This window comes from Heptranchias perlo, chromosome 39, assembly GCF_035084215.1.
Source record: "Heptranchias perlo isolate sHepPer1 chromosome 39, sHepPer1.hap1, whole genome shotgun sequence".
Classification (NCBI taxonomy): domain Eukaryota; kingdom Metazoa; phylum Chordata; class Chondrichthyes; order Hexanchiformes; family Hexanchidae; genus Heptranchias; species Heptranchias perlo.
In genome coordinates this window covers 3,675,233-3,818,596 of record NC_090363.1, presented here as the reverse complement: position 1 = coordinate 3,818,596, position 143,364 = coordinate 3,675,233, and the positions used below count along the sequence as shown (strand labels likewise).

At 45.2% G+C, this 143,364-nt stretch overlaps 4 protein-coding genes and 2 long non-coding RNA genes across 13 annotated transcripts; 4 read left to right on the top strand and 2 right to left on the bottom strand.

The window, feature by feature from the left end:
- The first annotated feature begins 8,463 nt into the window (after positions 1 to 8,463).
- neu1 (neuraminidase 1) lies at positions 8,464 to 28,440 on the top strand. Its single transcript, XM_067973888.1, has 6 exons — positions 8,464 to 8,911; positions 18,403 to 18,592; positions 21,792 to 22,054; positions 23,769 to 23,951; positions 24,842 to 25,061; positions 26,327 to 28,440. The coding sequence occupies exons 1-6, from the start codon at positions 8,585 to 8,587 to the stop codon at positions 26,530 to 26,532; spliced, it is 1,389 nt and encodes a 462-aa protein (XP_067829989.1). The 5' UTR covers positions 8,464 to 8,584; the 3' UTR covers positions 26,533 to 28,440.
- A 6,844-nt stretch (positions 28,441 to 35,284) lies between these two features.
- LOC137305108 (V-type proton ATPase subunit G 2-like) lies at positions 35,285 to 43,422 on the top strand. 3 transcript variants are annotated; one of them, XM_067973897.1, is made up of 3 exons: positions 35,285 to 35,366; positions 39,193 to 39,227; positions 41,367 to 43,422. In XM_067973897.1, exons 1-3 carry the CDS (start codon positions 35,285 to 35,287, stop codon positions 41,484 to 41,486), a joined length of 237 nt encoding a protein of 78 aa, XP_067829998.1. In that variant the 3' UTR covers positions 41,487 to 43,422. The 3 variants fall into 3 exon arrangements, with proteins under 3 accessions (XP_067829998.1, XP_067829997.1, XP_067829996.1); XM_067973896.1 differs by having other exon boundaries at positions 39,193 to 39,293; positions 41,313 to 43,422; XM_067973895.1 differs by having other exon boundaries at positions 39,175 to 39,293; positions 41,313 to 43,422.
- On the bottom strand, positions 39,789 to 44,506 carry LOC137305112 (uncharacterized). Its single transcript, XR_010958666.1, has 3 exons — positions 44,014 to 44,506; positions 42,534 to 42,600; positions 39,789 to 39,917 (listed from the first exon to the last, which is right to left on the bottom strand). It is a non-coding gene; the product is annotated as an uncharacterized lncRNA (long non-coding RNA).
- A 377-nt stretch (positions 44,507 to 44,883) lies between these two features.
- On the top strand, positions 44,884 to 89,326 carry tmem268 (transmembrane protein 268). Of its 4 annotated transcripts, none has more exons than XM_067973890.1 (10): positions 44,884 to 44,972; positions 68,222 to 68,495; positions 69,990 to 70,070; positions 71,557 to 71,666; positions 74,669 to 74,776; positions 77,418 to 77,579; positions 81,573 to 81,683; positions 84,462 to 84,551; positions 86,046 to 86,246; positions 87,996 to 89,326. In XM_067973890.1, exons 2-10 carry the CDS (start codon positions 68,396 to 68,398, stop codon positions 88,167 to 88,169), a joined length of 1,137 nt encoding a protein of 378 aa, XP_067829991.1. In that variant the 5' UTR covers positions 44,884 to 44,972; positions 68,222 to 68,395; the 3' UTR covers positions 88,170 to 89,326. The 4 variants fall into 4 exon arrangements, with proteins under 4 accessions (XP_067829991.1, XP_067829993.1, XP_067829990.1 ...); XM_067973892.1 differs by lacking the exon at positions 44,884 to 44,972 and adding an exon at positions 49,814 to 49,835; XM_067973889.1 differs by lacking the exon at positions 44,884 to 44,972 and adding an exon at positions 61,088 to 61,295.
- On the top strand, positions 88,189 to 135,013 carry LOC137305096 (cytochrome P450 2K1-like). 3 transcript variants are annotated; one of them, XM_067973877.1, is made up of 9 exons: positions 88,189 to 88,271; positions 115,435 to 115,597; positions 117,182 to 117,331; positions 119,477 to 119,637; positions 123,333 to 123,506; positions 126,105 to 126,246; positions 130,820 to 131,007; positions 131,846 to 131,987; positions 134,589 to 135,013. In XM_067973877.1, the coding sequence occupies exons 2-9, from the start codon at positions 115,573 to 115,575 to the stop codon at positions 134,774 to 134,776; spliced, it is 1,170 nt and encodes a 389-aa protein (XP_067829978.1). In that variant the 5' UTR covers positions 88,189 to 88,271; positions 115,435 to 115,572; the 3' UTR covers positions 134,777 to 135,013. The 3 variants fall into 3 exon arrangements, with proteins under 3 accessions (XP_067829978.1, XP_067829977.1, XP_067829979.1); XM_067973876.1 differs by lacking the exon at positions 88,189 to 88,271 and adding an exon at positions 109,413 to 110,075; XM_067973878.1 differs by lacking the exon at positions 88,189 to 88,271 and adding an exon at positions 109,417 to 109,734.
- On the bottom strand, positions 90,604 to 98,257 carry LOC137305110 (uncharacterized). The gene is made up of 3 exons (XR_010958664.1): positions 98,132 to 98,257; positions 96,175 to 96,273; positions 90,604 to 90,909 (listed from the first exon to the last, which is right to left on the bottom strand). It is a non-coding gene; the product is annotated as an uncharacterized lncRNA (long non-coding RNA).
- Positions 135,014 to 143,364: the final 8,351 nt, after the last annotated feature.

Here is a 143,364-nt window from a genome sequence, read left to right as displayed (position 1 = left end):
TAAATCCCAAATATTCAAAAATATGTCTACATTTCTCCAAGAGGGCCATCAGTTTAGCTTTATGAAGCTGCCTGAACACCACCAATGAAGTAACCTCTGGTGCACTGCAAAGTCCTTTGTGTTGTAATTGTTTAACGTCCTGCATATTGTAATGTTCAGTGCACTGCAGGTGCGTTAGCAGGGAGGGGGCGTGTTCAGGCTGTTCAAACACATCTGAAATTTCTATTTTTTTTAAGTATATCGGACCGCTCCTTCTTTGGAAAGAACGTGCCTTCGATCACTTGATAGAACAAAGAAACAAGCATCCATTGCGAGTCAGTTCTGCAATTTGACCAGAGGAAACCCATTAGTTGGGCTTGTGCTTCTAAATGTTCACTGTGATATTGCAGTGAATAGTAGTGAAGTTATTGATAGACTCGTAACCAGCACTTGGACTTCCTGCTTTGGAGTTTTTGTCTGACGAGACTTTTTTCTTTTCATTTGCTTTATTTGAATTGTTAAATTAATGGAAGTAATAAAGGTGGTGAGACTGCTCTAAAACCACATGGACCCTCATTAGATGCAAATTCATTAAGAACAAAATAAAAATCAATGAAGGAATTCTGGGGGTGAAATTGGTCTTGGGCGGTAGTGTAAAATCGACTTCAATGGAAAAGGAAATCGGGCGGGTGTAAAACGGGCGGCTGATTCACGATCACCTGTTTTACGCTCCTGTCCAAGACCAATATCGCCCCCGTTCAGTCTGGTTTCCCGGGAGCGATATCAACTTGAGGTGAAATTTGCGGAGGTCCCTCACACGCTGCGCCCGGCTGATCACAACATTGCGGGCGGACTGCCCACGATTTCCCTCCCACTCATATCACTTGATGAAAAACCGCGGGCAATGAAAGAGCAATTTTCTGATAAGCTGCCCGGACCATGTGAGGCTCTGCCAGTTACACATGGCCTCATAAAATTCCACCCTGGCTCTTTACACCGCTGGTGACATCCTGAATTTCCAGTAAAGTATGTACCTGACCAAACATAAATATACTTGGGACATCTACACAGAGGGAAATAAAAATAAAACAGAGTAAGAAGTGATCTGGGATAAATTCTGAGGACAGTTCCACCTGTGAAAAGCAGCCTCTTGGTAATTTAATTTTCTCACTTTATTTGCTTCACTAAAAAGGTTTTCATGTTCTTTTTGGATAAAATTGTTTTTGTTGGTGAACTGGAGACCAGTAAACATGAAATTAATAACCATTTCCAAGACCGGAGTAATAAAATAATAAAAACAAACAGCTGGAAATACACAGGTCGGTCATCACATGTGGAGAGAGAAGACAGGTTGACATTTTGGGTATACACCCTGCATCGGAACTGGGAACTGAAAGATCAGTGAGGGCCTCTGTGGGGCTGGGGGAAAGGAGGAGGGGAGAGAAAAAACAAATAGATGGTCAATTGTAGGGAGGAAGTTACCGGGTAGAATGAGGTGTGCAGTGCAGGGACCTGGTGACCTTCCTGCCTGTAATGTTGCTCCACAGGTGATGGTGACCCTCCATCGCCGTGTTGGAGATGATTCCAGGTGATGGGTGAAGATATCACAGTGGAATCAGATGGTAACTGGTGGGACCTGGTGACAAGATATTTTCAGAAGACCTTTTCAGGCAGACCGATGACTGAATGTAACCAGCACAACACCTGGATCTGTCTGTTCTTGTGGCAAAATTCCAAAGTCGAATGTCTCTTATGTCTTTTTCGGTGAGAAATGTAGATGTGAAAGGGAGGAAATCGGGCTTGGACCAGAAGAAGTTTCCTTGAATGAACAATTCATGAGCTTGTTTTGTAACCCATCTACGTGAGATAAAAGCATGAAAATAAAAAATACACGGCGAGTGACAATGGTGTTGTCAATAGTGGTTTCAATCCTAACCCCTCAGTCTAACAAATATCCACTAACCCTAAATCGTGCAGTGTCAATAGCGTGATGCAGGGCCGTGTTGTGGTGTCAATATAAACAAAAAGGTACAATTCTAAAGGAGATGCAGGAACAGAGAGGCCTGGGGATATATGAGCGCAAATCTTTAAAGGTGGCAGGGCAGCTTGAGAAAGCAGTTAAAAAAGCTTACGAGATCCTGGACTTTATAAATAGAGGCACAGAATACAAAAGCAAGGAAGTCATGATGAACCTTTATAAAACACTGGTTAGGCCTCAGCTGGAGTATTGTGTTCAATTCTTGGCACTGCATTTTAGGAAGGATGTGACGGCCTTAGAGAGGGTGTATAAAGATGTGCTAGAATGGTTCCAGGGATGAGGGACTTCAGTTACGTGGATAGGCTGGAGAAGCTGGGGTTATTCTCTTAGAGCAGAGAAGGTTGAGAGGAGATTTGATAGAAGTGTTCAAAATCATGAAGGGTTTAGATAAAGTAAACAAAGAGAAACTGTTCCCATTGGCGGAAGAGTCAAGAACCAGGGGACACAGATTTAAGGTGATTGGCAAAAGAACCAAAGGCGACATGAGGAAAAGTTTTTTACGCAGCGAATAGTTATGATCTGGAATGCGCTGCCTGAAAGGGTGGTGGGAGCAGATTCAATCGTGGTTTTCAAAAAGGAATTGAATAAATGCTTGAAGGGAAAAAATTTGCAGGGCTACAGGGAAAGAGCGGGGAATGAGACTAACTGGTTTGCTCTTACAAAGAACCAGCACGGGTTCGATGAGCCGAATGGCCTCCTTCTGTGCTGTACCTATTATGATACTATGATATGACAGTAAAGCACGCAGATTGCCATGGGAAAGAAGGACTCCTCTTTTCCCCTCTTCTTGCAGTCTTCCGCCCTATTGTGGAGGACCCAGAGATAATGCTTACAAGGTATGTGTGGCAGAGAGTGTTATTTGCTTGTGGCTTAGAGCTAATAATCACTGAGGCAGCCAGTTGTGGTTTTATAACAGATTACGAGCACAGGAAGTCAAACAAGACAGGAGTTTCCCATTTTAATTCCCCGTCCCACTCCCACTCTGACCTCTTTGTCCTCGGCCTCTTACACTGTTCCAACGAATCTCAACGGAAGCTTGAGGAACAGCACCTCATCTTTCGATTAGGCACTTTACATCCTTCCAGACTCAACATTGATTTCAATAACTTCAAATCATAACCACTGCTCCCATTTTTTTTCTTTTATTTTGTCGGACAGCAGTTGCGGTAATGGTTCTGCTGTTGCCATTTACAGTTCCTCTAGACCCATCTTTAGTTTGTCCCATTCCCACCCTCCTTGCCTTGCACCATCATCCCTTTTATCATTTAATCACTCCTGCCCTCTACCCGATCACAGACCTTCCCTTTTGTTCTTTCCTCCCCTCCCCCCACCCTTTCCCTGGCTCTGCACTTGCTTAAAAACTTATAGAATCATAGAAATTTACAGCTCAGAAGGAGGCCATTCGGCCCATTTTAACTTTAACATCTTCCAGTTCTGATGAAAAGTCTTCGACCCGAAACATTAACTCTGTTTCTTTCTCCACAGATGCTGCCTGACTTGCTGAGCTTCTGCAGCATTTTCTGTTTTTATTTCAGATTTCCAGCATCTGCAGTATTTTGCTTTTGATTTAGGTGCATTCCTGACCGGAAAGGTAGTGGCTCAGTCTCAGGCCCATTCTGACTTTATGCCCTTTCTGTTAGGACTCGTCCTTCTCATATTCAACACATATTCCTGGGCGATATGATAGAAATGTTTAAAATTCTGAAAGATGGGAAGAGGTAGATCGAAGTAGGCTGTTTCCAGCGGTTCAGAGGTCTGGATGAGGAGCCATAGATACATGATTAAATTTAAGAGATTTAGAACAGTGATCAAGAGAAACTTCTTCACACAGGCTGTTATGAGGGTGTGGAATTCACTTCCAGGGTTAGTGGTTGAGGCACAGTGTTCTGTAGTGACAAGTGCTCCTCATGTTTTGATCCTAGGCAGGCCTCAGCCCAGTCATTTGCTCTAAGTGTTGATGCAATGGTTCAAGCTAAGAGGTGCCAAGTATCAGGGAGCAGCAGTAGCAGTGAATAAAATCTAAATATAAGTAAGTACCAATACAGTTTACTTTCATCTATTTCTATTTTAATAACTTTTGATGAATGTGGCCAAGTGCCAGGATATCGGATCAGGCCCACCATAGGAAATGAGTATGAGACCCTTGACATAAAGGATCCCGTGGCACTATTTAGAAAAAGAACAGAGGAGTTCTCCCCGGTGTCCTGGACAATATTTATCGCTCAACCTACATCACTAACACAGATTATCTGGTCATTTATCTCATTGCTGTTGTGCGACCTTGCTGTGTGCAAATTGGCTGCTGTGTTTCCTACATTACAACATTGACTACACTTCAAAAGTACTTCATTGGCGGTAAAGATCTTTGAGGTGTCCTGAAGTCATGAAAGGTGCTGTATAAATGCAAGTTCTTTCTTTCATACTATGAATACACATTCCATTAGCGCAACTGAATAACCTTTTTACTTCTGTTTGCAAGTACCTGTGCAGTGAAGTCTATTATTTCTGCAAAGTGCATAAACTGCCAGAAAGTCCTTTTTTATTATAAAGTTCATTGAAGGTCTGTCTCGCACTATAAGACTCGTTTGTAATATTGAAACTGAGGCCCATTTTGGAATCATAAAAAGTGAAAAATTCCTGCTCGGATCAATGACGATGGAAAGTTCATGTTTCGTACCAATGTCCATTCCACCCGGATCTTAGGGCCTCCAGCCCAATGTCCCCTCTGAAAATGCCAGCTCTCTTGTAGCTTCATGTAAACAGGCAAGATCTACTTTTTATTTCATAATTAATTTAACTCGTGAAAATGTACTTATTTTACTGAGCAGCTGGAATCACCGAACATTTTGCACCAACTTTCTGCATGTTTTCATTGTATGAGATTGGCCCAAAGATTTCTCATGTAGTAAAATGATCTGAACAGATGGTGGTGCTGCTGCTTTTAATGTGTCATTTCCTCCCAGAGGCAGTACGGGCCTCAAACCCAAGCAGATTTGATGATGTACTTTAATAAACAGATATATTTAGCTAGTGAGTCTTTTAGTTGTTTTATTGTGCACGGAAGAACATTTTAAATCAACCAGGTTGATTTGATTTTTTTTAAAATTCCCTACAAATGTATCTCCTTTTAAAGGCACTAATCATTACCTGGGCGCAGGTTAGAAAAAAAGACTTGCATTTATATAGCGCCTTTCATCACTTCAGGACATCCCAAAGTGCTTTACAACCAATGAAGTACTTTTGAAGTGTAGTCACTGTTGCAATGCAGGGAAGCGCAGCATCCAATTTGCATACAGTCCACAGCAAGCTCCCACAAACAGCAATGTGATAATGACCAGGTAATCTGTTTTAGTGATGGTGGTTGAGGGATAAATACTGGCCACGACACCAGACAGACTTCTCTGCTCTTCTTCAAATAGTGCCATGGGATTTTTTATGTCCACAAGAGGGCAGACGGGGCCTCGGTTTAAAGTCTCATCCGAAAGACGGCACCTCTGACAGTGCAGCACTCCCTCAGTACTGCACTGGGAGTGTCAGCTGAGATTATGTGCTCGAGTTTCTGGATTGGGACTTGAACCCACGGCCTTCTGACTCAGAGGCGGGAGTGCCACCGCTGAACCGCAGCTGACACCATTGTCTAGTCTCACTTCCCACTTGATCTTCCTTGGGCCTCTTCAGATTTGTTAGTAGTCCAATGATTTTTAAATGGTATCTAAATTCAAACAATCATTCAATAATGTTCATCATCAACTATTTTAAGCCATTCATGTGATTATGTATCAACTGTAGCCAAAACTAAGAGCATAATTACACATCCCAGGCAGAATGCTGGGCGAATGGTGTGCAATTACACTCCCACTATCCTGCATTTTTTGTTCGGATGTATACTAGGGGTCACGATGTTGCCAACACAGCCTTGTAGCAAAGTCAATGCAGGGAACCAGTGTATGGTCATCAGCTTCCTGCAACCCACACTACAGAAATGTTGAATGGAATCCTTGGGGGTGAAATGGGTCTTCAGCAAAAGTGGCAAAAGGGCGATAACGAATCGGGAGCCCGATTTACACCCCACCCAATTTTACTCCACATCGAAGTCAACGGATAAGAAAATTGGGCCCGGTACAAAACAGGCTGTCGATTTGCTATCGTCCATTTTTGCATTTTCACCAAAGACCCATTTCACCCCCATAGAATTTTACAGTGCAGAAGGAGGTTATTCGGGCCCAGCGCACCTGGTCAGTTTACTGTAAGAGCTCTCCACGTTAGCCCAAATCCCCTGACCTTTCCCCATACCCTTTTACATTTTATTCCCTTTACAAATATTTACCCACCTCCAAAGCTATTCTGGATTCTACTTCCACCACAGTTTCTGGATGGACCTTCTGTGTTATGAATAGTGTCAGCGTTGGCACAGAGGGTAGCATTCTTGTCTCTGAGTCAGCAGTTTGTGGGTTGAAGTCCCACTCCAGAGACTTGACCACATAATCCAGGCTGACACTCGAAGTGCAGTACTGAGGGAGCGCTGCACTGTCGGAGATGCCGTCTTTTGGATGAGACATTAAACTGAGGCCCTATCTGCCCTCTCAAGTGGATGTAAAAGATCCAACGGCACCAATTCAAAGAGCAGGGGAGTTCTCCCCAGTGTCCTGGCCAGTATTTATCCCTCAACCAACATCACTAACAACAGATTATCGGGTCATTATCTCATTGCTGTTTGTGGGACCTTGCTATGTGAAAATTGGCTGCTGCGTTCCCTATATCACAACAGTGACTACACTTCAAAAGTACTTAATTGGCTGTATAGTGCTTTGGGACATCCTGAGATCATGAAAGGCATTGTATAAATGCAAATCTTTTTTTCCTTCGAAAAAAAATCTCCTAACCTCTCCCTTTAAACTTTAGATCCTAAATTTAAAAGGTCCTTCTTAGTTCACCTGCAGACGTGTGCCTTTGCTGCATGTCCTGCTGTTTTTTTTTGTTCCGTCTCAGTGTTTTGCAATGGTCCTGACTCATAAACTATGCGGGTTCAACAACAGCTCTTAGACCCACCGATGTAACGTTGTACATTGTTGGAGTGATAGCATCTTTAATTATAGCTGTCTTTGCCTACATTTCTTACCTCGCTATTTGGTGCTCAATTTAAAAGATAATCATTGAATTGTACAGCACAAAAGGAGGCCATTTGGCCCATCATGTCTGTGCCAGCTCTTTGAAAGAGCTAACCAATTAGTCCCACTCCCCTGCTCTGTCCCCATATTCCTGTAATTTTGTCCCCTTCGAGTATACATCCAATTCTCTTTTGAAAGTTGCTACTGAATCTGCTTCCACCGCCCTTTCAGGCAGTGCATTCCAGACCATAACTCACTGGGTAAATAAAATTCTCCTCATCTCCCCTCTGGCTCTTTTGCCAATTATCTTAAATCTGTGTCCTCTGGTTATTCATCTTATCAAAAAGTAAGGGGCAACAACAACAGAAGCACCCCATCCACACTTAAGCACTGACATGCCGAGCAGGCAGTTGCAGGTTGGACGCAGTCCATGATGGGGGGAGGGTGGGGGGGGAGTGTGGTCCCTCTGGCTGCCTACCTCCCTTCCGCAGCCTTGTCTGCGCCCAGGTGGCCCTGGAGAAGGAGCACGGGATGTCTGCCGGGATGCTGGGGCCTTCCGTGACCGGCGGGCACTGGAGTGCATAGTTGGCAGTGGGAATAACATTATTATTTTAGTTGATAAGTTTCCTTTGGTTTTGGGATTAAGTTTCTTCATTAGTTGTGCCCGTTTAAAAAGGGGAGGGGGCACTTTAGTTTGGTTTTTCTGGGTGGCACTGGGGCAACCTTATGCGTTAGTTAGAAAAGGCTTCCCAAGCAGGACAATGAAGATTTGTGTGTGTGTGCGTTTAGGCCCCCTTTTATAAGAGGGGGTAAGGGTGTGCTTTATTTTTTAAAAACCAAAATCAAAACCAAATAATAAACAATGTCAAATAATAATTTTATTATATTGATCGAGGATGCACTCCAGTCTCTGCGGCACCCACCGGTCGCGGATAGCCTCAAGCATACCGGCAGACACCGCGTGCTCCCTCTCCAGGACCACCCGGGCGCGGAGAATGCCGCGGAAAAGAGGCGGACAGTCGAAGCGACGGCTCCCGTGGGCCACGCCTAGTTGGCCACTTTGAACAGGACCAGGAGCAGACCCTCAAGGACGTCCTCCGACTTGCCCGCCCCCCCCCCCTCCCCTCCTCTCTGGGTGGCCAAAGATTAGGAGCGTGGGACTGAAGTGCAACCAGAACTTGAGGAGCAGCGCCTTCAAATAGCGGAACAGGGGCTGCAGCCTCCCACACCCTGTGAATAAATGGAACACGGACTCATCCAGGCCATAGGAATAGCAGGCTACCTGGGAGTCTGTGAAATGGCTGTTTGTGGGGACTGCTCTGTGGAACACTCTCTACCCCAGTTCCTCAGTGGCACAGGGGAGGACTCCCCGTGCAGTGAGCTCTCCACTGGGGACCCCGCCTCCGCCGGACAGCAAGATTGCAGGACAGTGAAGAGATTTTTAATGAGCAGGAGCTGAATGCAAAGTGAACCATTCCCCGCCCTTCGAAGAGCGGTCATACAACGTAATAATACGGCCCCGCACCCAATGCAGGGTGGAGTGAGTGACGGGGCCTCAGGAGCAGAGAGACAAGCGGTCGGGAGGAGTCTCCTGCAAGCGGCCCATGGATTTGGCGGCGTCGTGAGGGAGTGGAGGAGGAAAAGGAGGAGGATGTCCTCGGTGCGGCCGCCGGGCTTCCGCGGGGACGTGTCAGCGCGGAGACTGGCCGGCGCCCTACAGCCGCTGGTCGCCGGCCTTTTCCTGCTCCTCCTGCTCCTGGTCTCCAGCACCGCGCTGTCGGCTCAGGTAAACCCAAACGGAAGGGGGGGGCTGGCGGCTGGGCACTGGCACTGGCACTGGGGCTCGGCCACTAGGGCACTGGAACTGGGGCTCGGCCACTAGGGCACTGGAACTGGGGCTCGGCCACTAGGGCACTGGAACTGGGGCTCGGCCACTAGGGCACTGGCACTGGAACTAGGGCTCTGGGACTAGGGCACTGAAACTGGGGCTCTGGGACTAGGGCACTGGGGCTGTGCCCTGGGTTCCCCTCGGTCTGCACCTCCCTCTAAGAGAAGGATGTGGAGATTTACCTGAGGAAGGAGGAAGCCTCCGAAAGCTTGTAAATTTCAAATAAAATCGTTGGACTATAACTTGGTGTTGTAAAATTGTTTACAACTCTAAGAGAAGGGTAGAGGAAGGGGGTCGGTGAGATGCAGGCTCCTCGGTCCAGGGTCCTGTTTACACCCGGGACCTCCCCACCTACCCATTTACGTGCCCGGGGGGGTTGCGAAACCTCAGATGGCTTGAACATGGAGTCTTCCCATTTTTAATTTGCTGAAAAGTTGCACTGTGGTAATAACGTATCCACGGCATACACCATTATTACGGCGTGGAAATTCGGCGTGAGTGACTTGCACTATTGTGTTCCCCTACGCCATAATTTTGATGGGCCTTTTGAGCTGCTCCACAGAGATCCTCATGGGAAAAGTGATCATGATCATAGCTCCACCAGCCCCATTAAAATCAACGGGGAGATGGAATTTGCTGAGTTGACACCACTGTGATGGGCGCAGCCACTTAGATAGTTGCAGAATGGGTGCCCTCGCCAATCAGCAAAGTATTCAATCACCAAATTAGGTTACTTGCGGGTTGGACTTGCTCTGGAAACTTCATTGAAATTTTAAACCTGAATTATGTATACAGTCTCCAGTGCATAGAATCATAGAATAGTTATAGCACAGAACGAGGCCATTCGGCCCGTCGAGCTCGTACCGGCTCTCTGCAAGATCAGTCCAGCTAGTCCCACTCTCCTGCCCTTTCCCTGAAGCCCTGCAAATTTTTTCTCCAAGTACTTATTCAATTCCCTTTTGAAAGCCACGATTGAACACATATAGCGTTCGTGCTAACGTGATGTGGCCGCTATACGGGTTAAACGGTAAGACCACTGGCCCAGAATTTGCTGGGAAACTAACAGCAAGTTAAAGGCTCACGCTGTGTGTGGTGAGGAAGAGATTCGCCATGCGTTGCAAATCAGCGCAAGTCGCTGGATGATTTGCGCTGCTCCGTTGTTAGCCTCGTGAAAGCCGGAGCTCACCGTCAACCTCCCCATGGATTTGCATTACGAATGAAACTTGCCGCAGAAAGTTGGGGCTGCTATTTAATGACATAAGGACCCTTTTAATGACTAGATTTCTGTTCCCAAAATACCACTCAACCTTGAAGGCCCAGAAGGGGAGCAATTGAAACAATGGAGTCTCACTCCTGCAGATAGAGGCGTTTACATTTTCAATTCTTTTCTTTCTGTCTTTTTCCCTCTCTCTTAATCCAGTCTTTCTTTCCCTCTCTTTATTTCTCATTCTATATCTAATTTGTCTGTAATTCATCCGATTTCTTTCTTTGTCGCTCGCTCTGTTTCCTTCTCTATCCTTAAATTTACTTGGTTAAGGAGATAGATTGTTGGTCCAGCCATTCACTAAGGTTTCAGATGCTCTGTTCTTGCCGCGCCATTATCAGCTCGCACTTCCAACAAGTTATGGCGCAAAAAGTTTTTGAGCTGAAGGCTGCAGGAAAATGTCTATCTAACAGTGTGCGCTGGAAGATGTCCCGCTCCGGCAAGATCTGGACCTAATATTTGTTGAGCTCGTGCTGTAAGCATGGATTGCAACCAGTAATGAAATATGGCTAGGGATCGCATGCAGTTCGGGAGACAACCGCATACATACGGGTCCCTTCTTAACTCCAGTTTTATATATTTATACTAATGGAAGATCTGGGAAATGTTGATATGTTACAAATGGGAGAAAATGGGTTTCCCAAAGAAGTATCATGGTTTTAGTACAAACTAATCAATCAAATTAAACTCAAGCTGGACATTCTGTCCGTACCTACTGCGACCCTACCCCATGTTATCAGATCAGAGCCATTGCTCCTAAGTATCTCCGTGTTAAGTAACCTGTTGTTCCATTCCATAAACCCAATGTTATTTTAACCAGATTAAAAAGTCTTTTATTAATAATGCCGATTGAAGTGCCTGTAGAAGTGGGGTGATGGGCAGGGCTGTGGGTTCAGTTGAGCAGGTGTAGGAAAGAACGACTATAGTGCCTTTCGTGACCTCTGGCTGTCCCAAACTGCTTTATAGTCAATGAAGCACTTTTGAAGTGTAGTTATGTCCCACAAATAGCAAGATAATGACCAGATAATTTTTTTGAATGACATTGTTGGTTGAGGGGTAAATATTGGCCAAGACACTAGTGAGAAATCCTCTGCTCTTCTTTGAAATGGTGGCCATGGGATCTTTTACGTCCACCTGAGAGGGCAGACAGGACCTCTGTTTAATGTCTCGTCTGAAAAACAGCACCTCTGATAGTGCAGCACTCCCTCAGTACTGCACTGGAAGTGTCAGCCTAGATCTTGTACTTAGAGGTATTTAAAATCATGAAGGGTCGAGATAGCGAGAAACTGTTCCCATTGGCGGAAGGGTCAAGAACCAGAGGACATAAATTTAAGGTGATTGGCTAAAGAACCCAAGATGACACGAGGAAAAACTGTTTTACGCAGTGTGTGGTTAGGATCCGGAATGCACTGCCGGAGGGGGAGATGGAGGCAAATTCAATCATGGCTTTCAAAAGGGAACTGGATAAGTACTTGAAAGGAATAAATTTGCAGGGCTACGGGGATAGGGCGGAGGAGTGGGGCTAACTGGATTGCTCTTGCATAGAGCTGCCACGGACTCAATGGGCCGAATGGCCTCGTTCTGTGCTGTAACGTTTCTATGATTCTAAGGGGTCAATTTTCAGATGGCTGAGCGGGTGCGTTTGTGACGGGGGGGCTCCTAAAATTGGGGATTGCCGGAGCGGGTCCGGAGCCCAGCTCCAACTTCCGGGTTCCCCAATGACGCGAATCGGTGCGCACGCAGCCCCCTCATGCGGGACTCCCACTGTCAATCAAAGCCGGCGGGATCCCACTTAAGATCATTATCTGGGTACTTGAGGTCGTTTACAGACCTCATTAGTTGGAGATTTTAGGAGGATTTGGATTTTGGACTATCCAGAGCATGTTTCCCATGCTGGGGGAAACACTCCCTGTTTAAACAGATGTGTTGCAGCCAGCAGCCAGTGGCAGCTGCAGAGATCCATTTAACAGGTGCGGGGTAAACCCTCATTCATTGCAGCAGGGTACTCTTGTCACCTCAGACAAAGTTTTACCTGCCACACTGTTGTCTCCACATTCCAAATTATTAAATCGTACCCTAAACTTTGCTGTCCAAACACGTTCACCTACTTTGTGGACCCCCTGACACTCGCACTCTGTCAGGATGGGGGGGGGGGGGGTGTAGGGGCTCCATTCATCACTCCATTGGAGGACGAGCAACATCACCAGCCTTGCCAGGTATGCCGTCCACCTCCGCCACGTGGAGCTACACAACACAGTGCTGCGCAACAGGCACGTGCACAAAGTAGTCGTGCAACTACACATACACCCAATGGGTGGCATCAAGGGTGTTCACGGAGAACCTCATGAAAGGGCATTATTGCACAAGCCAGTCAAGAATGGCCAAGACGTGGCAGTAGTGGTGACAATATAATATGTAATGTGAGTTGATCAGAAATCAAATATAAGTAAAAATCATGACAAACCCTCAAACATCCATGTGCATTCCCTTCATGCTCACGACACGTTTGCCTTACGCTTCCTACTACACATACGTGATGCATGCCCTGTGGCTGCAGCACAGGTAGTGGCAGGTTGGGTGAGGCTGGCCGTGAAAGAGATGCATCAGAGGGTGAGTATGAGACAGAGCCATGGGATTGTTTGAGGATTGGGTTGAGTGGTAGTGGTGGGATGAGTACTGGCGAGGTGAGTAAGTGCAGGTAAGATGAGGATGAGGTTTGAGTGGGTGTGAGGAGTGATGTGATAGAGTAGTGTTGGCAGTGCAGAAGGAGATGTAGGGTGGGGGCAGTGATGTGGCAGACGGAGTGTAGGGGAACGAGTAAGTGTACTCACTTCGGCTGACCTACTTAGGGCATTGAAGCGCCTCCTGCATTGTATGCAGGTGTGTGATATGTTGGTGGTGCAGGTGACCTCCTCTGCCACCTCGAGCCAGGCCTTTATGGTGGCAGAGGCAGGCCACTTCCTCCCATCTGCCAGGTGGAGGATGTCCCTCCTCCTCCTCCTCCTCACCCCATCCAGTAAGATCTGGAGTGAGGCATCATTAAACCTGGGAGCAACCCTGGGCTGCTCCATGCTGTCATTTTTCCTATTTCCTGCAGCATCAGTCAGTGGATGAATGCCGCTTTAAATAGGGCTCCTCCAGCTGACAGCCTATGATGTGGGTGCACAGTCCGCCCGCTGCGCAGCTTTCCAGGGCGAAACCCGGAAGCCAAGGTAAGTGGCTTCAATTTACTTACGATCGTGTGGGGAACCCACCGATTTCACTGGGTGCTTTACCCACGCACCCAGTCGACCCCCCGCTGCCAACCCGCCTCCCTCCTAATATCGGGCCCTAAGTCTCTGGATTGAGTCTTGAACCCACCTTCTAACTCAGAGGCGAGAGAGCTATCCATTGAACCAAGGCCAATGTCTAACTTGTAGCTTGTTATGCATAGGTTACTTGGGGGGGCAGAGACTGGGCTTTTAAATGTTGTCAAACCTCCTGGAATTACTCCCATGACCCATTTCAACGATGGGTCCAGATCCCTGAAACGTTAACTCCCCTGTTATATCCAAAGATGCTGCCTGACTTGCTGAGAGTTTCCAGTATTTTCTGTTTTTGTTACTTGTTTGTGTCTACCTTTCCCAACACTGGAGAGAATCCAGCGGCTGTAAAATAGTCTCAAACTCTGAAACCACTGTGCCTGTGCAAGGTTGATGATCCTTTGTTATAGATCTACCCTGCTGTATAAACATCATATTCTGCAGTACTGGGAGACTAGGGTAGTTCTGCAGTGCTGTACCTTAAAGCATTATAACTAGTTAGAAAATCTGCTTTTGTGCATTTTGAATTCCTAACTCCATATAATTAGGTTGATTCTGCTGGTGAAGTGACCTTGGGTAGGTGTGTAACATCCAGCTGGTTAAGCACATTGTACTCAATTTTCCTCCATTCACTAATGTTTTCCAATGCTCTCCTGGCCGACCTCCCAGCTTCCAACCTCCGTAAAGTTGAGTTCATCCAAACTCTGCTGCCCGTATCCTAACTCGCACCAAGTCCTGTTCACCCATCACCCCTATGCTCGCTGACCTACATTGGCTCCTGGTCAAGCCTCGAATTTAAAATTCTCTTCCTTGTGTTTAAGTACCTCCGTGGCCTCCCCGCTCCCTATCTCTGTAACCTCCTCCAGCCCTACAACCCTCCGAGATCTCTGCGTTCCTCCAATTCTGGCATCTTGTGCATTCCCCACTTCCTTCACCCCACCACTGGCGACCTTGTCTTCAGCTGTCCAGGCCCTAAGCTCTGGAATTCCCTCCCTAAACCTCTCCGCTTTTCTACCTCTCCTTCTTTAATACACTATTTAAAACCTATCTCTTTGACCAAGCGTTTGGTCACCTATCTTAATGTCTCCTTCTTTGGTTCAGTGTCAGTTTTTTGTCTGATTAAGCTCCTGTGAAGCGCCTGAGGACATTTTAATACGTTAAAGGCGCTATATAAATGTAAGTTGTTGTGTTGTTCAGTTGTGCATTTTCGCAGGGATCATTTCCATTAAGGAACATCTAACCACCTTTCAGAGTACTATGGCAGTAGGCACATCTATCTAGTTTTCCATTCACCACATTCTAGCAGGAAATTAGCTAAATTCTGAGCACTGAAGAATGTTAAAGGTGCACAGCTTCACTCTGTAGTACTAGTTCAAGGAAGATACCATAGGCAGGTTGTACACCACCATTATAAATATTCGTTTTCTTCTTCTACCTGTAACCGTAGTGAAATGTCAGAAGTCACAACAAACTACTGAGGTAATCTTAAAAAAAAAAATCAGGGATCCTGAAATAGCAAGAGATATAATATCTGGAAATTTACAAAGAGTGCCTAGTGAACCCCTAGATATTTTTGGTGCCACTTTTGTGTGATTATCGCCACTGAGAAGACTCTATAAGAATGATAATTTAACTATTGCCACTTCCTTGGGGAAACCGTTCAATTTGCTTAGAATAATAGTGTTGTGATTTTCAACTGACTAATAAGTCGGATGTAAAACAGATGCAACCAATTTCCACATCTGTATCATGTTCAAGTTAGTACTTGTCTACCTACTTCACACAGTTGAATCATTTTGTAATTATATAATCTTTTTGCAAGTGGCTTGCTGGTTTGGGATGGAGCGTGTAGAGTTTACCAATTATTAGCCAGGGTCCATCAATGCCCTTTGATAGCATGTGCTGGAATTTAGGTGAGACATTTAATTGACCTCCTACTGCAGTAGTTCAGATGGACATTAAAGATCCCGTGGTACTGTTTGAAGAAGTGAAGGGAGTTGGCCCAGTGTTTCAGCCAACATTGCTTGCTCATTTCACTGTCGGTAGGATTTTGCTGTGCAAATTGGCTACTGTATTTTTCCGTAACGGGTCACTGCATTTTAAAGTAATTGTGTATTTAAATGCTTTGTGACATTTGCGAGATGTGATAAGGTGCTATACAAAATCACGTTTTTGTTAACAACTCCGTTTTTTTGAGCATCAATCATTCCTTCTAATGTTGAGGAAGAGGAGACATTTTTAAAAATTGTTTTCGATAACAGAATCTCTAGAAAAATCAGTTAATGTTGGTCTTGTGACATCCTGTTGCTCAGTAGCTGTAAAAAGTGGCTTAATTACAGGCAATGGGTGACGCAAGGTGTCCTCTCCCAAATCCTTGATCAGGAGCAGCTTTGCCTCTGAACCAAACTGCGATCAGACTTGTCACATAATTCCTGCAGATTTCAGACTTGACATTTTAAGAATTTTAATGACTATTTGCTTACCGTGGTACAGGAAAAATTGCCATGGACAGTAAAGAAAGAAAGACTTGCATATATACAGCACCTTTCACAACCCCAGAACATCCCATAGTGATTTGCAACCAATGAAGTACTTTTTTTGAAGTCTAGTCACTGTTGTAATGTAGGAAATGCAGCAGCCAATTTGCGCACAGCACGGTCCCACAAACAGCAATTTGATAATGACCAGATAATCTGTTGTTAGTGATGTTGGTTGAGGGATAAATATTGTCTAGGACACCGAATAAATCTCCCCTGAGAGAGCAGATGCGGCCTCAGTTTAACGTCTCATCCGAAAGGTGGCACCTCCAACATATCCTTTCTCATGTTTAGAAAATTACCTCAAGTCATGTGTTTGAGCTAATTTCCATAGCTTGGAGATGCAGATCATTAATCTATAATTAAGTATCCGTTGCATATTTCTATTTGGAAATGTGGTTACACTACAACTGAATTTAACATGTGTTGATCATCTATATGACTGCAATTATTTCTCAATGCTTCAATATTTAACCACACTACACTGGAATCAAACTGTTCTGTGTGAGGTTGAGATTAACATCTGAGCAGAGGCAATGTTTGGATTTACTGAGAAGCAGGAGTCACGTGAATAGTTTATTTCTTTCCCTCGCTCACCAAATTTCTACCTTCTGTTCAAGGCATTAACTCCTTGCCAGGGTACAGAACTACACTCGCCAGTCATCCCTCCTGCGCCTCACCTCATTATTCATGTGTAAGCTTTGCCAGTTGACAGACCGATGGTATCTTCCTTGAACTAGTACTACAGAGTGAAGCTGTGCACCTTTAACATTCTTCAGTGCTCAGAATTTAGCTAATTTCCTGCTAGGATGTGGTGAATGGAAAACTAGATAGATGTGCCTACTGCCATAGTACTCTGAAAGGTGGTTAGATGTTCCTTAATGGAAATTGATCCCTGCGAAAGTACACAACTGAACAACACATCAACTTACATTTATATAGCGCCTTTAACATATTAAAATGTCCTCAGGCGCTTCACAGGAGCTTAATCAGACAAAAAACTGACACTGAACCAAAGAAGGAGACATTAGGACAGGTGACCAAACGCATGGTTGGGAGGGAATGTCACAGCCAAGCCCAATCCATCCTTACCTGATGTCCACACTTCCAGTGGGAATACTGTATAGCAAGCAGGAAATCTTACCCATTGTCCGTTCTCTAACCCAGGGGGGCGAAGGCCAATGAGCTCCATAATGTCACCTCCACTGAGTACAGACCAGGGATTAACCACGGGGCCTTCCTGCCTAGCTATTCGCTAAATAAACTTGCTGACCCATTGGGGAGCGAATTAGATTTTTTTTTTAAATATCGAGACAATTTCAAGTGAGTTTTTAAATGTCGTCATCTATTTCAATTGCTCATGACTTTAAGAAAAAGGCTTGATTTGAAATGATATTTAATTCCGAAGGCGAGAAAACAATTGATCAAGTAATTCGTTGACAATATCACATTTGCCATCTTCCGTGGATTTCTACTGCCCCACGGCATACACCTACTGAGGTTTCAACTCTTTGTAGATTACCACCGCAATTCAATTATTCCAGCCATTTTGTAAAATCTTAGGCTAATGTAGAGTACACCTAAATATTATACTCAAAGGATCAGATGGTGAAGAAAAATTTACTGCATCAGCCACCGTTGTAAGATTAAAACGGAGTTACAATCAAAATGAAGTTTAACAATCCTTGGCCAAATCTGTCCACTGTACCTTGTGAAATGATTTCACGGTGAAATATTGCTCCTTAGAAATTATCAAGATTAGGAACAGGAGTAGGCCATTCAACCCCTCGAGCCTGTTATGCCATTCAGTTAGATCACGGCTGATCTCTATCTCAACTTCATTTACCCGCCTTGGTTCCTTATCACTTGATTCCTTTGCCTAACAAAAATCTATCAATCTCAGTTTTGACATTTTCAATTGACCCCCAGCCTCAACAGCTTTTTGGGGGAAGAGAGTTCGAGAATCCCACTCCCCTTTGTGTGAAGAAGTGCTTCCTGACATCACCCCTGAACAGCCTAGCTCTAACTTTAAGGTTATGTCCCCATCTTCTGGACTCCCCCACCAAAGGAAATAGTTTCTCTCTATCCACCCTATCAACTCCTTTAATCATCCTAAACACCTCAATCAGATCACCCCTTAATCTTCTAAACTCGAGGGAATACCAGCCTAGTCTATGCAACCTGTCCTCATAATTTAACCCTTGTGCTTTGTCCAGTGAAGGAGGCCATGTGGGTGACTGCAAGTTGACGTGTTGTATAATACATTCCACCCTGTTTTTGTTCCAGATCAAGCCACTCATCGAAAGTGAACAGTTGCTGTGGATAAGTGGCGTTGTTGGCCATGTCGACACCTTCAGGGTCCCCCTCATCGCGATCACCCCCCACAATAACCTCATTGCCGTGGCGGAGGCAAGAAAGCATTCGTCGGCGGATATTGGTGCTAAGTTCATCGCTGTCCGCACGTCTAGTGATAAAGGTGATTGATTAACATTACGTTTCAGTAAGGAATGAAAGAGCTCCTTAAATCTTGGATTTCTGGAACCCTAGTGAAGTGTGCTCCATCTCTTTAATAACGCCCGACAGTCAGGCGGTCAATTTTGTTTTGTTCTGACAGTTGAACTATTCAAATGCTGGAAAGAATCGGCACATAATCGTATTTAAAATAGGAAATGTAATCGACGAAACAAACTGAGTGAAATTTCCAGTCCTGTATTTTTCAGAATGATATTCCACAGTAACACAAGGTGAAACAAATACTCTTGCCTTTGGTATACTTTTCGCAATCATTTTGAGCTTGACAAATATTAACTCTTGTGATGTATTTGTTATATTTAACGTAAGATGTTTGACCTTACAGTCAAACCATTGGTCACATGCACAGGGAAAACAGAAGAGGGGATAAAACTCTGGATCAGTCTCTCCATAGAATCTGATTTTTTTTAAATGCAAGTTGCTGATCACACGGAGAACTTGTGGCACTTTGCACCCTGAAGGGTGGAACACAAGAACCTCGAAACTGGTCACATATCCCTCCTGTTTGCAGCATTGCAAAGCAGTGGTGGTAGATGGTCGAATGAACTGTGCAAGGTGCAAATCGGACATTTACTGCACTGTGCAAGGGTCGACCTATTGTAAATACTGGATTTTGTAAGCTCTCCTGCCTTGTGGGGGATTTGCTTAGTAAGGACCTTAAACAGCAGGTAGAAGACCATGCAAACAATAGTGCAGGTTGAGCTTTGATACGCTTCAAAGATAAAAGGACATTTTCACTTAACCCTCTGCACTGTAGGGTTCCAGTTGTAAACTTAAAAATGACTAGATTAACCTCTTCTCCTCCCCCGACAAGATATTCATGAAGTTACAATTTCTACATTCACAGCGTACACGTAAGGATGTCTTGGATGTGGTTCACATGCACCTCTTGTCAACACACAATCGGTTGGTGCTTTCTGGGTTACGTACAGTAGATACACAATGCTCTGGTGGGAAATGTCAAATTGTTTTTTTTAAACTCGTGAGGCAAAACTAATAACTAGTGTCTTCTAGTTTCAGATTTGAAGATTCCTAACAATTTTCATTGATACATAATTTTGGCAATTTCTGGTGCCCTAAATGAAAGAAAGACCCTGCATTTATATAGTGCCTTTTGTGACCTCAGAACGTCCCAAAGCACTTTACAGTCATTGAAGTATTTTTGAAGCATAGTTACTGTTGTAATGTAGGAATCACGGCAGCCAATTTGCACACTGCAAGGTCCCATAAACAACAATGAGACAAATGACCAGATAATCTTTTTAGTGATGTTAGTTGAGGGATAAATATGGGCCAGGACACAGGGCAAAGCCCCCTGGCTCTTCTTCTGAATAGTGCCACAGGATCTTTTACATCCACCTGAGAGGGCAGACGGGGTAAACGTGTCTCAAAGGAGCTACATAAGCTGCAAAGAACAATTGCACACGTGCCTCACTGCTTGTATGCAATAGAGTGTACCTCCTGCCTTTGTTCAGTGTTGGTTTCTCTGCTGTGTAGAACATAATTCTACAGTTATCACCATCCATGTCTGTAGTCTGGTTTGTACCAAAGTTCAAATCTCTTGTCTGCTAACCAATTGTCTTTGAAAAAGTCAGATGCTTTTCTCAAATTAATTCAGTATGGTATAAAGAATCGGTAAGTAAAATGGCAGGTGCATCCAATGGTTCAGTTGGTAAATGGCCCAGTGTGGAACTGAGCCAAGCAGACCAGGACGATCCCAGGTTCAGTCCCCCTGGTTTGTGCTGGAACGGCAGTAAGGGTGCTACAATTGGCTTTAACGCTCTTGGGCTACGGAGAGGTAGCTGCTACCGATCGCTATCCAGTGATACCCGCCCCCTTTCCTGGCACTGGTTATTCATGAGACAATTGCAGGCAGCAATCCAATCTCAATGTTGAGATCATTGTGACGTAAGATTTTCTCTGCTGTGCTTTGTAGAGCAAAATCGAAGACTTGTTTACAATTTTGTTACAAATGACACTTAGAGGGAATCTCCTCCCTCCTCCCCCACCTTTACTAATTGTTAAAACTTTGTGATTTATTAACCATTGGAGTCCCTCCGTTGTTCTGCTGACTTGTAGCCTGCGCTCACCTAATGCTACATCTGTGTAATTTACTGTTAAACCATAATCACTTGTAGCACAGAGCATGCACCTTGGGTCTCTGTTGATTTTTCCTTCTCTAACTAAGGGGAGCTAGGAGCAATTGCAGCAGCCCTGGCTGAAATCAGATACCATGGAACTTAAGATCTTGCAGGGCAATCATAGAATGTTACAGCACAGAAGGAGGCCATTCGGCCCACTGTGCCTGTACCGGCTGTTTGAAAGATCTATCCAATTAGTCCCATTCCCCTGCCCTTTCCCCATAGCCCTGCAATGTTTCCCTAAGTATTTATCCAATTCCCCTTTGAAAGTTATTGTTTAATCTGCTTCCACCACCTGTTCAGGCGATACATTCCAGATGTGGTTCATAGATGGAGACTTTGCCTCTTTGCCATTGAGTGCCCAGTTGGACAGGCAACATCTCAATCATCTATTCAGATGCAGTCCCTCAAACTATTCTAATCTCCCATGTTTGTAAGTAAATATAAAGTGGCATATAAGAGAAATTGATGAGCTATCATTACCATAATTGGTTTTAAAGTCATCTTGGTACAGTGGTGTTTTGATGCATGATAGACTAGAGCGTTTTCATACCCATCCTACTGGGTTGGTTCAGCATGTTAGATACCATATGTAGTTATAGCCAGTGACTGGGCAATTGCAAAATAAAGTTAACTGTTGTTAAGAATTTGAGTGGCACAGTAAGTAAAGGTGCTCAAGGACCTGGATTTGAATTCAGCTGATACTGACCGATGAAAATTGTTAGTTATCGGGTCCTAAGTGACCTTCTCGAGACCTCGGTGGGTACAGGCTTACGCACAAATCACCCGCACCATGGCACAAATTACCAGATCACTCAAACAGTTAGTAACGTGAGAAGTGGAAATGTCACCTTGGTGTAGAAGGTGCTGCTACAAGTCTGAGGTTAAGATATATCTTATGTCATGGCCTGGGAGTAGAAGAACAGTATGCGTAGAGTGGAAGAGTATTTCATTCCCCAACACTGATATTTCCCAACTTGCTTCATAATTGCCTTTCTTCAGGTGAAACCTGGAGCCCCACCACCTTCCTTGACAACGATGGTTCAAAGGTCGATGGCCTAAACTTGGGGGTCATAGTGGTCGATGAAGAAAAGGATCTCATTTTTATCATGTACACAATGTGTGCCCACCACTATCATTGTAATGTTTCCAGCACACTCCTGATCGAGAGTCAGGACGATGGAAGAACCTGGAGTCAGCCAAGAAACCTGTCCGAAATGATTGGCACCAAGATGTTTGCACCAGGCCCTGGATCTGGAATCCAGGTGAGTTAAATGGGAGGAGGGGAAATGCAGAGCTTTTTGAATATCTTGAATTAGAAGGGAAACTGGCTGAAGCAGTGGATAAGCACACTAGGATAGAGTTTCTGCTTCGGGCACCATCGGGAAATTGCGCCCACAATGTGCTTGAAATTGCGCTGGTCAGGTTACAATTCAAGGTTCTGTGCAAATTAATTTGCACAATCACAAATGTAAAATCTTCCATGAACCAGTGCAATCAGGCTGTTTCTTTTCCTTTCCATTAAAAAGTATTCCTTGATGTATTTAAGAGTGATAACCTGGAGCAGTTTTATTAATACAGCTGAAAATGGGTTTATCACCAAAAATAAGCATTTGTAATAAGGGTGTCCAGTCCTCCACCTGTGAGTGACCTGATTTAAAATCACTGAAAATTACTTTAAAATAACTACTCTGAACCATTTAATAGTTTCATTGGTGTACACTAGTCAGTTTCTTAGTAAATTTTGATATGAAAAAACTTTTCAAACATGCCAACTAGTGCCTGTGCGCCTAAGAAAATGACGCAATTTGAAGAGCCTTCCCGAGCTAGCGCAATTGGCGAAATCTCGCAATTTTGATCTGGGAACGTGGCCGGTTTTGTGGGTGGGGCCAGATCCGGGTGAATTTAATCTTGAACCAGCTTAAAAGATCATGAAAAACATGAATGTAAATGGTTTTGGGCGTAACTCACCGGCGGTTAAAATTCCCCGATCTTTTGCGCTGGTTTGGTCGATTCTGCCCTAATTGCCCTGATATAACCAGCGGAAACTCAACCAGACTGTCCTTCAACGGTGATGACTGGATTAGAATCTGACACCGCATGTCTGCTAACCATAAGGACCCTAAAATAAATTTGGGGCAATGTCAACCCACATTTGTGCAAATTGGCAATAAATTAGCGACCGCACTCCCAAGATTATTATTGCTGAGAATGCAAATATTCAGTTAGCTACTCCTTAGTGTGAACAACTGTTAAGAAATATTTCCACATTCACCTGAGGAAGGCGGATGCCTCCGAAAGCTTGTGAATTTCAAATAAAATTGTTGGACTATAACTTGGTGTTGTAAAATTGTTTACAATTGTCAACCCCAGTCCATCACCGGCATCTCCACATCAAGAAATATTGGGGAAGAGCAAAGAGTTTTTTTTACAGTAATACTATGTGCCAAATTTTTAAAAACAATCCTTTTCACACTACTGACATCCCTCAACTAACGAGCACAAAAATTCAACAATTAAAAGTAATTCTTGGTACAGCCCCAATGCTTCCCTTGGGCAGTTTAAGGGCCTGTTCCACCGTTCAACTGGAAAACGAGTTAAGATGCGACAATAGCCAAGAAATAAATAATAAAACACCTCGGTTACAATAGTAGACAAAAATGTATCAATGTGTCTTGTTCATTCACTAATATTGCCAGCAGTAATTTCTCAGCTGTGTTCTTACAAATTATGAGATAGAAATTTGTCTTGGGGCGGCAGCGCAAAACGGGTATTCTAGCATCGACTGCCTGTTTTACGCCCGCTCGATATTTGGTTGCATTGCAGTCAGTGGAATTCGGGCAGGGCATATAACAGGCGGCCGATCCAATACCGCCTGTTTTGCGCTGCTGCCCCAAGGTGAATTTCTACCCCATAAGTCAAGTTTGCACATCTCTGGAGTTCGTAATTTTCTCACAATAGAAAAACTCCTTTCCATAGAAAAAGTACAATCCAAAGAAAGGCCGTTTGATTGTCTGTGGCCATGGAACGATTGAGGAAGATGGGATATTCTGCCTTTTGAGTGACGACCACGGCAAGACCTGGAAAAATGGAGGGAGTCTGAAGGGAATTCCCTTCAATCAGCCAAAAAAAGCCAGAGACTTCAACCCAGATGAGAACCAGGTAATGACCTCCTTTCAGTTGGCCTGAGTGGCATGCGAGGGATTCTGAAAAGGGAACAGGCACTGTGGCCCATACTTTGAGGCGAGGGAAGAGGTCAATGTATGTTCCTTCCCTGGCAAATTCAACTTTAAAATGCTGATATTTGAGCTCTCGAGCAGAGATTCCCAAACATTTGAGGGAGGGGAGAGGGTGGTGATGCAGCCTCATGTAGCCAGTGGAGGTACATTATGAGCCAATCTCAGCACAGCACGGAATGTTTGAATCCCCACCAATTCTACAAAAAAGAAAGACTTGCATTTATATAGCGCCTTTCATGACCTCAAGACATCCCAAAGCGCTTTAAAGCCAATGAAGTACTTTTGAGGTGTAGTCGCTGTTATAATGTAGGAAATGCGGCAGCCACTTTGCACACAGCAAACTCTCACAGACAGCAATATGATAATGACCAGATATTTCTATTTTTTTTTAGTGATGTTGGTTGAGGGATAATTATTGGCCAGAACACCGGGGATAGTGGCCGTGGGATCTTTTACGTCCAGCTGAGAGAGCTGACGGGGCCTCGGTTTAACGTCTCATCTGAAAGACGGCACTTCTGACAGTGCAGCACTCCCTCAGTGCTGGGAGTGTCAGCCTAGATTTTGTGCTGAAGTCTCTGGAGTGGGGCTTGAACCCACGACCTCCTGACTCAGACGAGAGTGCGACCCACTGAGCCACAGCTCACACTGGCCTGGAGAAACTAGTATTTATTTATGTGAATCTAACATACATGATCAACAATTGCTCTGTCCCTCAAAGCAGGGATTAATTGGGCACTGTTCCCCTTTCAAAGGTGATGATCAGTTGGTGCTTTTTACTTCCATCAAATATCATATGTGTGTTTTTTTTTTAAGCCCTATGAATTACTGGATGGTTCTGTAGTGATTAACGCACGGAACCAGAATTTCTACCACTGTCACTGCCGGATAATAACGAAGAGCTACGATGCGTGCGAGTCGCTGCCGATAGAAACCGTGACCTTCGACGAGACTCTGATAGACCCGGCCGTGGCAGCGGGAGCTTTGGTCAAAGACAACGTTGTTTTCTTCAGCAATCCTGCAAACCCGTACAAACGTGAGTTCCCTACTTGTGGCACCGGGGCTGTTGACGTTGAGAATACCATCCCATCAGTACATTCTCACGGGGTTGAGTACATCATAGTATACACACAAAGGGTACAGAATCCAGTCCAGACTGATGGGATGAATGGACCCCATGTCTGATGACTCTGAAATTAAATTGAGTTCGGGCAATTTCAATTCCGTTTCTAGTGAGTGCAGGTGTTACAAATCTAGGACTTTCTCTTAGATACTCTTGAGTGTGGGGGTACTGGTCACTCTTGTAAGTGGTCTGAGCATCTTTTATTAGAGTGCGTCTGTACTTCCCAATATCTAACTATTGTACAACACTGGGTGGGGGGGGGGGGGGGGGGAGACAATACTCGTCCCCTTGTGATCTGCACATGTCTTTCGCATGTGCCTCTCCAATCTTTCCGAAAGCGGATCTGGTAAAATGAGGCTACGTATATGAATCCTTGGGCTGCTTCATTTCACAGCAAGTGAATGTACTGAGCCATAATTGTAATCGGATTCAATCAGTACAACTTGTTGTCACGTAACAATACAAAATAACGACCATTCTAATCCTCTCTATATCAGTGCGAAAGGAAGAAAAAGACTTGCATTTATATAGCGCCTTTCATGACCTCAGGACATCCCAAAGTGCTTTACAGCCAACGAAGTGTAATCACTGTTGTAATATAGGAAACGCAGCAGCCAATTCGCACACCGCAAGGTCCCACAAACAACAATGAGATAACGACCAGCTAATCTATTTTTTAGTGATGCTGGTTGAGGGGGAACAATTTAAACTGGAGTCTCATTCCTACAGGTAGTAAATTGTTGTAAGAGATTATTAAAATTTAAAATATCTAAATTTTTTCTTACTCCTTTCTCTTTTTCTCTCTCTCTTAATCCAGTCGGTCTTTCCCTGTCTATTTCTCTTTCTGTACCTGATTTGACTCTCATTCATCCTTTTTCCTTCTCCATCATTCCGGTTTCTTTCTCTAGCCTTAATTCTCACTGGTTAAGGAGTTATACTGTTGGTCCTGCCGTTCACCAAGGTCCCAGTTGCCCTGTTGCTCTCTCACTTCTAGCTACTTAGAGGGAAAACATTTTACGAGTTGAAGGATGAGGGAAAAAGTCTAACTAACGAGGCACGCCGTGAGGTGCCCCTCCCCAGGAAAGTCTGGTCCATAAATAGTGTCTTAGACTGTGCATCCGTTATAATTACACACAACGTTTCAATTCATTTTATATTTTTCCTGTTTTAATCCCTAGGTGTAAACCTGACCCTTAGATGGAGTTATGATAATGGCAAATCATGGGTAAAAGACAACATGGTGATCTGGCGTGGCCCAAGTGGCTATTCTGCCATGGCTACCTTCAGCAACGCAAGCGTCGAGCAATACATCTACTTGGTTTATGAGAAAGGGCATGTAGACATAACGGAATCCATTTCGTTTGTGAAGATTCGTATTGATTGAGAGCCCTGACACCTCTTCTAGAACCTCCATGGACAATGGGTGTATGATCCAACCGAGTCTTAAAGAACCACAGGCTCCAGTTTATCGGGAAAAGAAAAATCTCTATTTTTTTACACCGCTACACATATTCATAGTTTTCCATTACTTTGATGGTAAAAATGGGTTTTTCTATATTTAGCTTTAAATCAGTGTAGTAAAGCTCTAAATTTCATTATACTCCTCTCACTTTGCAGCCAGTATTTATTCCTCCCAATAACTTAAATGTGAGTGAGAGACCTGGAATTGTCACCTGACTTCAATGGATGTGCAACATGAGAAGTTTGTGCCTGTGGCCAGCCCCATCTTTATCTGATTTGAGAACCTGCCCTATTATTTTTGTACTTCATCATGACAATATTGAAAATGCTGCTAAATCTGCATACATTTTAAAATAAAATTTAACAAAATTGAGTCAGAATTTATTTGAAAAGTCTTGTGTTAGCTGGTTGAACTATCACTGTGACTGTGTCAGTATGTTGAAATCTGAGAGGAGGTAGAACCATTGGGTCTCTGGCTTGGTGAGAATGAGTTTCCCTACTTGGTCCTAGGTCCTTACTATTGACAGAGGGCCCAGGTCAAACCATCACTGTCTTCTGAAGGATGCGGCCCAGCAGGAGAGATCTTTTGGGAAGACTACAAGGTAACCCTGTTTGGACCATGTAGCCTTAAAACAATCCTTTCAAGTTCTGAAGGAGAAAGATGAAAGTACTCGGAGCTGCTGCATTATTTTAAACAACCAGTTGAGCTGGGTGGGTTAGGTGGCCTTTTCTCATTTCTTTTTTGTTGTGGTCTTTAGATGTCAGACTGTGCTCGAGTGATGTCTGCTGAGCAGACTGACTCTTCAGAATAAAGTCTTGTATATTTTAAATCTGAGACTCTGGCTCGTGACTGTCCTCTTATCTCAATGTGGGGAGGGGCATTTGGAAGGTGGCAGGGTGCGTGATATTTTATGTATGTAATTGTAACCTTGTGACAGAGAAAATCCTTCCTAAAATAAAACTGGCACCTGGGCAACAGTTAGGGATTCTATAATTGGCTGCAGCACACTTGGAAATTTAAATGGAACGAGCACCTGGGCAACGGTTAGGGGGTACTATAAATGGCCGAAGCGCACTCGGGCTAGAGAGGGGACCAAACAATCAGCTGTGGTTTCTGCTCCTAACTGTCAGCCAGTGGCTCCTGCCCTAAAGTGCGTGCATGACTGGATGTAATAGCAGGATGAGCCTCTGCTCCAACATCCTCCATTTCGAATAGCCCGCTGACATTGCTGTCTTGGCTTACATGTGATGAGTGCCCATTTTGGTATCAGAATTTTGCCAGAGCCCACGGAACCATACCCCAGTATCAGTCAGTGCATTCAGGAAAAGTCAGATTTTTTTAGGTGGGAGCCAAGAGGAAAAAAATTGTAACCTAGAAGAAAAAGCGACAAGTTTTATTTGACTCGGTAGTTCTGATTTGTATATTCAATCAGAGGGCAATATTTTTTAACATGTCCAGAGTATAAGGTACCTCCATTATTCTCTCCAGCATAGGGACAGCATCGTTAAATTAATATCAATACTGGGAAAGGGAATGGGTCCCTCTGAAAATGTTGAAATCCGTGCCAAAATCTAGGCTCAGATCCCCCCTGTTCAATGATCCAAACATAAATATTTGAGTTTCAATGGAGATTTTATTTGTACGTTCTGTTGACTTTACTGTAGCCCGGAAATGCTGTAGATTATTCCTGATCAACTAAAAAGAGTATTGAAACCTGTAAATAAATAAAGCAGGAGACTGACCACAGCAAATGTGAATTGGTGCTTAATGGATTTTTGCTGTTTGCCAAATAATCCAATTATTTGTACAATAAAATTTTATAAGAACTTTCCTGAACTGCGTCCTGTTCTTGTTTGTAACATGCTCTCTGTACAGCTTCACGTTTACTGATGATAATGTTGCTAATCACGACAAAGGGTACAACTGTAACTCTTTGACTAATCTCTCTATGTGGCTCGGTGTCCAATTTTTTTTGTCTGATTACATGCCTGTTGAAGTGCCTTGGGAAGTTTTACTACTTAAAGGTGCTATATAAATGCAAGTTGTTGTTGTTAAAACCTAGCTCTTTGACCAAACTTTTGGTTACCTGTCCCTAATATCTCCTCCTTTGGCTTGGTGTCAATATTTGTCTGTTTACGCTCCTGTGAAGTCCCTGGGGATGTTTTACTATGTTAAAGGCACTATATAAATGCAAGTAGTTGTCACTTTGAGCACCTCCCACTGGCTCACCCGTTGGTTGTAGGCTGGAGAGTTGCCAATCCAGAAGTGACGAGGAGGTGGCAATTAGTCCAGTGGAGAACGCAGCAGCACCGGTTAATAATTTCTCCCGGTGGAGCACCTCTGGATTGGCACCATAGCCGGTTTTAAGGGATTTTGGGGTCATCAAAAGATTCACTGCGAGATGTCCCCTTTGTCATTATCATGGCTTCATAATCAAGAAAAGATCCAAAATGGCAGGTCTTCAGGAGGTTGAAAATGAATAAATATATTGAAGTTCCTTTAAAGGAGATGAGTAATCTTTTTTCTCTTTAATACATATCTTTACGTTGCCAATTTTAACATCCTAAGACGCCCCCCCCCTCCTCCATTCCACAGGTGCCCTACCATATTCATTATTGATACATGAGCCTTGATGGTGAGTATTAGGAGGTGATTCACCATGGGGACATCAAAGCCAAGCCCAATCCCGACTTCCACTGAGGTATATACACACACACAAATTTCAGCAGAGGTACCTGGGTGATCAGGAATAGGAACGTTGGATTTTTCCCACCCTCCCTAAACTAGCAATGCTGAGGCCAATTACCATACTCCTAATGCAGTCCAGCTACGATCAGCTGAATGAGAACATACCAAGGGCAAAGCTGGGACCGTCCTGGTTGAAATTTTCATTGAAATTCTAAAAAATTGGCACCTTTGCCATCATAATGCTCTGTATTTTTTCTCTGATTATACCACACTAACCTCTGTATCACTAATGTCAGAGCAACCCTGCTAATCAGGGTTGGGAATCATCTCTGGGACCTAAGATTCATCCAATTTCTTCTCCAACATTGAGGCCTAAGTGTGGCAGCTTGGCCCAGTGCCAGCATTCTTGCCTCCAAATCAGAAGGCTCTGGATTTAAGCCCCATTCCAGAGCTTTGAGCAATTAATCTAGCCACGACATTGCATTGCCTGAGGTGCGGTCTTTCAGATTAGACGTTAAACTGTGGCTCTGTTCGCCTGTTACATTCAACATAAATGAGCCCACGGCGCAACACTTAACCCTTGACCAACACCTTCAACAACAGATTAACTGGTCATTTACCTCATTACTATTAGGGGGGCCTTACTGTGCATGATTTGGAGCCCACGGCGCAACACTTAACCCTTGACCAACACCTTCAACAACAGATTAACTGGTCATTTACCTCATTACTATTAGGGGGGCCTTACTGTGCATGATTTGGAGCCCACGGCGCAACACTTAACCCTTGACCAACACCTTCAACAACAGATTAACTGGTCATTTACCTCATTACTATTAGGGGGGCCTTACTGTGCATGATTTGGAAGCTGCGTTTGCCGACAAAACTGGTGACTTCAAAAACCCTCTCCCACATCACGGGGATGTGAAAAGTGCTATATAAAAACAAGTTCTTTCTTCTTTAAGTGATATTTTAAATATTTTTGGTTCAAGATGATGTTGGGTAATATAAACTTTTCAAGAAAGGAAACAGATGCTTGCAGCATTATCAGAATTATAATATATTTTTATATAAAATCTATTCATTTAAAACTATGAAGCAAGAAATGATTTTACATTATAGAAGTAATCCAGCAATGCAAAGCTCTTGATGTGGAGTCTAGTAGGCAGGAGCAAGGGTTAAAGATAGGGTCGTAAGACTGTAAGGCCAATTATGTGACCTGCAATAAAAACAGAAAATGCTGGAAAAACTCAGCAAGTCAGGCAGCATCCGTGGAGAAAGAAACCGAGTTAACGATTCAGGTCGAAGACCTTTCGTCAGAACTGGAAGATGTGCACTCTGACTGCATTCCCGTCTAATGAGGCTCCACACCAGGAGCAAAGCTTTGCAATATTACCCCTTGAGTGTGATGACATCATATTTTAAATAGAGATGACAAAGACCATACAGAACAGAAGATAAATGATAGAAGATATCCCTCCAATCTCACCCTTTGTCGTGTTTTCACTATTCCCTCTGACCTTCCCCTCTCTGACCCCGAACGATCAGTCCTCAGCAAAGGCCTTGGCTTCATCCCCTTATGCCCCCACCTCAATGAATTTTGAGCTCGACACTATGCTGAGCTCTTCTTCCATCGTCTTCGCCTCCGTGCCCACTTCTTTGGCCAGGAGTCTTCCCCTGCACAGCAGACCCTTTCTCCCATCTTCAGAATTCTCATTCCAGCTGCACCCTCCCTCTGGCCTCTTACTGTCTCTTAATCTTTTCATTGCGAACTGCCGTTTCAATATCTCCATTCCCCTCACTCACTGTATCCTACCTCCCTCTGAACTCGTAACACTCCGTTCTCTCAGGTCTAACCCTGACATTGTCATTAAACCCGCTGACAAGGGTGGCGCTGTTGTTGTGTGGTGAACAGACCTCTACCTTCCGGAGACTGAACGCCAACTCTCCAACACCTCCTTCTACCTCCCTCTGGACCATGACCCCAACGCCGAACATCAAGTCATAGTTTCCCAGACCATCACTGACCTCATCTCCTCTGGAGATCTTCCCCCCACGGCCTCCAACCCCGCACAACCCGCTTCTACCTCCTTCCCAAAATCCATAAACAGGACTGCCCTGGGAGACCCATCGTTTCAGCCTGTTCTTGCCCCAGGAACTTATTTCCTCCTATTTTGACTCTTTTTTCTCTCCTTGTCCAGTCTCTTCCGACCTACATCTGCGACTCTTTGACACCCTCCACCACTTTAACAGTTTCCAGTTCCCCGGTCTCTTTTTCACCATGGACGTCCAGTCCCTCTACACCTCCATCACCCACAAGGACGGCCTGCTGGTCCTCCGCTTCTTCCTTCAACGGAGGCCCAACCAGTCCCCATCACCACCACCACCCTCTTCCGCCTGGCTGAACTTGTTCTTACATTGAACAACTTCTCCTTTAACTCCACTCACTTCCTCCAAATAAAAGGTGTCGCTATGGGAACCCGTTATGGGTCCCAGCTATGCCTGCCTTTTTGTGGGATACATGGAACATTCCTTGTTCCAATCCTACTCAGGTCCCCTCCCTCACCTCTTTTCTTGGTACATTGATGACTGTATCGTTGCTGTTTCCTGCTCTTGCCCTGAACTGGAAAATTTCATCAGCTTTGCTTCCAATTTCCACCCTTCTCTCGTCTTCACATGGTCCATTCTCCGACTCTTCCCTTCCCTTCCTCAACTTCTCTATCTCCATTTCTGGGGATAGGCTGTCAACCAATATCTATTATAAGTCCACCGACTCCCACAGCTACCTTGATTACACTTCTTCCCACCCCGCTTCCTGTAAGAACTATGTTCCCTTCTCCTAGTTTTTCCATCTCCGTCGCATCTGTTCGACGATGCCACCTTCCATACCAGTGCTTCAGATATGTCTTCCTTTTTCCTCAACCGAGGATTCCCCTCCACTGTAGAGGGCTCTCGACCGTGCCTGTCCTATTTCCCGCACATCTGCCCTCACCCCTTCCCTTCCAGAACCATGATAGGGTCCCCCTTGACCTCACCTTCCACCCCACCAGCCTCCACTTTCAACGTACCATTCTGCGCCATTTCCACCACCTCCAGCACGATTCCACCACCAAACACATCTTCCCCTCCTCTCCCCTTTCAGGAGGGACCGCTCCCTCCTCGACACCCTGGTCCACTCTTCCATCACCCCCCAACACTCGCTCTCCTCCCCAAGGCACCTTCCCGTTCGAGCGCAGGAGATACAACACCTGCCCTTTCACCTCCTCCGTTCCCACTGTCCAGGTCCCTAAACACTCCTTCCAGTTGAAACAGCGATTTACTTGTACTTCTTTCAATTTAGTATACTATATTCGCTGGGGTCTCCCCTACATTGGGGAGACCAAATGCAGACTGGGTGATCACTTTGCTGAACACCTCCGCTCCGGTCGCTTGCCATTTTAATTCCCCATCCCACTCCCACTCCCACTCCCACTCTGACTCGGCTTCTTACACTGTTCCAATGAAGCTCAGCGTAAGCTCGAGGAACAGCATCTCATCTTTCGATTAGGCATTTTATAACCTTCCATTCAACACTGATTTCAATATCTTCAGAGCATAACCACTGCCCCCATTTTAAAAAAAATATATACTTTTTAAATTTGTCGGACTGCAGCTGCTGTTATGGTTCTGCTGTTGCCATTTACAGCTACTTCTGACCAATCTTTTGTTTCTTAACTTGTCCTATCACTACCTTCCTTGCCTTGCACCATCATCCCTTTTGTCATTTAATCACTCTTGCCCTCTACCCTATCACAGACCTTCCCTTTTGTTCTTTCCTTCCCTCCCCTCCCTCCCCCCTTTCTCTGGCTCTGTACTTGCTTAAAAACTTGCTCCTTAACATCTTCCAGTTCTGATGAAAGGTCTTCGACCTGAAACGTTAACTGTTTCTTTCTTCACAAATGCTGCCTCACATGCTGAGTTTTCCCAGCATTTTCTGTTCTAATTTTTATTTCAGATTTCCAGCATTCAGAGTATTTTGCTATTGATGGAGAGGATAAATGAGGACTGGGTCAAAATCCTGGAACTTCCTACCTAACAGCACTGTGGGAGTACCTTCACCACACGGACTGCAGCGGTTCAAGAAGACGGCCCATCACCACCTTCTGAAGGGTAACCAGGGATGGGCAATAAGTGTTAGCAACGCAGAATGAATTTTAAAAAATAAGGTAAGACTGATAAGCCAACAACAAAAGTAAGAAATAACTACGCCCACAAAGTGGAAAACACAGCCATGCCAGAACTATTTCACAATATTGGATACAACACAAAGAAATAGGAGTTGCAAAAGGCTGAGGAAGTTATAGTGTTCAGCGCTCTATTGCAGCCACAACCAAGTCTGTACCTCAGTAAACTAAGAACTTGAGAAACAGGAGCAGGAGTAGGCCATACGGCCCCTCGAGGCTGCTCCACATTCAATAAGATCACGGCTGATCTTCTATCTCAACTCCACTTTCCTGCCTAATCCCCTTGATTCCCTTAAGTGTCCAAAAATCTATTGCTCTCAGTCTTGAATATATTCAACGACTGAGTATCCACAGCCCTCTGGGATAGAGAATTCCAAAGGTTCATAGCCCCGTGAGTGAAGAAATATTTCCTCATCTTGGTCCTAAATGGCCGACCCCTTATCTTGAGACAATGACCCCCAATTCTAGACTCTCCAGTCAAGGGAAATAGCCTCTCAGCATCTACCCTGTCAAGTCCTCTAAGAAATTTAATTTCAATGAGATCACCTCTCATTCTTCTAAACTCCAGAGAATATAGGCCCATTCTACTCAATCTCTCCTCATAGGACAACCCTCTCATCCCAGGAATCAATCTAGTGAACCTTTGTTGCACCACCTCTAAGGTAAGTGTATCCTTCCTTAGATAAGGAGAGCAAAAATTTTTTTTTTTATTCGTTCATGGGATGTGGGCGTCGCTGGCGAGGCCAGCATTTATTTCCCATCCCTAATTGCCCTTGAGAAGGTGGTGGTGAGCCGACTTCTTGAACCGCTGCAGTCGGTGTGGTGAAGGTTCTCCCACAGTGCTGTTAGGAGGGGAGTTCCAGGATTTTGACCCAGCGACGATGAAGGAACGGCGATATATTTCCAAGTCGGGATGGTGTGTGACTTGGAGGGGAACATTGTACACAGCATGCCGATAGTTAAACTTACAATTGCACGTATAGGTGTTAAAATTTTTTGCCCACAAACTTGCTGGAAGTGCGAGCTGATAACAGCGCAGTGAGGGCAACAGGGCATCTGGGACCTTGGTGAACGATGGAACAAATGATGTATCTCCTTAACCATTGAGATTTAAGGATTGAGAAGTAAACAGGAAGGACTGAGGAGGGTGAATTAGAGTGGGTGAATTCAATGTTGAATCAGGTTCAGAAAGAAATAAAAAGAATGATTGGATTAAGAGAGAAAAATGAGACAGAATGGAAAAGAACATGTTTTTACATTTTTAAAATCTCCTAAAACAATTCACAACCTGAAGGAATGAGACTCCACATTTATAATTGTTTACTTTCTGAGCAAGAGAGGTTGATTGGCAGTCATTAACAATGATCACATTGTTAAAAGGGTACTTACACTGTTAATCATCAGACTTAACTTTCTGTGGCAAGCTTAATGGGCAATTAATGTGCAAATGCAGTAACTTCATGAAAATCACGGGGAGGTTAAGCGTGAGATACCATTTTCACGACGCTAACGGCAGAGCAAATCAGCCAGCAACTTGTGGCAATTCATGGGTTATCTCTTCCTCACTACAAGTTGCTGGCCAATTTGCACTTTATTAACAGCCTGCATCGTTCAGACGCTGTTATTTTTCTCAGCAAAATCTGGTCTGCATTTGAAATTAGTGGCAGCCAGCATTAGGACCCTGAGGAATCCTTCTTTCCTTTCAACATCATCTGGTACCTGATCTGGGAGGAGAGGCAGAGACACAGAGAGAGAAAATAAAAATGGCCAGCCAGTCACAAGGAATACAGCAGCTTCTCCATGCTGAAAAACGAGCTGCAGAGAAGGTTGCCGAGGCCAGGAAACGTAAGATCCTTCTGATTATTCGGTCTACTTCTTTGAGATCGGTAGATATTTTAAAATGGTACCTGTGTTGTGTTTTCATAATGGATTCTTTTTGTCTTTTGGATTAAGGATGTTTGCTCCAATCTCCCATCATACCCTGAAAAACTGATTTTGGGGTTTATTTTGCATTTGGCATATGGCAGATTAATAATTCGAACAAGATTAAAAGTAAAACTGAAATAAAAATAACCATTTTCCATATGAAATAATATGAATGTATTACAGCTGACTGGTTTATATTGATCAGATAAAACCTCCTGTGATCCAGATATCAGGATATAAGCCAGGCTTTATTAAGTACCTTTTATGGATGAAAATGAACTCTAGAAAATAGCGCAATCTGTTCCCTTAATGACATCTTTTAGCATCAACCTTCCATCCAGGAAAATACAAGGATTAAAAGATTTGCTCTCTTCTGGAGATCTGCCAGAAATGTTAACTGCCCAGATAATGTTGGGGATAAGATAGTGAGCCTGCCTTGGGTTTTTAAAAAAATGTTATCTACTTATTTATATGTATTTTTAATTTAAGTTATTTCTTCCCCATTGCTTTTGGATTCCCTCAACCCTACACAGATACTGTTCGGAGACCAAAGTGGCAGGCAGGCAGGCAGGCAGGCAACCTGCTCTCAGGCCCCTCTCTGCCTGTATCACTCTGTAATCAACTGGCAGACAGCGTCCAGGGGCAACACTCTATCTCCCTTCTGAGAAAAACCTTCCCTGCCCTTGTCATCCTTCCTGCATTTGTGGAGGAACAAACCTTTGGCCTATCGCTCTGTGACACTGCCCAGATTTACACCAACACACAGCCCACTGAGAGGCCACGGCGATACATCTCAGCACATGCGTGATGGGCTCAATGGCCTCCTTCTGTGCTGTATCATTCCATGATCTCAGTTCTGGATGGAGTCACACATAGGCACTGGAGCTAAATGATTGGCTGCTACAAAGGAAAGCAAACAAAAAAAATAAACTTTGGTAATTTTTTTTTGTCAAATTGTTTTTTTTTAAAATGATCCCACAAACAAGTAGCAACAGCATGAATGCACTGAATGTTGATTCCTCCCTGCTGCTTCTCCTACAGCCTGCTACCACAGGTGCTGGAAAAGCTTAACAGAAGTTTATTAAAATAATTCAATTCCAGTATTCTCAATGTAAGTCACTGGGGTTGCAGGAGCTGAGTTGGTAGTTAGGAAAACATAAAACTTCCCAAGATACCTTTGGCCAGCAGTTTAAAAGTATAACTGGCGGCAGTGCCTTCAGCTGCCTAGGCCCTAAGCTCTGGAATTCCCTCCCTAAATCTCTCTGCCTCTCCACTGCTCTCACCTCCTTTAAGACACTTCTTAAAACCTACCTCTTTAATCAAAGTCTTGGTCACCTGTCATAATGTTCTTTGGTTCGGTGTCCAGTTTTGTCTGATTACACTCCTGTGAAGCGCCTTGGGATGTTTTACTACATTAAAGGCGCTATAGAAATGCAAGTTGTTGTATAAAACAGGGGCACAAAAGAGAACTGAGACTCACAAGTGAGTGACTTTTTTACTTCATAGGTGCAATGAGGGCTGTGCGTCAGGCTCCCTCATTTAGTAATGACTCCTCAGAGGTCTTGCTACATGAAATGCAGCAAAGAAAGTGCCAAAGGCCAGCCATTTTATAAAAGCCTATGTGCATGGATAGAAGTGGGTCAAGTGAATACAGTCTACCAGGGTCTATCTTACCTGGGAGCAAATGTACAAGGTGTTCACTATCACCTGGAGAAGTGCCAATGTAAGTATACTCACCTTTGTGTACAGGTGTGGCTCGAGTGTAAAATGTTATTCTCCTGCATCCTCAGGGAGATAGAATGCAAAGCTGGAAGAAAATAGTTACCTCTTTTCACAACACTTTTTCATGCAACTGAAGCTGTACGGCATACTTCAGTGATGCAATTATGGTAATTCCTTGCACATATGAGCTCAAGTACTGTCAACAGAAACACCATGCTATCTTCTTGTGGGCCTGCTTCCACTGGCCTCAAGCAGTGAAGTGGTAGTGGCAAAGACAGATCTCCTATCACATACCCAGGTACGAGTGGCATGATCTGTAAACAAGGGTTCTTAGGTATTGACAGGAGCGAACATACCACCTGAGGTGTCGCTGGACTGGAAAATGTTATCTTCTCGTGAAGTTGTCCTCCTTGTCCAATTCATGCAGCACTATGGGAGCAACCAACAGGATCGCCATCCTTCCAACCTTGTTAGCTGCAACTTGCAATGCTGCATCAGTTGCCAAGGCTTCAATAAATAAACTCAAGGCTTTAGCAAAAAGGCATAAATGCGCAAGGTAAATAAATTATGCAACATGTACAATGCAGAAGTAGATTAAAAACTGCATCTGAACATTAACTGAAACACCAGCAATCTTGCTTTGAGAATGACTTGAAAGCAGGCCAGGCTTGTTGAGCATTCTGCACCCATTTAATATTTGTTACTGTGCACTAGGGTAGAAACTCACTAGAAGTCGTAAAATTTAGCATGTGATCTCATTTCAATTCTCTAATTATGTGAATGTGCTGCACTTGCCTAAAGCACAGTGGTGTCCAATGGAAATCACTGACTAACCTCTGATGTGGATACTGTTTCAGCGCTAATTTTAGTAGAAAACACCTTACACACTCACTCAATACAGGTACATGTGCTTCACATGTGTACATTTGCTTAACATCTACCACCATTCATTAACCAAGGAAGTAAAGCACTCAAAACGATCACAAAACACTGGCACACTCTGCTTTCTGTCCTACGATTTTACCAACAGACGCACAAAAATGTTAAAGTACATGATGCCTATTACTCATTTTTTATATTTACAAACCAGAAATGCTATTCTCCACATCTGGATTCCCAATTCACCACACAGAATCCCCAATTCCATGCATCCAGATTTACGATTCCCCACATCTGGATTGCCAATTCCCCACATCCGGATTCCCACTTGCACCCCACATCTGGATTTCCGATTCACTACACCTGGATTCCTAATATACCACATTTGGATTCCCAAATTCACCACATGTGGCTAGTTCCTGACGTATTTGACAACACTGTTATAGCACTGCTTCTTTTGTCGCCACCCCCCCCCTCCAAAATGAGTGTGCTCGGTTGACACTTGATATTTCCAACCCATGCTTATCACCAGTGAGGCTCTGTACAGCTGGCAGAGCCTAGTAAAAATCAGTCCTGACAAACCTTTCGTGGAGAGAGTTGAAAAACTGGGACTGTATTCACTGGAGCACAGTTTAAGGGGAGAACAAAAATAAGTGTTCTAATTTTTGAGGGTAAAAAGATTGTTTCCACTGGTCAATGAATCAGTAAAAAGGGGGTACAACAACTTAGTATTTGTACTAGAAGCAAAAAAGGGGAGGTTTTGCAAGCAACAGGTTATTAGACTAATGACTACATTATACAATCACAAATGGCTAATATAGCCGAGTCAGTCCATGATATTTAAGAGGGAAAGTATTAAAGGGTACAGGGAAAGAGCGGAGAAATGGGATTAGAATCAGGTAAGTTAGAAGTTTTACTGCATTCCAGAAAAGGGTAAATGAGGGGTTACTGTAGTCTAGAATCAGATAAATAAGGTTACTACTCCCAAATATTAGGCAATTTCAGAGGTCACTGTATGGAGAATAAAGTAAATGAGAGATTACTGCCATTGAATCTTGGTTAAATGACAGCGCACACTTCAGATTCACGTAAATGAAAGGTTAGTGAGGTTCAAGCAAGTGAGCAGCTACTGTTCTTGTTTCAGGGAAGGCCCGGAGACTGAGGCAAGCGAAGGAAGAAGCACAGGGTGAGATTGAACAGTACCGTCTGGAGAGGGAGAAGGACTTCCGACATAAGCAAGAAGCAGTAAGAAACGTTTGTCAAAGTTTCTCATAGCGTCTTCACTTTGCCACCAGTTCAAAAGGTTTCGCCTCCACCTCAAATCTTTTTGTCAGATTTTGAAAGGAAGCTAGGATCAGGCTGTAATCTTTCTAACACCAACTGCACCTGCTGCCCTTTATGACTCCGAAGCTGAACTCTTCACAAAGATCGGGGCAGAATTCAGTCTTGGATGATGGCGCTAAACGGGCGGTATCGCATCAGCCGCACAATGAATGCACAGGCTCAGGCCAAATGGCCTCCTTCTGTGCTGTAACGATTCTATGATTTTATTACACAATGAATTGCTTTGGACTGTTGTGTTAACAAATGCAGCAGCCAACCTTTGCCGGTAATGTCCCACAAGGAGCAGCGAGATAAATGGTCAATTTTTTTTGTATTAGCTGAGGGAGGAATGTTGGCCAGGCCACTGGATTGCATTGGAAATGAGAAATGGCGCTTTATTCACTTTATACCCAGCTAGAACTGACCTTCTCCATTTTAGGGTCTTCCAGATTTCTGGATTTCCCTAAGGAACTGCTTCCTGAAGCAAGCACATGGACGTCATCAGGGCAATTCTCTGATGTCTCTAAGGGCCAACATGGTGGGTCTCTACAGGAGGAAAAATTATTATTGAGACTGACCATATCTTAGATAACTGCCCAGTTTTATGGTATTATATGAATTGCGAACTGTTTTTTACTGAAGACAGTTTCCTACATGTTATCCTTTCAGCAGAATTAGAAACGGTGCTTATTTTTCAACTCTGAGTTATTTCGAGAAGTACTTTATAATTAAAAAAGGAAAATTGCAGCTTCAACCAGGCTTCTAAAAATAGTACATAACTGACAAATATTTAGACGGGAAACTCAGGAAAACTACCAGTAAATCATGGAGGAAGATTTAGTCTGCGTAGACGATGTGTAACAAAATCATAAACCCATTTGGAGAGAACATAATGGTTGACTCTTAACTGCCCTCTGAAGTGGCCTAGCAAACCACTCAGCTGTACCAAACCACTACACACAGAGGTTCAAGAAGGCGGCCCACCACTATCTTCTCGAGGCAATTAGACAATTAGAGATGGGCAATAAATGTGACCTTGCCAACGTCATCCACACCCCAAGAATGAATAAAAAAAGAAACACACCTCCTACCATCGCATAGAATCTTGAAGCATGAGTGCACTACGTTTGGCCATTCCATTTTAATGACTGCTATAAGAGAAGTGTTTCAAGCAGCCCCACTAGCTCAATGAGTTCACTGAGTGAGTGAGCTACACACAGGTTTTGTCCCCAGTTTGCGCTGAGTTAGCTGATCTCAGCTAGGACTGCGGTAAAGATACTGCAGTTGACTTCAGCGTCCCGAGGTTAAGGAGGGAGACATTATCTTGTGTTCCTTCTCCCTGATCATAGTCCAATGACTACTGCTGGAAGTGCACTCGTGAATGTCAGGTGACAAAAGGTTTGATAAAATGCGAAAAAAAAACACAAATGCTGGAAACAATCACCAGGCCAGTTCGCGTCTGTGGAGAGAACAGACAAGTTAACAGTCCGGGTGTAACTCTTTGAAAACAACCAGCATTTTTCTCAGTTCTCACGAAGGGTTACACCCGAAACATTAACTTTTCTCTCTTTTCAACATATGCTGATTGACCCGAGGAGAGAATTGAGTTTGATTGTGATGCCTCTGCAGTCAAATAGCCTGCCATTCTCAGTGTTACGATACATACATGAATAATGGCCACTTGGACAAGGTATCGGAGGGTAACTAGTGCCCTTTGGAAGCCTACCAGGCAAGAAGTCAATGCCTTCAAGTGAGATGGGGAGGAAATCGGCAAGAATTTTTTTTTGCTACAAGACACGTTTCAAGTCTGAGGGTTTGAGAAGCACCAAGGAAAACAACAGCAAAATGAACTTTGGATAATTTGAGCTTCCACTTCCTTGTATGAATCCCACCCCTGGTCTACTACTAATCGTTTCTTTTCCCTTTCTCTTTTCCTTGAAGGTAATGGGGTCCCAGGGTAACCTGGCAGCGGAGGTCGAGCAACAGACACGACAGAAGATTCAGGCGATGCAGGCCAATCACCACCGCAACAAGGAGAAGGTCCTTCGCCAACTGCTGATGCTTGTGTGCGACATCAAGCCTGAAATTCACCACAATTATCGCTTTAACATCTAGGCAAACATCAAATGTGACAGTCCACTACTGCACCATCACCGGGGCCTCACCGGCGACTGGATATCCATTCAATAAAGTAATCAAACTTGCTTCTGGACTATATCGTGATCAACGAACTCATTACTTCCCCCATTTGTCCTGTACCCATTGTATGTTATAAATTGTGTCCGTTCCAGTTATTCCACCGTAGCAATTCAGAATAGGTGAATGTGTGTAAAATATACTGCATGTAGGGAGCCAGCAGTGATATAAAAAGAACATATGGCACCGCTGTTAGAGCCAACATTCTGAAACTAGGAGTTCATTCAGTTCCTTATGTCCAAGGACTCTAGAAAATTATGGAAGATTGTTGCTAAAATTGCAGGACTTTTTCCTAATTTCTTGCAGAGTAATTGTAGATATGGATTCTCCAGCGCTAAATCAGAATGTTACATTATTTTTAAATTGTTTATTAAATCACCCTCTTCTCAGTTCACAGAGCCACTCTTCATTCACTCACCCACATTTCATGCTGTCACTCTTCTCTCCCTTTCCCCCAGTTCCTGCTGGCACCATTCTTCCCTGTCCCAGTTCACAGTGGCACTTTTCCCGCCTCCCCATCTTCTGGTTTACGTTGCAACTTTTCTCCTTGATCGATGGCCCTAACTCTCCCTTCTGATTTTCCCTTTCTTCCCTGTGGCACAGCTGAGGTTAGTAACTTAGCACGTGAAGTATCGCAGGTGCAAAACCACCTCGTACCAATCTGTGGTGCAATATGCTGGAGTTCCAGCTAGCTACGACTTAATATCACCCGCCATGGAAACCTGTTCTAATAACTGGGCTAATTAACATGAAAGATATTTAACGATTTTACAACTTGGATACTATTTCATGTTAGTCTCCATAAATAGCAATCTAACTGCAGGTGGTCAGGGTAATTCATTTCTGCCTCATCCCAAAATCCAATCAGGCTACGGTATGCACCTACAAGCCCCAAACTAACAAGGAATCCCCATACTTGTCTATAATTCATTCCTGACTTTCATATTTTATATAATATATACTTACAAGATGCTTTTTTCCCACTCAGGATGTCAGTAATGAAGAACAGTCAACGTGTGATACTTAGGAGTTGCTGCACAGTAGAAACAATATTAAAGGAACAGAATCAGCATGTACCTTATTAGTAACAGGCATAAGATTTTCATAAAATACAAGAGAATAAAATACTCTGTATGTAACGTGTTTTAAAGGAAGGAGATGGGATTATAAATCAATAGTAAAACCTTGATTATTACATATTTAATCAGCAGTTCCATTACTAACAGAGACTAGCAAATGATTGGCAAAGCATTCAAAGTTATAACAAAGTTGATCATATCATAAACTACAAGAACAAACTAAATTCTATTTAAACTCTAAGGGAGCATTATACGCTTAAACATGCAAGGCCATGTTTCATTCCTATATGATTTAGTCTTTCATTGCTTTCCACCAATAAACTTTCATTTTGACACTGACATCATAGCTACCATTACTAACTTTCCTTACCACAATTAACTGCTGCAATTATAGCTGTTGAGTTTTGCAATGTGGCTTAACACCTTGTGGCAGGAAGAACATTTTTTTTAAAAACAAGATTAGTTTGCTGGGCCAGGGAAAATAATAAACTCTCTTTCACCGTGTTTCTTGTGACAGCTCGTTAATCGTTTTGCAATTAGTGTTACTTTGTGAAACTTACAATGTTATAGCAATGTTTTACACATGAAATGTTCTTTTAACAGTTCTTTCACCACATAATGATGCTAATGTGAAATTGATTTCCACGTAGTGTGGATGCTGCGGCAGTCATTTTGGCGTACAGTGCGTGCATATGGAGAATATTGTATTTGGTAATGCAAAAGGTGTTGATCTGTGAGTCTCTGGTATGCCAATTACTGTGAATAAACATAAGTGGATGCCAATTATTCAGGTGGTTCTTGAATGTACAGCTGCATTAAATCAGGCGATTTTACTTTGTGTTCATAATTGCATCCTGTTTCAGGAAGCAACCTCCTTGCACTGCTCTGAGTGGCGTTTGCAGAGACCCTCCCACCGCCATGCCATGGCTGGGGGCCAGGTACACAGTGAGCAGCTTATTGGAAAATCGAAGGTGATCTGCCTGTGATTTTCTGCCCGTTGACATTAATGGACACACAAGCGCAGATGATGCATCCATGATTTTCAATGAAACAAAAACAGCTGCCTGCTACACGCCAGGCCCCACCGATGGTGTGGGGCCTCAGTCAGAAATCGAGAGCCAGACTCTAGCAAATGCTCCCACTCAGGAGCAAGTGAGTGGTACCAGCTCCACCGTAACCTGGGCCAGAAATTTCTCATGCACCGAGCGTGAGTTCTCCCCGGTGTCCTGGAACCAATACTTAACCCTCAATGAACACCTAAAAATAAATTATCTGGTCATTATCATATTGCGGTTTGTGGGAGCTTGCTGTGCACAAATTGGCTGGTATGTTTCCTACATTACAAGTGACTACACTTCAAAACGTACTTCATTGAAGCGCTTTGGGATGTCCTGAAGTCGTGAAAGGCGCTATATAAATGCAAGTTCTGGCTTTTTTTCCTTCATTGCAGAGCTGTCCTGGTCTTCAGTTCCATTTCATCCTTCACCTCATCCAGTGCTTTAACAAAAAAAATTGTTTCTTCCCCCTCCTTTTAGTGTCAAGGACCGCGAGCTTCAACGACTCTTAGATACCAGCGCCCGGCACGATCCTTCTTCCCCATCACTTTCTTTTGACTCCTTCCAATCTCACCCTGTATCCTGTTTTCACTATGCTCTCTGACTTTCTCCCCAATGACCCCCAAAGGATCAGGCCCCATCTTCATCCCCTTACTCCCCAGCCTCAATCAATTATAATCTCCAGTTCTTCTTCTTCCATTCCTGATGAAAGGCCATCGACCTGAAACATTGACCCTGTTTTTCTCTCCACAGATGCTGCCTGACCTGCAGAGGGTTTCGCAGCATTTTCTGCTCTTTATTTCAAATTTCTCCCCCTCAGTCGCGTCTCGCGCAAAAACCGTTCCTAACGGCCGCCGCCCGCCCCCGCCCCCGCCTCCTCGCATTGACTGACACCTCCCTCAGCCTACCAGATGCGGAGAGGAGCCGTCAATCACGCGCGGGGTCCCGCCTCTCAGCAAATCCGCGCGCCAGAGGTCGACCGCGGCCACGCCCCCCCCCCCCCCCCTTGCCTCCCTCGGTGCTTTCTCTTCGATCCGATTCCAACAGACCCGGCGCGCTGTACGTCAGAGGATTGACGTCGCCATAGGCCAATCGAGTGCCGAGCCGGCCCGTCAATCCAGCCGGGTGCCGCCTTCACCTGGGGCCTGACGCACCAATGGCGTGCGCGCGTAGGGAAGGGGGCGGGGTTTGGACGTGTCGTTGCTTCAGGCTGAAGGAAGGAAATAAAATCAGATTGAGTGAAAATCGGAGGAAATGGTCTGGTGAAAGGGGTAAGTATTCATTTAAGGCGGGTTTTAATAATGGAGGACGGGCGAGCGTGGGTACGAACAGACTTTAGGTGTAAGATGCAACGTGATAACCGTTAGCTGATCTGCCTACATTTCCAGCACCTCAGGGTGATGCAAGTTCCAACAGCCATTTGCTGGGTTCCACCAATAATAGGATGGCTCAAGGAACTCTGGAGTGTGATACCGTCTCTGTAAGAAAGTCTTGCATTTATATAGCACCTTTCAGGATGTCCCAAAGCGCTTTTACAGCCAGTGAAGTTCTTTTTGAAGTGTTCTATGTAGGAAATGAGGCAGCCAAATTTGCGCACAGCAGGGTCCCACAAACAGCAATGAGATAATGACCAGATAATCTGTTTAAGTGTTGTTGGTTGAGGGATAAATATTGGCCAGGACACTGGAGAGAACTCCCCTGCTTTTCTTTGAAATAGTGGACATGGGATCTTTTACGTCCACCCGAGAGGGCAGACGGGGCCTCGGTTTAACGTCTCATCCGAAAGACGGCACCTCTGACAGTGCAGTATTAATTGTACATCTTTATATCATTGTAAACAATTTTACAACACCAAGTTATAGTCCAGCAATTTTATTTTAAATTCACAAGCTTTCGGAGGCTTCCTCCTTCGTCAGGAAGGAGGAAGGAGGAAGCCTCCGAAAGCTTGTGAATTTAAAATAAAATTGCTGGACTATAACTTGGTGTTGTAAAATTGTTTACAATTGTCAACCCCAGTCCATCACCGGCATCTCCACATCTTTATATCAATTAGTGTTACTTGTATTCAGGTGGTGTTGGGGCTCTCTTGCATCCATATATAAGAGAGCTTATCTAGGGTGAGGGGTGTGTGATGTAGAGCTCTGTGATTAAAGGCTTGGAAGCAACTGAAGACCAGGCTCTAGTATTCTATCCTTCACCACCGGGCTATCCCGTTTATAACATACAGCACTCCCTCAATACTGCACTAGGAGTGTCAGCCTAGATTATGTGCTTGAATCGCAGGAGTGGGACTTGAACCCATAACCTTCTGACTCTGAGGCAAGAGTGCTACCCACTGAGCCATAGCTGGATGTCACCTGGATGTAGGCAAAGTTGCCAGGATTAGGCAAAATCCTAAGTGTGAGTTTCTCCGTTGTGAGCCAGCCCGCTCTACCTCGCCTGATCATCAGATCGCCAACCCTCCAGGGTTGTTCTGGAGTCTCCGGGAATTAAAGATTAATCTCCTGGACACTGTTGCGAGCAGTTCAGGAGAAAAAAAATCATAGGGGCATTTATAAAAAAATTGAGTGTTTTCCTTTTTCATTTTCCTTGAATGCTTTTGTTTATTAGTCTTAAAAATGTTGGAGATGGAGGGGGAAAAAGGCTGTTTGACTGGGTGGGTGGCAGGAAGTCATGTGATGAAAGCTTTTTTTTTATTCGTTCACGGGATGTGGGCGTCGCTGGCGAGGCCAGCATTTATTGCCCATCCCTAATTGCCCTCGAGAAGGTGGTGGTGAGCCGCCTTCTTGAACCCACTGCAGTGCGTGTGGTGACGGTTCTCCCACAGTGCTGTTAGGAAGGGAGTTCCAGGATTTTGACCCAGCGATGATGAAGGAACGGCGATATATTTCCAAGTCGGAATGGTGTGTGACTTGGAGGGGAACGTGCAGGTGGTGTTGTTCCCATGTGCCTGCTGCTCTTGTCCTTCTAGGTGGTAGAGGTCGCGGGTTTGGGAGGTGCTGTCGAAGAAGCCTTGGCGAGTTGCTGCAGTGCATCCTGTGGATGGTACACACTGCAGCCACGGTGCGCCGGTGGTGAAGGGAGTGAATGTTTAGTGTGGTGGATGTTTAGTGTCCTGGAATATGTCCAACCAGTGTTGGCAACCCTACACTGCGTGATCATGGTCTAAAGCAGTGACCTGCATCCATCCGGCAGGCTTTGGAGTGGGTTGGAATGGTGGGGTGGGAAGCCTTTCCTCACTTCAATCCAGAGCTGCGATTGTGGCCGTTCTGAGTCACTGGTTTTGTCAAAGGCTGACTTTGGGGCATCTCCCACCAGCTGTGGGGAGCAACGCACTGGCAGGGGAAGGCCAGTGGGCCTCACGCTTGGAGGGTGTGTTTGAGCATGTGCCTCGGTCAACTCCATAATGAGTGTCAGTGAAAACAAGCTAACCCTGGCGTTGCTAAAACAGAGCTGATGCTGCCCCCTTCAATGCCCTGTGAAGCGCCATTAAAATATTCTCCCTTTCTCCTCTCTAATCTTTTGTCTTTCCTTTTCTCTCATAGAATCATGGGATCGTACAGCACAGAAGGAGGCCATTCAGCCCATCGTGCCTGTGCCGGTTCTTTGAAAGAGCTATCCAATTAGTCCCCATAGCCTTACACATTTTTGCTTTTCAAGTAGATATCCAATTCTCTTTATAAAATTATTATTGAATCTTCTTCCACCACCCTTTCAGGCTGTGCATTCCAGATCATTACAACCCGCTGCGTAAAACAAAAAACTCCTCATCTGCCCCTGGTTCGTTTGCCAATTATCTTAAATCTGAGTCCTCTGGTGACCGACCCTCCTGCCAGTGGAAACAGTTTCTCCCTATCTATGCTATCAAACCTCTTTCATAATTCCCTCTAGCTCTCATCTTTTGGTCCTTTCCATTTCTCTTATCTCTACCTCTCTAGAATCAAAGAATGGTTACAGCACAGAAGGAGGCCATTCGCCCCGTTGAGCCTGTGCCGGCTGTATGCAAGAGCAATCCAGCTAGTCCCATTCCCCCGCCCTTTCCCCGTAGCTGTGCAAATTTTTTTCCTTCAAGTACTTATCCAATTCCCTTTTGAAAGCCACAATTGAATCTGCCTCTACCTGGCAGTGCATTCCAGATCATAACCACTCGCTGCTTAAAAAAGTTTTTCCTCATGTCCCCTTTGGTTCTTCTGCCAATCACCTTAAACCTGTGTCCTCTAGTTCTCAACCCTTCCACCAATGTGAACAATTTCTCTCTATCTACTCTGTCTAGACCTGTCATGACTTTAAACACCTCTATCAAATCTCCTCTCAACCTTCTCTGCTCTAAGGAGAACAACCCCAGCTTCTCCAGTCTATCCACGTAACTGAAGTCCCTCATCCCTGGAACCATTCTGGTAAATCTTTTCTGCACCCTCTCTAAGGCCTTCACTTCCTTCCTAAACTGCGGTGCCCAGAATTGGACACAATATTCCAGTTGTGCAATTTCAGTGTTTTATAAAGGTTCACCATAACCTCCTTGCTTTTGTACTCTATGCCTTTATAAAGTCCAGGATCCTGTATGCTTTTTTAACTGCTTTCTCAACCTGCCCTGCCACCTTCAATGACCTGTGCATATATACCCCCAGGTCTCTCTGCTCCTGCATCCCCTTTAGAATTGTACCCTTTAGTTTATATTGCCCCTCCTCATTCTTTCTACCAAAATGTAAGACTTTGCACTTCTCTGCTACGTGTCTGCCCATTCCACCAGCCTGTCTATGTCCTCTTGATGTCTATCACTATCCTCCTCACTGTTTACTACACTTCCAAGTTTCATGTCATCTGCAAATTTTGGAATTATGCCCTGTACACCCAAGTTCAAGTCATTAATATATCTCTCTCCCTTTTTCTTTTTTTTTATTTCTCATGCCTATCTCCTCTTCACGGTCTGCTGGCTGTGGAATTTGTAGCTTGGCTTTATTTCCGTTGCAAGGAAGAAAGGCCTAGCCCAGTAACTATTGAGACAATAGGGTATAATTCCTCTCCTACAAGAGAAAACAGAAGAGATTATGAACCTGTGGTGGGAGGGTGTGACATTGTTATTTCATGTTCCAGATTCCTACTTGTCTGAAAGCTCCAGTTATTAACTTTTGGAGGGGAGGGGGATGAGCCCCCAAATTATAGCAGTCTGGAAGCAGTCTGTTTTTATCTACCCGATCCCACCCCTTCAGAATTTTAAACACCTTTATCAAATCGCTCCTTAATCTTCTGTTATAACAAAAACGGCACCAGTTTCTCAAGTCTATTTTTCCTCCGATTAGGCAGCATTGTCGCGTGTGGAATAAATACGGAATTCAGCACCAGATTTGTGGCTTTCCAGGGGGTAACTGCATTAAAAGTACAACAAGCAAGGTGGACTTTAGAAACCGTGATGCAAATACAATTCCTAGAACACAATGGGGGTGACGTTGGTCGTAGGCGATAGTACAAACTGGGCACCAGCGAGTCGACAGTCCCTTTTACACCTCACCAGATATTCTTTTCCATTCACTTCAATAGAAAAGAAAATCAGGCGGCTGATTCACTGTCGTCCATTTTGCACTACTGCCCACGACCAAATTCACCCGCCCATCGAATTCGAGGATTATATACTAAATACTTGAATTGCAGAGTGAGGCACTGTGAGTAATGTTTGCTGATTAGAATTCTCATCCTTGTCTTCATATCCCTCCGTGGCCTTGCCCCCTCTCTATCTCTGTAACCTCCTCCAGCCCGACAACCTTCCGAGCTCTCTGTGCTCCTCCGATTCTGGCCTCTTGCGCATCTCTGATTTTCATCACTCCACCATTGGCCGCCGTGCCTTCAGCTGCCTAGGCCCTAAGCTCTGGAATTCCCTCCCTAAACCTCTCCGCCTCTCTCTCCTCCTTTAAGATACTCCTTAAAACCTACCTCTTTGACCAAGCTTTTGGTCACCTGTCCTAATATCTCCTTATGTGGCTCGGTGTCAAATATTGTCTGCTAACGCTCCTGTGAAGCGCCTTGGGATGTTATGTTAAATTTACTATATAAATGCAAGTTGTTCTTGTTTGGGGGATAAATTTGACCGGGTTCCTGCTTCTCATTGCTGTCCACTGATCACTGCAGAAGGTATGCAGGTGAGTACTGCACGAGAGCAGCATTGAGTTCAGCTGTAATGGCTTTCACTGTCAAATACTGAGGCCCCGATTTTAAAAGGGGGGGCAGGGAAGGCGGGAACGGTGCACACGAGCCCCAAAGCGGGTGGCACACCCGGAGAGTCCGGGAACGTGGAGCTTGGCTGAACTTAACGGGGCAGGACTTTGTTTAAATAAAAGTTCCTGAGGTCCTGCCCGACACCCGCCCAGATTCACTACCTGGCCGGCGGGCAGGAGCAGGAATTTGGCGGTAGGAGACCGCAGCCGGGGAGCCATGGGAAAGGTCCCCGGCAGTCAATGGAAGCAGAGGCTGGAGGCAATTGGGTGGGAGGGTGGGAGACAGACCAGGGCTCGGGAGGCCCATGGACCCCTATTTGGGGGGTGGGGGTGGGGAGCTGCCTACTCTTCCTAGCCCACAAGGAGTTCTGAGGAAAGTAATTTTTGAAGACTTACCTTGGCCTCTCCTGGACAGTCAGCTCCTCCCACCTTGGTTCCGTTGCCGGGCTGCAGACAGTGTTGAACTCCCCCTGACCTGAAGTAAAGATTACATCATGGCGCCGATGATATCATCGGGCCGCGACTTTCGAATGTTAAGTCGGTCCCCCCGCCTGCCTTTAATGGGAACCTCGTCGATGGCCTGATCCTCCATCATAAAAATTATGGTGGCCGGTTCACGGCGGGCTAGAGCCTGGAGCTAGAATGTTCAAATTTTAACCCCTCCCACCCACCACTCTTGCTGGGCAAGACGGGGTTAAAGTCGCGGCCTGAAGATCACCGGTACACACTGTCCAGTCTTTGACCAATTGCGTGAAGTACCAGGGAATCATGTGCCAGTTTGATTCAGTGCCTTCAGGGGAGGAGGATCAGAAGGAAAGAAAATTGGGAAAACAGAATCGGTTCTGTTGGGAGCCTTTCACTGGCTCAGAGTGCTTTGTACCTCCAACTCGCCCTCTCATCTTATCACTTGTATGTTTGAATAGACATGAAGAGCCGCTTGTTACAAAGTTCACAATCTAAGGTTTACGAGTTCAACGGGAATTGTGCTTCCACATAACAAAGTGACACGTTTTTTCTCTCTATAGTTACAATTCTGACATGTGCTACAGCCGTCAGTGTTCCGAATTGAACACTTTGTGGCCACTGGTATTTTTGTTTTATTTCCACTTACGAGTTAGTTGGCATCTTTACAAGATTTTGTAGTTTTTTTTAAAACTCTGCAGTGCAACATACAACCCTGACTATATCCATTTAATTAAGGGACTATTTTAAAAGAAAGACAAATATAATGTAAGATAGTCACGAATAAATCAAATAGGAATTCAGGAGAAACTTCTTTACCCAGAGAATGGTGAGAATGTGGAACTCACTACCACAAGGAGTGGTTGAGGCGAATAGCATAGATGCATTTAAGGGGAGGCTAGATAAACACATGAGGGAGAAAGGAATAGAAGGATATACTGATAGCGTGAGATGAAGTAGGGAGGGAGGAGGCTCGTGTGGAGCATAAACACCACGAAATGGCCTGTTTCTGTGCTGTAAATGTCTATGTAATAATGTATATCCAGAGGTACAGCCCATTTAGCACTGGTTTGACAACTTGTCTGTACTTTGCCAGGAGGAGGGATAATAAGGTACTAATTTCAGTCCTGTAGTCCTATGTCATGAATTCCTAGTCTCCGACAGAGAAGGTACTAATGGTAAATACTTGGGAAAAGAAAGCGAATAGGGAGTTCACTCATCAGAGACCTGGGAACAGATTGCCTGGGAGGCCTCTGTGTTTTGGAACGATTCACGTCTCAGGAAACAAAGAAGGGCGACCAAATAAATAGGGTTAGGAAGAGAAGGCAGATACTGGCCCTGTCTTTTTAAAAAATGTGTTCTTGGAATTTAGGTGGCACTAACAAGGGGGTATTTATTGCCCATCCGTAGTTGAGGGCATTAAGAGTCAAACACATTGGCCCGATATTACCAAGGAGGCAGCAGGGGGGTAACCCGCCCAGTAAAATCGGTGGGTTCCCCACGCGATCGCGAATAAATTGAAGCCACTTACCTTAGCTTCCGGGTTTCCCATTGGAAACCTGCGCAGTGGGCGGACTGCACACCCGCATCACAGGCTGTCAGCTGGAGGAGCCCTATTTAAAGGGGCAGTCCTCCAATGCTGCTCCTGGAGCCAAGACCAAAACAGCAGAGTGGAGAAGCCCAGGGGAAAGGCTGCTCCCAGGTTTAATGATGCCTCACTCCAGGTCTTACTGGATGGGAGGAAGTGGCCTGCCTCTGCCACCAAGAAGGCCTAGCTCAAGGTGGCAGAGGAGGTCACCAGCAACATCTCCCGCACCTGGATACAGTGCAGGAAGCGCTTCAATGACCTAACTAGGTCAGCCAAAGTGAGTACATTTACTCATTCCCCTACACTCCGTCTTCCACATCACCACCCCCACCCTACAACTCCTTCTGCACTGCCAACACCACTCTATCACATCACTCCTCACACCCACTCAAACCTCATCCTCAACTTACTTGCACTTACTCACCTCCCCAGTACTCATCCCACCACTACCACTCAACCCAATCCTCAAACAATCTTATGGCCCTGTCTCATACTCACCCTCTGATGCATCTCTTTCACGGTCACCCTCACCCAACCTGCCACTACCTCTGCTGCAGCCACAGGGGATGCATCACGTATGAATAGTAGGAAGCGTAAGGCAAAGGTTTCGTGAGCACAAAGGGGATGCACAAGGGTGTTTGACAGTTTGTCATGTTTTTTATTTATATTTGATTTTGGTTGAACTCACATTAAATATATTGTCACCACTACTGCCACGTCTTGACCATTCTTGACTGGCTTGTGCAATAAGTCCCTTTCAAGCGGTTCTCCATGAACACCCACACTTGATGCCACCCATTGGGTCACCCTACAGTGGGTGTATGTGTAGTTGCATAACTATTTTGTGCAGGTGCCTGTGGCGCAGCACTGTGTTGTGGAGCTCCACGTGGCGGAGGTGGACGGCATGCCTGGCGAGGCTGGTGATGTTGCTTGTCCTCGGATGAAGTGATGAATGCAGCCATGGCATCCCCCATCCTGACGGTGTGAGTTTGAGGGGGTCTGCAAACTAGGAAAATGTGTTTGCACAGCAGAGTTTAGGGTATAAATTAATAATTTTGAGTGGAAAGACAAAGGTATTGTAGCCAAAACTTTGTCTGAAGTGAGAGACTGCCCTGCTGCAATAAATGAGGTATTCCCCCCCCAACTGTCAAAAAATCCTTTGCATCTCCCACTGGCTGCTGACTGAAACACGTCTGCTCCAACAGGGAGTGTTTCCCACAGCACGGGAAACATGCTGAGGATCCATGAAAATTGCACCCCTGCCAAAATCTCCAGCCAATGAGGTTAGGTAAGTAAGTATTTAAATTATCATCCCGCCGGCTTTAACGCGCACCCGAATGCATTACTGGGGAACCCGGAAGTGGGCGGGTTGGAGCCGGGCTCCGGACCCGCTCCAGGATTCCCCAATTTTACGAGCCCCCGACCCCAACGCACCTGCTCGGCCATCCTAAAATCAACCCCATAGTATGGGACTGGAGTCACATGTAGGCCAGGGTGCTAGATCCCTCCCAAAAGGGCAATCATGTTGCTTTCATGTTCATTTTTCCTGGTGTTAGCCCACAAATTGCTAGATTTATCGAACAAAAGCAAAATACTGCAGATGCTGGAAATCTGAAATAAAAACAGAAAATGCTGGAAACACTCAGCAGGTCAGGCAGCATCTGTGGAGAGAGAAACAGAGTTAATGGGCAGCGTTTTAACTGTGAAAAACGGGTGGGTTGAGGGCGGGGGGAGGCATTGAAAATTGCAACAATTTCAGACCCGTCCCCAACCAGCCCATTTCCGGTTTTCACCAAGGCGGGACGAGGGGCGGGCAATGAACCCGACATCTCAGGAGGCGGGTTGGTCACTAAAACCTTTCAAGGAGGCTGTGGGCCTCCATTTTGAAAGGTTTTGCGATTTCAACCTCTGGTGGCCAGGATTCCCAGGCCTTCTCCTTCACGTTGCGTGAGAGGAGGTGAGAAGGCCTGAAACTGCAAGTAAGTACCTTTTCTGGCACAGCTTGTGGGCCCGGAGGAGCAGGAGTGGTTCCCCCAGGCCCAACAAGCCTACCTGCAGCGACCGCCCCCCCCCCAACAATCTCCGACCCTCACCACGGATCACGGAACCCACCCCCCCCCCCCACTGATTGCAGACACACACCCCCGTGGTCTCGGACAGTTGCATGACCTCCGATCCCGCTCCCCCCTCGGCGACTGACACCCAATCGGCCCCCCGATGACCCCCAATTTCACCCCCCCCCCCGATGACTGACCCCTCCCCCCATGAATGACTCCCCGATGACTAACCTCTCCCACCCCCCCCACCATGACTGTCCCCAACCTCCCCACCACCCCAATCCATACAATCTAAGATTTACCTGAACACTTACCAGAAGACGTCCTCTTCCTTACTGTACTCCCGTCCGGCTGAGGCCAGCCTGTCAATCAGGCGGGCCTGTCGGAAGGGAAACCAACCAAAAAAAAATAAAAGACGTCCTTTCGTAATCGTAAGGACATCATGGTTTCAACACCCCCTGCCACCACCCACTTCCCAGCTCCAGGTCAAAATCCTGGCCAACGTTTCAGGTTAACCAAATTTGTTGAATTAATTTTCACAACTTGCCATGGTGGAGTTTGCACTTGCAACCTTCGGTGGCTGCTAGTCTGGTACCATAGCCACTAGGCTACTGTGCCCTTAAGAACCATAGAAAAGATACAGCACAGAAAGGGGCCATTTGGCCCATCATGTCCGCGCTGGCTCGAAGAACAACCAGGTGCCCATTCTAATCCCACCTTCCAGCATCTGGTCCGTAGCCCTGCAGCTTACAGCACTTTAGGTGCAGGTCCAGGTACTTTTTAAAAGAGTTGAGGGTCCCTGCCTCTACCACCAATTCGGGCAGCGAATTCCATACACCCACCATCCTCTGGGTAAAAAAGTTTTTCCTCATGTCTCCTCTAATCCTTCCGCCAATCAGCTTAAATCTATGTCCTTTAGTTCTTGAACTCTCCGCTAGGGGAAACAGGTACTTCCTGTCTACTCTATCTGGGCCCCTCATAATTTTGTACACCTCAATCAAATCACCCCTCAGCCTTTTCTGCTCCAAGGAAAACAACCCCAGCCTATCCAATCTATCCTCGATGCTGCAATTTTCAAGCCCTGGCAACATTCTTGTAAATCTTCTCTGCACTCTTTCCAGTCCTTCCTGTAATGTGGTGACCAGAACTGCGCACAATACTCCAGCTGTGGCCTTACCAGCGTTTTATACAGTTCCATCATTACATTCCTGCTTTTGTATTCTATACCTCGGCTAATAACGGAGAGCATTCCGTATGCCTTCTTCACAACCTTATCTACCTGTACTGCCACCTTCAGGGACCTGTGCACATGCACTCCAAGGTCTCTCACTTCCTCTACCCCTCTCAATATATTCCCATTTACTGCGTATTCCCTTTTACTATTTGTCCTCCCTAATTGCATTACCTTACACTTCTCCGGGTTGAACTCCATTTGTCACTTTTCCGCCCACTCCACTAACCCATTGATATCTTCTTGGAGCCCACAGTTATCCTCTTCATTATCAACTACACAGCCACGTGTCGTCTGCAAATTTGCCAATCATGCCCCCTACATTCAAGTCCAAATCATTAATAAATACCACAAACAGCAAAGGACCCAACACTGAGCCCTGTGGCACACCACTGGAAATGGATTTCCATTCGCAAAGACATCCATCGACTTTTACCCTTTGTTTCCTGTTACTGAGCCAATTTTGGATCCAATTGGCCACATTTTCCTGTATCCCATGGGCTTTTACCTTTCTGACCAGTCTGCCACGTGGGACCTTGTCAAATGCCTTACTAAAATCCATGTAGACAACATCCACTGCACTACCCTCATCAATCCTCCTTGTCACTTCCTCAAAGAATTCAATCAGATTTGTAAGGCATGACCTTCCCTGAACAAATCCATGCTGACTATCCCTGATTAAACCATGCCTTTCCAAGTGACCGTTTATCCTATCTCTCAGTATTGATTCTAATAGTTTGCCCACCACCGAGGTAAGACTGACCGGTCTATAATTGTTCAGCCTTTCCCTCGTACCCTTTTTAAACAATGGTACTACGTTTGCAGTCTTCCAGTCCTCCGGTACCTCCCCTGTATTTAGTGAGGATTGGAAAATGATCCTCAGAGCATCCACTATTTCCTCCCTGGCTTCCTTCAATAGCCTAGGAAACAATCCATCCGGCCCTGGTGACTTATCAACTTTCAAGGATTCCAGTCCCTCTAGTACTTCCTCTCTCGTTATATTACTTATCCAATATTTCATACCCCTCCTCTTTAACTGCTACGTCCAGATCATCCCTTTCCTTTGTGAATACGGAGACAAAATATTCATTTAAAACCCTACCCACACCCTCTGCCTCCACTCAAGTTACCCTTATCATCCCTGATAGGTCCCACCTTTTCCTTAACTATCCTCTTGTACTTAATGTACTGATAAAACATCTTTGGGTTTTCTTTAATCTTACTGGCTAATATTTTTTCATGCCCTCTCTTTGCTTTCCTTATTTCCTTTTTTACGTCATCTATACGCCTCTAGGCTTTCTGCAGTATTTAGTTTTCTGTGACAGTCATAATCTTTCTTTTTCTGCTTTATCTTGCCCCGTATACTTCTAGACAACCAGGGGGCTCTAAATTTGGCAGTGCCACCCTTTTTCTTTGAGGGGACGTGTCTGCATTGTACCCGTAGAATTTCACTTTTTAGTGCCTCCCACTGGCTTGCCACTGATTTCTCCTCAAGTAGTTGTGTCCAGCTGGAGCATCGGAATGCCAATCATCACTTTGGACCGTTCAGAACAAGATGCCAGTGTTAAGTGAGTTTGGACATTCTCAGTACAATTATAAATCATGGTGTTTTTGCACTTTTCAGATCCTAAACCTTTAAACTCAGATCAAGAGTTTCATTTCATCCCTTTTGTCAGGGGGGAAACATGCACCCATCTGAGGCTTACGGTTTGAGGTCTGACCCACGTGAAAACATTCCTTAGATCAAGGAAGGTCAAGAGGCGATTTGATAGAGGTGCTCAAAATAATGAGGGGTTTTGATAGAGTACATAGTGAGAAATTGTTTCCACTGGCAGGAGGGTCGGTATCCAGAGGACACAGATTTAAGGTAATTGGCAAAAGAACCTGAGGGGAGATGAGGAGAATTTTTTTTACACAGCGAGTTGTTATGATCAGGAATGCACTGCATGAAAGGGCGGTGGAAGCAGATTCAGTAGTAACTCAAAAGGGAATTGGATAAATACTTGAAAAGGAAATATTCGCAGGGCTATGGGGAAAGAACAGGGAGGAGTGGGACTAATGGCATAGCTCCTTCAGAACCGGCACAGGCACGACGGACCGAATGGCCTCCTTCTGTGCTGTACGATTCTATGATTTTATTTCCCCTGAAGTTCATCGGACTCAGAAGCATGGCTCAATGGTGAATTCACTGAAAGACTCAATTAGCAGAAGATTAAAATTGTTTGGCTGTACACAAGTGTAAAGCGAATTCCACCAAGAAGGCAACAACTCACTGAATCATGGTTGTAAACTGCGAGGACCCCAGCTTGGTGTAACTGTCAGTGAATTTTGTACGCCCGCGCCTCCAGTATCTTAACTTGCAAAGACTGGTAGTGCAGTTAACCAATCTTTTGGTCTGAATAGCTGGGGTGGAGAGAAATGAGAATGTACGAAATGTAGTCACTGTTGTAGTGAAGGAATCATAGAATAATACAGCATAGAAGCAGGCCATTCGGCCCATCATGCCTGTGCAGGCTCTTTGAACGAGCAATCCAATTAGTCCCATTCCCCTGCTCTTTCCCCATAGCCCTGCAAAAGGAGAATTAGACCTTTTTTTTAATCCAGTTGCACTCAAAAGTCCTGACAAACAGGTTATTTATGGTGTGAATGGAATGTTGAACGGGATTTTCCTGCAGTTAATCTACGTCAGCTTCTGTCAATGGTACAAATGAAGAACTCTGCTCTTACCTAATTTTCCTTTGGTGGGTGAACTGTGCAGCTGGTGAGTTTCGGAAATAGCAGTGGTCATTATCTCAGGCCACCATCAATGCAGCAGGAAGGGAAATCTCAGCGGTAAGTATGGGCTCTTTTTTAAAGACAAAATAACTGGCCACGTGGATTGCTGTTGAAATTTTAAAATTCGCATCCTTGTTTTCAAATCGCTCCATGGCCTCTCCCCTCCCTATCTCTGTAACCTCCTCCAGTCCCACAACCCTCCAAGATTTCTGGCCTCTTGCGCTCCTCGATTTCCTTCGCTCCACCATTGGCGGCCGTGCCTTCAGCTGCCTAGGCCCTAAGAACATAAGAAGAAGGAGCAGGAGCAGGAGTAGGCCATATGGTCCTCGAGCCTGCTCTGCCATTCATTAAGATCATGGCTGATCTTCTACCTCAACTCCACTTTCCCGCCCTATCCCCATATACCTTGATTCCCTTAGTGTCCAAAAATATATCGATCTCATTCTTGAATATACTCAACAACTCAGCATCCACAGTCCTCTGGAGTAGAGAATTCCAAAGATTCACAACCCTCTGAGTGAAGAAACTTTTCCTCATCTCGGACCTAAATGGCCGACCTCTTATCTTGAGACTATGCTCCCTGTTCTAGACTCTCCAGCCAGGGTAAATAGCCTCTCAGCATCTATCCTGTCAAGCCTCTCTAAGAGTTTTATACATTTCAATGAGACTACCTCTCATTCTTCTAAACCCCAGAGTGTATAGGCCTATTCTACACAATCTCTTCTCATAGGACAACCCTCTCATCCAGGAATCAATCTAGTGAACCTTCATTGCATCCCCTCTAAGGCAAGTATATCCTTCCTTGGGTAAGGAGATCAAAACTGTACACTGTACTCCAGGTGTGGTCTCACCAGAGCCCCATATAATTGCAGCAAGACCTCCTTACTCTTATACTCCAACCCCCTTGCATGAAGGCTAACGTACCATTTGCCTTCCTAATTGCTTGCTGTACCTGCATGTTAACTTTTTGTGATTCGTGTACAAGGACACCCAAATCCCTCTGACTACCAACATTTCTTAGGCTCTCAACTTTTAAAAAATATTCTCTTTTTCTATTCTTCCTACCAAAGTGAATAACCTCACATTTCCCCACAATATACTCCATCTGTCACCTTCTTGCCCACCCACTTAACCTGTCTATATCCCTTTGCAGTCTCTTTGCATCCACCTCACAGTTTACTTTCCCACCTAACTTTATATCATCAACAAGATTGGATACATTACACTTGGTCCCCGCATCCAAGTCATTGATATATATTGTAAACAGCTGGGGCCCAAGCACTGATCCTTGCGGCACCCCACTAGTTACAACTTGCCAACCTAAAATGACCTGATTTCTGTTTTCTGTCAGTTAACCAATCGTCTGTCAGTTAACCAATCCTCATTCCATGCTAATATATTACCCCCAATCCCATGAGCCCTAATCTTGCGTAACAATCTCTTGTGGGGCACCTTATCGAATGCCTTTTGAAAATCCAAATATACTACATCCACTGGTTTCCCCCTCACCCCTTATCTACCCTGCCAGTTACACCCTCAAAAAAACTCTAATAGATTTGTCAAATACAGTTTCCCTTCCATAAAACCATGTTGACTCTGCCTAATCATACTATGATTTTCTAAGTGCCCTGTTACTACGTCCTTAATAATAGATTCTAGCATTTTCCCGACTGCTGATGTCAGGCTAACTGGCCTATAGTTTCCTGTTTTCTCTCTTCTCTCCTTTCTTGAATGGCGGGGTTACATTTGCTACCTTCCAATACATGGGGACCATTCTAGAATCTAGGGAATTCTGGAACATCAAAGCCAATGCATCAGCTATCTCTCAGCCACCTCTTTTAAAACATGAGGTCCAGAGGATTTCTATGCTTTTAGTCCCATTAATTTCTCCAGTACTTTTTCTTTACTAATCTTAATTACTTTGAGTTCTTCACTCTCATTAGACCCTTGGTTCCTCACTATTTCCTAAGCTCTTGAATTCCCTTCCTAAACCCCTCCAACTCGCTCTCCTCCTTCAAGACGTTCGTTAAAATCTACCTCTTTGACCAAGCTTTTGGTCGCCTGTCCTAATATCTCATTATGTGGCTGGGTGTCACATTTTGTCTGATTACGCTCCTGTGAAGTGTACTGGGATGTTTTACTATGTTGAAGGTGCTTTATAAATGCAAGTGGCCACATTTACCCTCCTTAACCTGAGGATGTTGAGGCTATTTGGTGCCACTCTATTGCACCCCCCCCCCCCCACCCCTCAGTCCTATCTGAAATAAGCTGACTCACCAGAAACTGGGGATCGAACCTGGGATCTGCCTGGTTCTATTTGGCTTAGCTACTCCCATGGAGAAACGTGATGGGCCACCAGGGAAACTTGCCTTACCCTTTTAATGATAAATAACTCGGCTAGCCAAACAGTTTGAGGCCTGCTTCAAATAGATTTTGCCAGCAGTTGCAAACACCAGCGTCATTACTACTTGGAATTCATTTGGTTTGCGGATGTGTCTTAATCTTGCTGCTTGATATTTTTAGCCTGGACAGTCATATATTAACGAGCAGTGTAGCTACTGATTTGCTGTACACTGTCCTTTTAATAGAGATCTGATAATGGAACTTAGTTGGGGGCGCCAATGCAGAATATAAATTCTCAGCCTGTTGTATCCCACCCTCCCCATTGCCAGAGGCACTTTGAGGGGGTGGGGAGGGGCAGTATCGCCAACCCTGGAGGATTCATCACATTACCTCCCCCTTCCAACCGCCTCGCCCAGTCAAACAGCCTTTTTACCCCATCTCTGATATTTTTATAACTAATAAATGAAAGTGTTCAAAGAAAATGATAAAAAAACACATAATTCTTTTAATGCCACGATGATTTTTCTCCCGAGTTGCTTGCAGCAGTGACCTGGAGATTAATCTTCAATCCCTGGAGACTCCAGGACAATCCTGGAGGATTGGCAACCCTCATGTGGGGGATGGGGAGAGGCTCGTACAGCTCTCGTCGGAATTGCGAGAGAGATTAGCAACAAGCAAAAGTGTTGCCGGGCTGAAAGGGTTGAGCAGCTGACTTTCCTGTATGTCATGAGATCTGTCCCACCCATCGGCCCTTGGCAATTAATGACCCAGGAGGCGAGTGCAGTGCAAAGCACTGCAAGAGAAAAGTAGCAGGGATTGCGGTAAAACTTGAGACCATTGCCTATGGCAACACAAACTGTCAATCACACGATTGTGGCAATCCCGATCAAGTGGAAAATAAACCGAGAGAACAAACAAAACGCCAGCAGGTGATTGAAAACAAAATGTAGTGTGAGATCCAGTTTTATTTTCCTGCTCAAGTATTTTGCAGACTGCTTGTGCTTTGTTTCTGAAAAGCATTTACTTGCAGGTTTAATGAGGCGTTAACTGGAAGTTGTTATTGAGTTACAGTGGATTGCTTGCTGCAAGTTTTAGCAGTTTTAACATTTAAAGTTTGTTGCTGATCGATCCAATAATGTGACATTTGTTTTAATATTTACGTGTAGCCAATAAAGGAGTTAACATGATGACTAGAGGATGTGTTGTGAGAGGGAGGAATTGCTATTTATCTTGAAAGCTTTACTATGTGTTTTTCTTTCAAAATAGTAATCGGAATGGACTGAGGGAAAGGTTAGTAAATTTTCAATTTAAAAAGAAACAAACACAGTTAAAGCCGTTCTTTTGACTGAGTTTTTTGACATCACATTTGTCAAGAGATTTCAGGAGATTTAATCATTCTGGAATTCCTATCAGTAAATATCTGCCCATTTAGAATGCCAGTGTTAATCCTACTCTACACATGAGATTAAAAAACCCCTATTTCATTGTTGCAGTCGCAGCAAAATCTTTGGCAGCAAGTGACTTCATGTAGATAACAATCATTGTAGACTATAGATTGAGGGTACAGCTGCAAAATGGAGAAACTACATCAAAATTAATGTCAGCATTGCTTTTAGGCACCGTCATTTATTATTGATGAAAGCACAATTCATTCACAGTTGTTATGTTGTGACCGCCCTAAAGATTATTTAAAATAATTCATCATAGGTCTTCATTAAGTTTCATGTGCTGTTTGCTCGTAGGGATGTCGTGATATGGTTTCTTAAAGGGGAAGTGTGTTGTGCTGAGTTGTAATATGTGTTCTATCTTTGTACATTCATACCAGAAGTAAGTTTTATTTTTTTTAAATATACATTTTTTAAAAAAAATTTGAGCGAATTTTCCTCAAAATATAGATGGATGGTGTTAAGGCAGCACAGTAGTCACAGAACGGAGGAATGCAACGAGAATTCAGGTCATCAGGACTGAATCATCTATTTTTATGTTGATTTAAGTCTATCCCCTGGAATTTTCATAACGTCAACTGTTTGTGGCTACTTACTGAATCAACAACTTGCATTTATATAGCACCTTTAACGTAATAAAACATCCCGAGGCGCTTCACAGGAGCGTTATCAAACAAAATTTGACACCGAACCACATAAATTACTATAAAAACTGCCAGATTAAAAACCCAACCCAATCTGTGTTCTTGGGATGTGGACAACACTGGCACGGCAGTATTTATTGCCTATCCTTAGTTGCTCTCAGCATTGAGTTAACCACATGGTGTGGGACTGGAGTCACGTGTAGGCCAGACCAGTTTCAGGTGAAAAATTCGCTTCCCTAAAAGACATTAGTGAACCAGTTGGGTTTTTCTGACCCTCGAGCAGCTTTGAACAAAAACCACAACTTCCAGTTATATAGCGCCCTTAATGTTGTAAAAAATTCCAAGGTGCTTAACGGGAGCATAATCAAACAAAAAATTGACACCGACCCAAAAGCATTAGGACAGGTGACCAAAAGCTTGGGCAAAGAGGTAGGTTTTAAGGAGCGTCTTACAGGAGGAGAGAGAGTGGAGAGGTTTGGGGGGGGAATTCCAGAGCTAGACTGCTGAAGGCACGGCTGCCAATGGTGAGGTGAAGGGAGTGGGGGATGGGTAAGAGGACAATAGTTATTTTCCTGATGCTGGTCCACAAATTACCAGATTTATTGAATTCACTTTGACGACTTGTTATGATGGGATTTGAACTTATGACTTCTGGGTTGCTAGTCCAGTACTAAAACCACTAGGCTACCTGTGAAGAGGCCTGGCAAGACACTCCATTGCAAAAACAATTGCCAGAGAGTGGGCCACCACCATCTTCTCAGGGCAACTAGAGAAGGGTGATGAGTGCAGCGTTATCAGTGTTGCTCGCATCCCGAAAACAAATGAGGAAAAAAAAATTCTGTCTGAACGTGAAACTCAAGTCCATTAAAACTCAGTGAAGGCACGGTTAGGCTTTGTCAGTCAGATTGCCTGCTGGCACTAAAGAGTCGAGGCTTGCACATGAAAAATGACTCACGGAACTGTACCTCCAGTGAAAGGAGTCGATGGGGTCGATTTTAGGATGGCCGAGCGGGTGCTTTGGGGGCGGGGGGGGGGGCCTCCTAAAATCAGGGAATCCCGAAGCGGGTCCGGAGCCCGGCTCCAACCCGCCGACTTCCGGGATCCCCAGTGACGTGTTCAGGTGAGCGCGCAGCTCCTGCATGCGGGACTGCCACTGGCAATTAAAGCCGGCGGGATGACAATTTAAATACTTACCTAGTTGAGGTACTTGACAGACCTCATTGACTGGAGATTTTGGCAGGGTTGCAACTTTCATGCATCCTCAGCGTGTTTTCCGTGCTGTGGGAAACACTCCCTGTTGGAGCAGACGTGTTTCAGCCAGCAGCCAGTGGGAGATGCAAAGGATTTTTTGACAGTTGGGGGAAATACCTCATTTATTGCAGCAGGGCAGTCTCTCACTTCAGACAAAGTTTTGGCTGCAACACCTTTGTCTTTCCACTCAAAATTATTAATTTATACCCTAAACTCTGCTGTGCAAACACACTTACCTACTTTGCAGACCCCCTCAAATTCACACCGTCAGGATGGGGGGGCACCATGGCTGCATTTATCACTTCATCCGAGGACAAGCAACATCACCAGCCTCACCAGGCATGCCGTCCACCTCCACCACGTGGAGCTCCATAATACAGTGCTGCACCACAGGCACCTGCACAAAATAGTTGTGCAACTACACATACACCCACTGTAGGGTGACCCAGTGGGTGGCATCAAGTGTGGGCGTTCATGGTGAACTTCATGAAAGGGACTTATTGCACAAGTCAGTCAAGAATGGCCAACGCGTGGCAGTAGTGGTGATAATAAGATTTATTGTGAATGGAAAACAAAACAAATATAAATAAAAAACATGACGAAGCGTCAAACACCCCTTTGTGTTCACAAAACATTTGGCTCATGCTTCCTGCTACTCCTACGTGATGCATCCCCTGTGGCTGCAGCAGAGGTAGTGGCAGGTTGCTCTTGTTCATGCCCTGACCGATTAGGTGCTTTGGGCCATGAGGGCCCCTCCAAAGACTGCTCCACCTGCTCCTGTGCAGGGGCAGACTCGACCACCTGGAGAGGAGACAGCATTGCAGGTACTGGTTGAGAGGGGGGCAATGGGAAGCGCTTTGAGTGGCGTCCCCACTTCCATGTCCCCTTTCGCTATCATCCCTCTCCTGGGCCAGGCCACATCACTCCTACCACTCTGCGGGACGACAGTTTGGAGGACATGTGTGAAGCCTTGTAAGGCCAGTGCTAGTGTATCTGCCTGCCTGTTTAAGGCGGCAGAAAGTTGCTCACCCTGAGTCCGAACGACCGTTGTCAGGGCTGCAATGCCCTCATTGTTGAGCCGTGCTTGAAGCTCGATGGAGGCTAGCCTTCCCTCCATCGCAGACATTCCCGCACTTACCCGCGACACTATCTCAGAGATGCCTTCACGTCCCTGTGCCAGTATCTCAGAGATTCCCTCCTGTACCTGTGCCACCATTCCACTCATGCAGGAGTTGGACTCCTCCATCCTCTGCGTGATTGTGGAGAGTGCGCGTGGCACCTGTTCCAGCACCTCGCAAATGTGCTGCTGCCCCTCGTTCATTCTCCTTTTAATGGATGGCCCCCAGGGTTCAGCACCAGCTGAGCAGAGCCTGGAGAAGAATGCTCCCACCGACGCGGACTCTCCACAGTTGCCCCTGCCACCAGTTTCTGCTCATGCTCACTTGTGTGCGGTGACTCACCATGTGCAACACCAACTAAGTGACGACGGGGACCCACCGAGATGTGTGTATCTGCGCTGGTGGATGGCTCGCTCAGATGTGACAGTGCCCACTCAGAGGCCGGCAGGTCCTCTGAGGAATCGCCCTCCGCCGTCACGGCAGTCGCTGAAGGTCCTGTAAGAGAACAGAAAGTAATATTAAGCATGATGACAGATGTTGAGATGCTGAAGATGGCAAGGCATGTTAACATCATTTGCTATTGTGAGTGCTGAATGTTAAAGTTCTGTCACCAGCCGTTTGTCGGTTGCCAGTTTCGGCATCCCCCACAGCCAGGCACTCGAGGGTGCGGCTCAATTCGAGAGCCTCCTGCTCCGCGTCCATGAGGACCACCAGATGTTGTGGCCCCCCCTCCGGTCTTTGCCCTCTCCCGCGCATTCTGGGCTCTCTTCTCCTATAAGGGGCAAAAATAGAGAGGCGTGAGTGAGGGATGGTGACATGGCCAACTGCTGAATGCATTGGTTTGGGTGAAGGTTACTGTGAAAGAGATGCATCAGAGGGTGAGTATGAGATAGAACCATGAGATTGTATGAGGATTGGGTTGAGTGGTAGTGGTGGGATAAGTACTGGGGAGGTGAGTAAGTGCAAGTAAGTTGAGGATGAGGTTTGAGTGGGTGTGAGGAGTGATGTGATAGAGTTGTGTTGGCAGTGCAGAAGGAGTTGTGGGGTGAGGGCGGTGATGTGGAAGTTGGAGTGTAGGAGAATGAGTAAGTGTACTCACTTTGGCTGACCTAGTTAGGTCATTGAAGCGCCTCCTGCACTGTATCCAGGTGCAGGGAGATGTTGCTGGTATTGCCGACCTCCTCTGCCACCTCGAGCCAGGCCTTCTTGGTGGCAGAGGCAGGCCACTTCCTCCCATCTGCCGGGTAGAAGATCTCCCTCCTCCTCCTCCTCACCCCATCCAGTAAGACCTGGAATGAGGCATCACTAAACCTGAGAGCAGCCTTTCCCCTGGGCTGCTCCAAGCTGCTGTTTTGGTTCTTGGCTCCAGGAGCAGCATTGGAGGACTGCCCCTTTAAATAGGGCTCCTCCAGCTGACAGCCTGTGATGCGGATACGCAGTCCGCCCGCTGCGCAGGTTTCCAACGGGAAACCCGGAAGCCAAGGTAAGTGGCTTCAATTTACTTGCGATCGCGTGGGGAACCCACCGATTTTGCTGGGTGGGTTACCCACGCGTCCAGTCGACCCCCCGCTGCCAACCCTCCTCCCTGGTAATATCGGGACCAATGTCTTTGAAGAAGGAGCAGTCAAAGGGGGTAAAAAAGACTGAAGTGAAATTACAACCTTGACATCTTCCCAATGTATCCATTATAATATATACTCCAGAGAGTGGTTAGAATGGAACTCACTACCTCAAGGACTAATTGAGGCGAATCACATAGATGCATTTAAGGGGAAGCTGGATAAACACGAGGGAGAAGAAATAGAAGATTATGCTGATAGGGTTGGAGGAGTCTCGTGTGGAGCATAAACACCGGCATAGACCAGTTGGGATGAATGGCCTGTTTCTGTGCTGTACATTCTCTGTACTATACTTTGCATTTTGGAACAATTTCATTCAGTGCGATTTTTTTTATTATTGACAGTTCTCTGTCTGGGATTGATCTGTGACGACATGCACAGTGAAGGATGAACACCTGTGAGTGTTTTGAGAAACTTGCTTTGTAGGAAATGATCGGTAGTGGTTGTAACATGTCTAGGGATCCAGATGACGTCAACCCAGGGAGAGATAGGCCCAGATTTTCCACCAGTGCACGGAGGGAATGCGTATCAGAAAATTGTGCGCACCCAGTCTGTGATTTTTCCACCCATTAAGACTAATGGTCAGAAAATCAGAGTTCAGGGGGTGCATAATTTCCCAATAGACATTCCTGGTATGCATCAGGAGTACTGAAGTGGATAATCCCAGGCAATATTTCCAGTAGTGAAGAAATGACGTCTATTCTGTTTTGAAACACAGGTAGAACTGTGTTAAAGATCAGAGATCAAAAGCAAAATACTGCGGATGCTGGAAATCTGAAATGTTGGAGCAGCTCAGCGAGTCAGGCAGCATCTGTGGAGAAAGAAACAGAGTTAATGTTTCGGGTCGAAGAGCTTTCATCAGAACTGGAAGAAGTTGAAGATTAAACAGTTTTTAATCAAGTACAGAGTCAGGGAAGGTGGGGGGGGGAGGGGAGGAAAGAACAAAAGGGAAGGTCTGTGATAGGGTGGAGGGCAGGAGTGACAAAATGACAAAAGGGATGATGGTGCAAGGCAAGGAGGGTGGGAATGGGACAAACAAAAGATGGGTCCAGAGGAGCTGTAAATGGCAACTTCAGAATCATTAGCAGCGCTTGCTCTCCGAAAAAATGGGAGCAGTGGCTGTTGAAATCGGTGTTGAGTTTATAAGGTTGTAAAGTGCCCAATCGAAAGATGAGATAATGGCTTGGTGGTGGGAGTGCTTTTAAACCCCAATGCGTTGTGTCACGGAGTGATGGGCAGATTTGAGTTTATGTTCCTCACATATCAAGCTCTTTATGCCTCTGAGCCATGACCAGGGGCTTCTGCTCAGGCAGAGGCAGCAGTAACAAGTGTGAGAGTTTCCAACCTCCAGCTCACTGCTTTTTATCGGCTGGTATTGGAGGGGCATAGGAGGCCCTATAGGGGACTGTTTGTATGGGAATAGGGACAGTGAAGAAGAGGACAGTGTTATAAACAACAGGATGTCTCAACCCCAAGAGGTGGTGGGGAGGGCAATCAGAGATAACTGAAATGATTAGCAAGTTTTCTGCTGTAAAATAAGACCAGTTTGCCACGTAAACTGAAATGTTGAGATTATCTTCCATGTATTGCACAGCTGCACCTCATTGCCACATCCCGCAGATAGGGTTAGATGGAGGAGGTTCGTGCAGAGCATAAAAACTGGCACAGACCAGTTGGGCCGAATGGCCTGTTTCTGTGCTGTGAATTCTGTGCCGTAAATCCTTTGTAATCTCCTACAGATTGCGATATTGGAATCTCATTTTTGTTCTTTTTTTTAGATCATGCCTAAGTTGCACCACCGCTGACTTCTCACCTTAAGTGTTGCTGATCAGGTCTGGCTCTACAGAGTGTCATATGTGTGGGACAAAGGAGGCACATCAATAGTGTCATGTATGAATCAGAAGCCGAGAAATATCTTGCTGTGCCACATCAGTTCATAGTTACCTGACACAATGGCGCACGAAGACAGTGGCCACAACATGTCGCCAGCTCGAGCCTCCTTGACATCATTTGAAGCAGTAGAGGAAGCAGACGTGATTCACTGGATAAATGGTAGGAGAAGCACATTGCTAAACAATTTAGTGATTATATGACTGAGTGCAAAAGAACGACATGCATTCATACAGCGCTTTTCACGACCTCAGGACGCCCCAAAGCGCTTTACAGCCAATTAAGTACTTTTTGAAGTGTAGTCACTGTTGTAATGTAGGAAACGCAGCAGCCATTTTGCGCACAGCAAGATCCCACAAACAGCAATGTGATAATGACCAGATAATCTGTTTTTTTAGTGATGTTGGTTGAGGGATGAATATTGGCCCAGGACACCGGGGAGAACACCCCTGCTCTTCTTCGAAATAGTGCTATGGGATCTTTTACGTCCACCTGAGAAGGCAGACGGGGCCTCGGTTTAACATCTCATCTGAAAGATGGCCCCTCCGACAGTGCAGCACTCCCTCAGTACTGCACTGAAGTGTCAGCCTAGATTACATGCTCAAGTCTCTGGAGTGGGGCTTCAACCTTCTGACTCAGAGGTGAGAGTGTAACCGACTGGGCCAAGGCTGACACCTAACAGAAAGCACAGTGACGTGATTTACTGGAAGGTCATGTCACACATGTTCTGTAATTTCAACAGGTAGAGGGAGAGGTGGCGGGAGGGGAGCCTGACATAATCAGGTCCTGCCCCAATTTTCACCTCGACCTGACCTGGTGCAACTAGGTAGGTTAACCTCAGGAAATTAGAGCAAGGATTGGCAGAAGCGTTAGTGAGCTGGCCCAAAATAAAACACTGGCGTCCCTTGGGCTTAGTGTTCCCAAGGGTGTAAATGTGCAAGTGAAGTTGTACCATCCACCTGCCCTGGAATTTCGACAGGCAGAGAAAAGAGATGGGGATTTGGCGTAATCGGACCTGACCTCAATTTCTATCTTCACCCCCTCCCCCGCCCCGACTACAGTATTCTAACACCAGAAAGGTCCAGGAAATCTGCACAGCTGGTCAATCCAGCGTTCAAAGTAGTCAAAAAGGAACCGGGCAGGTTCTCTTTAAGTTTACAGATTGGGCTCCGATTGGGGGCCCAAGTGGGGGAGCAGTAGTGGCTTCCCTGACAGGCTAAACAGGCAAGTTTTTAAAAAATGATTTTACAGGTTTCACGTGAGCCAGAAGGAATAGGGCTGCTCCTCTGGGTCTCACAAGGAAACCGGGGGCATCTCCTGCCCTGGGTTCCCTCAACCGGGGATCCCCTCCCGGACCACTTACCTTATGTCGGCGACCATTTCCCTGGGACCCCAGCGGTGGCCTCCCGCTACCGATTTTAATGTCCGGGCAGCCGCTTCCCAGCCCGTTCGGTTAAAACCGGCAATGCTTGCCTGCTACCGATCCCGGACGGTCCTGCCGCTCGCTTTGCTGCGTTCCCTCACGGGAGTTAAAATTGAACCCAATGTGTGTCCAGCATCCTTTAGTTCTGTAGCTCTATCCGTCTCAATGATTTATTTTCCGTTGCGCCTTCCTGAGAAATTAACGGAGTCGAGGAAATGATTTTTGTATCTTAGATCCAAATGGACCAGGCCTTCTTAGTGGAAGTAATAGCACTACCGATTCAGAACTGTACAACACCCCATCTGAGAGACCAGGTGAGTCCTGAAACATATCGTGGTTTGGAGAGCTAGCTGACGTACTGTGTCGTTAAAGTTGCCTCACTTGGGATCAGTAGAAATAACTGCTAGCTCAGTGAGTCTATTCCAGGGGTAGTGACACCACACAGAGGAAGGCCCACGGTTCGATGCTCAGTCTGCGCTGAGTTAACTGATCTCATTGGGAGGCAGTAACAGCATTAAATTTGGGGTCAGCACCGCTGGGCGAGGGAGGGGGGCAAACCAAGCGAGGTACCTGCTGGAAGTGGGCATGAGTGAGGGCGGGATCGGGCTTGGCTGTGATGCTTCCTCCGGTTGAATAGTGTACTGTAATTGAAGATGCTGGTCGGAATGCTGGAGATGCCAGGTGCCCTTGGAGCTGGTAACCAGCAAGGAGTCAGTGGCATCGGAGAGGAGGGAAGGGAAGGGGGAGGGAAGGGAAGGGGGAGAGGAGGGGAGGGAAGGGAAGGGGGAGAGGAGGGGAGGGAAGGGAAGGGGGAGAGGAGGGGAGGGAAGGGAAGGGGGAGAGGAGGGGAGGGAAGGGAAGGGAAGGGGGAGAGGAGGGAAGGGGGAGAGGAGGGGAGGGAAGGGAAGGGGGAGAGGAGGGAAGGGAAGGGGGAGAGTCGGAGGGGAGGGGGAGAGTCGGAGGGGAGGGGGAGAGTCGGAGGGGAGGGGGAGAGTCGGAGGGGAGGGGGAGAGTCGGAGGGGAGGGGGAGAGTCGGAGGGGAGGGGGAGAGTCGGAGGGGAGGGGGAGAGTCGGAGGGGAGGGGGAGAGTCGGAGAGGAGGGAAGGGAAGGGGGAGAGTCGGAGAGGAGGGAACTGGAGCAGAAATGAAATACTGCAATGACACTGAAGGGGGGCAATTTTAACCTAACCCACCCGTCTGGAAACTGATGGGATCGGGCCCAACGTTGGTTTTACACCTCTATTTTACTCTCTCTATTTTAATCAGCGGGTTGTAAAACCAATCTTCCACCTGATCCCATGGGATTCCCGTCAGGTGAGATAGGTTAAAATTACCCTTGACCACATTTTTAAAAAATGTTGAAGATGGTGGAGAGCGCAACTCTGGGGTGTACCCCAAGGTGGGCGCATGAGCAATGGCGCCTAAGAATTTGACCCATGTTGCAAATGCTTGATCTCCAATCAGCCATCTGAGAGTGTGAAGAGGACAATAGGTGCTTCCCCAATAAATGGCAGGGTAAATGGAAACATGAATTACACATGTGCTGTTATACACTTTCCAACAACTGTTTACAGCACGAGGAGATGTTGCATGGAAACCATAAAACGTAACGTGGAGAAAATAAAAGTTTTTTAAAAAATAAACCCTTGGCTTCTTGCTGTAACATGCTGTTGATACAAGAAGCTTTTAAAAGCCTTCTCACCAGCAAACCATTGCAGAACAAAAACTCTCTCTGACCGTAGCACACTCCTTGCTTGTGTGACGTCTCAAAGACCAAAATCTCCACAATTTGCATTGCAGAATTGTACAACGGCCAGATTTTACTGGTTCTTGCTTCCAGTGGTCTGTGGTGGTCTCGGGGATTCGATCTGGAGTCATGTGAGGAAAATTTCGCCCATTCTGGAATTCAGGTAACACAAGAACACAGCTCGTACATTGTTACGGCAGTTCCTCCTTTTTGTTCTCCAAATTTTTGTTTCATTTTTATTTTAGATGACTTGCATCATTATGTGTCATCTTGTGGATGGGAGGACAGACGTGCTTTGCCACACGCTCCTTGGTGATGAATACAGATCCACTACTGTCACTATAAGTGCTAGAAATGTACTGTAAGCAGATCCCCTGTTGACTGACAATAAGTGTCAGCCATGGTGATGGATAACCTGTTTTCTTCTACTGCAATAATCTCAAATAAATTGCTCGAGCCATTGCTCACGGTCAGTTAATTGATATAAGTTTTTTTTAATATAAGATGGCAATGGAGATACGTAACAAAAATCATTTCACAGCGCCACCTATTGCTGGAGCCTATAACTGCATCGTTACAGGCTTCTGTTTACATACAAGATTTCCGTTCTATATGTTTAGATAGGGAGTTTTGAGGTTAAATGTTGACATAAAGGTGTGACCAAAGATCTCAACAACAGGAATTGCATACATACACAACATTTTTAACATTACATATATTGATAATAAGATGGGCTGAACGGAACACAATCCAAAACATTTTGGTTGAACAAAGCAGATTAATTTTAGAATTAATTAAATTCCATTTATGTAGTGCCTTTCATAACCGCAGGACTTCCCAAAGCGCTTTACAGCCAGTGAAGTACTTTTGAAGTGTAGTCACTGATCTAACGTAGGAAACGCGGCAGCCAATTTGCACACAGTAAAGCCCCACAAACAGCAATGTGATAAATGACCAGATAATCTTTTTTTAATGATGTTGGTCGAGGGATGAATATTGGCCAGGACACCAGGGGATCTCCCCTGGTTGTTCTTCGAAATAGTTCCGTGGGATCTTTTACAACCACCTGAGAGGGCAGACAGGGCCTCGGTTTAACGTCTCATCTGAAAGACGGCACCTCTGACAGTGCAACTCTCCCTCAGTACTGCACTGGGAGTGTCAGCCTAGATTGTGTCTGACTCAGAGGCGAGAGTGCTACCCACTGAGCCACTAATCGCTGCACCATTGGCGACCGTGCCTTCAACTGCCTAGGCCATAAGCTCTCGAATTCCCTCCCTAAACCTCCCGGCCTCTCTACCTCTCTCTCCTCCTTCAAGATGCTCCTTAAAACTACCTCTTTGACCAAGCTTTTGGTCACCTGTTGTAATATCTCCTTATGAGGCTCGGTGTCAAATTTTTTTTGATGATGTTTCTTTGAAGCGCCTTGGGATATTTTACTACGTTAAACGCAAGTTGTTACAGTAGATAGAATCATAGAAAGGTTACAGCACGGAAGGAGGCCATTCGGCCCATCGAGTCCGTGCAGGCTCTATGCATTAGCAATCCAGCTAGTCCCACTCCCCCGCCCTATCCCCTGCTAGCCCTGCAAATTTTTTCCTTTCAAATATTTATCCAGTTCCCTTTTGAAGGACATGATTGAATCTGCCCCCACCACCCCCTCGGCAGTGCATTCCAGATCATAACCACTCGCTGCGTAAAAAAGTTTATCCTCATGTCACCTTTGGTTCTTTTGCCAATGACCTTAAATCTATGTCCTCTGGTTCTTGACCCTTCCGCCAATGGGAACAGTTTCTCTCTATCTATTCTGTCTAAACCCTTCATGATTTTAAATACCTCTATCAAATCTCCTCACAACCTCTCTGTTCCAAGGAGAACAACCCCAGCTTCTCCAGTCTATCCACGTAACTAACTTCTCCAAGACCTTCACATCTTTCCTAAAGTGCGGTGCCCAGAACTGGATGCAATACTCCAGTTGCGGTTAAACCAATGTTTTATAAAGGTTTAGCAAAACTTCCTTGCTTTTGTACTCTATGCCTCTATTAATAAAGCCCAGGATCCCGTATGGTTTTTTAACCGTTATCTCAACCTGCCCTGCTACTTTCAACGATTTGTGCACATATACCCCCAGTTTTTTTTTATTCGTTCATGGGATGTGAGCGTCGCTGGCGAGGCCGGCATTTATTGCCCATCCCTAATTGCCCTTGAGAAGGTGGTGGTGAGCCGCCTTCTTGAACCGCTGCAGTCCGTGTGGTGAAGGTTCTCCCACAGTGCTGTTAGGAAGGGAGTTCCAGGATTTTGACTCAGTGACGATGAAGGAACGGCGATATATTTCCAAGTCGGGATGGTGTGTGACTCGGAGGGGGACCACAGATGACACAGCTTCAAGGAAGCACTAAATCTCCTGTATTGCCTAATATGATTATTGCCACATTGATACCTTTTCTCTGTATTTGTACCGTCATCAGATATCTTTAGGATCAAGCGAGCGGCTCTTTAGACAGAAGGTCCCATTAAACCAGTCAAATTTGTTAGCAGCGTTGCATTTCAGGAGTGTTTTTACTTAATTAAAAACCTGAAACTCGCAGCTTGCTTGCATAGTGTTGCAGACTGACGGGATGTGGCTTGGGGACTGCATTTCCCCCAAATAACAAATTCCTGATTTCAGCTACGATTTTGAGGGGTGAAATATGGAGCAGAGTGTATGAGAGAGAGAGAGGGGGAAGAAAAAAACAAATTTGCCAGGGAAGTGATTGCTGGATGCTCTTGGTTACAGAAGTGGTTGATGGGCTGGCTGACTACAACGTGGCACGTGGTGTGGATAGAGGAATGAAACATAGCAAAAGATACAAGCAAGCTTTTAGCCGTGGCCCAGTTCCTATTTAAGCTGTTGCTCTCCATAAGCAATATATCATCAACTTGATTCCAAATATAACCTTATTTCTCACAACTTATTCCACATGAGAAATCATAGTTCATTGGTCTGTGAAATGTTTTCCGAGAGCATGTTTTTTGTATTCAGCTTCTGACATGTGACTTGTGTTGATTTTTTTTTATTCCTCCTCGTTTTTATTTATCTTGTTGAACATAAGGAAAGTCAAGGGAGAGGAGAGGATGTTGAAGATGGAAACTCATCTCTCACTATAGCACTGCTTTCTTGCTCCACAGGTGCCGCGGGAAGATTACGAGCTGCCCATTCGAACATCCCTAATGAGCACAGAAGTAAGACGATACATGTACTTTAGTTCCACTGGCTTCATGATGCTTCTTGCCCCAGTAAGTGATCCTACCATTAACCATTTGAGTGAGTATGAATCATCCTGAAATGGGATAAATCCTACAATGCCAACCCCTCCATAGTATCTCACCCGTGTTTCGAATTTTTGTTTTAAAAACAATTAATCTATAACCGAGAAGGTGAGACTAACAGGGTTCCCAGAGCATGGTCAACATTGCTCTGAATCACTGATAGCGGATATTTCTTTGTTATTGTTGTAACAAAGGATTGTTAATTCTTCAACAATAACTTGCGCGTGTGACTTGGGCGCGAGTGGTTATTAAACAACAAGCTTTAATAGATTGACTCGCTTGGGAGCTCTATGCAAGCTGTGCGAGATGGGATACTTGGCTATTCCTAGTTTTAACCATGTTCTTACAATCACTATTAAAAGATGCATGAGAGTAATGCGGTTTGACTCCCCTGTTAATCCCTTTCCTTCTTTTCCCCTCGTTTGAAGCCTTCCAAAATAGAGTTACAGTTCAACCCATATGGGGTTCATGGGGCGAAAGGGTGAACCCACTATCCCGCACGGTGTCCGCGCACTGCGTCACAAGCCAACCAACGTTTAGGCCATTTTCTTTACCCTGTCTTCCTCTCTTCCAGTTTTCTTCCCTAATCCCTCTTGTCCTGAAGATAGGAACTTGTGCTGTGTATAGTTCCACAGGTAGTAATTGCTCTCTCTGTGTGCGCCAATCTTTGTGAGTGACCGCAGCTACTGAACCAAGAGGGCCATCTTGATTCCATTGTCACCTCATGTTCTGCCTGCATAACCAGTAGGGAATCACTGGGTAACAACTTAAGCACAGGACTGTTTAATTTTATCTCTGCCTAGGCTGGAGACACTGAAGCTAATTGTTGTGCTCCAGTTGAATTGGAAGTTCCTGTTCCGTCACCTTCAGTGCTACGTTATGTAGTAGGTTTTAGCCATTTAAACTTTGTGACCATTCTGTTCTCCGAAAGATTGTGATTCGGGGTGGGGTATGGTTCCTTAGACACTGACAGCCCTCTAGTAAATTGCCCAAGTGACCATTCTCCATGGGTGAATCTCAGTGGTCACTGTCAGCAGGTCATGGGCAAAATACCACAGTCAAGCCAAATCCTGCTCTTTTTTCCTGTCCCCATGGACACACCAACCTAAAGTAGTTGTCAGACAGCAATTAGGAGATGGAATGCTGGCTGATTTTTTTTTTCTCCTCTCCTCCTAGACTATGGGCACTAAGTCCAAGTGTAGTACTGCACTCAAAGCTGGGACTTCTGGCCTGTGTGGAATACCATGCCATGGAGTGCATATAGCTACTGAGCCATCAAGGTTTAGACCATTTTAAATGCTTTTTGGAACAGAATATCTAAGATAGCATAATTTATTTCAAAGTAGAAACAGTAGATTTGTCTGGGAACAGCTGAGATGTTAACTTGGTGAGGATGCAAAGAGGATTATGGAGCAGCAGGGCAAGTAATTTTCCATTAATAATATTGCAAGTTGTTTCATGGATCCATTTTTTTAAAATTGAGAAATCAAGGTGAAGGACCAAGGTCCACAGTCAGGACCACCAATTTAGGGTTTTCATAGATAAATGGATAATCCCCTAAATCCTAGGACAGGGGGAAGCTAATGAACAGGTACAAAAAATAATTCAAAAGGCTAATGGAATGTTGGCTTTTATGTCAAGGGGACTGAAATACAAAGGGGTGGAAGTTATGTTACAGTTATATAAAGCTCTGGTTAGACCCCATCTGGAGAGACTGCATTCAGTTCTGGGCACCGCACCTCAGGAAGGATATATTGGCCTTGGAGGGGGTGCAGCGCAGGTTCACTAGAATGATACCGGGGCTAAAAGGGTTAAATTATGAGGACAGGTTGCACAGACTAGGCTTGTATTCCCTCGAGTATAGAAGAGTAAGGGATGATCTAATTGAGGTGTTTAAGATAATTAAAGGATTTGATAGGGTAGATAGAGAGAAACTATTTCCGCTGGTGGGAAAGTCTAGACCAAGGGAGCATAACCGTAAAATTAGAGCCAGGCCGTTCAGGGGTGATGTCAGGAAGCACTTCTTCACACAAAGGGGAGTGGAAAACTCTCCCCCCAAAAAGCTGTTAAGGCTAGGGGTCAATTGAAAAATTCAAAACTGAGCTTGATAGATTTTTGTTAGTCAAGGGTATTAAGGGTATCGGAACCCAGGTGGGTAGATGGAGTTAAGATACAGATCAGCCATGTTCTAATTGGATGGCGGAACAGTCTCGAGGAGCTGAATGGCCTACTCCTGTTCTTAAGTTGCTTCCTGTGTTCCTAATCTCTGTAATAACCCTGGAATCCCTTGCAATAAAAATTGAATTTGACAAATTCAGACATTAGGACAGGTGACCAAAAGCTTGCTCAAAGATGTAGGTTTTAAGGAGCGCCTTAAAGGAGGTGGAGAGGTTTGGGGAGGGAATTCCAGAGCTTAGGGCCTAGACAGCTGAAGGCACGGCCACCAATGGTGGGGTGAAGGAAATCGGGGATGGCCAAGATGCTAGAATTGGAGGAACGCAGAGTTCTCAGAGGTTCTCACCATGTTGCATCATTTTCAGTGGCTTTGACTTCTAGCCTTCGGCAGGGCGACAGACTGCCGGTATAATTATGTCTGTTGATCTATTAGGTATTCTATTTGGCCGCCTGGTGTTGTCTGTTCTCAACCTTTCACCTCTACCTGGGCCAGTATCTGAAGACCTTCTTCTGGGCTTTCTGCCTGCTAATCAGTGCCGTCGCTGTGCTGCTGACCACAGTCCTGCTCCTCGTACTGCAGCAACACAACAACAAGGTAGGGAAGAGGTGCTTGTACCCATGACACTGTGGCTACTTGTAAAACCAATGAAGTGTTTGATTCTTTTGACTGTACGTGTATAATTTTCATGGTTTATAGAATCATAGAATGATACAGCCCAGAAGGAGGCCATTCGGCCCATCGTGCCTGTGCCGGCTCTTTGAAAGATCTATCCAATTAGTCCCACAACCCTGCTCTTTCCTCAAAGCCCTGCAAATTTTCCCCTTCAGGTATTTATCCAATTCCCTTTTGAAAGTGACTATTGAATCTGCTTCCACCGCCCTTTCAGGCAGCGCATTCCAGATCGTAACAACTTGCCTGTGGTACTTTTGCCGATTGCCTTAAATCTGTGTCCTCTGGTTACCGACCCTCCTGCCTGTGGAAACAGTTTCTCCTTATTTACTCTATCAAAACCCTTCATGATTTTGAACCTGTCTATCAAATCTCCTCTTAACCTTCTCTGCTCTAAGGAGAACAACCCCAGTGTCTCCAGTCTCTACACGTAACTGAAGTCCCTCATCCCTGGTCCCATTCTAGTAAATCTCCTCTGCAGTCTCTCCAAAGCCTTGACAGCCTTCCTAAAGTGTGGTGGCCAGAATGGGACACAATACTCCAGCTGGAGCCTGACCAATGTTTTATAAAGGTTTAGCATAACTTCCTTGCTTTTGTACTCTATGCCTTTATTTATAAAGGTTTAACATCTGCAAATGCGATTTTATTTTTATTTTATTTATTTATTTTGTTTTCTCCCTAGAATCGAATGCAGTACACATAGACTAAATATAGAGTAACGACAAGTCAGGTTTGTGGTGTGTTATGCATTTCATTTGAAGGTGAGGGATATCAGTGCTGAGGATTGGAACACTTTTCCCACTTGAGCACCCAGTGCCGGCATCATGCACACCCAGGTCAGGTATAGCGTGGCTGAAAATGGGGCAAAATGCCCTTAACGACAGGGCAAGGTTTTCTCTGTGTGCTGCGTGTCATTTATAAACAACTTGTGATTTTGATACGTGTTCATGCACAGAGGAAATCAGCCAAATATGTGCTTCAACCACAGCTTCAGATGAGGAAGGCCCCACCACACTAGTTCGACATTTCAGTTTCTCCCACCAACTGTCCTCGTGGCCCCTGAGTGGGACTGACTATCTGTGCCAGGTTACAATTGTAGAATCTTAACAGCATATTCCATAAAGGTGATATGGAAGAGAGCCCAGCGAAAGGTGGAATCCTCGCTTTCCCTTTTATAATCTACGCGCTTCAGAATCCTCTTCATTTTTTACATAAAATTTACAGCACAGAAACAGGCCATTCGGCCCAACTGGTCTGTGCTGGTGTTTATGCTCCACATGAGCCTCCTCCCTCCCCTCTACAGCACATGGTCCACTCAACAGATAGCACCTAATGCACAAGCGTTAAGCTGCTGACAGGGTCAGGTGCAGAACAGGGACACGCTACACGATTGAGACCTGCTTGTATTAACTCATTTGGCTTTTAGTTTTATTTTACCTTCTTGTAAGTTGTTATCAGTCCTCTCCTTTTTCTATCTATTTATTACATATAGTATAATTTATCATGGACTGAATGTGACTGCAGTTGTACCTCTCATCCTTTCTGATTGCTCATAAATATGAGACTTCCTCTTTCGAAGGTGCTTTCGTCCCTGGTCTTTTCTGTGGGGGTGTCAGCCGTGGCCCAGTTGGTTGGATATGGATTGGTTGGATAAGAGCAAATTAGGTGGGGGTTTTTTTAAAAGTTAATTTAAAGATAGGAGAAACGTTGGTACAGTGGTTGACATTGATAAAGTTATGTGTTTTTTTGAAGAAAGATATGGCATCTCTAAAAGCACACATTGATTCAACAATATGTGTGACATTATGATTTTTTTAAAAAACATTTTTCCACAGAAAGGATTTGGGGACAAAGCTACTTTTAAATGTTGAATTTTTAAAGCAACGTATATTTATGCAAGTTTTTTTTTTAATAAAGGAGGGCATTTAGACAAGTGGTTAAAATGCTAATGAGTTGAGCTTTGATGATATTTCCCAATTGACACACATTTCATATCTATTGTTTTGGGAAGTCTCTGATCCATTCTGGCTGTGAACAGAAGATGATTAATAAACAGCGACACAGGCAGTCAAGTTTTTAAAACCAAAAGCTGCAAAGAGAAACTCTGGCCAGGCTCAGAAGGAGAGTGCAGGGGGTTAGTTAGAAGTTATTCTGTTTAAGCTGAGCAAGGCAGCTCACTGATGTGGGAAAGCATGGCATCTTCATTAGTTTTGTATTATTACAAAAGGGCAAGTGATAATGATTGAAATATATCAATCCAATCCAGCTACTGCTCTGTATGTTCACATGCTGTGAAATAAGCAGCTTAACGATTTGCATCTGGCTTTAGCAAGTATTTTCTCAGTTCGCCTTCAGAGATTGAAGGAGGACACAAGGGTTCAGCTCACAAGGGGACACTATTGTTACACATCTGGGTTACTCTGTCGTATAATTAGACAATGGGCAGGTCAGGCACATCGCTAAACGCAAGATGCTCCAACCACATACAGGAGTGCCTGGCGCCACTGCAGCGGAGAAAATTACAACAGCTATTCCTAAGTCCCATAACATAACAATAGGATCACTGAGTTCATGACGGGATAGTCAGGCAGGAAGGGTAAAAGCAGACCACTTTGGATATAGATGTTCAATATCACAACTCACTACCACAGGTGGGAAGATACAACCATCTGCTGAGTTGAAGCCCTATCCCCCTCCCGCCAAATGCATGTGTATTCGGCACCTGTGGGTTATACAGCAGTCAGACTACGACCGCCAGCTAGAACTGGGTATGGACCAAGAGGGCATATAGCAAATTTCTCCTAACCGATCCCACAAGACACCCCTGAAGAGGGAGGGACAGGCTAATACAGGAGGGAAGATGAGAGCACGTCAAGCTGCTCCGGGCACCACAAGAAAAAGCAAATCGTTTTGTTTTAATCAAACAAAATTAGAATGAAGGCAGCCTAGGTACTGAACATACGGTGTTAACAGACTGCTTGGGCAACAGCTTCATGCCAACAACCCTCGACGTGCGGGGCTGCCGATCTCGCATATCCTGAGTGAAGGCCAGGTCCATCCCTGCAGGTAAGGTGGGCTGAAAAGCAGATCGGACTGAACATACGGTTCAGAGCAGCACTGATGCAGGCCTGGAGCAGGACCTCCACTTGCCTTCTCAACCAGACATGCAGTGATGCAAAGACTAAAAGAAAAGAAAGAACTTGCATTTATATAGCGCCTTTCACAACCTCAGAACGTCCCAAAGTGCTTTACAGCCAATTAAGTGCTTTTTGAAGCGTAGTCACTGTTGTAATGTAGGCAACGCAGCAGCCAATTTGTCCACAGCAAGGTCCCACAAACAGCAATCTGATAATGACCAGATAATCTGTTTTTTTTAGTGATGTGAGTTGAGGGATAACTATTGGCCCAGGACACCTGGGGGGACTCCCCTGCTCTTCTTCAAAATAGTGGCCGTGGGATCTTTTACGTCCACCTGAGCGGGCAGACGAGGGCCTCAGTTTAACATCTCTTCCGAAAGACCGCACCTCTGACAGTGCAGCACTCCCTCAGTACTGCACTGAGAGTGCCAGTCTAGATTTTTGTGCTCAAGCCTATGGAGTGGGACTTGAACCCACGACCTTCTGCCTCGGAGGGGAGAGTGCGACCGACTGAGCCACAGCCGACACTAAAACAATGGCAGGGAAAATAATTTTGTACAAGTGCACTAAGCCTTCGTATGGTAACAGCGCCAACAGTAATTTTTACCCTTTCTTAGTTATTGAACATATTGCCTGAACGTTTTGCCGATCATGGGGTTGAACTCTTAGTTCCTACGACACGTAAACACAAAATAAATGTGGCACAGCGAACTACATAGATGTTAGACTGAAATGCCGGGCTAAATGTTTTTTTTAAACTTAACTAAAATCTGTTTTACAGATTAATGTAAACACTGATGTGCGTCTCATCTGGGCCAACGAGAACCTCGTGAAACACAACATCTTAGTTGGAGCTCTGGATGTTACAAAATATTGCACGAGTCTGCTTCACGTATCCTTCCCAGATATCAGAATGATCCATGAAGGGGTTAGTTATTTAACCCTGTGACAGCAGAGTGGAGAAAAAATAAGAAACTCAACATTGGTACCAGGGACAAGGGACTTCAGTTGCGTGGAGAGACTGGAAAAGTTGGGATCGTTCTCCTTCAAGCAGAGAAGGTTAAAGGGAGATTTAATAAAGGTGTTCAAAATAATAATGGGTCTTGATAGAGTAAACAAGGAGAAACTGTTTCCAGTGGCAGGAGGGTCGGTAACCAGAGGACACAGATTTAAGATAATAGGCATAAAAACCAGAGGGGAGATGAGGAGAATTTTTTTTATGCAGCGAGTTGTTATGATCTGGAATGCACTGCAGATTCAATAGTAACTTTCAAAAGGGAATTGGACAAATACTTGAATGGGGAAAATTTTGCAGAGCTACGGGGAAAGAGCAAGGGAATGGGACTAATAGGATAGCTCTTTCAAAGAGCCGGCACAGGCACGATGGGCCGAATTGCCTCCTTCTGTGCTGTACGATTCTACCTGGCTGTTTTATTTTAATGGTCCATTTGTAAAAGGAGAGTAAGACTCGTCCAATGTAATTTTTCTTAAGTGGGCTATTAACATGGTGAAAGCAGGTGTTCACCCATTGTTTTTTTTAAAGAAGAGGAATTTCACCCCCTGCCTCTTTTGAACATTTCTTTTTAATGAAGCAGAGATGCCTCATTTGCTGCATGGTAACAGGTTTCTTACCTGGGGCACTGACAGCAAGCTGTTTACAGGTCGTTGTAATTCTCGTTCCCCTCCCTCACCCCATATGGTCATCAAATATAAAATATGAATATCGGTCAAGGAGACTCGGTGCATTGTGCGGTGGCCAGTTGTCTAGTTGGCTGTTAGAGTGCTGTAGAGTAATAAAGGTTTTGTTTTTAAGTGGCAATTGATTATCATCACATGGTTGGAGTCACAACCTTCTGTAAACTGTGGAAGGGGACTCAAATGAAACACCACAGCAAGGACAAAGCCAGCCTGATATGTTTGATATTTCCAGCTCTAGTAGAATAATGTTTTTGAATTTTAAATCACAGGTTGGGCACCCCAAATTACAATTGATTTCACTGCCATTGGGCTTACAATTGGTCTGTAGGAGCATTTGTAAATACAGTATCAGACAGCGCCTCCCAAACCCGCGACCTCCCCCATCACCTCCAAGATCCCCTCCGAGTGGCACACCGCCCCGACTTGGACATATATCGGCCGCTCCTTCATTGTCGCTGGGTCAAAATCCTGGAACTCCCCAACCTAACCCCACTGTGGGAGCACATTCACCACACGGGACTGCAGCGGTTCAAGAAGAAGGCCCACCACCACCTTCTCAAGGGGCAACTAGGGATGGGCAATAAATGCCCCGTCTTGTTGGCGATGCTCATATCCCAAAAATGAATAAAAGAAACTCCCCCCGCACCCCCCCACCCCCCTAATGGCTGAGTGAGTAAAGTTACAGCCAAGTAGAGCACTAATCCTGGCAGTCCCAGTTTGATTTAGATGATGTTCGTCATGCAGCAGTGGGGCTACTGCAATTGTCCTGTAACTGTATCTGGAGAGAGGAAACATCAGCCAGGGTTCCTCCAACAGGAGTCTCTGGATAACTCTACGCATGCACGTGTGTGGGTGGACATCGGATGAGGACGAGATCAAGCTCAGATATGATGCCCCCCACAGTCAAATAGCCCACAGACACCCACTGTCTGGGCTCGCACACGAAGTGCAGCCACTTGGCCAGGCTGTGGGAGAGTTGCCAGCACCTGTGGAACCCGAGCCCATCAAGAGTCGCTGCCTTTGGAAGAGGAGTAGAGGAGAAAATTGGGAGGAATATGTAATATTAAATAACACTACAGGTTTGATTTTCAGGAACAGCTAAATTGAGGCTTCCTTAAAGTCTCAAAACTACCATTGGGATGACAGCAGGCAAAAGTTCGCTTATTGAGGTGTTGAATCGTTTATTTTACAAGGGTTAACACCTCCATTAAAATAGAGGACAGAGGAGCGTCATATAAACTCATTAGTCTTTTATACACTAATATCACAAACTAATTTCTAGGCTTTGATTTCTAGGTTTATAATTCACTTATCACTTTGCCATTTTTGACTCACCCACTCAGCCTTTCTCATAGGAATTTAAACGTTTATTTTTTATATAAAAGTAGAATTCAAAATGGAAGTATTTTTCCCCGACACTGCCTTTAAGGCGGAATCAACAAAACAATGGCCGGGAAATAATGTTGGTCTGTACTTTACTCCACAGTCATTAATTTTCCCAAATGCTGTTTTGTAGGAGTACCTTTTGAAAATGCATTGGGAAAATAGGAGTTAACCGGTATGTTTCAGCCAGCAATGATGGGGCTTTCAAAACACTAAATAGATTTTGTGTAAAACCTGTCGGTATATATTGTTGAGACACAGCTGGACTGTGGGTCAGAAGGCTGTGGCTTTAAGGTCTAAAGCAGGGAATACGTAGCCTAGGCTGACATTCCATAGGGGTACAGAGGGAATGCTGCATTTGACAGGTGGATGCGACAGAGGTTTTGTCCCCCTGTTCAAATTGAGTGTTAAAAAGCTGTAATGAGTCATCGATAGGGTTAGTATCCTGGAAAGGTGAAATTAAATGGGCTGAATGGCCTCCTTCTTTGAAATTGATTTTGTATGTTGGAGTAGTGGTGAGTGATCCCCATAAACTAATAATGTACAGACTGAAACAGCTAACAGATTTTATTCCTTGACAAAAAGCCAGCTTGGTTTCATCTATTTTAACATTAAGGAGTGCGAGAACAGACTCGCTTCTTTGCTGGAAGAAAGACATCAGACGGCTTCTGGACTTCAGGTAGCATTTGGTTTCTTCGTCCGCTTACAAATAAAGACAACATTTTTTTTTAAAGTGAAGGAATGAGAAAAGGCCATCCGCCCCCTCCAACTAGGGTCGCCTGGAGTCTCCAGGAATTAAAGATTTATCTCCTGGACGCTGCAGTGAGCAGCCCAGGAGAAAAATCACAGGGACATTAAAAAAAAATGTGCTTTTAAAAATTTTTCTTTGAACACTTTTTTATTCGTCACAAAGAGGGGAGGGAAAAGGCTGTTTGAGTGACAGTCAAGAATCATCCAATCGGGTAACAAAGGGGGTGATTTTAACCCCCAAGAACGGGTGGGTTGGGGTGGGTGGGAGTTGAAAATAGTTGTTTTTTTGGGTCGCAACTGCAAAATTTTCAGACTTTCCATTCCCAGTGGGAAGCCTGGACTTTTACACGCCCACGTTAAACCTGGAAATAAAGCCGGGTTGCGGTGGCGACCCAAAAAACAACTATTTTCAACTCCCACCCGCCCCCAACCCACCCGTTCTTGGGGGTTAAAATCACCCCCAAAGAGTCTTTTCGCTTTCCCATTGGTGAGGGAAGATGGGGCTCCGCGAGGATGGACGTGTTGGGCGACCAATGGCAGATGATCGTGGGAACGGGGCAGTTGGAGGTGGGAGGTCGTGTGATGAAACCTCCAGGAATACATCCAACCAGAGTTGGCAACCCCACCTCCGACCCATCCCACTGTTTGGGCCTGTTTCAGGATGATGACTGATTACTTTTCATCTCCCGGTCTAGCCTTTTGTGTTCATTTCCCATCGCTGCTTACTCAGCAAGTCAGTCCATTTAGCTTCCTCAACCCATCAACTGAATCAGCATTTAGTGGGCCTGACAGGGAGTCTGTAACATTCAACTTCCAAACATCTTAACTGGCTGTTGCTTTCTAACTTTCCATTTTGGTTGTTTTTGAATTGCTTTTATTTTATTAGCAATTTTGAAGTACAGCATTGAATTTGAAGGAGGAGAAAAAGGCAGAGAGAGAAGAGAATCATGGAGGAAGAGTTGCGCAAGTTTGAGTATAGAAGATGACCTTATCGAGGTTTTTAAGATGATTAAAAGATTTGATAGGGTAGATAGAGAGAAACTGTTTCCTCTGGCGGAGTGAGTCCAAAACAAGGGAGCATAATCTTACAATTAGAGCTAGGCCGTTCAGGGGTGATGTCTTCTTCACACAAAGGGCAGTGGAAATCTGGATCTCTTTTTTCTGCCCCCCCCCACCACCCAAAAGGCTGTGGATGCTGCGAGACAATTGGAGCTTTCAAGGCTGAGATCAATAGATTCTTGTTAGGTAAAGGTATTTAGGGATGTGGAGTTGAGGTACAGATCAGCCGTGATCTAATTAAATGACGGAGCAGGCATGAGGGGCTGAATGGCCTACTCCTGCTCCTATACAGTAACCAAATAAGCCCAACCTTACCCCTCATGTACCGTGTGCCCATTTAACGGTTGGTGTTTTTAACCAACAGGCCCTTTTGAATGCGAAGCTGGGTCACCTCTGCATCGTCATAGAAACAAATCAAGTCAGTCCTCTGAACGACATGGAGGCAGAGTCTGAAGAGACTCCACTGTTACCAGGGAACAACGAGAACACTCAGAGAAACGGCAGTCACCAATCACAGCATGTCTTTAATACATTGACTTGCCTTGTGCCTAAGGGCACAGCTCAGGTAATGGATTTACATTAATAGATTACTAACGATAGCGTTTTGGTCTCTTGTGCATCCCCGATTTCCTTCGCCCCACCTTTGGCGGCCGTGCCTTCAGCAGTCTAAGCCCTAAGCCCTGGAACTCGCTCTCTAAACCTCTCCGCCTCTCTACCTCTCCTCGTTTAAGACACTCTTTTTAAAACCTACCTCTTTGACCAAGCTTTTGATCACCTATCCTGATATCTCCTTATGTGGCTCGGTGTTAAATTGTGTCTGATAATCGCTCCTGTGAAGCGCCTTGGGACGTTTCACTACGTTAAAGGCGCTGTATGAATTCAAATTGTTGTTGTAAATTGCAACACTGTCCTTCCTTGTGCATAATGTTCACAGGTGGACGTAAAAGATCCCAAGGCACTATTTCTAAAAAAAGGCAGGGCAGTTCTCCCCGGTGTCCTGGTTAATATTTATCCCTCAACCAACATCACTAAAAAGCAGATTATCCGGTCATTATCACACTGCTGTTTGTGGGACTCTGCTGTGCGCAAATTGGCTGCTGCATTGCCTGCATTACAACAGTGACTACACTTCAAGAAGTACTTCATTGGCTGTAAAGCGCTTTGGGACGTCCTGTGGTCGTGAAAGGCGCTATATAAATGCAAGTCTTTTCTTTAATACTAAGTAATAAAGATAGGCAGGCGACTTGTTCACACTGGAGAATATGAAGGAGCTCAAGATACGTACAGACGAGGAAGTCTGTTCAGCTCATCTTTGCTCGTGCATCCAGAAGGTAAAACCAACCTACAGCCATCCCAGCCCATCCCAGTCATGTGAACAGATGAAAAGACCATCAACAACAACTTGTGTTTTCATAACACCTTTAACGGAGAAAAATGTCCCAAGGCACCTCCAAAGGCGTAATCAGAAATAAATGGATACCAAGCCAAAGAAGGAGATATTAGGAGTGGCAACCATTAACGACGGTTGATGCTAGCTCAATTGCTAAATTTAAATCTGAGATAGTCAGCTTTTTGCCAACCAAAGGTATTAAGGGATATGGGCCAAAGGCAGGTATATGGAGTTGGATCACAGATCAGCCATGATCTTATCAAATGGCGGAGCAGGCACAAGGGGCTGAATGGCCTACTCCTGTTCCTACGTTCCTATGACCATAAGGTGTTAGTAACCAGCAGATTTGGTATACCAGCAGAGGAATGAGGAACAGTGCAAAAGAAAACCAAAGCCGGAAAGAAATTACATTTATAAAGCACCTTTCATGAATTCGGGATGTCCCAAAGTGTTTCACAACCAATGAAATGCTTTTGAAGTGTAGTCACTGTTGTAATGTAGGGAAACACGTCAACCATTTTATGCACAGCAAGGTCCCACTAACAGCAATGAGATAAATGACCAGATAATCTGTTTTAATGATGTTGGTTGAGGGATAAATATTGGCCAGGTCTCCCCCGCTCTTCTTTGAAATTGTGCCGTGGGATCTATTACGTCCACCCGAGAGGGCAGATGGGGCCTCAGTTTAACGTTTCATCCGAAAGACGGCACCTCCGAAAGTGCAGCACTCCCTCAGTACTGCACTGGGAGTGTCGGCCTGGATTTTGTGCCCAGGTCTCCGGAGTGGGACTCGAACCCACAACCTGACTCCGAGGCGAGAGTGCGACCAACTGAGTCAAGACTAAGTGATAGATGATATTTTGCCTTAACTAATTTCATTTTTTATGTGATTTTATTATAAGTTCTGTATTATTTTCATTACAGGAAATAGCTTATCAGTTGTTGGTCACATACAGCGGACTTTATGTAAAACTACTTGTAACGCAACAGCTTCCTGTCACTAGGGCTTTCATTCACGCAAAGGATGCACAAGTTCCCTGTCTTTGTCAGTACATAGAGACTTCTATACTGAACCTTTCAAGCTGCAAACTGAAGTAATCATCTTCAACTGTGAACTTTGCAAGAGCTTTTCAACTGTGATGGTTTCTGCAGGTAACAATATTGGACCTTGAACACAAACTGTTTTAAACCTGTGACCAGGTAGGCTGAATGTAGTTGTTTTCTGAACTTGTAAGGGTTTTATGTAAATAATCTATTGAACTGCTGCCCACATACTATGGCCAATGAGCTTTTTTTTTTATCTTGCTAGCACAGCAAGGATTGACTCAGCAATTGCACTTTGACCTGTTTATCCCAAAGGTGTTGACTCGACCAGTGGGTGGATTATCCTGAGACCCTTCCACCCCCAACCTGCTGTGGAAAACTTATCGAAGAGTCACGGGTGCATTACTTGCAGTTTTTTTATCCATTGACATTAACAGATGGAAAATTGCAGTCAAAATTATGAAGGGTTTTGATAAGAGTAAATAATGAGAAACTGTTTCCAGTGGCAGGAGGATCGGTAACCAGAGGACACAGATTTAAGATAATTGGCAAAAGAACCAGAGGGCAAAAATGAGGAATATTTTTTTTTTTAAAATGCAGCGAGTTATGAGCTGGAATGCGCTGCCTGAAAGGGCAGTGGAAGCAGATTCAATAATAACTTTCAAAAGGGAATTGGATAAATACTTGAAAAGGAAAAAAATTTCAGGGCTATGGGGAAAGAGGAGCGGAATGAGACTAATCGGATAGCTCTGTCAAAGATCCAGCCGCCACAGGCACGACGGGCCTCCTTCTGTGCTGTATGAACCTGCGATTTTCCAATCAGCCACTCATTGCATGTGATGCCCATGGCACAGGGTTTCAGTATATTTCACCCCATCTACGTACGTTTGGCTACACAGAGATGACTGTATTTGCTGAGTCCGTTTAATGTGTGAACAAATGCTTTTCATACCAAAAATGAACTTTTTTTTTAAAAGTGTGTAAATATTTTTAAAGGTTTATGAAATGCTACAAAAGTTTTATTTTTAATTTGTTAGAGATTATTTAATAGCATGAAGAAGACAATTTAGTATTTTAATAGTGAAAGAGGAGATCAAAGGAGAGTTGGTGTGCTTCTGGCAAAGTAGACCCTGGACAGCTCCCCCTGTATTTTAGTCTTAAATAAAAAGCTTTTCTTACCAGCAGCGATCCTTCGTACGGTTGTACTAAAAGATTTGAGTTGTACGTGTTAATTTGTTTACATTATACCAGAAATGTTAAACATCGCATTTACACAAGGTGTAAAGGGAAAGGTGTACAATACACACTGGGTAAATGGTGATCGTTTAGTCAAATTGTTCCCTAGGTTTGGACAAAGAAGCAGTTTAACTCGTCTGATCTTATTCTTCCAGTCAGCATCCAGCTGTTTCTCAGGTGAATCATAGCCTTTGCCCCATTTCCCAGGCAGCAGATGGGACAGAGACACAACAGCCACATCTGGCATTGATACCCGATATTAGAGAGCTGAAAGTTCCTTCAGTTCCTATCAATTAGCATCACATTATTAAACAATGGCTCTTATCGGACAGCATTCGACGCGTGTTAACGTGTAGGGGTAGATTTTTCCTGTTCCTGGATGTATCAGATCACCCAGAGTACAGGAAAAGGGGGTGGGGAGGAGCTCATGGTGGTAAAATGAAAAAAAAGACTTGCATTTATACAGTGCCTTTCACAACCTCAGTCCATCCCAAAGGGCTTTACAGCCAATGAAGTACATTTTTGAAGTGTAGTCACTGTTGTAACGTAGGAAACGCAGCAGACAATTTGCACACAGCAAGATCCCACAAACAGCAATGTGATAACAACCGGACAATCTCTTTTAATGTTGTTGGATGAGGGATAAATGTTAGGCAGGACACCAGGGAGAACTCCCCTGGCCTTCTTCGAAAGAGTGCCATCGGATGTTTTATGTCCGCCCAAGAGAGCAGACGGCGGCAGGGCTTTGGTTCGATGTCTCGTCCGAAAGGCAGCATCTCCGACAGTGCAGCACTCCCTCAGTACTTCACTGGGAGTCGACCTAGATTTTGAGCTCCAGTCTGTGCAATGGGACATAAACCCACGACCTTCTGCCTCAGAGGAGAGAGTGCTGCCTACTGAGCCACAGCTGACACCACTTACTAGAACATCAATAGACATTTCTGGGTCTTTCCCGCTCAAACTCCAGAGTCAGCTGAGACACCCTCCACTTTTGCGCCTCCCCTCCTTTCTTTGCCCAACCATCGGCGGCTGTGCCTTCAGCTGCCTGGGCCCCAAGCTCTGAAATTCCCTCCCTAAACCTCTCCTCCTCTCTACCTCATTTAAGACGCTCCTTAAAACCTACCTCTGTGACTACTTGTCCTAATGTCTTATGTGGCTCTTTGATAATGCTGCTGTGACATTTTTCTATGTTAAAGGCGTGATATAAATAAAAGTTGTTTTACTTCATCTGTATTTGCACATTGAAGACAAGTTTTCTATCGTTAAGCATGATTTTTTATTAATTGTAAAACTTCAAAACATGGCAGGTATTTTCCGAGATGCTCATCTCCCCAGTCGGCGAGTTGCTGAGCACATCTTCATTCTTTGCCATTGTATTTACCGCCGTAGACTGACTTCAGGAAGTTGCCATAGTGCACCGGTCTGGATTGCCAACAGCTAGACAGGTGCGACCTTTAACCTCAGGACCCACACTGCTGAATTGTGGGTCCCGATTTCGGGAGTGCCTCCGTCAACAAGTCATCATCCAGTGATGGGCTTATCTGGTCATACTTTTCATCTGCAAAAAAAAGAGAAACGGGCAAATAAAGTTATAAATTCTCTGCACAACAGCAGTGACTGCAATTCAACAATAATCCACTGCTTTATACAGCACTTCGAATCATAGGAGGCCGCCATTTGGCCCATCATGCCAGTGCTGGCTCTTTGAAAGAGCTGTGCACTTAGTCCCGTTGCCCTGCTCTTTCCCCACAGCCCTACAAATGTTTTTGTACTCTGTGCCTCTATTTAGAAAGCCACGGATCCAGTGTGCCATTAACAGTCTTCTCAACTTGTCCTGCCACCTTCAAAGACTTGTATACGTATACCCCCAGGTCTCCCTGTTCCTGCACCCCCTTTAAAATTGTACCATCTAGTTTAGATTGCTTCTCCTCCTTCTTCCTACCAAAATACATTACTTCACACTTCTCTGTTAAATTTCATCTGCCATTTGTCTATGTCCTCCTGGAGTCTTACTACCCTCCTCACTGTTCACTACATTTCCAAATTTCATGTCATCTGCAAACTTTGAAATTATGCCCTGTATACCCAAGTCCAGGTCATTAATATATATCAAAAAGAGCAGTGGTCCCAACACCAACCCCTGGGGGACACCACTGTATACTTCCCTCCAGTCTGAAAAACAACCGTTCACCACTACTCTCAGCTTTCTGTCCCTTAGCCAATTTTGTAACCATGCAGCCACTGTCCCTTTAACCCCATGGGCTTCAATTCTGCTAACAAGTCTATTACGTGGTGCTTCATCAAACACCTTTTGAAAGTCCATATACATAACAGCAAGTACACTACCCTCATCAACCTCTCCGTTACTTCAAAGAACTCAAGTTAGTCAAACACGATTTGCCTTTAACAAATCAGTGCTGGCTTTCATTTATTAACCCATATTTTTCTAAGTGCCAATTAATCTTGTCCCAGATTACTGTCACTAAAAGTTTCTCCACCACCGACATTAGACTGACTGGCCTGTAGTTGCCGGGTTTATCCCCCTCCCTTTTTTGAACAGGGGTGTAACATTTGCAATCCTCCAGTCCTCTGGCACCAGTCCAATATCTAAGGAGGATTGGAAGATTGTGGCCAGAGACTCCGCAATTTCCACCCTTGCTTCCTTTCGCAGGATGTATCCCATCCGGACCGGTTGACTGAGTGCTGCCAACATTTTAAGTACCTCCTCTATTTTTATCCTGTCCAATTTCTCGATCACCTCCTCTTTTACTGCGACATTGGCGGCATCCTCTTCTTTAATGAAGACAGATGCAAAGTATTCATTTAGTACCTCAGCTATGCCCTCTGCCTCCACAAGATGATCTCCTTTTTGGTCCTTAATTGGCCCCATCCTTCCACTTTATAAAAACACTTGGGTTCCCTTTTAGATTATCCCCTAACTTAGTCTCATACATTCTCTCAGTTTTCCTCCGTACTTTTTGTATTCAGCTTGGTTCTCTACTGAATTATAAGCCTGACACTTATCATAAGCCTCCTTTGAGACACCCTGACGACATGAGGCATTATATAAATACAAGTTCTGGTTTTCTTTATTGTCGTTTCCTTGTAACTAAAGGGTTTTTCGAGCCAATGAATAGTCATTTATTTAAATGCTTAGTGTGCATCTCATGCAGATTTAGTGCTTAAACACCAGACTTCTTGTTCCAATGGAGCATTTCTTCAATCATTACCCCCCGCCCGGAACTCTCCACGCAGGTTCCTCTGACTTGCCATTTTCCTTCATGTTTTCAAAAAGCCTCTTAAAAGCCACCTCTTCAGCTATACCTTCAGTTTCCCTATCCTAATCTCTCCATTTCCCCCCCCCCCCAACCCCCTCTACCCAGGTTCACTGTTCATCTCGTGAAGTGTGCAATATAAATGCAAGTAGCTGTTGTATTGCTGCTTGATAGTACAGATTTTGAGAACTGGGCATCACTATTTGTGCCATTTGATAAATTCTTCACCGGACCACAGTGACCGCTGGAGCGGTCGGCTTAAAACTCAGCTGTTGCCTAACATTTGGCTCTTGCTTTTCCACGATGGTTCGTACATATTGTAAGTTGATTGTAAAAAAAATATATAACCGTCAACTGTAGCTCAAGCACTGGATTCAGGTGTGGCCTAACTTACGAGGATCTACACTGGTGCCGCAGAGGACCATTATCTTGCACTGAAGAGACAGCAGTCACGCATCCAGAAACCATTCTAGTGTAGACACAGCATGGAAGAGTCGATACCAAGTCCAATCACTTATTTAGTGTGTGTTTGGGCAGTTGAGGTATTGAATAGTTAATAAAAGAATTTATATTCTTTCATGACCTCCGGACATCCCAGAGCACTTTACAACCACTGAAGTACAGTACTTTTGAAGTCACTGGTAAGGTAGGAAACGCAGCAGCCATTTGGCACACAGCAAGCTGATAATCTGTCTTAATGATGTTGGTTGAGGGATAAATATTAGCCAGGACACCGGGGAGAACGCCCCTTGCACTTCTTCAAAATAGTGGCCGTAGGATCTTTTACTTCCACCCGAGGCGGGGGGCGCGACGGGGCCTCCAACATTGCAGTGCTCCCTCAGTACTGCACTTGGCGTCTCGGCCTAGATTACGTGCTCAAGTCTCTGGAGTGGGACTTGAACCCACAACCTTCTGACTCAGACAAGAATGCTACCAATGCAGCCACATCTAGTTTCTCTCACAAAGAATCCAATTATCCCTCCCTCCATTTTCTACCCGTTCCAGAAGATGCTGGTTCTCACTGGGTAGGGTCCCATGGCTGCTAGCCGCCCTCCAGTATCTTTCCCAAATGGCCTTACCTCAAGCAAGGAAGTTATGCTAATCCTTTATAAATCACTGGTTAGGCCTCAGTTGGAGTAATGTGTGCAATTCAGGGCACCACACTTTAGGAAGGATGTCAAGGCCTCAGGAAGGTGCAGAGGAGATTTATTAGAATGGTACCAGGGATGAGGGACTTCAGTTATATTGAGTGATTGGAGAAGCTGGGATTCTTTTCAGAGAACTACATTACATAAGAAATAGGAGCAGGAGTAGGCCATACGGCCCCTCGGGCCTGCTCCACCATTCAATCAGATCATGGCTGATCTTCAACCTCAACTTTACTTTCCCGCCTGATCCCTAGACCCCTTGATTTCCTTAGTGTCCAAAAATCTAGCGATCTCAGTTTTGAATATACTCAACAACTGAGCATCCACAGCCCTGTGGGGTAGAGAATTCCAAATATTCACGACTGAGTGAAGAAATTCCTCCTCATCTCAGTCCAAATTGTCTGACCTCTTATCCTGAGACTTTGTCCCCTAGTTCTGGACTCTCCAGCCAGAGGAAACAGCCTCTCAGCATCTATCCTGACACGCCCACTTAGAATCTCACATGTTTCAATAAGATCACCTCTCACGCTTCGAGACTCCAGAGAGTATAGGCCCATTCTACTCAATCTCTCCTAACAACCCTGTTATCCCAGGAAGCAATCTAGTGAACCTTCGGTGCACCGCCTCTAAGGCGAGTATATCCTTCCTTAGGTAAGGAGACCAAAACTGTACACAGTATTCCAGGTGTGGTCTCACCAAAGCCCTGTACAATTGCAGCAAGACTTCCTTACTCTTGTACCCCAACCCCCTTGCAATAAAGGCCAACACACCATTTGCCTTCATAATTGCTTGCTGTACCTGCATGTTAACTTTCTGTGTTTCGTATACAAGGACGCCCAAGTCCCTCTGAACACCAACATTCAATAGTTTCTCACCATTTAAAAAAATATTCTGTTTTCTACTCTTCCTACCAAAGTGAATAACCTCTCATTTCCCCACATTATACTCCACCTGCCACATTCTTGCCCACTCACTTAACCTATCAATATACTTTGGCAGACTATGTGTGTCCTCCTCACAGCTTACTTTCACACCTAGCTTTGTATCGTCAGCAAACTTGGATACATTACACTCGGTCCCTTCATTAAAGTCATTAATATAGATTGTAAATAGCTGAGGCCCAAGCACTGATCCCTGCGGTACCCCACTCAGACTGCCAACCTGAAAATGACCCATTTATCCCTACTCTCTTTTCTGTATGTTAACCAATTCTCAATCCATGCCAATATATTACCCCCGATCCCATGAGCCCTAATCTTGTGACAACCTCTTAGAATCATAGAAAGGTTACAGCACAGAAGGAGGCCATTCGGCCCATCGAGTCTGCGCCGGCTCCACGCAAGAGCTATCCAGCTGGTCCCACTCCCCTGCCCTTTCCCCGTAGTCCTGCAAATTGTGTTGTCTTGTGTGGCACCTTATCGAATGCCTTTTGAAAATCCAAATATACGACATCCACTGGTTCCCCCGTATCTACCCTGTTAGTTACACCCTCAAAAAACTCTAATAGATTTGTCAAATATGATTTCCCTTTCATAAAACAGAGTTGACTCTGCCTCATCATGTTATGATTTTCTATATGCTCTATTACTATGTCCTTAATGATGGATTCCAGCATTTTCCCTATTACTAATGTCAGGATTACAACAGTGACTACACTTCAAAAAGTAATTCATTGGCTGTAAAACACTTTGGGATGTCCAGAGGTCCTGAAAGGTGCTATATAAATGAAAGTGCTTTCTTTTCAGAGCAAAGATTTTAATAGGTGTTCAAAATTATGAACGGTTTTGACAGAGTAAGTAAGGAGAAACTGTTTCCACTGACAGGAGGGTCGGTAACCAGAGGACACGGATTTAAGGTGATCGGCAAAAGAACCAGGAGGGGAGATGAGGAAACATTTTTTTTTTTAAAAACGCAGCGAGTTGTAATGATTTTAAATGCACTGCCTGAAGCAGATTCAACAGTAACTTTCAAAAGTGAATCAAATATTTACTTGAAAAGGAAAAAAAAATTGCACGGCTATGAGGAAAGAGCAGGGTGGGGCGGGAGCGAGACTTTCAAACAGGCACGACGTGACGAACGGCCTCCCTCTGTGCTGTACGATTCCATGTGCCCAAGGCACTGAAGCCTAGATTTTATAATTGGCAATAATCAGTTTAAAATGAATGGGATAATGGCTATTTTACTTTATTTTATGGGAGTCAGCACTGCTGAGCCCAATCCGGTTGACACTTTCCGTACATGCAGATTAGGAGTGGGAACTCTGGCTGATTGAGGTTATTCCTCCATGGAAGCTCAATACAACGGTAGCACACGCACTACCAGTTCAATTGACGTTGGCTAACAAAGCATCGAGCAGGGATCGAACCCAGGACAGGAGAGTGAACTACAAGAGATACTAACCTTTGACCTGGCTACCCGGTGCCTTGGATTGGCCAGCAGAGGATGGACTTTCCTTCCAGCTTAAAACTCTGCCGATCTGCCTCAGCACATACCTGCAGGCTTTAAAAGACATAAAACTCAGAATATATATTGTCGTCTCATTAACAATTTAATGTAGTTAAACATCCCAAGACGCTTCACAGGAGTGATCAAACAAAATTTATCACCGATTGGATTGGATTTGACTATTCCAATGCTCTCCTGGCCAACCTCCCACTTTCCACCCTCCATAAACTTGAGCTCATCCAAAACTCTGCTGCCTGTATCCTAACTTGCAGCAAGTCCCGTTCTCCCATCACCCCTGTGCTCGCCGGCCTACATCGGCTCCCGGTCTGGGAACGCCTCGATTTTAAAATTCTCATCCTTGTGTTCAAATCTCTCCATGGCCTTGCCCCCTCCAGCCCTACAACCCTCAGAGATCGCTGCACTCCTCCAATTCCTGCCTTTAGCGCATCCCCGAATTCCATCGCTCCACCACTGGCAGCTATGCCTTCAGCTGCCTGGGCCCTAAGCTCTGGAATTCCCTCCCTAAACTTCTCCGCCTCGCTACCTCCTTTAAGACGCTCCTTAAAACCTACCTCTTTGACCAAGCTTTTGGTCAGCTGCCTAATACCTCCTTATGTGGCTTGGTGTCAAGTTTTGTTTGATAATCACTGCTGTGAAGCACCTTGGGACGTTTTACTATGTTAAAGGTGCTATATAAATGCAAGTTGTTGTTGATCCACATAAGGAGATATTAGGACAGGTGACCAAAAGCTTGACCGAAGAGGTAAGTTTTAAGTAGTGTCTTAAAAGGAGGAAAGAGAGGCGGAGAGATTTTGGGAGGGAATTCCAGAGCTTAGAGCCTAGGCAGCTGCAGGCACAGCCGCCAGTGGTGGAGCGATGAAAATCAGAGGCGCAAGAGGCCAGAATTGGAGGAGCACAGAGATCTCAGAGGGTTGTAGGGCTGGAGGGGGTTACAGAGATAGGGAGGGGCAAGGCCATGGAGGGATTTGAAAACAAGGATGAGAATTTTAAACTGGAGGCATTGCCAGACCAGGATCCAATGTAGGTCAGTGAGCACAGGGGCGATGGGTGAACGGGACGTTGGATACAGGCAGAGTTTTGGATATTAAGTTTACATATTAATGACTATGAATGTACATACATATATAAAAATGCATACATGACTGGATCCTTAAGAGTGGAGCCCTTAGTTCTTGAAATATTTGCCAATTATTAAAAAGAGAAACAACATCCACCATGAAAATGGGCTGCCTGAGGGCTAGCAGAACAAAGGATTCATAAATCATAAGAGACCTAGTCCAGCCCAGAGTTTTTACACTGCAAGCACATCACCCATGGCATTACAACATGGAAACAAAAATCTTTCAGAATTGACTAGGCCTCAACAACAGATGCCTCTCATTTGCCTTGGAGAAATTATACTTGGGTTTCATTATCCTTTAGAAAGAAAAATCCTGCCTAATGCACAAATAAAGCCATCTCTATCCTGGGTCTATCTTAACCATACAATAAAAAAAAAAGTCTGCAAGATGGAGGTGCAAACTGATTGCATAGCAGAAGGCTCTCGGTATAGTGCAGCCCTACAAAGAATGCACTGGCATTCGGATTCAAAGGTCACTCACACAATGTTTATCAGTCAGTGCATAATCCAGCAACAACATTCATCTCCCCAAGCAACTCTTTTAAATAACTTCCTGGTGTGGACTAAAGGCTGCTCTTAATACAAACCTGCATCTTTAAGAAAATGGAATTATCTTTGAGTGACCAGGAATCTATTTTTTTAATAAAGCAGTTGAGTGAAGAAAAACTGAACTTTGACCAACGACCTAACCCTTTAGATTCATTATACAATTAATCCCACCGCTAATTATAGTTATTATTTACTTTACAAACAGAAAACACTCTTACTCACCATTAATGATCAGTCAGACCATTTTTTTTTCTTGCTTTTAATCTGTCTTCTCCCCAAAAATGCACAGTAGCTCAACCAAAGCCCAACTTTTATCTGTCCCTTCCGCCTGGAACAGCTGTAGCTCTCAGGGCGCGGGGCATGCCGGGAGTTGTAGTCTTCTTCATCGTTCACCGGCCACAGGAAGCGCCGGGAGGGACTACAACTCGTTGTACGCATGCGCGTCCGCCCATCCATCCGTCACTCACAATCGCGGCTGTTGATTGGATTGCGTGATCGGGCCCCGCCCCCATATGCCTTAGTCCCGCCTCCTTGCAATGATCCAATTGCCCAAATAACAAATTTTTTTTAAAAACACATTGAAAATCTGAAACTAAAAAAAAAATCTACAGAAAATGCTGCAAAGAATCAGCAAATCAGTCTGCATTTTATGGGGAGAGCAGACCAGTTAACCTTTTGGGTATATAACCTTTCAAAAGAACTGAAAAAAGTTACAGGTGATCATTATTTAAAAAGGGACAACGACAACTTGCATTTCTGTAGCACCTTTAACTCAGTTACACGTCCCAAGGCGCTTCACAGGAGCGTAATCAGACAAAAATTAGAAATAAAAATACAAAATGTTGGACATACCCAGCAAGTCAGGCAGCATCTGTAGAGAAGGAAACAGTTAACGTTTCAGGTCGATGATCCTTTCATCAGAACTGGAAGAAGTTGAAGATTGAACAGTTTTTAAGCAAGTACAGAGGAGGGGGAAGGAAGGGGAGGAAAGAACATACGGAAAGGTCTGTGATAGGGTGGAGGGCAGGTGTGATTAAATGACAAAAGGGGTAAAGGTGCAAGGCGAGGAGGGTGGGAATGGGACAAACAAAAGATGTGTCCAGAGGAGCTGTAAATGGCAACAGCAGAACCATTAGCAGCACCTGCTGTCTGAAAAAATAGGAGCACTGGTTATGATCTGAAGTTTAATAACTTCAGATCAAAATAACTGCAGGCTGAAGGCATAGCTACCAATGGTGGAGCGATGAAAATCGGGGATGCGCAAGAGGCACATCCCCGAGGGGCGCAGAAATCTCAGAGGGTCGTAGGGCTGGGGGAGGTTACAGAGATAGGGGAGGGGCGAGGCCATGGAGGGATTTGAAAACAAGGATGAGACTTTTTAATTTGAAAAATAAAAACAATGGGGACAATACTTACAGGAGAGAGGAAGCAGAATGACTTGTAAAGTGGAATGTGGGAGTGGGTTAAACAAGGGGTTGGTGCTTGGGATGGGGACCCTCTATTGGAACACTGTGCTGGTGAGGCCTGGTCCAGGGCTGCTGGAGCTTGCTCCAGTTCACCGGCTTTACCTGTTTCCATTTACTGCCTATCAGATTATCAATTGGTGTCAAAGTTCGTGTTTGATTGGTGCATTGAAAGCTTGGTGAGGGGTCTTCCTGCTCAATACCAGGTGCTGTGTTTACCCCCCAGGCATCAGGGAAACCCAAGACTTTATTTCTCCGTTAGTAAACATGCAACGCAAAGATGTCACTTTGGCAACTGTTCATAATGTTATTGTGGCAAAGAACGAGGCAGAAGGATTATAAGTCCTTTCCTCATTCCAGTATAGTGACGCTAAAAGTTAAATTTAAAAGCTGCTTGCTCCAACACACTGGTGCTGTATGAGCAGTTTTTTTTTAATGCTGATTTTGAGCCAGTACATTTAATGACCACACGATGGTGCCAAGCTCTGGCCCACTATTTTTGCACTGTGTGAATTTGCTGTCTCAGGCCCTTTGGACTGTGCTTATTTCTACCCCTACATTTTGCACAGATTTACTTCTCTGCTTAGTGAAGCTCCCAAGAGGGGTTGACTTGCTTTCTGATTTTCTCTCCCCTCCAACAAGGACATTGCCCAGCCCTCCCTAACGGAATGCCGCCTCTCTAGCAGCCAAGCTGATGTTTGGACTTCACCACACAAAGAAGTGGAGGGGAACGAATTTACATCCTACCTAGGAGTACATAGAAATTGCAGGTGTCAGCTGTAGCTCAGTGGACAGCACACTCACCTTCTGAGACAGAAGGTCATAGGTTCACAGTCCCACACCAGAGACTGCAACACAAAAGATCCAGATTGACATTCCCAGTGCAGTACTGAGGGAGTGCTGCACTGTTAGAGGTGGTGTCTTTTGGATGAGATGTTAAACCGAGGCCCTGTTTGCCTTCTCGGGTGGATCCCAAGGCACTATCTTGATAAGAGCACAGGAGTTCTCCCCGGTGTCTGCGACCAATATTTATCCCTCAAACAACAACACTAAAAAACAGATTATCTGGACATTATTACATTGCTTTTTGTGGGATCTTGCTGTGCGCAAATTGGCTGCCGCGCTTCCTACATTATAACAGTGACTACACTTCAAAGGAATTCATTGGCTTTAAAGTGCTTTGGGACGTCCTCAGGTTGTGAAAGGTTCTATAAAAATTTAACTTCTTTTCTTTGCAACGTGGAAACAGGAAATTGAGCCCAACCTCTCCCTGCTGGTGTTTCTCCTTCACACGAGCAGTGGTCCGAGTCCCTTTTATCACATTCTACTAATCTAAAACTGACGCTGAGATATTTTCCCCACTGTAATAATACTGGAGGAGCACGTTAAAAGAAAGACTTGCATTTCTATAGTGTCTTTCACTGCGTCAGGACGTCCCAAAGCACTTTGCAACCAATGAGGAACTTTTCTGAAGTGTAGTCACTGTTGTAACCTAGGAAACTGCTTCAAAAGGAAAAGCTGTGCGACATGTTAACTTGTGCATGATCACCTAAATCTGTTTCACCTGGGTGCAAGGTGGTCTATTCATGTGTGGTATGCACTAATACAGGTGCATTAATGCCTAGAAGGACCACAAATGGGTCACTCAGGCCAGCTCTAGGGCTTTTTTTTAAAAACAAAAACCAGCAACCCAAAAGTAGACTTTTAACACAAGATGTAATCACACTACGCCCGCAATGCTCCCCCGATCTGTGGCATGACTAATTCCCAGACCTTCTAGCCAGCGGTATTCCTGTAACCAGGGTGTGCGAAAGTAGACTGGAGTGACTTGTCGCGAAGGCTTGGTTCAGATGCGGGGATTGGAGGGTGGGGGAATTAAGGCACAGAACTTGCGGTAGTGGGCACAGACCTTGTCTTCTGCTCTCAGGCTCATTTAGTGGATCACCAATGTGCTGTGTCTCCATGCACGGCTTTAACATTTAATTTATTCATTCCCGGAATGTGGGCATCGGTAGCAAGGCCGGCATTCGCTGCCCATCTTCGAGTTTCCCTGAGAAGCTGGTGGTGGGCCTCCTTCTTCAACCTCTGGTGGCAGGTTTTTTGATACAACCTTGCTAGGCCACTTTAGAGAGCAGTCAAGTGTCAACCACATTGGGATGTGGGACTGGAGTCACATACAGGCTCAGACCGGGTACGGACGACATTTTCCCTTCCCGAAAGGACATTGGCGATCCAATTGGGTTTTTACTAAATCTGACAGTTTCGTGGTCACTTTTACTGATACCAGCTTTTTATTTCTGAATTTTTTAAAACTGAATTCACATTGTCAAACTGCCTTGGGTGGGATTTGAACTCACATTATCTGGATTATTAATCCAAGCCTAGTCCATTACCGAACCCGTAAATAATACCATTATTTATGTAACTAGCATACATTCTGTAGCAGCAATACCTATTGTTTGGAAAAAGCCTTAGTTGGGCCAAAATTAAAGCAAACCACTCCTTTAGAAGACAGTAGAATAGAAATTATTGTTAACTCTGTTATTGAACAAACAATTAATACACTTCTATGACATTCTTTTGTCTCTGGCTCAGGGGGTAGCATTTTCGGTCAAGGGTTCAAGCCCCACTCCAGAGACTTGAGCATATAATCTAGGCTGACACTCCCAGCACAGTGCCGAAGGGGTGCTGCACTGTCGGAGGTGCCGTCTTTCAGATGAGACGTTGAACTGAGGCCCCATCTGCCCTCTCAGATGGATGTAAAAGATCCCACGACACTATTCGAAGAAGAGCAGGGTGTCCCGGCCGCCATTTATCCTTCAACCAGAGCCACTAAAAACAGATTTCCTGGCCATTCATCTCATTGCTGTTCGTGGGATCTTGCTGTGCACAGTTTCCTTACACGGAGTGACTACACTTTAAAAGTACTTAATTGGCTGTGAAGCATTTTGGATGTCCTAAAAACGTGAAACGTACTATGTCCTTGTATTTTCTATTTTAAAATAAACAGGTTAACACCTCTGTTAAAATAACAGACAGGGGAATGTTTTATGAACAGGTTAAATGTTTATCTATTGCTGTCACAAATTTAGAAATTTCTACCCCAATGCTTTTGTTTTACCTTAAAACTGAGAACTTTTGATGCTGCTATACAGGTTGTCATCAGTAAATGGTGCTGTTACACTTTCTAAATTGTTTCCTAATTCTTGCACTAGCTTTCCCCAGGGATCAAATGAATCACCTGGGAACAGGCTAACCAGCGACTAACTGTAAATGAGAAGAGTCGGGGGGTGAAAGAGTTAACCACTCCTTGCTGGAAACAGGCTAACCAGCGACTAACTGTAAATGAGAAGAGTCGGGGGGGTGAAAGGGTTAATCCTCCCTTGCTGGAAACAGGCTAACCAGCGACTAACTGTAAATGAGAAGAGTCGGGGGGGTGAAAGGGTTAATCCCCCCTTTCTGGAAACAGGCTAACCAGCGACTAACTGTAAATGAGAAGAGTCGGGGGGTGAAAGGGTTAATCCCCCCTTGCTGGAAACAGGCTAACCAGCGACGAACTGTAAATGAGAAGAGTCGGGGGGGGTGAAAGGGTTAACCCCCCCTTGCTGGGAACAGGCTGTTGTGTGATGAATTGTAAATGACAAGACTCAGGGTAAGAGGCTTAACACTCCCCTGTGATAGGAAAAGGTTAAACATAATTGAGAATGGGTGACTGAAAGTAATAATGCTTTGTGTTTAACCCCGTGCTTTGATTAGAAAGAGAAGGCTGTGCTATTAATCTGAATACAAAGACAGATGGTCACAGCAGCAAGTTTCTACTCTCGTGTCAAATATTGTCCTTGTCTCAGAACCTGAAGACATCCTTTTAAGATTTGCAATATGTAGTAATTGTTTTGGACTGCTGGGATATCAAGTAGCTGATAAATGTTCCATCTGGTGAGATTGGCCTCCTGGTTAATTAACACCTGGCCAAAAGAATCACAAACAGTGGGGAACATTTAATATGATGCAAATCTTCACATTTAATTTAAACGCCTCATCCTTGTTTTCAAATCCACCCCCCCCCCCTCCCCACCATGGCCTCTCCCCTCCCTATCTTTGTAACCTCCAATTCTGGCCTCTTGCACTTCCCCGATTTCCTTCGCCCCACCATTGGCGGCCGTGCCTTCAGCTGACTGGGCCCTAAGCTCTGGAATTCCCTCCCTAAACCTCTCCGCCTCTCTACCTCTCTCCCCTCTAAGATGCTCCTTAAAACCCAGCTTTTTGACCAAGCGTTTGGCTGCCTGTCCAAATATCTTCTTAGGTGGCTCGGTGTCAAATTTTGTTTGATAATCGCTCCTATGAAGTGCCTTGAGACGTTTTACTGTGTTAAAGGCGCTATATAAATTCACGCTGCCGTTATTTAGTTGGGGGGAGGGTTTTGGCTTCCCATTTCTCTTTCTTTTGGAACTCACTCTGGCTCATTTCTCCCACTCCAGCCAGGAGGGTGAGGAAGCTTCACCCAGGTATTAAGGGATATGGGCCAAAGGCAGGTATATGGAGTTAGATCACAAATCAGCCATGATCTTATCAAATGGCAGAGCAGGCACGAGGGGCTGAATGGCTTTCTCCTGTTCCTATGTTCCTAGGACACAGATCGACTAATTCAAGAACTAAGGAAACCTGGGGGTTAGATTTTCAACTCTCCAGCACGGCGTCAAACTGGCGTCGCGGCTCGAACGGCCATTATAGAAACCGGCCAATTTTCATTTCCATTTCTTACATTGCCGTTTCTTCTGTTCCGATCTCGGGAGATTGATCTCTGTGGATCGCCCTCTTCCATTAATAGGAGTACAAATTCGCCTTGGCCAGTAGCGAGTAGCCTTTGGGATGTCCTGAGGTCGTGAAAGGCGCTATATAAATGCAAGTTCTTTCTTTTTAGACTAATGGCTGACATTGTTTCGGAAGAAGGGTGCCTCTGTACCACTTTCCCACTTCACACTCAGACAGTGGGGGGCCAGTCTTTGCAGGTGCGCTGGACTGCACTTTTAGGTGGAAGGAGCAAACACGAGGGCCCACCTCCTGCGTTTCCATCACTAAAATCTGCTCCTCAGTCCTGACACAGGAATCACAGACGCACGTATTCATGGATCAACGAAGCCACCATTGGTTCCTGGAACCTGGGCCTTTTTGTTTACACTGCGGTCAACAGAGGGAGCTCCACACATCTGTAGCCAGCTGTTAACAAACAGAACAGGGGTGGGAGTGAGACATGGAACTGTCGTTTCCTTAGCGACAGAGGCCGTTTTAGGATAGCAATGTGATCACTGGCTGTGCAGCCGCTCAACAGAGCAACACGTGAGTGGGATTTGGGAATGTTGTTGCTATAGTGACGGATGTTGACCGATTCACAGTGTAAATGGTCCTCCATGTCACTTCTGCGTTACAGTGGGGGGGTGAGTGCAACGTGGGAATGTTGTTGCCATGGTAATGTAGATCCGTCAGAACCTGATAAAATGCCTTTAGCCAAGGTTAAAGGTCAGAGATAGCTAAATGACCTAGATTGCCTTAGAAGTGTGTTGCAAGCAGCAGTTATGATCTACACCTCTTGCAAATCTCTGCCCAACATGAAGGCTTAATCTGGAGTACATCTCCATTAAAGACACGATGATTAAGCACCTGCTACGTTTGCACAAGGCACCAACTCAATTCTGAAAATCCCAATTCAGAGACACGCCACTCCACCCTCCTTCAACTTCAGTTCATCCTAAACTCTGCTGCCCGTAACCTAACTCACACCAAGTCCTGTTCACCCCTATGCTCGCTGACCAACATTGGCTCCCGGTCCGGCCACGCCTCGAGTTTAAAACTCTCATCCTTGTGTCCATACCCCTCCATGGCCTCGCCCCTCCCCATCTCTGTAACCTCCTCCAACCCTCCAAGAACTCTGCGTTCCTCCGATTCTGGCCTCTTGTGCATCCCCGATTTCCTTTGCCCCACCATTGGCGGCCATGCCTTCAGCCATCTGGGCCACAAGCTTTGGCATTCCCTCCCTAAACCTCTCCGCCTCTCCACCCCTCTCGCCTCCTTTAAGACACTACCTTTTTGACCAAGATTTCTACCCGTCCTAATATCTCCGTCTTTCGCTCGGTGTCAATTTTTGTTTGATTATGCTCCTGTGAAGCACCTTGGGATGTTTTACTACATTAAAGGAAATATATATAAATGCAAGTTCCTGTCGTACTATAATTTGGATTACTATGTACAGATATCATCTTGTAGTAATTGAACACAATTGGCTAGAACCAGTTTGAGCCAACTCTCCGATACTCAGCTTAGAAACAGGGCTGACTTAGCTGAAACAATGAGATATTGGACCTGTAGTGAATCTGGTGTGAGTAGATTGCACAAATGGTGCAAATGGACAACATTTCCCCAGAGTGGCACAAGGAAATCTCTGGTGTAGTTTGTTATAAGTTTCGGTCAATGGGCCCAGTATCTGTCAGCACCTTTCTGAGCACCAAAGTCATTATCTCCTGTAGGTTGACAGAAAAACGTAGCAGCATGAACAGGTTTGGTAGGGCACAGAATACCATATTTAAATATTCACGGTGTTAGCTGTGGCTCAGTGGGTGGCACTGTCAGACTCTGAGTCAGAAGGCCTTGGGTTCAAGTCCCCACTCCAGAGAGTTGAGCACAAAATCCAGGCTGACACTCCCAGTGCCAGTATTGGGGGAATTAAACCGAGGCCCCGTCTGCCTGCTCAGGTGGACGTAACGGATCCCATGGCACTACTTCAAAGAAGAGCATGGGAGTTCTCCCTGGTGTCCTGGGCCAATATTTATCCCTCAACCAACATCATTGAAAACAGATGATCTGCTCATTGTCACATTGCTGTTTGTGGGATCTTGCTGTGCGCAAATTGGCTGCCGCGTTTCCTGCATTACAACAGTGACTACACTTCAAAAGTACTTCATTGGCTGTAAAGTGCTTTGGAACATCCTGAGGCCATGAAAGGCGCTATAGAAATGCAAGTCTTTCTTTAATAGATCTTTTACCAGCTACATTGGAAGTCAGAGGGTGGCAGACACTTTAATTAATTTCTTGCCAATTATAATTCCTACAGCAGTTCATGGGTTGACCACTTCCCCTCAAAATGTCTCAGCAGTTCAGTTGGCTTAATGGTGACACTTTGAACTGTAGATTTTCCTCCTCGGCCCGGGGTCTAAGTGTTTGGGGATGGAAACCTTTATTGCAAAATTTGGTGCAAGCTGAATTGAATAGACAGGAAATCATGAGCGACTTGTGCCTGATTTTAGGCTAAAGGCTTCCACCTCACGGAGCTCCTACTCCCTGCTTCTGAAGAGGAAAAAAAAAACTACCTCTTAAAGTCTCAATGATTTCTCCAAGTCCTGTTCTGTGCTATTGGCTGGTATTTCTGATTGGCCTTGACTAGACTCCCAGCCGTGCAGTGAGTAGATCCTCAAGCATCAGACTCGAATTCTGAGAGGATTTGTTTCTGGAAAGTGACAAATAAAATGTCACCCAAGTTCACTGACAGAAAGGCAGACTTTGTTCCACCATCGCTGGCAACTGGTATTACTGTTTTACATTTGTCCAGTGAAGCAGTAACAGAAATGGCCATGACCTCGAGTGTGCTGTTTCTGAGCCTTTGCACCATGTCCTGATGTGGCACTGACACAAACCAGTTTCAGAGCTCACAGAAAGAAAGAACTTGCATTTATATAGCACCTTTCACGATCTCAGGGCGCCCCAAAGTCCCAAAGTGCTTTATAGCCAATTAAATACTTTCCAAGTGTAGTCACTGTTGTAATGTAGGGAAACGCGGCAGACAATTTGCGCACAGCAAGATCCCAAAAACAGCAATGAGATAATGGCCAGATAATCTGTTTTTAGTGATGTTGATTGAGGGACGAATATTGGCCCAGGACACTGAGGAGAACTCCCCTGCTCTTCTTCGAATTGGTGCCACGGAATCTTTTACGTCCATCTGAGAAGGCAGATGGGGCCTTGATTTAATGCGTCTTCCGATAGACGGCACCTCCGACAGTGCAGCACTCCTTCAGTACCACACTGAGAGCGTCAGCCTGGATTTTGTGCTCAAGCCTCTGGAGTCAGGCTTTAACCGGACGTGACAATTGCTGCTAATGTATAGTTCAACAGAGAATCGACTGCAGGACACGGCATCCGAGAGAAGTGTAGAGAGACATCACCAAATTTGTTTTGCTTAGATCTTCTGCAAATGCATCGTGCACCTCAACAGAATTGGAAGCTTCCATGTACTGGCTGTCTCAATGAGACCTACAAGGGAACGTTATCAGGGAAATTCATTACGAAACACAGTTAACATTTGTGTTGCTAATCTTTATGTTTGTACTGCATTTTCATTTGGCCTCAGAGTAAATAAACGGAAACATTTCTGTTTGGGAGAGTGGTTAATTAGTACCGCGCTATAAGTAAATTGAGATTGCGATCGATGGCAGTGTTTACTATGGTACTATGGGCGTCTGACATATTCCACTGATCCCTATAGATAAATGCATGTATTCGGGAAGATTCCCTCTGTTTGGTATTTCTCTAAAAGGAAATCTTTACAAACACATTTAATACCCTGCTACACGTCATTACACCACTAATATATAAAATGGAACGACAGCATTTTCATAAACAGTAGCAAATTGTGTAAAAGACGAGGGTTATTTGATGAGTCTGATCTGCTTAATGGGGAACCTCCCAAGCTGACCTCCCCAGTCAGAAGCCTGGGAGTAAAAAGAAATAAGAAGGAAAGACTTGCTTTTATATACAGTCCTACACGATCTCAGGATGTCCCAAAGTGCTTTACAACCAATGAAGTACTTTTTGAAGTGAAGTCACTGTTGTAATATAGGAAACCAATCTGCGCACAGCAAGATCCCACAATGAGGTAATGACCAGATAATCTGTTTTAAGGATGTTGGTTGTGGGATAAATATTGGCCAGGACACTGGGGAGAATTCCCCTTGCCCTTCTTCGAAATAGCACTATGGGATATTTTACGTCCACCCGAGAGGGCAGACGGGGCTTCGGTTTAACATCTCTTCCGAAAGACAACACCTCTGACAGTGCAGCACTCCCTCAGTACTGCACTTCAAGTATCAGCCTGGATTTTGTGCTTAAGTGTCTCGAGTGGGACTTGAACCCACGACCTTCCGACTCAGAGGTGAGAGAGAGCTGCCCACTGAGCCATGGCTGATATCTACCCAAACCTTTAAAACGAATGGTCACAAAAGCATAGGCAGTGCATACCTGAACTTCTGACTTGTGCTGTCTGGAGGGTGGGGTGGGGGGGGGAAGGAGAGGTGGGAGGAGAGGAGGGGGAGGAAAGAGGAGGAGCGGGAGGTGGGAGGAGAGGAGGGGGAGGAAAGAGGAGGAGTGGGAGGTGGGGGGAGAGGAGTTGAGGGGGGAGAGGAGATGGGGGAAGAGCGGGAGGTGGGGGGAGAGGAGTAGGGAGGTGAGAAGAGTTGGGGGAGGAGAGGGGGGGAGTGGTGGTTGGGGAAGTCTCACCCACCGCCAGCGTGGACCCGTAAAATGATCTCTAAACTGTGCGAATGTAGAGTCCTCGTTAGAAAGCAGACTCTCCAGCCTGAGGACGAATGTTGCTGATATCAGCGGGTGAGAGCATAACGCCTTTGGGTGATATTCCTCTCTCTCTCATCCATTTTAATTCAGGCATTAACCTGTTTATTGCAGATGGGTTAACACCTCCGCCCAAATAGAGGACAAAGGAATATCATGCAAAGAGGTTGAGAGTTGTCTAGTGATACCAGAATCAGTCATGCCTGGGCTTCTGTGTCAGCAAAATACGGTGTTAATGATTTAATGTAAGGACTTGCACAACACCAGGTTATAGTCCAACAGTTTTATTTTAAATCACAAGCTTTCGGAGCTTACCTCCTTCGTCAGGTGAGTGACGAAGGAGGAAAGCTTGTGATTTAAAATAAAACTGTTGGACTATAACCTGGTGTTGTGCAAGTCCTTACATTTGTCCACCCCAGTCCATCACCGGCATCTCCACATCAATGATTTAATCGTAGCCTTGTTTCCCTGCTGTTCTGTTTATTGAGCTCAAAGGGCTTTACACAATTGTATGACCGACCAATCGATTTCTCCTGGTTGCTATGAGGTGGACTGCAGACCATTTGGGGGTCTTTGAAGGTGAATCACTGTGGAGTCAAAAGTCCAATGAACCTGCTTGGATAGTTTCGAAAAGGCAAAGGGATGTGATTCTGGGCTGTCCAAATACAAGTTAAGCTTGTAAGGACTTGCACAACACCAGGTTTTATTTGAAAATCACAAGCTTTCGGAGGCTTTCTCCTTCGTCAGGTGAGACACAGGCTTCACCCAGTCAGGCAAAGTATGAGCGTCAAGCTCTTGCGTAAAGTCAACAGAGCTTGACATCTGTACACAGGGAAGATACCAGAAAGTAACGGAGCGATTTGCTTTCACCGATACATCCGCCCGCAATGGCTCTGTTCAACTTGTTTCCCTTCAGTCTCACCACGCCATTACTGGTTTCTTGTCTAATTGTGATTTTCCTGATTTACTTCATCGCTGGGTCTAGAAGCAGCCCTCGGTCCAACTACCCCCCCGGACCTATACCCCTCCCAATAATTGGCAACCTGCACCAGCTGGATCTGAAGCAGATTTACAAATCTCTGGTCAAGGTAAGAGAACCAATGGCCACGAACCAGGCATTAGTGTTGAGACTTTGCGGAGAGGTGCAACATTCCCGAGGGTCCACGCCAGGTGCTCCACACACAACAGATGGCGTAATGGAAAATCGCAGGCTGGTTGCTCAAAGATTTTCCATCCGTTAATGTCCTTGGACAGAAAATCGCAGCTCAGACATCCCATGATTTTCCGATAAGCTATCCAGTGCATGCAAGGCATCAGTGGTGGCGAGGGGCCGTGGGCAATCCCACCTGAGGTGTTTCAGGACCTTAGAGAGCTGGTTGATTAATTTAGAATTGATTAGTTTAAATTCCGGCCAAGTATGGGTATGTTTCAGTCCTTTTAAGGAGTCGTCCCTGAGAGGACATGTAGTGATCAGATTGTGTGGTTTGTATGATTTTGTCAACCAATGTGACATTGGTAACCATGGACTTTAGGAGCTTACTTGATTGCCTTAGAGTGGGGAAGGATATTCTCATAGTTTTTCCTGAAGTTGGTCACAGTTTTTTTTTCCTTCCTGTAATTTTTTTCTCCTACGTAGTTAGCATGAATCGTGTTTGGAGACGGCAAATGTAAAAGACTTGCATTTCTATAGCGCCTTTCACGACCTCAGAACATCCCAAAGCGCTTTAAGAACATAAGAACATAAGAAATAGGAGCAGGAGTAGGCCAATCGGCCCCTCGAGCCTGCTCCGCCATTCAATAAGATCATGGCTGATCTGATCCTAACCTCAAATCTAAATTCATGTCCAATTTCCTGCCCGCTCCCCGTAACCCCTAATTCCCTTTATTTCTAGGAAACTGTCTATTTCTGTTTTAAATTTATTTAATGATGTAGCTTCCACAGCTTCCTGGGGCAGCAAATTCCACAGACCTACTACCCTCTGAGTGAAGAAGTTTCTCCTCATCTCAGTTTTGAAAGAGAAGCCCCTTATTCTAAGATTATGCCCCCTCGTTCTAGTTTCACCCATCCTTGGGAACATCCTTACCGCATCCACCCGATCAAGCCCCTTCACAATCTTAGATGTTTCAATAAGATCGCCTCTCATTCTTCTGAACTCCAATGAGTAGAGTCCCAATCTACTCAACCTCTCCTCATATGTCCAGCCCCTCATCCCTGGGATTAACCGAGTGAACCTTCTTTGTACTGCCTCGAGAGCAAGTATGTCTTTTCTTAAGTATGGACACCAAAACTGTATGCAGTATTCCAGGTGCGGTCTCACCAATACCTTATATAACTGCAGCAATACCTCCCTGTTTTTATATTCTGTCCCCCTAGCAATAAAAGCCAACATTCCATTGGCCTTCTTGATCACCTGCTGCACCTGCATACTAACTTTTTGATTTTCTTGCACTCGGACCCCCAGATCCCTTTGTACTGCAGTACTTTCCAGTTTCTCGCCATTAAGATAATAACTTGCTCTCTGATTTTTCCTGCCAAAGTGCATAACCAAAGCCAATTAAATACTTTTTGAAGTGTAGTCACTGTTGTAATGTAGGAAATGCGGCAGCCAATTTGTGCACAGCAAGGTCCCTCAGCAATGAGATAAAAGACCAGATAATCTGTTTTTAGTGATGTTGGTTGAGGGATAAATATTGGCCAGGATACTGGGGAGAACTCCCCTGCTCTTCTTCAAAATAGTGCTGTGGGATCTATTACGTCCACCCGAGAGGGCAGACAGGGCCTCAGTTTAATGTCTCATCTGAAAGACGGACCTCCGACAGTGCAGCACTCCCTCGGTACTACACTGGGAGCGTCAGCCTGGATTTTGTGCTCAAGTCTCTGGAGTGGGCCTTGAACCCACAACCTTTTAACTCCGAGGCGAGATAGAGTGCTACCCACCGAGCCAAGGGCAGTGCACAAGGTTGTACCATCGAGTGGATAGAATGAGCATTGATGGGCCCAATGGTCTTTTCTCACTTTTCTTTGCGTACGTTTATGAGTTGGGAGCTGGCAGTTGTCTACAGTGGCCAATTACTCTCAGAGGTCCAAGGAAACCTCTCGGTTTTCTCTATAAAGTTAATGCATGAGAAATTGGGCATTTGATTGAAGACAGGTCCCAACTTAGGTCTTACTTGTGCCTGACGTGCCGGTACCAGGTTACAGGAATTATCCACTGGAAGTGCCTCAAGTGCTATAATATTAAATGCAGCATACCCCCTTAGTTGTGTAATCTTTATAACGTCACCAGTTCAATTTACCCCCTTCCCCCCCCCCCCACCTCAAGGTGCCTACCCATGTTGGGGTGCTGTTCCATGGGTGCTGGCCACCCTTCTGTATCTCACCCAAGTGGTTGTTCATCACTTGAGCCTAGACGGTAAGAGTCAATGGTCTGCCCGTCTGTGGCAATATCACAGCCGAGCTCGATCCTGCTTCCCCCTGACGCTGACACACCCACTTATTTTCCAGGAAGTGTCATTCATATAACAGTTGGAAATTGGATCAGTAGCAAATTCTCTCCTTCCCTGGCCCAGAGGTCCTTAAGGAACTGATCGGACCCCCCCTACCAGTAACCGAGCCAAGTTAACACAGACCAGGGATTGAACCTGTATGACTCGGGACTCAATTTTACTTTTTCATTTCGAAAATAAAAACTAGATGCTAGCTTTTGTTATTGAGATGTAACACTAATGGAGGGCAGTGAATGGGGACTTGGCTGGTAGATATCACCACCAATCACTGAATCCACAGAATGCCCAGGTCAGGTCACTCTCTACAGAAATGATTGTCTGACTACCATTGGATGTTACATCATTAAAATGAGAGGCACCTCACAGTCTTCTCCATCTCTCTACCTCCCTTTCCTCCTTTAAAATCCTCCTTAAAACCCACCTCGTTGACCAAGCTTTCTGTCACCCCTCCTAATGTCTATTTCTTTGGCTTGGTGCCCATTTTTTCCTTGCGCCTCTGTGAAGCGTCTTGGGACATTTTTCTATGTAAAAGGCAATATGTATAAATATATATAAATGCAAGTTGTAGCTTTTGTTGAGATTGCATCATTTGGGCTCAATTGAAATTGTAAACATTATCAAAGACGTGCAAACCAATGTACAAGGTAGAGATTATAGAATTATTTAGAATTACATAGAATGTACAGCGCAGAAACAGGCCATTCGGCCTTGTAGATCCATGTCGATGTTTATGCTCCACACGAGCCTCCTCCCTCCCCTCATCAGCTAACCTTATCAGCATAACCTTCTATTCATTTCTCCCTCATGTTTATCTAGATTCCCCTTAAATGCATCTATACTATTCACCTTAACTACTCCTTGTGATAGCGAGTTCCACATTCTCACCACTCTCTGGGTAAAGAAGTTTCTCCTGAATTCCCGATTGGATTTATTAGTGACTATCTTATATTTATGGCCCCTAGATCTGGTCTCCCCCACAAGTGGAAACATCTTCTCTACGTCTACCTGATCAAACCCTTTTATAAGCTCAAAAACCTCTATCAGGTCACCCCTCAGTCATCTCTTTTCTAGAGAAAAGAGCCCTAACCTGTTCAATTTTTCTTGATAAGTATAACCTCTCAGACTTAGATGAAGGGACCGAGTGTAATGTATCCAAGTTTGCTGATGATAGTAAGCTGTGAGGAGGATGCAAAGAGTCTGCAAAGGGATATAGACAGGTTAAGTGAGTGGGCAAGAAGGTGGCAGATGGGGTATAATGTGGGAAACGTGAGGTTATTCACTTTGGTAGGAAAAATAGAAAAACAAAATATTTTTTAAATGGTGAGAAACTATTAAATATTGGTGTTCAGAGGGATTTGGGTGTCCTTGTACACGAAACACAGAAAGTTAACATGCAGGTACAGCAAGCAATTATGAAGGCAAATGTTATTTTGGTCTCTATTGCAAGAGGGTTGGAGTACAAGAGTAAGGAAATTTTGCTGCAATTGTACAGGGCTTTGTTGAGACCACACCTGGAGTACTGTGTGCAATTTCGGTCTCCTTACTTAAGGAAGGATATACTTGCCTTGGAGGCGGTGCAACGAAGGTTCACTAGATTAATTCCTGGGATGAGAGGTTATTCTATGAGGAGAGATTGAGTAGAATGGGCTTGTATTGTCTGGAGTTTAGAAGAATGAGAGGTGATCTCATTGAAACACACAAGATTCTAAGAGGGCTTGACAGGGTAGATGTTGAGAGGCTGTTTCCTTTGGCTGGAGAGCCTAGAACTAGGGGACATAGTCTCAGGATAAGGGGTCGGACATTTAGGACTGAGATGCGGAGGAATTTCTTCACTCAGAGGGTCGTGAATATTTGGAATTCTCTACCCCAGAGGGCTGTGGGGATCGGGCGGGAAAGTGGAGTTGAGGTCAAAGATCAGCCATGATCTTATTGAATGGTGGAGCAGGCACGAGGGGTCATATGGCCTACTCCTGCTCCTATTTCTTATGTTCTTATGTTCTCAGTACAGCAAGCTGGCTCCCTGAAACAGTTACCCATTTACTTCCATTGCCCTGTCCCATACCCTTTTAATTTATTTCCTTTTTCAAATATTTATCCACTTCCCTTTTAAAAGCTTCCTCCGCAGTTTCTGGTCAGGCATTTCATGTCCGAACAGCACTCTGTGTAAAAAAAAATTCTCCTAATCCAAGTCCTGATGTATGAAAAATTTGACTTGAGAAAAAAATGTGTCCCCGACATTTCGTGGGGCTACCGTTAACCTCCAAGAACAACTTCAGGAGACAAGCGGGAACCTCAGAGAATATGGAATAAATAACTAAAAGCGAGAGACTGATGGCAGCCCGATGGAATTTCAGAGCCTGCATTTGTACTTCTGTTGGTCGTGATTTTCATTTTTGGCTTTTAGCCCAGTCTGAGTCGAGAGTTTGAATTCGACCATCTGCTGTTTCCCACATTGCTGTGCATGCCTCAATTGACATTTCCCCTCTCGACAATCCAGTGGAGGTTGAGAACCAGCCACGTTAAGATTCATAGGTTAAGTTCACCAATCCCATGCTTCTCGCAGGGATCCACGTTCAAAGGGAGGGTTGGGTTGGAGATGGGGCTACAATAATGTAGTACCATTCTAGAACACATGCTCCCTTCAAGCATGGCTCCTCGTTGTGAATGCCGGATTGGTAAATTTACATGGATGACTCAATAGTCCATGGCAGTTACATCATCAAGGTAAAACCTCTCTAGTTATATAGAATTACATAGAATGTACAGCACAGAAACAGGCCATTTGGCCCAACTGCCCTGTGCCGGCGTTTATGCTCCACACGATTCTCCTCCCACCCCTCTTCATCTAATTCTCTCTACCAGGTATTTGGTAAAACCTCCCTTCTAGTGTAACGAACTACCTGCTAAGTAATGGACACAATTTGCCTCTTTTCTTTTCAGCTGTCAGAGAATTATGGCACAGTATATTCAGTGAGACTGGGTGCGGAGAAAGTGGTGGTACTTGCCGGGTATGAGACAGTGAGGAACGCTCTCATTAACCATGCTGATGAATTCCTCGGAAGACCTGACATACCAATCATGAACGTTCTTAAAGAAGGATCTGGTAATTTCTGCTAATTGTTCTTAAACAGTCTGACCTTGCTACAGGAACTGTCCTTGACAGAGTATTAAGGAACACAGAGTATTCCAACTGGCTCCTCATATTTCGAGTTGCATTTTCCTGTCGTTATTGGCAGTATTACACTCAACCGAATAGAAAGTTTGTATTTTATAGATTAGCAGGGGAAGTAAATGGGGAAATCTATTAATTCCAAATATAGCACGGTGTAGCATGATAATAAGAGTATTAGAAGCAGAAAAAGTTCTAGCTGCCTCAGCAAATCATAATCTGCAATAAACTGAAAAGTGGAAAAAAAATATATTAGCACCGTAATCTCCTGTCCTGTATTAGTTGCAATGAGGTGTGAATAACATTGTGATCAAGCAGATTCCAGCCGTGTCTCTAAAGTACAATCAAATTGCTGCAGTCTGCATTAACACATGGAGCAGAATTAGGAGCACAACTACAGGAGGTCATGAAAATGGCCACCTTGCTAATACGGATGGAGTGTCCGGTACTGATGGTTGGAAGTTGGAAGCTGTGTGACAGTTGTTTCAAAGGGACAAATATATATATGTGGGCTGTAGGACACCAAGAAATTAGTTTTCCAGCGAGGGATGAATAATGCAAGTTGTTGTAGACAAGGATGCCATTGTTCAAGACCTTCCGATTGGGACAGAATAGATGCAAGGATGGTCGAGAGTCGGTGACATGTAAGCACTACAGATATCCAGTGTAGCTCAGAGGTCAACTGCACCCTGTAGCTAATAATGAACGGCACTGTCATCTTGTCTTGGGCTGAGTGATTTCGAGGGGCCGTCTCTCCTAGTCTGGGAAGACCATACCTGAGGTTCTGAGCATTTTGTTATTGCAACCAGTCCATTTTGTCTAATCAATCCAAAAACAAGGGGACTGGCCAAGGTAAAGGGTAAATATGACTGGTGCTCTGCTACAATATGCTGTATTTTGCTGAGCCATACATCTATAGAGGCTTCGTATTAAGACTGTTAGTGGATTTGCAGTTTTTTTAATATCTATGTGCAAGTGGTGGGGAGAGATGTATTTCACACTTCTACTGAAATGGCCTGTAAGTTTTCCTTTGAAATTCCCCGCAATAAACGGTCCTGATTTTCCTGTAGGTACTTAGCTTAAAAATGAGAAAACTGAGAGGGAAAAAATGATAATGTAATTAGATGCAATCATAGATTATAGGAACAGCAGAGAATTGGCAAAAAAGCCAGGGGGAGATGAGGAGAATTTTTTCTTTTTACGCAGCGAGTTGTTATGATCAGGAATGCGCTGCCTGAAAGGGCAGTGGAAGCAGATTCAATAGTAACTTTCAAAAGGGAATTAGATAAATACTTGAAGGGGAAAACTTTGCAGGGCTTTGGGGAAAGAGCAGGGGCAGTGGGATTAATTGGTTAGCTCTTTCAAAGAGCCAGCACAGGCACGATGGGCCAAATGGGCCATCTGTATAATTCTATAGGTGATGACAAGTAGTACACAGCACCTGGTACCAACTGGTCTTCATCTTCATCTCAGTAAGGCGGGACTTTCAGACTTTAATGAACTCTGATTGACCTGTAGGTGTCGTTTGGTCCAATGGCGAGCCCTGGAAACAAATGCGACGGTTCATGTTATCGACTCTACGGGATTTTGGAATGGGCAAGAAACCCATCGAGGAGAAGATAATTGAGGAAGCTGGGTTCCTGGTGGATCTGATTGAATCGTATAAAGGTGAGTGTGCGTGTTAGCTCAGAATTACTCACCAATAATAATCTCACGCACTAAAATCTTCAGCCCTTAAAGTTGCAGCCATACTCTCCTGCTTATGCTCAAATTTGGAAGATTAAAAACGTGTAAAATAAATAAATAGAAAATAAAGAAATGATTCAGAGGGTCAAATTTTCCTTTTCCTGCACCTAGAACCATTGAATCACTTGGGCGTAGCTAATCAGTCCGGAAGGGGTGCTTGCCTGGAAGGGAGCCTGCCTGATTTTATTGATCATATAAACTAATGGATGAAAATCAGGAGAGTTCCATTGGGGAATGCACACCTCTACACCCATTGGTCCTGTATTTGCTGGACCCAGGTGCCTCAGTAGCCCAAGGTGAAGGAATAGGTGATGGGCCAAAACCCATAGAGCAAGAAATCGTCCAACAACTTGCATTTAACGTAGTAAAATGTCCCAAGGCACTTCACAGGAGCGATTATCAGACAAAATTTGACACTCAGCCACATAAGGAGATATTAGGACAGGTGACCAAAAGCTTGGTCAAAGAGATAGGTTTTAAGGAGCGTATTAAAGGAGGAGAGAGGTAGAGAGGTAGAGAGGTTTAGGGAGGGAATTCCAGAGATTAGAGCCTAGTCAGCTGAAGGCATGGCCACCAATGGTGAAATGATGAAAATCAGGGATGGGCAAGAGACCAGAATTGGAATTCAGATTGAAAAGAGTAGGCGAGATAATGAGGGGAAACCAGAAGGTGTCATTAGGTGACAACGTACATGGGTTTTTTAAAAACTTCTGTAGGTTATAAGGAGGAAGAGAACTTTGAAGTAAAGAGTTCCACCATTGTGAGACCCTCTCATTAATGAGTTTGAATAGGAGATAGTGAGGTACATTTTCAACTTTCCGCCCAGGCATAAAACGCATCGACCGCCCGTTACACGATCGACCACCAAAATCAATGGGAATGAAAATCGGGAAATTTCTATCACGGGCGGCTAATCCATACCCGGGCGGCAGGTTAAAAATCTACCCTCAGTGTGAAAAGTGTTTGTTTCCACACAGTGAGGATGCAATTACTGCAGGAGCAGGGAACGTGGGGTAGAAATTTGTCTGGGGCGGTGGGGCAAAACGTGCGGTATCGTGTCTGCCGCCCGGTGTACGCCCCGCCCGGTGTACGCCCCGCCCGGTGTACGACCCGCCCGGTGTACGCCCCGCCCGGTGTACGCCCCGCCCGGTGTACGCCCCGCCCGGTGTACGCCCCGCCCGGTGTACGCCCGCCCGGTGTACGCCCCGCCCGGTGTACGCCCCGTCCGATGTACGCCCCGTCCGATATTCCATTGACTTCAATAGGACTGAATAGCAAGCGGGCGAATAACAGCCGGCCAATTTAGCGCTTTAGAGTTTTAGCTTGTGGACTCTGACATCTGGCACATATTGGGGGTAATTTTAACTTTGTGCAATGTTGTAAAATGGGCGATATTGAATTAGCCGCCTAATGTACAGATAAACTGAGTTTCATTTCCATTGAAGTAAAAGGGAAGGGAAAATCATGTGGGACGCATAACGGTCGGTCAAATTGATATCCCCCATTGTGTGTGTGTTTATCAATGTGTGTCTATGTGTGTGTGTCTTATTCTATGAGTGTGTGTGTCTTATTTTATGAGTGAGTGTGCGTGTTATTCTATGGGTGTGTGTGTGTGTATCTATGGGTGTGTGTGTATCTATGAGTATGTGTGTACGTGTGTGTATCCACGAGTGTCCGTGTGTGTGTGTTCTATGAGTGTGTCTGTTATTCTATGTGTGTGTCTTATTCTATGAGTGTCTATCTATGAGTGTGCGTGTGTTATTCTATGAGTGTGTGTATCTATGAGTGTGTGTGTGTACGATTGTGTATCCGCGAGTGTCCGTGTGTGTGTGTTCTATGAGTGTGTGTGTTATTCTATGTGTGTGTCTTATTCTATGAGTGTATATCTATGAGTGTGTGTGTGTGTGTGTACGATTGTGTATCCACGAGTGTCTGTGCATGTATGCAGTGAATGTAGGAGTGACAATATAAATAGGTATGAACGGGGCAGGTTTGGGAACACTTGGATGAACTCGATTCAGGAATGCCTATCCTAATATTTATCTGTCCCAATCTTCGTGTTTGCAGATCAGCCGTTTGACACGGATGTTATAACAAACTTTGCCACGGCCAATGTCATCTGTTCCATAGTATTTGGAGAGAGGTTTGATTATAAGGACAAGACATTTCTCTCCATAGGAAACATGGTCCATGAAAGCTTTCGACTGCTTGGTAGCCCCATGGTCCAGGTAACTTTTGCTGCTTATGACTGTGGGACAGTCACGTTTTACAGATTGCCATAACACCTTCATTAATCAGAGCTGGAATAGTTACTAGCCCTGAGTCCTGGGGCTCTATTTTCTCACCCGCGATCGGGTGCGTTCGTGGCGGGGGGGCTACAAAAATCCAGGATTCCCGGGGTGGGTCTGGAGCCCGGCTCCAACCCGCCCACTTCCGGGTTCCCCAGTGACGCGCTCACATGTGCGCGCAGCCCCCGCATGTGGGACTCCCGCCGGCAATTAAAGCCAGTGGTGTTCCACTTAAAGTACTTGAACAGGTACTTCAGGTGGTTTACAGACCTGATTGACCTGATATTTTCGGAGGGATCGGATTTTGCAATTAACTGAGACTGTTTCCCGTACTGGGGGAAACACTCCCAGTTGAAATGGACGTGTTGCAGCCACCAGCCTGTGGCAGCTGCAAAGGTCCATTTGACAGGTGTTGGGGGAGACCCTCACTCATTGCAGGAGGCCACTCTGTCACTTTGGACAAAGTTTGGCCTCCATCACCCTCCTCCTAACAATCAAATGCATAAACTTGCACACTTACCCTGATGTCCCGACACATTTACCTACTTTGCGGACCCCCTCAAATGTACATCTTCCGGATGGGGGCCGCCGTAGCTGCAGTCATGACCTCCTCGGAGGGCGAACAGCTTCATCATCCTCGCCGGCCACACCGTCCACCTCTGACACGTGGAGCTCCACAACACAGTGCTGTGACACATCCACCTGCACAGCAGAAGGGAGGGCAACCGCAGAGAGAGATGCTTTGCAGAGGGCACTAACCTCACCACAGGTCCACAGACCAAGGCTCAGCTTCCGTGGACATGTAGTCGTGGACATCTGCAGCCTCCTTCATGCCGAGCTGCTCCTGGCTGGCCCGAGCACCATCTTCTTACCTGTCGCTGTCAAAGTCACCACTGCCCTCAACAACTTCTCCTCCGCATCCTTCCAGGGTGCCATCGGGGACATCGCCGACGTCTCTCAGTCGTCTGCACAAAAGAACCCTGCAAATACACCTACACCCAATCTGCAGTGACACAATGGTGGCATGAGTTATGGGTCTTCATAGTGATCCTCAGGAGAGGGCATTATTGCACAAACCAGACAAGATTCGCAAAGCCGTGGCAGTAGTGGTGACAATATAATATGTAATGTGAGTTGCTCAGAAATTAAATATAGGTAAACACCATGACAAACCTCAAACACCCTTCATGCTCACGACACGTTTGCCTTACGCTTCCTACTGCACATATGTGATGCATGCCCTGTGGCTGCAGCACAGGTAGTGGCAGGTTGAGTGAGGCTGACCGTGAAAGAGATGCATCAGAGGGTGAGTATGAGATACAGCCATGAGATTGTATGAGGATTGGGTTGAGTGGTAGTGGTGGGATGAGTACTGGCGAGGTGAGTAAGTGCAGGTAAGATGAGGATGAGCTTTGAGTGGGTGTGAGGGGTGATGTGATAGAGTAGTGTTGGCAGTGCAGAAGGAGATGTGGGGTGGGGGCGGTGATGTGGCAGACGGAGTGTAGGGGAATGAGTAAGTGTACTCACTTTGGCTGACCTACTTAGGTCATTGAAGCGCCTCCTGCACTGTATGCACTGTATGTTGGTGGTGCAGGTGACCTCCTCTGCCACCTCGAGCCAGGCCTTCTTGGTGGCAGAGGCAGGCCGCTTCCTCCCGCCCGCCGGGGGGAAGATCTCTGTCCTCCCCCTCCTCCTCACCCCATCCAATGACACCTGGAGTGAGGCATCATTAAACCAGGGGGCAGCCTTCCCCCGGGCTGCTCCATGCTGTAATTTTTCCTATTTTCTGCAGCATCACCCAGTAGAGGACTGCCCCTTTAAATAGGGCTCCTCCAGCTGACAGACCTTGCTGCGCATGCGCAGTCCACCCGCCGCGCTGCTTACCAGCGGGAAACACGGAAGCCAAGGCAAGTGGCTCCAATTAGCCTGTAATTGCGTGCAGAGCCCACTGATTTCACTGGGCGCGTTACCCACGCACCCAGTCAACCCCCCGCTGAGAACCCGCCACCCTGCTAATATCGAGCCCCTGATCTGAAGAGAGGGAACTGCTGATCAATTGGATTCAGAAGGCGAAGGAGCAAGTTCTCTTTGAGGACTACTGCATTCTTTGATTGCCAGCTTGACTCAGCTGCTAACGTCGAAACTCCTCAATCAGAAAGTTGTGGGTCCAAGCTCTACTCCATGATTCACACTAAACTGGTGTTCCCATGCAGCACTGACCGTGCAGGTCAGAGGCTGGGTATTCTGTGGCGAGTGACTCACCTCCTGACTCCCCAAAGCCTTTCCACCATCTACAAGGCACAAGTCAGGAGTGTGATGGAATACTCTCCACTTGCCTGGATGAGAGCAGCTCCAACAACACTCAAGAAGCTCAACACCGTCCAGGACAAAGCAGCACACTTGATTGGCACCCCATCCACCACCCTAAACATTCACTCCCTTCACCACTGGCGCACAGTGGCTGCAGTGTGTACCATCTACAGGATGCACTGCAGCAACTCGCCAAGGTTTCTTCGACAGCACCTCCCAAACCTACGACCTCTACCATCTAGAAGGACAAGAGCAGCAGGCACATGGGAACAACACCACCTGCACGTTCCCCTCCAAGTCACACACCATCCTGACTTGGAAATATATCGCCGTTCCTTCATCGTTGCTGTGTCAAAATCCTGGAACTCCCTTCCTAACAGCACTGTGGGAGAACCTTCACCACACGGACTGCAGCGGTTCAAGAAGGCGGCTCACCACCACCTTCTCGAGGGCAATTAGGGATGGGCAATAAATGCTGGCCTTGCCAGCGACGCCCACATCCCATGAACAAATAAAAAAAAATGCTGCATTGCTGGAGATGTTTGGGCTCATTTCAACCTTGGCCAATCGTGTAAAGCGGGCGATATCGAGTTAGCCGCCCGTCATATGCTGCGCCCGATTTCCCTTTCTGTTGAAGTCAATTCCACACCGCCCGTTTTACACTATCGGACAAAATTAAAATGACCCCCCCATTGCCTTTTGACGGAGACGTTAAACCATTCAGGAGGATGCAGATAATCCATGGCAGTATTGAGTGAAACTGATGCGCTTAAAAAGTAATTTATCGCCTGTGAAATGCTAAGAGATACAGGGGTCGATTTTCAACTTGCCGCCCGGGCATAAAACTAAATGATGCGGATCATCCGCCCGTTATAGAAACCGCCCGATTCTCATTTCCATTGATTTCTACACCACAGATCAGCCGTGATCTAAATGAATGGCGGAACAGGCTTGAGGGGCTGAATGGCCTACTCCTGTTCCTAGTAATTATGCTGTGTGATTTCGGGTGTAAGGGTTTAACAGTTTAAAGTATTGGACCAAAGAATTTGAATCTAACAGAGATATTCGCCCATTTCGAGTAAGCGGGTTAATGACTCCATCAAAAGAGTGGATAATGGAACTTGATCCGAATTCAGTTATCATTCTTGCAATAACACCGCACAATGTAACTTCCAGGCTCTTACAACCTTGGATCAAAATTGTTGCTAAGTATATTTAATACCACTTGTTCTTCCCCGTGCAAATTTTTTGCTTGGAAGCGAGGAGCTGTTGCTAATACCTAATTACTTTGACAGCAACTAATGGTTTAATATAATGTCTGGCAGGTGTTTAATGCTTATCCATTTCTGAGATTTCTGCCTGGAAGTCACAAAGAGATTTGCAAACAATTTGAGATGCTGAAGACGTGTTTGAAGAACATCATCAAAGTTAAACAACAAGAGATGAATGAGAATGAAATCAGGAGCTTCATTGAAACGTACATTGTCAAACAGCAAGAGGTAGAGTAATAATATATTCCAGTAATAAAATAAATCCAATTACAGTGATAATCCACATTCCAGTAATAAAATAAATCCAATTACAGTGATAATCCACATTCCAGTAATAAAATAAATCCAATTACAGCGATAATCCGCACCCAGAGCTGTGGCTCAGTTGGTCGCACTCTCGCCTCTGAGTCAGAAGGTTGTGGGTTCAAGTCCCACTCCAGAGACTTGAGCACAAAGTCTAGGCTGACACTCCCAGTGCAGTACTGAGGGAGCCCTGCACTGTCGGAGGGTCGGTACTGAGAGAGTGCTGCACTGATGGAGGGTCGGTACTGAGGGAGCGCTGCACTTTCGGAGGGTCGGTACTGAGGGAGTGCTGCACTGTCAGAGGGTCAGTACTGAGGGAGCGCTGCACTGTCGGAGGGTCAGTTCTGAGGGAATGCTGCACTGTCGGAGGGGCAGTACTGAGGGAGCGCTGCACTGTCGGAGGGGCAGTACTGAGGGAGTGCTGCACTGTTGGAGGGTCAGTTCTGAGGGAGCGCTGCACTGTCGGAGGGTCAGTTCTGAGGGAGCGCTGCACTGTCGGAGGGTCAGTTCTGAGGGAATGCTGCACTGTCGGAGGGGCAGTACTGAGGGAGCGCTGCACTGTCGGAGGGGCAGTACTGAGGGAGCGCCGCACTGTTGGAGGGGCAGTACTGAGGGAGCGCCGCACTGTTGGAGGGGCAGTACTGAGGGAGCGCCGCACTGTTGGAGGGGCAGTACTGAGGGAGCGCCGCACTGTTGGAGGTGCTGTCCTTCGGATGAGACAAATTTCCTATGTTACAACAGTAACTGCACTTCATTGGCTGTAAAGAACCTTGGGATGTCATGTGGTCGTGAAAGGCGATAAATAAATGCAAGTCTTTCAGATTAACAGAATCTTAGATTTTGACAATCCACACAGCAGAGTAATAGTAACTGAGATTACAGTGATAACTCACAGAGTAATAGTAACTGAGATTACAGTGATAACTCACAGAGTAATAGCAACTGAGATTACAGTGATAACTCACAGAGTAATAGTAACTGAGATTACAGTGATAACTCACAGAGTAATAGCAACTGAGATTACAGTGATAACTCACAGAGTAATAGCAACTGAGATTACAGTGATAACTCACAGAGTAATAGCAACTGAGATTACAGTGATAACTCACAGAGTAATAGCTACTGAGATTACAGTGATAACTCACAGAGTAATAGTAACTGAGATTGCAGTGATAACTCACAGAGTAATAGTAACTGAGATTACAGTGATAACTCACAGAGTAATAGTAACTGAGATTACAGTGATAACTCACAGAGTAATAGCAACTGAGATTACAGTGATAACTCACAGAGTAATAGCAACTGAGATTACAGTGATAACTCACAGAGTAATAGTAACTGAGATTACAGTGATAACTCACAGAGTAATAGTTACTGAGATTGCAGTGATAACTCACAGAGTAATAGTAACTGAGATTACAGTGATAACTCACAGAGTAATAGTAACTGAGATTACAGTGATAACTCACAGAGTAATAGTAACTGAGATTACAGTGATAACTCACAGAGTAATAGTAACTGAGATTACAGTGATAACTCACAGAGTAATAGTAACTGAGATTACAGTGATAACTCACAGAGTAATAGTAACTGAGATTACAGTGATAACTCACAGAGTAATAGCAACTGAGATTACAGTGATAACTCACAGAGTAATAGCAACTGAGATTACAGTGATAACTCACAGAGTAATAGTAACTGAGATTACAGTGATAACTCACAGAGTAATAGTAACTGAGATTACAGTGATAACTCACAGAGTAATAGTAACTGAGATTACAGTGATAACTCACAGAGTAATAGTAACTGAGATTACAGTGATAACTCACAGAGTAATAGTAACTGAGATTACAGTGATAACTCACAGAGTAATAGTAACTGAGATTACAGTGATAACTCACAGAGTAATAGTTACTGAGATTACAGTGATAACTCACAGAGTAATAGTAACTGAGATTACAGTGATAACTCACAGAGTAATAGTAACTGAGATTACAGTGATAACTCACAGAGTAATAGTAACTGAGATTACAGTGATAACTCACAGAGTAATAGTTACTGAGATTACAGTGATAACTCACAGAGTAATAGTAACTGAGATTACAGTGATAACTCACAGAGTAATAGTAACTGAGATTACAGTGATAACTCACAGAGTAATAGTAACTGAGATTACAGTGATAACTCACAGAGTAATAGTAACTGAGATTACAGTGATAACTCACAGAGTAATAGTAACTGAGATTACAGTGATAACTCACAGAGTAATAGTAACTGAGATTACAGTGATAACTCACAGAGTAATAGTAACTGAGATTACAGTGATAACTCACAGAGTAATAGTAACTGAGATTACAGTGATAACTCACAGAGTAATAGTTACTGAGATTACAGTGATAACTCACAGAGTAATAGTAACTGAGATTACAGTGCTAATTTATACAACAGAGTAACAGAAACTGAGCTTGTGGCCTGGTATCACTGTTCTAACCTCGTTCTGCGATCCTCCGTTTTCCTCTCAAGGAGTCAGGAAACCCGAACACGTACTTCAACGAGAAGAACTTGCTGATCACAACAAGCGATCTGTTCATCGCTGGGATGGGAACTGCCGCCACCACCATTCGCTGGGCACTTTACATCATGATGAAGTACCCGGCCATCCAGGGTAAGGAGGAACATCAAATATCATCAGAGAAACCTCCGAGTTTAAAACAGTTGAGTGCGGGGGAGAGGGCGGGGAATCGAGGGGTAAGATGGGGGTTTGATCAGCCGAAGAAAATCTGAACCCTCGCCGGCTTTAGTTTAGATTTGACTCCACTTTAAACAAATATGAATGTGTGAGCCTTGAAATTACTGTTGCTGGCGTAGTGAACGAGTGATTACCACTTTTGTATGAAATTCCTCTCTCTGCCATTTTAACAGAGGCACGTGCCCATTTACTTTCAATCAGTTTAGTAGCACACAATGTCACAAGAACATGGTAAACGTCATCTGTCACTTTCAGCAACAATAATTTCCACACTGTGAAGTTCCTCACAAGTGAAACTTCAATGGTGAGTAAAGCACGGAAAATTTTTAATTAATTTTTTACAAATCACAATTAAACATGAATCAAGATACCCAGTTGTGTAATTGGACGTGGGTAAAGCTCCTGAACAGGTTCCCCTCCTCCCAATCCTCTCCCGAAGGCACTGGGTAGTATTTTCTAAAGGCAATCTGCCCTTGGCCCCCATGGCCTCACCTCCTCTCCCCACCCCCCCCCATCTCTGTAACCTCCTCCAGCCCTACAACCCTCCGAGATCTCTGCACTTCTCCAATTCTGGCCTCTTGCACATCCCCGATTTTCATCGCTCCGCCATTGGTGGCCGTTTTACTATGTTAAAGGCGCTATATAAATGCAAATTGTTGTTGTTGATGATGATGTTCTGGTAACCAGAGGACACAGATTTAAGGTGATCGGCAAAAGAACCAGAGGGGAGATGAGGAAACATTTTTTTTACGCAGCGAGTTGTTATGATCTGGAATGCGCTGCCTGAAAGGGCGGTGGAAGCAGATTCAGTAGTGACTTTCAAAAGGGAATTGGATAAATGCTTGCAGGGGAGAAATTTGCAGGGCTATGGGGCAAGAGCAGGGGGGAGTGGGACTAATTGGATAGCTCTTTCAAAGAGCCGGCACCGGGAGGATGGACCGAATGGCCTCCTTCTGTGCTGTATGATTCTATAACCCTCGAAGGTGATCAAACAATTACCAGGAGACCACCCCTGAAACACATCATCATGTCACAACTGTATAATTATCATCGTACAAATAATGACACTCGGCCAGGTGTATCGACGATGGGTGAATATGTACAGAGGCAGGGACCAACAATAAGCTGCAGAGCCCAGTCATGAAAATACATCAGTGCTTCTGCCCAGAGCTTGTGATGTGTCTGAAACCCGTTACCACCTGGAGTCGTTGAGGCAAATAGAATAGATGCATTTAAGGGAAAGCTAGATAAACACATGAGGGCGAAGGGAATAGAAGGACATGCTGATCGAATGAGATGAAGAGGTGTGTGAGGAGGCTGATACGGAGCATAAACACCGGCATAGACCAGTTGGGCCGAATGGCCTGTCAGGATTAATTAATAATGTCCTAGTTAAGGATCCCCTTGGAACGAGCGACCACAACATGGTTGAATTCCATATCCAATTAGAGGGTGAGAAGGTTGATTCTCAAACAAGCGTACTGAGCTTGAATAAAGGAGACTATGATGGTATGAGAGCGGAATTGATTAAAGTGGACTGGGAAAATAGATTAAAGGGTAAGACGGTACATGAGCAGTGGTGTTCATTTAGGGAGTTATTTTACAACTTTCAAAATAAATATATTCCACTGAGGAAAAAAGGGTGTAAAAGAAATGACAGCCACCCGTGGCTAAGTAAAGAAATCAAGGATAGTATCCGACTAAAAACAAGGACATATAAGGTAGCCAAACTTAGTGGGAGGATAGAAGATTGGGAATTCTTCAAAAGACAGCAAAAAGTAACTAAAGGATTGATTAAGAAAGGGAAGTTAGATTATGAAAAGAAATTAGCAAAAAATATAAAAACAGATAGCAAGAGTTTCTATAGTTATATAAAAAGAAAAAGGGTGGCTAAGGCAAACATAGGTCCCTTAGAGGATGAGACCGGGAAATTAATGGTGGGAAACATGGAGATGGCAAAAATGCTGAACAAATATTTTGTTTCAGTCCTTACAGTAGAGGACACTAAGAATATCCCAACACTGGACAAACAGGGGACTCTCGGGGGGGAGGAGCTAAATACGATTAAAATCACTCAGGAGATGGTACTCAGTAAAATAATGGGACTCAAGGCGGATAAATCCCCTGGACCTGATGGCTTCCATCCTAAGGTCTTGAGGGAAGTGGCAGTAGGGATTGTGGATGCTTTGGTGATAGTTTTCCAAAATTCCCTGGACTCAGGAGAGGTCCCGGCAGATTGGAAAACTGCTAATGTAACACCGTTATTTAAAAAGGGTAGTAGGCAGAAGGCTGGAAATTATAGGCCAGTTAGCTTAACATCTGTGGTGGGTAAAATTTTGGAGTCTATTATTAAGGAGACAGTAACGGAACATTTAGATAAGCATAATTTAATAGGACAAAGTCAGCATGGCTTTATGAAGGGGAAGTCATGTCTGACAAATTTGCTTGAGTTCTTCGAGGATATAACGTATAGGGTGGATAAAGGGGAACCAGTGGACATAGTGTATTTAGACTTCCAGAAGGCATTCGACAAGGTGCCACATAAAAGATTATTACTTAAGATAAAAAATCACGGGATTGGGGGTAATATTCTGGCATGGGTGGAGGATTGGTTATCAAACAGGAAGCAGAGAGTTGGGATAAATGGTTCATTTTCGGACTGGCAACCAGTAACCAGTGGTGTTCCACAGGGGTCGGTGCTGGGTCCCCAACTCTTTACAATCTATATTAACGATTTGGAGGAGGGGACCGAGTGCAACATATCAAAATTTGCAGATGATACAAAGATGGGAGGGAAAGTAGAGAGTGAGGAGGACATAAAAAACCTGCAAGGGGATATAGACAGGCTGGGTGAGTGGGCGGAGATTTGGCAGATGCAATATAATATTGGAAAATGTGAGGTTATGCACTTTGGCAGGAAAAATCAGAGAGCAAGTTATTTTCTTAATGGCGAGAGACTGGAAAGTACTGCAGTACAAAGGGATCTGGGGGTCCTAGTGCAAGAAAATCAAAAAGTTGGTATGCAGGTGCAGCAGGTGATCAAGAAAGCCAACGGAATGTTGGCTTTTATTGCTAGGGGGATAGAATATAAAAACAAGGAGGTATTGCTGCAGTTATATAAGGTATTGGTGAGACCGCACCTGGAATACTGCATACAGTTTTGGTCTCCATACTTAAGAAAAGACATACTTGCTCTCGAGGCAGTACAAAGAAGGTTCACTCGGTTAATCCCGGGGATGAGGGGGCGGACATATGAGGAGAGGTTGAGTAGATTGGGACTCTACTCATTGGAGTTCAGAAGAATGAGAGGCGATCTTATTGAAACATATAAGATTGTGAAGGGTCTTGATCGGGTGGATGCAGTAAGGATGTTCCCAAAGATGGGTGAAACTAGAACTAGGGGGCATAATCTTAGAATAAGGGGCTGCTCTTTCAAAACTGAGATGAGGAGAAACTTCTTCACTCAGAGGGTGGTAGGTCTGTGGAATTTGCTGCCCCAGGAAGCTGTGGAAGCTACATCATTAGATAAATTTAAAACAGAAATAGACAGTTTCCTAGAAGTAAAGGGAATTAGGGGTTATGGGGAGCGGGCAGGAAATTGGACATGAAGCTGAGTCGGATCGGTCAATGCCCTGTGGGTGGCGGAGAGGGCCCAGGGGCTATGTGGCCGGGTCCTGCTCCGACTTCTTGTGTTCTTTAGATTTGTGGTTGGGATCAGATCAGCCATGATCTTATTGAATGGCGGAGCAGGCTCGAGGGGCCGATTGGCCTACTCCTGCTCCAATTTCTTATGTTCTTATGTTCTGTGCTACAGATTTTATGGAATTCTATTGTTGTGTTTGTTCCTTGTCAAATAGTTTTATTTTCACCCTCTGCTATTAATTTGTTTTTCTCCCTCCCTTTCACTTTTCCAGTCCAATTGGTCATTTACCAGTCAACAAGCTCACTCTGGCACATAAGTGAACTTTACAAAAGCCTGAGATAAGGCCGCCTGACTTCCCACCCTCTCAGCTAAGGGAGGGACCTTTTCTTGGTCATTCAAGTGTCTGAGGTGTGCAGAAACCCAACACCATGCTTAAAATTCTCCAAACTACTGAGAAATCCACAACAATATTCACCGGAATGACACCGGGGCTAAAAGGGTTAAATTATGAGGGCAGGTTGCACAGACGAGGCTTCTATTCCCTCAAGTATAGAAGATTAAGGGGTGATCTAATTGAGGTGATTAAGATGATTAAAGGAACAGAGAGAGTGGATAGAGAGAAACTATTTCCTCTGGCGGGGGGAGTCCAGAACAAGGGGGCAAAATTCGAGCTAGGCCGTTCAGGAGTGATATCAGGAAGCACTTCTTCATACAAAGGGGAGTGAGAATCTGGCATTGCATCGTCTGCCCGCTTGATATTCAGTTCTGGACGGGGCATATAATGAGCATCCGAGGCGATATCTGCCCAAGACCAATTTCTAGCCACTTTAACCTTTTCTCTTGTAGGGAAAGTTCAGGAAGAAATCGACAGGGTGATCGGATCAGAGCGATGTCCCAGAATGGAGGACCGGAAGCATATGCCCTACACTGACGCCGTTATACATGAGGTCCAGAGGTTTGCGAACATCGCCCCAATGGGCATCCCTCGGGCGACGACCGTGGACACCAACTTCCAAGGATATTTCATCCCTAAGGTAGGCTTCAAAAACACTGAGGTGCAAATTTGAACAGTTCCAGGATATAAAGTTCTACCTGTTTTACAATATTCAAAAATGTCAGATTGTACCTTCAGCTCAATCCAAACTAATTGCTCGTTTATTTTATTGATATCATCAGACGTGAATAAGAAGTGCAACTTTGACTTAGAATCATAGAATGATACAGCACAGAAGGAGGCCATTTGGCCCATCGTGCCTGTGCTGGCTCTTTGAAAGAGCTATCCAATTCATCACATTCCCCTTGTACACTCTGTCCCAACTGCCCGAAACTATTGTCCACTTGCCCGGCGAGCCACCTGAGGACCTGTAACATAGGAACATAAAAAATAGGAGCAGGAGTAGGCCAATCGGCCCTTGGAGCCTGCTCCGCCATTCAATAAGATCATGGCTGATCTGATCCTAACCTCAAATCTAAAGAACACAAGAAGTAGGAGCAGGACCCGGCCACTCAGCCCCTGGGCCCGCTCCGCCACCCACAGGTCCTTGACCGATCCGAACTCAGCTTCATGTCCAATTTCCTGCCCGCTCCCCGTAACCCCTAATTCCCTTCACTTCTAGGAAACTATCTGTAACGGGCATCCGCAGCTCACTGGCTTAATTTAAATAATCGGCATTGGGCCTCAGACCTACCTGTTCTGATGCCGGGATCGTTCACTGCGCCCAGTTCACCCCGACAGGCCGACGCTGTTCAGTTTTACCGCCCATGTCTCTTTCAAGGTTCCCTCTCGTTTGCATCTTTTTCCAGGCTGATATCAAGGTAGAAAACTGCACTGTTTGCGAGCACTGGAAAAAAGGATTTTTCTTTCCTCTGTAGGGAACTTATGTCATTCCTTTACTGGCCTCGGTGCTTTACGATAAAACGCAATGGGAAAAACCGGAGGAGTTCAACCCATCACACTTTCTGGATGCTGAGGGCAAGTTTGTGAAGAGAGATGCATTCATACCTTTCTCTACAGGTAGCTTATCTGGGAAATTACGCAGTATTCAAAAATCAAAATTCTTGATTATATAACCGTCTAACTGTCAAATCTTCAGAGGGTAGACATAGAAACATAGAAACAGGAGGAGGCCATTCAGCCCCTCGAGCATGTTCCGCCGTTCAATTAGATCATGGCTGATCTGTATCTTATCTCCATCCACCTGCCTTAGTTCCATACCCTAACCTAACAAAAATCTGTCAATCTCGGTTTTGACATTTTTCAATTGACCCCCAGACTCAACAGCATTTTGGGGAAGAGTTCCAGATTCCCACTCCCCTTTGTGTGAAGAAGTGCTTCCTGACATCACCCCTGAACGGCCTAGCTCTAATTTTAAGGTTATGCCCCCTTGTTCTGGACTCCCCCCACCAGAGGAAATAGTTTCTCTCTATCCACCCTATCAAATCCTCTGATCATCTTAAACGCCTCAATTAGATCACCCCCTTAATCTTCTATACTCGAGGGAATACAAGCTTAGTCTGTGCAATCTGTCCTCATAATTTAACCCTTTTCGCCCGGTATCATTCTGGTGAATCTGCGCTGCACCCCCTCCAAGGCCGATATATCCTTCCTGAGGTGCGGTGCCCAGAACTGAATGCAGTCTCTCCAGATGGGGTCTGACCAAAGCTCTGTGCAACTGAAGAATAACTTCCTCCCCTTTGTGTGTCAGCCCCCTTGAGATAAAGGCCAACACTCCATTAGCCTTTTTAATTGCTTTTTGTACCTGTCAACTCGTTTTACATGATTTGTGTACTTGGACTCCCAAATCTCTTTGCTCCTCTACAGTTTAGAACGTCCTATAAATAATCATTTGCCAAGTTGTGAATGGAGCTTAAAAGCTCCCAACTGTTTGTACTGCGCGTGGTTGAATGTTTTCTGACTGAGATTTTTTTCCAGCGTTTATCATTCCACTTCTGAGTATGTATGACATAGAACTACATAGTATTTACAGCACAGAAACAGGCCATTCCTATGCCAGTGTTTATGCTCCACACGAGCCTCCTCCCACCCTAATTCATCTATCAGGATACCCTTCTATTCCTTTCTCCCTCATGTGTTTATCTAGCTTTCCCATAAATGCATCTATGCTATTTGCCTCAACTATTCCATGTGGTAGTGAGTTCCACATTCTCACCACTCTCTGGGTGAAGAAATTTCTCCTGAATTCCCTATTGGATTTATTAGTGATTATCTTATATTTATGGCCCCTAGTTTTGGTCTCCCCCACAAGTGGAAACATCTTCTCCACATCTACCCTAACAAACCCTTTTATAATCTTAAAGACCTCTATCAGGTCACCCTTCAGCCTTCTCTTTTCTAGACAAAAGAGCCCCAGCCTGTTCAGCCTTTCCTGATGAGGATATCCTCTCAATTCTGCTATCAACCTCATGAGTAATCTAACCTTCCCTCTTGAGAAGGATGTGAGTTGACCATCTGCCACTCTAGGAAGGTGCATCTTGGAAATTCAGGTCAATCTGCCTTGATTTTCCAATGTGAAAATTAATGGATGGTAAAATGATGAGCCGTGAGCCCACGATTCTCTGCGAGTGCCACTTCTCGCTGGCGGGATCAGCCCTTATGGTGCCTGTTGGCTGCCTTTCAAAGGGTGTCGATGCCCCTTTGGTACATCAGTCAACTTCCCAAACTTCATGTGAGTGTTGGTGCGCTGCGGGTCCATCCCTGGTAAAACCTGCTCCCGTTGTTACCTGACATCATACAAGCAATGAAGAAAAGGAATGCTGGCTGATTTATTTGCCCCCTCCCTACTCCAAGGGATGCTGAACCCAATTGCCCACTTGGGTATCACATGTACTGATGCCCCCAGCTGAGATCGGCTAAATCAATACAAACCCATACATGGGACCCTCCTAGTCCAGATGGTTCAGTGTCACGCCGTGTAGAATCCCCCAGATGGTTCAGTGTCACACTGTGTAAAATCCCCCAGATGAAGTTTTACGAACAGTGCCGGACAGGAAAAGACCCTCTTGTCCATCCAGCCTGTCCCATACCCCACCTAAAACCATGTGATCTCTGGCGAGAAACCAGATAAAAACCCAGGCCGATTTGGGGAAAAAAATCTGGGAAATTTCTCTCCGACTCCCCCCCCCCCCCACCAAGGCATTGAAACTAGTCCAGGAGATCACTCTGGCCCTGATAATTCTAAGCATTACATTACCTACGTCCTGTACAAGGTGATCTCCGCCCCAGCCAGAAACAGGTCCAGCTCTCGCTTGAAGGACTTCAGCGAATCGGCGTCCACCCCACGAGCTGGCAGCCTGTTCCAGAGGCCCACTGTTCTCTGAGAAAAGAACCACCTCCCGACATCTAACCTCCACCTGGGCCTTATACAACTTAAAAGTGTGACCCCCTGGTCCTCCCTAACCTATTTAATTGGAACAAACTCTCAACTGGAACACAGTCTATTCCTTTCATCGTCTTATAAACCCCGATCAGCTCACCCTTAAATCTACGCTTCTCTAAAGTGTAGAGTCCCAGCTCTTTTAGCCTATCTTGATGACTAAGATGCTTTGACAAGGTCGCTGCTAAGACCAGCATTTGTTGCTTGTTCTAATCCTACAGGTCGCAGGATTTGCCCGGGGGAGACACTGGCCAAGGTGGAGCTCTTCCTCTTCTTTGTAACCTTGCTGCAGAAGTTTGACTTGCGTCCTCCACCTGGAGTTACCGATCTGGACCTTACGCCTGTCGTAGGGGGGATATTGAACCCAAAGCCTCACAAGGTCTGCGTTGTACCCCACAGGCACCAATGATGACCAGTCTTAACGTTCTCTGAACGCAGACAGACTGTTCTAAAGACTTCAGTGACTAATGGGGTTTGCAGGGTTGCTAATCAGTCATCCAATCATTTGTGAGATATTGGTGCCGTAGACACTAACTTACACTCTCATCTTAGTGTAAGATCTTCCTTTTGCTACGCTGTGCTTCGTTTTATTCTGATTAGTTTAACCACTGGAGAGGACAATAAAATGGAGTGTTATGGAAAAATATTCCATTTTAATGCGTCATCCTTAAAATCTATTGTTGGGTGAACCATTTCAGCCTGGAGTAAATTCAGATCAAATTCCCAAGCCGTCATTTCATATGAACATAACAAATAGGAGCAGGAATAGGCCATACGGCCCCTCGAGCCTGCTCCATTATTCAATCAGATCATGGTTGATCTTCAACCTCAACTCCACTTTCCCGCCCGATCCCCATATCCCTTGATTCCCCTAGAGTCCAAAAATTTATCACAAAAATTTCACACCACTGCGGCCCTTTAAGTGCTGCTCATTGCGTCAGCAGTCAAAATAACCATTAATATGCAGATTGACAGATGACCAGCGACTCATTGAGATCATCGCTCTCTGACTTCAGACCAACGTTAGAAGTTAATGTTGGTGATATTATCAGATGAACATTTATGGGTCAATCTGTGTGAGACTCGCTCCACTGGTGGAGCCTCACCTGCAACCATTGTGGACCATCATTCATTCATCCCTTAATGCCTTCATTCTTCCATTGTCCACTTTACGAAGAGCGACATTAACTCATTCATTTTAAATGGATTCTGCTTCATTGAGGCTGAAAAGGAAAAAGGTTTGAGTTGTGATAAGTGATCAGATTCAGAAAGTATCTGGTCTTAATAAAGCAAATCCAATACTTGGGTGCATCTGGAGGGCATTGGATTAGGAGTCAGATGTTGTACACATCAGTGGTGAGATCAGATCTGGGTTATGTTGGGCCATGTTGGTTACACTGCCTGATAACAGATATAGATGCATTAGAAAGGGGGTCAAGGAAGAGTGAGCTGGACGATTCCAGGCCTTACATAGGAATTACAACACAGAAAAAGTCTGTGTTGGTGTTTATCCTCCACACGAGCAGTAATCCTAATCCCATGTGCCCACCCTTTCCCCATATCCCTTTATTCCCACTTTCCTTCAACATCTATCTAACCTATTCTTAATGTTGACATGGTCTCTGCTTCAATCACTAACCCTGGTAGTGCATTCTACAGCCTCACAATCCTCTGTGTAAAAAAGTTTCTCCTCATCTCTATCCTGAATCTCTTTTGTTATATCTTATATTTATGTCCCCTTGTTCTAGACCCCTTAATCATTGGAAAGCATCTGTTTCTATGTACTCTGCTTATCCTTTCCAAATTTTAAACACCTCTATCAAATCACCCCCTAATCTGCTCTGTTCTATTGAAAACAGTTCCAATTTTCCAAGTCTTTCTTTGTATTTGTTTCTCCTCATACCAGGCAGCTTCCTAGTGAACCTGGGCTGTCCCCTCTCTATTGTCTCAACATCCTTCCTATAGTGTGGAGCCCAACACTGCACACAATACTCCAACTGAGGTCTTACTAAGAGGTTATATCGATTCACCATTACTTCTTGACTCTATACCTCTTGCCATAAAACCCAATGATCCATTAGGGTTTTTGCGGCCTTATCCAGTTGAGGTGCTGTGTTTTATATCTTGTGAACCTGATTTTGCAGGGTCAGGAGGAGAGGCCGTTGAGGATGTACTGACTGCATTGGGAGAAGTAGGAATGGAACAAAGATAGGATAGTAACCATGGAACTGGAGCACGGAAGAGAGGTGGTGGAGGAAGTGATTGACCATCTAAAAAGCCGCAGAGCAATTGAGGAGGATAGGAGGGATAGAACACCATGATCACACTGACATTTTAAGACCCATTTTAGAAGTCAAAAGGCTGCGAAACACCACAATTCCTTTTAACGGTGTCTTACTAGTGAAAACGAGCCATTGTAAACAAATCTCTTACTTCTTCATAGGGGGGAAATGAGGAAAGAGGGTCTAAGGATCTCTCCATTTTCTTTCTCCTTTAATTTCCTCCTTGAAGGCTGGAACCAGGGGCCTGATATTAGGAGGGAGGCGGGTTGGCAGCGGGGGGTCGACTGGGCGCGTGGGTAAAGCACCCAGTGAAATCGGTGGGTTCCCCACACGATCGTAAGTAAATTGAAGCCACTTACCTTGGCTTCCGGGTTTCGCGCTGGAAAGCTGCGCAGCGGGCGGACTGCGCACCCGCATCATAGGCTGTCAGCTGGAGTAGCCCTATTTAAAGCGGCATTCATCCACTGACTGATGCTGCAGAAAATAGGCAAAATTACAGCATGGAGCAGCCCAGGGGGAAGGCTGCTCCCAGGTTTAATGATGCCTCACTCCAGGTCTTACTGGATGGGGTGAAGAGGAGGAGGAGGAGGGAGATCTTCCACCCGGCGGACAGGAGGAAGTGGCCTGCCTCTGCCACCATGAAGGCCTGGCTCGAGGTGGCAGAGGAGGTCACCTGCACCACCAACATATCACACACCTGCATACAGTGCAGGAGGCACTGCAATGACCTAAGTAGGTCAGCCGAAGTGAGTACACTTACTCATTCCCCTACACTCCGTCTGCCACATCACTGCCCCCCACCCCACATCTCCTTCTGCACTGCCAACACCACTCTATCACATCACTCCTCACACCCACTGAACCCTCATCCTCATCTTACCTGCACTTCCTCACCTCCCCAGTACTCATCCCACCACTACCACTCAACCCAATCCTCAAACAATCTCATGGCTCTGTCTCATACTCACCCTCTGATGCATCTCTTTCACGGTCACCCTCACCCAACCTGCCACTACCTTTGCTGCAGCCACAGGGGATGCATCACGTATGAGTAGTAGGAAGCGTAAGGCAAAGGTTTCGTGAGCACAAAGGGGATGCACAAGGTTGTTTGACGGTTTGTCATGGTTTTTATTTATATTTGATTTTGGTTGAACTCACATTAAATATATTGTCACCACTACTGCCACGTCTTGGCCATTCTTGACTGGCTTGTGCAATAAGTCCCTTTCAAGAGGTTCTCCATGAACACCCACACGTGATGTCACCCATTGGGTCACCCTACAGTGGGTGTATGTGTAGTTGCATAACTATTTTGTGCAGGTGCCTGTGGTGCAGCACTGTGTTGTGGAGCTCCACGTGGCGGAGGTGGACGGCGTGCCTGGCGAGGCTGGTGATGTTGCTTGTCCTCGGATGAAGTGATGAATGCAGCCATGGCGTCCCCCATCCTGACGGTGTGAGTTTGAGGGGGTCCGCAAAGTAGGAAAATGTGTTTGCACAGCAGAGTTTAGGGTATAAATTAATAATTTTGAGTGGAAAGACAAAGGTGTTGCAGCAAAAACTTTGTCTGAAGTGAGAGAGTGCCCTGCTGCAATAAATGAGGTATTCCCCCCCCAACTGTCAAAAAATCCTTTGCATCTCCCACTGGCTGCTGACTGAAACACGTCTGCTCCAACAGGGAGTGTTTCCCACAGCACGGGAAACATGCTGAGGATCCATGAAAATTGTACCCCTGCCAAAATCTCCAGTCAATGAGGTCTGTCAAGTACCTCAACTAGGTAAGTAAGTATTTAAATTATCATCCCGCCGGCTTTAATTGCCGGTGGGAGTCCCGCATGCAGGAGCTGTGTGCGCACCGATTCGAGTCATTGGGTAACCCGGAAGTGAGCGGGTTGGAGCCGGGCTCCGGACCCGCTCCGGGATTCCCCAATTTTAGGAGCCCCCCCCCGCCCCGAACGCACCCGCTCGGCCATCCTAAAATCGGCCCCCATGTTTCCAGTCTGTCTCCTCGATGCATCGTTGCAAAATCAAAGTTTTGCAGAACAAGGCAGAGGCCACGCGTTTGAGGTCATTGACTCATACAGAGAATGCCATCCAGTAAACATTCGGTGATGGTGTGAGTAGATTAACTGGACAACCACTAGTGTGTCCACCCCATCTGGAATGATATGATCACAGAGGTTGAAAAACCCAGGCACCCCAAGCTTACAGAACCATTCTGCAATGCAGATTAAATTTAATTTTTGATTGTTTATTTTTTCTCTGCCAAATTTTGTGCTCATCAAGTGAATTGGAACGATTTCCCTTCCTTACGTCAATGTTCACATTGAGCAATCTGCGAACATTCACAGCCTGTGAGCACAAAATGATCCATCGTTCAGCACTCTGAGAGACCACAACAACAACTTGCATTTATATAGCACCTTTAACGTAGTAAAACGTCCCACGGCATTTCAGAGGAGCAATTATCAAACAAGATTTGACACCGAGCCACATGAGATATTAGGACAGGCGACCAAAAGCTTGGTCAAAGAGGTAGGTTTTGAGGAGCGTCTTATAGGAGGAGAGAGAGGTGGAGAGGTGGAGAGGTTTAGGGAGGGAATTCCAAAGATTAGGGACTAGACAGCTGAAGGAACGGCCGCCAATGGTGGAGCGAAGGAAATCGGGGATGCGCAAGAGGCCAGAGTTGGAGGAGCGCAGAGATCTCGGAGACCATGGAGGGATTTGCAAACAATGATGAGAATTTTACTGGGGCAAAGCGAAGCAAAGCAGTTATTGAAATCAGAGAGTAAAATCGGGGCGGGTATAAAACAAGGGGCCAATCCCATCCCATCAGTTTCCTGCCGGGCGGGTTAGGTTAAAATGACCCCTCCTGATATCGGTCCGAAAATAATTTTTTACTAGTTTGAACCCATGTCGTCCAGTTTTACTCCGGTAGGAATAATGAAACAATATTAATGATTTTACTCCAAAGCACCTTTAACATTTGCACTGTTGGTCGCTGTATGTTTACATTGTATCTCAGCTTATCGCTAGATCAATAGAGTGAAACGCTTTATCTGGGAAGTGTGGTTAATGAGTAGAAGGTCAACAAACATCTTTTTAAAAAGAATAGTGCTGAAACAAATGGGGTTGAGAAAATGACATTCTGTAACGCTGCTCATTTCTCAGAGCATTTTGTAGGGCAACAGGGGTAAATCTTAACTCTGAGCGATAGTATAAAATGGGTGAGAGCGTTGTCGACAGCCCATTTAACATCTCCATCCATTTTTATTTCCATTGAAGTCAATGGGCAGTTAGCAGCAATTACCATTGCGTCTGACCGCCTGCTGCACCAATGGGAGTGTGGGCGGTGGGTGTGTGGGACGATTCCAGCCCTCTCTGTAGTGCCACACAGGGTGGAGAGCTGAGGTCCTCTGCGACCGCCTGGGTCCAAGTGATTGTTGGTCGGACTCGAGCTCTACGCCAAGATCGTGATTTCAAGCCCCACTCCCGAGACCGGAGGCTCATAATCCAGGCCGACCCTCCCGGTGCCAGTAATGAGGGAGTGCTGCACTGTCGGAGGTGCCGACTTTCAGATGAGACGTTAAACCAAGGCCCCATCTGCCCTCTCAGGTGGATGTAAAATATCCCACGGCCCTGGTTGCAAAAAAAAATGAACCCACCAACAGAAAAATCACTAAACACAGAAAGTACTGGGAACGCTCAGCAGGTCAGGCAGCATCTGTAGAGAGAGGAACAGAGTTAACGGGTGCAATTTTAACCTAACTCTCCGAGGTGGGAAGCCAACGGGATCGGGCAGAATGTCGGTTTTACACCCCATCCGATATTACTCTCCGTTGATTTCAATAGGAGAATAAAAGCTGCTGGTTTTTTTAATTGTTTTCTTTTGCCTCTCCCAGGAGATTGCATGCCTGCGGGAGTTGGGGTTAGGATATGTCTAGTCACGATGGTCCAGCCATCACCAGTGTTGGGGGGCAGGCTTGATAGACCAGCTGGTCCTTTCCTGTCTGTCATTTTCCGATGCTCGATTGCTTCCAGGGATTTGGCTGTGAAAATGCAGAATACTGGGTTACCAGTAAATTGAATTGCAAACTTGTGAGAATCAATCATTGGAGAAGGCGGTATGAAAACGATCTGTTTCTGACTAGGTCTAATACAACACTGTTTACCAGTAATGTAAAAATGCTCCCACCGAGCCCATTACCCTTCCCATGTCCACTGACACCAGCGTGTGATGAATTGCACTGATATGCCTGTTCTATGAGCTGTCTCTGTGAGATTAGCCAATTGAAGCTGCCGTTGTATTGAGCTGAGATGATGTTAGTGCTCAAACTCTTTAATCTCATTTTTGTTTATGGTCAAGAGAAGTTATCAGAAACAAGTATTTTTAACTCTGGCCTGTTGATTGATTGATGTTCTTGACTTTGCAATGCAATTTATTCCTTCTATTTACAAAATGGTGAATGTGATGCTTTCAGCACATGCGATTCCCTTGTCAATTAGGTTTATGTCTAAAATATACTTTCAGCAAGGCTTGTTAAGGCTTGTGAATGATTTGCTTATCTGTGGGTGTCATTCAGGATGACAACAACCATATCTCACCTGCTTAAAGCAAAGTCAGAGAAGTATTAGTTTAACAGAAACAAACTTATCACCATTCTTTATTCACCACTTCTAATAGTACTTAAAATTCTCATCCTTGTGCTCAACTCCCCCCATGGCCTTGCCCCCCCCCACTCTCTGTAATCTCCCCCAGCCCCTACAACCCTCCGAGATCTCTGCGCTCCTCCAATTCTGGCCTCTTGCGCGTCCCCGATTTTCATCGCTCCACCATTGGCGGCCGTGCCTTCAGCTGCCTGGGCCCTAAGCTCTGGAATTCCCTCCCCAAATGTCTTTTGGTGGTGTTGCATGAGGGAGGGGTGTTAGGACCCTGGGAGAAGCCCCAGGCCTGTTCTGTGGCATGCCCGAACGGACAGACCAGGCCCCCCCCCTTTCACGGCCAATCTGTAGAATGGCTCCTGTGACATTGCAGCACTCCCTCAGTACGGCAGTCAACCAAGCCAATGCTTTTTGAAAATATTAAGGATGAAAGGATTATAAAGAAAAAGGCAAGGAACTAGAAAGTAAGGGAGACGGTGAAGAATTTAAGGAAATTTAAATAATGAGAGTGTCATTTTCCTGATTCTGGGGGTGGGGGGAGGGCGTAATTTTAACCTAACTCACTGGGTGGGAATCCCACGGGATCGGGTGGAGCGCTGGTTTTACACCCTGCCTGATATTACTCTCCTTTGACTACGCTGGAGAGTAAAATCAGACGAGGTGTAAATCATGTGCTCGAGCTGAATTCGGCCCCTTCCAGCAGGACAGGTTGGGTTAAAATCGGGGCTTTAATCTCTGTCCTGATCCTCATGACCCATTTCCTGGTGCTGCAATGAGGCTGAAGAATCTCTGGCCATTAAGATGGCCGTCACCAATACAACCACTCAATTACGTGGGCCAGAAACCCCAGCATTCATTGTTACTGCGAATAAATTGTTTCTCACACCATTTAATGTATCAATAGTTAGTGGGTAGTCATGGTCTTCAAAGAAATTAGTCTTCTCTTTCACCTCCTCTCCTTAATAAAGTAATTGGCAAAAGAACCAGAGTGGGGACGAGGAGAAGTTATTTTTACTCAGCGAGTTGTTATGATCTGGAACGCGCTGCCTGAAAGGGCGGTGGAAGCAGATTCAATAGTAACTTTCAAAAGGGAATTGGATAAATACTTGAAGGGGAAAAATTAGCTGGTCTTTGGGGAAAGGGCAGGGGAGTGGGATTAATTGGATAGCTCTTTCAAAGAGCTGGCATAGGCGCGATGGGCCGAATAGCCTCCTGCTGTGTTGTATCATTCTATGATTCTACGATCCTGAAGGCGTTTACTCAAGTTGGGGTATATATCCAATGAGGGATTGATTGATGCTTACACTGAATGTCTCAAGAAGATGTTCCCCTTCCCGGCACCCATCTCCCTCCTTTCCTCTTGCGTCCACTTGGATAGTGAATGGCAGCTGACTATTCAACTGCTGGGGGCATCACCTAACCACGTGCATTCTTTCCAACAATCACTGGATAGGGACTAGGAGTGGGAACCCTACTTGATTTACGCTCCCCCTCAGCCCCCGGCCATTCCCTCCCTTCCTGGCCCGTGGCCTTTACTGCTGCCGTAGCTGTTAGCAAACTGGGCACCGAGCTTGGGATCGTTCCCAGTACCGTTAAGCCTCAGTTCCACTTTCGGCAGCACACTAAGCTATCAAAGATGTTATTGTGTAGATGTCGGCAATATACAATAGACCCTTTTTAATATCATACAAAAATACATCCTAAAGAGGTGTTATGTTTTATTTCAATCTTAGCATTAGGGCTATTAGTAAGAAGCATTAAAACGGTCATTAAGGAGTCTGCCAGGAAGATTCCCAGCAGCCATTCTCCTTGCCACACTAAATTCTCTAACATCGTCCATCTCGCAGGGATCAAAGTTTGCCCCCTTGCTTTTTTTTTTGCAAATTGTTAGAACTACCAATGGAGAATTGTCCTCTCCAACAGCAGTGTGATGTAACGCAGAAACAAAATCAATGTATAGAACGAGGAGTTTCTATCAGGTCGTCAGGTACTAACACGCAGTTGGTGAATGGACTATGTAGAGATATAAACTCCCCCAGCAGTCTATCAGCATCAA

Coding starts and splice junctions, on each gene's coding strand:
- neu1 (XM_067973888.1), top strand. CDS start 8,585: ATGCAAAGTGAACCATTCCCCGCCCTTCGAAGAGCGGTCATACAACGT. Junction 8,912..18,402: donor GCACCGCGCTGTCGGCTCAG/GTAAACCCAAAC, acceptor TTTTTGTTCCAG/ATCAAGCCACTCATCGAAAG. Junction 23,952..24,841: donor TCAACCCAGATGAGAACCAG/GTAATGACCTCC, acceptor TTTTTTTTTAAG/CCCTATGAATTACTGGATGG.
- LOC137305108 (XM_067973895.1), top strand. CDS start 35,285: ATGGCCAGCCAGTCACAAGGAATACAGCAGCTTCTCCATGCTGAAAAA. Junction 35,367..39,174: donor GGTTGCCGAGGCCAGGAAAC/GTAAGATCCTTC, acceptor GCAAGTGAGCAG/CTACTGTTCTTGTTTCAGGG. Junction 39,294..41,312: donor TCCGACATAAGCAAGAAGCA/GTAAGAAACGTT, acceptor TTTTCCTTGAAG/GTAATGGGGTCCCAGGGTAA.
- tmem268 (XM_067973890.1), top strand. CDS start 68,396: ATGGCGCACGAAGACAGTGGCCACAACATGTCGCCAGCTCGAGCCTCC. Junction 70,071..71,556: donor CACCCCATCTGAGAGACCAG/GTGAGTCCTGAA, acceptor TTTGCATTGCAG/AATTGTACAACGGCCAGATT. Junction 74,777..77,417: donor TCATGATGCTTCTTGCCCCA/GTAAGTGATCCT, acceptor TTGATCTATTAG/GTATTCTATTTGGCCGCCTG.
- LOC137305096 (XM_067973876.1), top strand. CDS start 109,875: ATGGCTCTGTTCAACTTGTTTCCCTTCAGTCTCACCACGCCATTACTG. Junction 115,598..117,181: donor CGTTCTTAAAGAAGGATCTG/GTAATTTCTGCT, acceptor ATTGACCTGTAG/GTGTCGTTTGGTCCAATGGC. Junction 123,507..126,104: donor ACATTGTCAAACAGCAAGAG/GTAGAGTAATAA, acceptor TTTCCTCTCAAG/GAGTCAGGAAACCCGAACAC.